This window comes from Myotis daubentonii, chromosome 5 (assembly GCF_963259705.1).
Source record: "Myotis daubentonii chromosome 5, mMyoDau2.1, whole genome shotgun sequence".
Classification (NCBI taxonomy): Eukaryota; Metazoa; Chordata; class Mammalia; order Chiroptera; family Vespertilionidae; genus Myotis; species Myotis daubentonii.
In genome coordinates this window covers 21,459,326-21,581,872 of record NC_081844.1, presented here as the reverse complement: position 1 = coordinate 21,581,872, position 122,547 = coordinate 21,459,326, and the positions used below count along the sequence as shown (strand labels likewise).

General features: G+C 49.0%; 2 protein-coding genes and 1 pseudogene across 11 annotated transcripts; 1 reads left to right on the top strand and 2 right to left on the bottom strand.

Annotated features, from left to right (window-relative positions):
* Positions 1 to 23,189: 23,189 nt before the first annotated feature.
* EPHX3 (epoxide hydrolase 3) lies at positions 23,190 to 27,286 on the bottom strand. The gene is made up of 8 exons (XM_059696471.1): positions 27,127 to 27,286; positions 26,021 to 26,643; positions 25,727 to 25,812; positions 25,301 to 25,458; positions 25,078 to 25,206; positions 24,042 to 24,145; positions 23,809 to 23,945; positions 23,190 to 23,718 (listed from the first exon to the last, which is right to left on the bottom strand). Exons 2-8 carry the CDS (start codon positions 26,261 to 26,263, stop codon positions 23,493 to 23,495), a joined length of 1,083 nt encoding a protein of 360 aa, XP_059552454.1. The 5' UTR covers positions 26,264 to 26,643; positions 27,127 to 27,286; the 3' UTR covers positions 23,190 to 23,492.
* A 2,428-nt stretch (positions 27,287 to 29,714) lies between these two features.
* Positions 29,715 to 120,131, bottom strand: BRD4 (bromodomain containing 4). 10 transcript variants are annotated; one of them, XM_059696462.1, is made up of 19 exons: positions 62,531 to 62,849; positions 58,817 to 58,954; positions 57,421 to 57,556; positions 55,837 to 56,117; positions 54,838 to 55,200; positions 53,679 to 53,807; positions 48,448 to 48,657; positions 47,735 to 47,934; positions 47,229 to 47,524; positions 46,030 to 46,140; positions 37,144 to 37,196; positions 36,642 to 37,008; positions 35,491 to 36,075; positions 32,630 to 32,742; positions 32,362 to 32,530; positions 32,118 to 32,248; positions 31,803 to 32,008; positions 31,485 to 31,725; positions 29,715 to 31,206 (listed from the first exon to the last, which is right to left on the bottom strand). In XM_059696462.1, exons 1-19 carry the CDS (start codon positions 62,813 to 62,815, stop codon positions 31,138 to 31,140), a joined length of 4,083 nt encoding a protein of 1,360 aa, XP_059552445.1. In that variant the 5' UTR covers positions 62,816 to 62,849; the 3' UTR covers positions 29,715 to 31,137. The 10 variants fall into 10 exon arrangements, with proteins under 10 accessions (XP_059552445.1, XP_059552444.1, XP_059552446.1 ...); XM_059696461.1 differs by having other exon boundaries at positions 32,362 to 32,742; positions 35,491 to 35,710; positions 35,807 to 36,075; XM_059696463.1 differs by having other exon boundaries at positions 32,362 to 32,742; positions 35,491 to 35,710; positions 35,843 to 36,075.
* LOC132234895 (glyceraldehyde-3-phosphate dehydrogenase-like) lies at positions 67,892 to 68,902 on the top strand (annotated as a pseudogene).
* Positions 120,132 to 122,547: the final 2,416 nt, after the last annotated feature.

Here is a 122,547-nt window from a genome sequence, read left to right as displayed (position 1 = left end):
CCTGTCTTCCAAGCCCTGTGTTCTCAGTTCTGTGTTCTAAGTTCTGTGTCTTTCTGTCTTCTGAATTCTGTCTGTTGTTGTCTTGTTGCATCTGTATTTATACCAGTTGATTCCAATCCTATCAATCTCTATTCCAAAGGTTAGGGCGTTTCTTATCTCCATTCCAGGGAGTAAAGATTATGTAGCTTAAGCATGATTGTTCATAGTTAAAGTGATTAATTACCCGCCTGGCACTTAGTTGAGGGGTTTTATTCCCTCCCTAACTTCAGGGGAAAATCCCTACCTGGGGATTCAACCTTTCTCGGAGAGGTGACCTTGGTTAAAACACAGCGCCAAGAAGGTGAGCAAACATATTAAGAACCGTATGCCATATATGCCAAGTCCCTTGAAACAGCAAGGATGGACCGGCTCCCGGCACCACAACGCTGACATTTCTGGAGAGTCGCTAGGCCTTCTGGTTGCCCTGGACGAGGTCAGGTTGTGTGTCTGGCAGCATGGCTGGTCCTCCCCAGTGCATCGGTGCAGCGGATCAGGAGGCACCTGACACGAGTTCCCAGCGTTGCTGATGTTAAACTTGGATCACCAGAGTGAAGTTGGCCAAATTTCCTTATTGTAAAAGTACCATTTTCTTCCTACCCCCCTCCCCCATAATAAATATATGTCAATATCGGATGGGGAGACACTTTGAGACTGTGTGAATATCCTGGTGCCCATCAAACTTTCATTCACTGCTTTTGGCAGTTGTTAATAATTTCCTCTGGTGATTTTTTTTTTTTAATTGAAGCAAAATTTGCATAACATAACGTTAAACACATCTTTTTATTAATTTTTTTCAAATATCTCTTTATTAATTTCAGAGAGAGAGAGAGAGAAACATTAATGATGAGAGAATCACTGATTGGCTGCCTCCTGCACACCCCCCACTGGGGATGATGCCCACAACCTGGGCATGTGCCCTGACTGGGAATTGAACCGTGATCTCCTGGTGAACCAGGCCAGTCAACACCAGTTTCCTTTTTAAAGTGTATAGTTCAGCCAAAACCGGTTTGGCTCGGTGGATAGAGCGTCGGGCTGCGGACTGAAGGGTCCCAGGTTCGATTCCGGTCAAGGGCATGTACCTGGGTTGCGGGCACATCCCCAGTAGGAGATGTGCTGGAGGCAGCTGATCGATGTTTCTCTCTCATCGATGTTTCTAACTCTCTATCTCTCTCCCTTCCTCTCTGTAAAAAATCAATAAAATATATTTAAAAAAAAATAAAATAAATAAAGTGTATAGTTCAGTGGCATTCAATGCAGCCATCACCTCTATCTTGTTCCAAAACATTTTCATCACCCCTAAAGGAGACCCCATGTCTATTGGCAGTTGCTCCCCATTCCTCCTCCCCCAGCCCCTGGCAACCACTCTTCTGCTCTCTGTCCCTATGACGGTGCCTGCTCTGGACATTTCATCTGATGGAATCATAAACCGTGTGGCCTCTGTGTCTGGCTCCTTCACTCAGCATCATGTTTGCAAGTTCATTCACATTGTAGTGTGTGTCAGTGCTTCGGTCCCTCTTATGGCTGAGTAATATTACACTAAATGGCTACACCACACATTGCTTACTCATTCATCCACGAATACTATGGATGGTTTTTAAACACAGGAAGAGGAAGATGTGAAGAAGGCAGAGAAGTACCATTAGACAGAAAGGAGAAGCATGAAAAGCCAAGGGTGAAAGTTGAATGACTAACCCGAGCCTGGCATCAGAGATGACCCACAACCCCATCATCTGAGAGGGGTGTATGCCCATCTTATGGTGACTTGCTGGAGGCTTCTAGAGGAAGCGCTGAGATTGGAACCCAGGTCTGAGTGACTCCAGGCCACACGGAAAGTGAGGGATTGGGAACTGGGAAGAGAAAAAGACTGAAGTTACACAAGAGGGGGCACAGTATGACTCACAAGGAGTGTGCTGAGTCAATAGGCCCGCGGGCCAGGCCCAGCTTGAGTCCTCCCCATGCCTATCACCCAGGAGAAAACCTAAGTCCCCCACCCTGTGGTTGGGGGCCTGGCCTTCTCTGGCCCGTCCTGCCCCTGCTTATCATTAGACTGAGCCAGACTTCACCCTCACCCAGCAGGACTTGTACTCTCCTGGCCTTTGCCCTCTGCCTGGGATCCCCGTCGGACAGGGACCCTTTTGCTTCCTTCCTAAGCAGGAACTCACAGGAAATGTGTTCTCTTTGAAAATGCATTTTCTTCTGGTTATATAAGGCCCACACATGCCACCCCTTGGCCTATTCTGGTCCCTCTTTCTAGCGTGAATCCCCTCCCCTCCCCTCCTTCACGTGCCTGGTGAACTCCCGTTCATTCTTCAAGGTTCCAGCTCTAGGACTCCTTCCTCCCCACCCCTCCGCCCCCTGCCCTCAGACCCAGCTCCTCCACCACCCTGGGCTTTACCTGTGCCCTCCTGCCCTCCAGGGGATGGCGGCATCTGTGTCCTGCTCTGTCCCCTCCCTAGACTGGGAGCTCCCCAGGGGCCAGGCATCATCCAGCATGGGGTGGACACAGAAGGGGTGACATGGGAGGTTTTGTTGACTTAGGAAGTAGCTGAAGGAGTTGAGATGCCCAGCCCAGAAGGGCCACCACAGGGGCCTAGACCACTCTCTTCAGTACCAATTGGGGGGCCTGGGGTCCAGAAAAGAACCTGGGGCAAAGGTAGGGGCTTTAAGCGGGGGGCTAACTCCTCCCCTGACCCATCTGAGAAAGGGCTTTCTGCTGGAATGAATACTCGATGAGATGCTGAGCTCCCCATCTCAAGGATCAAGCCATGGACTGGACACACATTTTGCTAGGCAGGAAGTCCAGAGTCTACTACTCTGCTGATACAGCAGCCGCTGGTCTGTGGCAGACAGAGAGGAGAGGGAGCAGTAATGATGAAACCATAGGCTAAGGATGGCATGAGGAGAGTGGGCAAAAGGAAGACACATTGACAGAGCTCCTACTATGTGCCAATCCCTTTCTGAAGCCCCCATGTCTTCAAAGGAGCCCACGCAGCAAGGAGAAAGTGGGGTCCTGGCTTCAGGGTCCTTCTGCTGTCCTCCAGCCACATGGCAGGACCAGCCCCAAGGTGTCCTGATCCCTGGGGGACAGGACAGTTGAAGAGGCCATTCCCACGGCCTCGCAGGGGGCAGCCACACAGTTCCCAAACGGTGGGGGTAGGGGATGTTTGACCCCTCCCCCTGGCCCTGCTGGCTGCCTTGGCTGGGGACTGCATTTCTCCTCCATGAGTCAGTCCCCAGGGATTGGGGACCTGGGGCCAGACCAATACACAGCTGCTGGGCTCAGGGCTGCTGACCAGGAACCTGAGAAGATGCCCTGGGCTGCTCTGCTGGGACCATGGTCCCGCCCTCTGCATGGAAGCTAAGCTGGGGCCAGGCCTTGCTGCCCAGGCAGTGAGCCGTGCCAGACCCAGCAGTAGTGAGGGTGGGTCCTTGGCAAGAGTGGGATGGCTGGACCCCGGGGGCTGGGGGCTGCAGACCCAGCCAGGTCTCCTGGCCACTGCCTTCCTCTCATGCTCAAACCCTCCAAGGCTCCCCACTGCCCAGAGCGACACCCTTCCCACCTTCCCAGCTTCACTTCCCTGTCTCCCAGCCTTTCTCATCTTTGCACAGGCTGTGCCCACTGCACATGCTCCCTTCTCATACCCAGAAGACTCCTTTCACCTGACAGCTCACTCTGACCCTCCAGCTCTTCTTCCTTCAGTTATTCAACAAACATTGACTGAGACCCTACTTGGTGCAGTGTCCTATTATACTAGTACTAGAGGCCCGGTGCACAAATTTGTGCATGGGTGGGGTCAGCCACCCCCCACCCATAGGGGCTCATGGGGCTGGGCTGGCCAGGGGGAGGGGATGTGGGAGGTTAGCCAGCAGGCGCTGCCCCCAATTGGGGTGGGGGGGCAATCAGGGGCGGGGCTGGATGGGGGAGGGGCTGCAGGTGGTTGGCCAGCAGGCCCCGCCCCCTGGTCAATCTCCAGTCAGGGGACAATTTGCATATTAGCCTTTTATTATATAGGATATAGGTAGAGAAGACCAACACGGAGCAAGCTTCTTCTACAAGAAACAAGCCTGCAAACAGCTGGGCCGGTGTTGCTCAGTGGTTGAGCGTTGACCTATGAACCAGGAGGTCAGGGTCAGGGCACATGCTCAGATTGGAGGGGATTGCAGGCTCTATCATCAGTGGGGGAAGTATGGGAGGCAGCCGATCAATGATTCTCTCTCATCATTCATATTTCTACGCCTCTCTCCCTCTCCCTTCCTCTCTCTGAAATCAATAAAAAACATTTTCTTTTTAAAAAGACTGCAAACATAAAAACCATGAGGGAGGAAGAGATTTCGGAGCTGGGGAGGAGAGGTCTGTCCTTGCTGATGAGTGAACATCAGAACTGAGACCTGAAGGAGAAAAAGCCAGTGAGGCAAACAGCTAAACTCCGAGTTTAGCTGCTAAAGGAAGGGTGTTCCAGGCAGAGAGAACCGCATTGCAAAGGCCAGAGGAGGAAGGGCCAGGGGGATGAGAGGAACATCGAGGAGGCCAGGGTGCTGGGTACAGAGAGAGCAGGGGTGGGAGGCCAAGGATGGCGGCCAAGTCCAAGGGGCTGAAAGGTCTAGGATCCTGTCCCAAGCACAGTGGATGCCACTGGAGGGTTTAGCCAGGCGAAGCTGATCTGGGGGTTGGAAAAGATCACCCTGGAAGCCCTGCCCTCTCTCCTCCCAGGGAGCCTTCCTGCAGCGACACAGCTCCACACCGTCTCCTCTGGCTCCCACCCTGCCATGGGATCCTGCCTGGCTCCCACATGAGGCTCTGAGCCCTGCTCATTGATGAGTTTCCAATATCTAGCATTGATCCAGGTACGCAACGGGTGAAACGACGTATCAGTTGGCAAAGGAATGTGCTCCGTACATCTTGGAGCGAAGCAGGACCCAGGGGCTGGAACCCGAGCACGCCCAGCGCCAGCTTGGACATGTCCCTGTCTGGACGCAGACACGTGCAGCCACCCCCGGCTGCCCGCCCCCCCGCCCCCGCTACCCCCCGCGCGCCGCGCCCCCCCCCCCCCCCCGTTAGATCAGGACCAAGTCAGAAGAAGGGCTGGAGGCCTGGGGGCTTCCCGGAGGAGGAGGGGATGTGAGAGCTGCACGTGGAAGAAAGGAGAGTTAGGAGAAAGGAAGTCACTCACTCCCGTTGGAGCACGGACTGGCTCTGTAGCTCTGGGCACGAAAAGAGGGCAGGGCACTCCCCACCCCTCCCGGGGGGCGTGGTCTCCTTGCCTTAGGAACCTCCATTGGGTGGGCCATCCAGTGGGTGCCTTGGCCTCATGGGCCCTGGGCTCAGGCCACTCCAACCTCCCATGGCCATGGCCTCACCCGGGACCTCCTCTCCTCCTGCTCCGCTCTGAGCCATGAGGATCCGATGTCCTCTTCCTGTCCTTGCCTCCCTGGCTCCTGAGACTCACCTCCTCTCCCGCAGGCGTGTCCCTTGTCCTCCCTTTCCTCCTGCTTCAGAGCAGGGGAGCCCCTCCCCATACCCCCTCCACCCTCAGGACTTGCCATTCCCTCCTCCCTTTGCCATAGGTTGAGGTTTCTCCTGTGAAAAAGCAAAATTCACAGCGAATACTCATCTCACATCCCTCACCCGGCCTCCAAGCTCCCGTCTCTGTCCCCACGGCCTTCATTCTTCCCCTTTACCCTCCACGCTATCAACACCTGACCTCTCCAACCAGCATCAACGGACAGCCTGGTCCTCTGGCTTCCAGGCTTGGCCAACAGGAGGCACGGGCAGAAGCAGCAGCCAGGAGAAAGAACGGGCTACTCATTCTCCTCCATCCCTCTGTGTAAAGTTGCCCCAGGTGCCTGTGTCCTTGGACCAAAGGCCCTGTCCACACATACCTCTCGCAGGGTCCTGTTAACCTCTTTGCTTCCTCTTGCCCGTCAGGGAGACCTGGAGGCGGTTTTGGCTCTCGCCCCATTGGTTTCCCCAAGCCCTGCCGGGCATACAATGGCCCCTGTAGCAAACCCGACTCAAATCACCCTATTTGAATGTCCCAGTCCTTTCCTCCAGGCTCCCCACGGGGTCCCCACCCTCTCTCCCTGTCCCTCCCTGCTTAACTGCACTCGAGCGTCCCTGCCCTCTGTCCTCAGCCCCCACGCCAGGGTTTCCTCCCTCAGATGGACATGGCTCCGTCCTCTCGGTCTCTCCGCGCCTTCTGACGCCAGGAGCCTGCCCTTCCTCCCTGACCCCGCTCCTCCCCTGCGGCCTCTCTCCTCTGCCTGCCCCTTAGAGGTCAGGGCACCCGGGCTCGGACTGCGGTCTTGTTCTCCCCTCGGTTCTGGGGAGACTCCCTCCTCTCTCCCAGGGTCAGTGCCTTCTGTCCCGCTGCGCTCTTTGTCTTTAGCCCATTAGATGCGTCTAGGTCCCTGCCCCAGGGGTCCAGCCCCCAGGGAATATTTCAGACACACAGCTCTGTCCGGGACCCTTTCCTGCTTGCCCCCATCGCGCTGGGGACCCATTGCGTGTCTTCCCACCCCAAACTTTCCTCGTGGCCTCACGGAAATGCTAAATCATCAGTGCACGGAGCACGCCCTTGCAGGGTCAGCTCCCAAGCCACCTCCTCCAGGCAGCCTTCCTCCTCCTCCTCCTCCTCCTCCTCCTCCCCCTCCTCCTCCTCCTCCTCCTCGGTAAGTGCCCCTCCCCAGTTCTTCAGCAGCCGGGGCCTGACCACACGGGGCTGAGAGCGTCGGTGCCTGGCTCCGTGCCCACCCCACCCCTGCTGCGGGGCCAGCGGCTTGGAGCTGGTGGTGGAAACAGATGAACGAGTGAAAGATGGAAGGTGGTCTGGAGGCCAGAGCTCGGAGCTGGGAGAGGGAGAGGCCGAGCTGCGGGGGGGAGGGTGGGGGGGCCAAGGCCCTACCGCCGCCTCCGAGCCGCTTCCAGCCCGGCTCCCACCGAGCCTCTCGGCCAGAAACGCGCCGGGACTGGCTGCAGCTGGGGAGGCGGGCTCCGGCCGAGCCGCGAGTCGCTACTGGCTGGTTGTCCGGGACTCGGCCCAATCCGCGCGGCCCTCGCCTCCCTCCGCCCTGCTTCTCTCCCGCAGCCGCGGAGGCGGGAGGCTGCGCCTTCTCGTTACCCTGGCAACCGTCAGCGGACACTGTTGCTCCGGCAACTGTCGGAGGCCTCCAGTCAGCCTTCGCGGGGCCCCTGCGGTCACCCAGACAACTGCTACCCGTTCTGCCCCGCCATCAGCCCTTCCCCCGTCACTCCGGCAACTGTCGCCAGACCCGCCGCCCCCCCCCCCCCCCCCCCCCCCCCCGGCACCGTCCTGCTCCTGCGGCAAAGCCTCCTGGCGCAGACCTCCGCCCCAGGTTCCTCCGTTCACCTCGGGCCCCTAGGGGGCACTGCTCCCGCCCCGGCCCGGGGTCCCAGTTCGGGTCTCTGCCTCGCGCAGAGGCTGCGAGCCCTGCGCGCACTCTTGCGTGGGACTGTCCAGCTTTTCAAAATGCAAGCCATGTCCCGCCCCTGCTGAAGCCCCCAACCTCACTCTCCGTGAGAATCAAGTCCAAACTCGTGGGCCTGGCTGCCTCCGCCCTCGCTCTGCCCCAGCAGGGATTCATCTCCGCCTTGTTACTCCAGTCGCCGGAGCTTATGCCAGCCTCCCATGGCGGGATTTACTGCTCCGCACTCCCCCAAGAAAAGCGCGCCCCACAGCGAGGGAAGCCTTTTCTGAACCCCATCTCACACTCAATAGCTCTGATGCTTCTCTGTGGACTCCAGAAGGCGGCGTGTTGTTGTTCACACTCTTCCCCCTGGAGAACAGTGCCTGACACATTATGAATGAAAGTGTGATAGGCAGCGAGACAGACATGAGCAGAGCAAGGACGATGGGCCAGGTACAGAGGGTCACTAGGGTCGGAGGCTCTGGGTGCCTCGCAAAGGACAGTTGTAGGGTGGGACCTCCTCCCAGGGTGACCTTTCTCCCCCTACCATGTTGCTGGTCTTGCGGTTTGGGGTGGGACTCTCTGACCTTTCCTCTCTGGAGGCCTCAGTTGTATTTCAGCTCCAGGCCCAGAAAAGCAGCCAAACCAGACAAGTAACAGCACAGCTGACACCAGGACCCGCTGCACTGAATAATGCCCCCTGCCCTGGCTCCCACCAATCAATCAGTGGAGACCTGGACCCTAGAAGAACACACCTGGAAAGCCGTTGAATATTCCAGTGAGATCTTCCCCCTGGGACCACTCTGAAAATCTCCACCCTTAAAACCCTTAGGACAGAGCACCCAGTGTGCTCTCCCTCCCAGGACCATGCCTGTATCTTTCCCTTTCCCTTCCCCCTCCTCCTCCCCTAGCAGGGTCACCATTATCATCCTCACTTCTAAGGTGCAAGGGCCCTTCTGTAACTGGAACCCAAGTTCAGTGCCTGCCACCACAAAACCCAGATTCATTAGGCAGATGCTGGTGAAAAAGGAAAGGGGTTTATTCAAGTGCCAGTCACCTGAGGAGATGGGGGACTCTTGTCACAAAGCCAATCTCAACATCTCAGTGCAGACAGAGGTTTTTATGAGGAGGGAGAGGCAAAGCAGAACAAAGAAATCAAAGGAAGGGAGTTGAAAAGATCTCTATGTGCAGGCCAGTACAGCCCATCCCAATAAGGGTCTCAAAAATGGTCAATGATGGTCAAGTGCAGCGTTTGCCAACTGGTGGTCTGCTGGTCTAGTGTGTCATCCTGGTTCTGTTTGAAGGTCAGCAAATCTTCTGGAACTGGGAAGACCAAAGGTTGGAGTCTGTATCTTCTGAAGTTCATTCCTAGGATTCTTATACAAACATGCTATCTACACTAATAAAAGAGAAACATGGTAATTGGCATACGACCGCTACCCTTTTCATTGGCTAATCAGCAAGATATGCAAATTAACTGTCAGCCAAGATGGCAGCCGGCAGCCAGGCAGCTTGAAACTAACATGAGGCTTGCTTGCCTCAGTGAAGGAGGATCCTTGGAGGAAACCAATGTTCCCCACCTGCGGCTGCAGGCCTCTGAGCGGGCAGTTTAAGAAACATTGTAACAAATACCACCGGACTTCAGCCAGCAGATTCGCAACATTGTAAGCAAAGGCCAGAAACCTACTTTCAGCGGAGGCCTAAGAGCTGGAGCCAAGCCTCAAGGTAAAGCTGGCCCAGAATAAAAAAAAAGAAAAGAAAAAAAGGAGTGGTTGGGAATTTCAGTCACTCCCAGCCTGAAAACAGCCCTCAGCCCCTCACCCAGACTGGCCAGGCACCCCAGTGGGGACCCCCACCCTGATCCAGGACACCCTTCAGGGCAAACCAGCTGGCCCCACCCATGCACCAGGCCTCTACCCTATATAGTAAAAGGGTAATATGCCTCCTGGCACCAGGATCAGCATGACAGGGGGCAGCACCCAAACCCCCTGATCGCCCTGTGGCTCTGTGTGTGACAGGGGGCGGGGCCCCAACCCCCTGAGCAGCCCTGCTCTGTGCCTGATAGGGGGTCGTTCCCCAACCCCCCCCCCCCCCCACGGGCCCTGCTCTGTGTGTGATGGGGTAGAGCCATAACCTCCCCATCGGCCCTGCCCTGAGTGTGAGAGTGGCGGTGCCCCAACCCCCTGATGGGCCCTGCTCTGTGTGTGACGGGGGCAGCGCACCAACCCCCTGATTGGCCCTGCTCTGTGCATGACAGGGGGTGGCACCGCAACCTCCCCATCGACCCTGCCTTGAGTGTGACAGGGGACGGTGCCCCAACCCCTCAATTGGCCCTACCCTGAGCGTGACTGAAGGTGGCATCACAACCTCCCAATCTGCCCTGCTCTGTGCATGAAGGGGCGGCGCCCCAACTCCCCAATGGCCCTGCTCTGAGCCCGACCAGGGGCTGCACCTAGGGATTGGGCCTGCCCTCTGCCACCTGGGAGCAGGCCTAAGCCAGCAGGTCATTATCTCCCAAGGGGTCCCAGACTGCGAGAGGGCACAGGCCGGTCTGAGGGACACCCCCTCCCCCCAGAGTGCACAAATTTTTGTGCACCGGGCCTCTAGTTTATTTATAAGCTACATATCAGAGTCAGCATTTACAGAAACAACGTCAAAAGACTAGTGGGTGGGCCCTGACTGGTTTGGCTCAGTGGATAGAGTGTCAGTCCACAGACTGAAGGGTCCCGGTTTCAATTCCAGTCAAGGGCATGTACCTTGGTTGCAGGCAGGCAACCAATGGATGTGTCTCTCTTACATTGATGTTTCTCTCTCTCTGTCTCTCCCACTCCCTTCCACTCTCTCTAAAAATCAATGGAAAAATATCCTCTGGTGAGGATGAACAAAAAAAGGGGGGGGGGGAGAATAGTGAGTGGGTTATAATTTTCCACTGTTACAATTCTCCACTGTCAATTTTTCTTCCATTTCCATGGAAGTAAGGGGGTTGTAGACAAAATTTTTCAAGTAGGGAGAAATATATAAATGCTTTAATATTACTTATCAAGGTACAATTTACCAAATTGTTCTAAGAAAACAAACAAGTTTTTTTTTAAATGAGCAATATTTTGAACAAAGTCATAAGAATAATTATCTTCCATTTATTTAGGCCCATAATTAATTTTTGTTCATCCTGATTTTTTTTTAAATATATTCCATTGATTTTTTACAGAGAGGAAGGGGAGGGACAGAGAACCAGAAACATCGATGAGAAAGAAACATCATGCAGCTGCCTCCTGCACACTCCTCACTGGGGCTGTGCCCACAACCAAGGCACATGCCCTTGACTGGAATCGAACCTGGGACCCTTTCAGTCCGCAGGCCCAAACTCCATCCACTGAGCCAAACCAACCAGGGCCATCCTGATTATTTGCCAGTATTTTTATGAACCCAGTTATTCCTTAGAGCTCTATAAATTTTTATCTATTTTAAAAGACATGATCTGAAAATTTATTCTCTGAAATTTATATTTTATTTATTTATTTAAATATGTTTTTATTGACTTTAGGAAGAGACAAAGGAAGAGTGAGGAGGAGAGAGAGAAACGATGTGAGACAGAAACATTGATTGGTTGCCTCCCATATGCATCCTGACTGGGAATTGAACCCAAAACCTAGATATGTGCCCTGACCGGGAATTGAACCAGCAACCCTTTGGTGCATGGGATGAGCCACACCAGCCAGGGCCCGAAGTTAATATTTTAGAATAAGTCAGAAGATGTAGCATTTTTGCAAATGCATCAGAGTAAAACAATGACTGTCGCTAAATGACAAAAAAATCCTATATAATAAAAGCCTAATATGCTAATGATATGCTAAGGCTGCTCAACTGCTTGCTATGATGGGCACTGACCACCAGGGGGCAGATGCTCTGGCCGGTAGGTTAGCTTGCTGCTGGGGTCTGGCTGATCAGGACTGAACTAGATGCCCTGGAGCCCTCATGGTCCCTCACTGGCTGGCCAACCTCCTGTATCTCTCCCTGGCCCTGATTGTGCACCAGTGGGGTCCCTTGGCCTGACCTGTGCCCTCTCACAATCCGGGACCCCTGGGGGGGAGGGGGGGAATGTTGGAGAGCTGGTTTTGGTGTATGGCAGAAGGATTGCTTGCTATGAGCTGCCCCCTGGTGGTCAGTGCACTCCCACAGGGGGAGTGGTGCTCAGTCAGAAGCTGGGTTCACAGCTGGCGAGCGCAGAGGTGGTGGTGGTGGTGGTGGTGGGAGCCTCTCCTGCCTCCCCGGTAGCACTAAGGATGTCCGACTGCTGGCTTAGGCCCACTCCCACAGGGAGCTCCCAGACTGTGAGAAGGTGCAGGCCAGGCTGAGGGACGAGAAAAATAAAAACATCAATGATGAGAGAGAATCATTGATTGGCTCCCTCCTGCATGCCTGCGGGGATTGAGCCCACAACCCGGGCATGTGCCCTGACTGGGAATCGAACGCTGACTTCCTGTTTCATAGGTCGATGCTCAACTACTGAGCCATGCCGGCCGGGCTGAATTGTCAATTTAGATATGAGTAGAATTCTTATGATGTAGCAATAGGAAAGCTTGCAAGTAAGAGATCTTATCCTATTTACCAGACCTTTGGCAAAACAACTCCAATTGCAAAATAGTAATAACAATTAGACAAACAGAAAGGAGCAAGCAACTATATAGTGATATGATTCCTATGCAAATTTCTCTAAGCAACAATATTCCAAATTAAAAACATCCGTTAAGCCCAGCTGGCATGGCTCAGTGTTTGAGCAACAGCCGATGAACCAGGAGATCACAGTTCAATTCCCGGCCAGAGCACATGCCCAGGTTGTGAGCTCAATCCACTGTAGCTGATGGGTGATTCTCTCTCACCATTGATGTTCTCTCTCTCTCTCTCTCTCTCTCTCTCTCTCTCTCTCTCTCTTTCTCTCTCTCTCCCTCCCTCTCTCCCTTCCTCTCTGAAATCAATAAAAAAATATTTTTTAAAAATTAAAAAAATCTGTTGAGACAATCTACAGGTATAGGCAATAAGAAAAGCAAAACAATACCCCCAAATACCAAAATCAAAAAAGCACTCCAACCAAATCCCACACCTGGGAACTGGGATTTCTCTTAGTCACTGAGCCCTGCCTACTGCCATGCAGCACCTATTGATTCCTATGGAATCCCACATTGTTCAAAAAACGCCAAATGGGGGGCAGGGGCTCCTGGCCATGTACACCAAACACTACCCAGTTTCGGAGTCCATCAACTCCCCACAGACCTGCTTCTTTCACGCGCGAGGCATAGCATGTGACCAGCACTGAGAAAGAGTGAAGGACAGTCTCCAAGTAAAATCACTTGGCAGCTGCTAGGGGTTCCCAAATTCTCTCACCAGGTCAGTCAGCCACAGGCCGCCTGGAGAACCCCCTCCAAAGTCCAGGGACTTACTGAGGGGGCTCCCACAACCTCCTGGCTGGCTCATCAACATTGTAGCTGGAACCCAAGTTCGGTTGCCTGCCACCACAAAACCCAAACTCATTAGACAGATGCTAGTGAAAAAGGAAAGGGGTTTATTCAAGTGCCATTCACCTGAGGAGATGGGGGACTCTTGTCACAAAGCCCATGTCAACATCTCAGTGCAGACAGAGGTTTTTATGAGGAGGGAGAGACAAAGGCAAAACACAACAAAGAAATCAAAGGAAGGGGGTTGAAAAGATCTCTACATGCAGGCCAGTGCAGCCCATCCCAATAAGGAACTCAAAAATGGTCAAGTGATGGTCTAGTGTGTGTCACCCTGGTCTTGGTCATCCTGGTTCTACGTTTGAAGGTCAGCACATCTCCTGGAACTGGGGTGACTGAAGGTTGGAGTCTGTATCTTCTGAAGTTAATTCCTAGGGTTCTTATACAAATATGCTGTTTAATTACAAGCTACATATTAGTCAGAGTCAGCATTTACAGAAACAATGTCAAAATAATAGTGGGGCCGGGTACAATTTTCTACGGTTACACTTCCTTTGCCTCTGTAACTTGTTTGCTAAGCCGATTTATTCTACAGATTACTTCTCCCACCACTGTTATTTTATAAATAAATGTCCTCTTATCATTTGAGTCTCCTCTCTGAATTCTTTCCTAGGCGGAACTCAAGTGCCAAGGTTGCGGAACCCCGGTTCCATCCGACGCCATGGGTGTGGCACCCGGTGTGGCTCCTGCCAGCCACGTTACGGTGTCATGACTGGCACTGTGCGGCAGGATTCCAGAGAAGCCCACCCAGGACCACTGTGCAGACCTGGACCAGTCCAGGTACCAGCAGGGACCCATTGTGCCCCACCAGGTCCTTACTTGGCATCAGGTGGACTTGGGTGAGTTCCTTGGAATTCGGGAACTCCTTTGTTTTAAGATAAGAGACTGGCTTTCTTTGAGCTGTTTTATTTTTGAAATACTCAGGTTTGAGCTCAGGGTTAAGCGTTGAGAGACCCTAGGACCGAGGCTATAGATAAGCATCAAGATAACTAAGGAAAGAAGAGAAAAAAAAATGGATGACTGCCTTTTAACTTTTCATTTGGAATTGCTTTCTGAGGGTCTGAACAAAACCTTTTGCTGGATAAAGGAGAGCCTAAACTCATTCAATAAGGGACACCCAGAGCTTCTAATCTTCCTAGAAAAGGTCAACAGGCCCAGCTAACATATACAGATCACCAGGAATCTTCTCTGATTCCTCGGGGGTTTCCTGGTTTTAAAAAGACAGCTCTGCATACTCCCTAGGGTCCCTGAAGCTGGGGAATGAGACCACCCTCACCTCCTCTACACTCTTCTAACCATCTTTATTTCCAACTTCTGTGAAAGCCTCAGGGATAACTTAAAAAGGACTCTCCCTTCCCTTTGAGGGGTGGCTGCTCTCTCTCCCAGGCCTCCTAAGGGACCAGGGCTTTGGGGATCATGAAAGGCAGGGCAACAGGCCACTGGTCCAACAACTGGAGACTAGAGTTGTAGGACGAGTTTTCCGTCTGAGGTCACGGAGATATTAGGCACTCCCTTTATGGACAGACACGATAGGGGAGACCTCTGGTAAGGCCGGCTAAGTCCAGAGGCAGACAAGCAGGGACCCCTCGCTTGGGACTAGCTTCGTGTAGAGTGAAGTCGAACTGTCTGAGCGGAGTGAGTCCATCCTTACAGTGCCCAGCCATCACTGTGACCGCTGTTGGGAAGTCTGCCCTCCGCGCATGGAGTGACTCAGAGCTGGTCACGGGTGGCACCCAGATGGCAGGAAATGCCTGTGGAATGGAATCCACCTGTCTGAGCAGAGTAAGTCCATCCTCCCCATGCTGGCCATCAGGGGGGTCACTGTTAAGTCTACCCTCAGGGTACAGGGTATGCACTCCACAGCCCAGGTATTTCCTGGGTGGTGGGAACCTACACCATTGTGGCTCTGACCACAGGACAGCCCAGAGACCAGTAGGGACGCCTCTAACTCTCAGCTGGGAATTTACCTGTCTCTTCATAGATGGGGAACCTGTCCACAGCGCCTCAACATAACCCTTTGGGATGCATATTCGCCAACTGGGAGAAATCTGACCCTAAGTCCCTCAAGCTTCTTTATAATTTAGCCTGGCCCCACTATAAAGTGAACAATGGAGAGGTTTAGCCAGTCAATGGCACCATTAAGTTTAATACTATCCTGCAGCTAGACCTGTTTTGCCATTCCCAAGGGAAGTGACTGGAGGATGAAGCCTCCTGAGGTCAGTGTGTCTTTTCCATACATGCAAGCCTTCACGGCTCTCAGAATGACTCTCAGCTGTGTACTACCTATAAGCGAGAGCTCTCTGTAATTGCTACAGAGCCTAAAAGAAAAATACGCCCAAATGGAAACAAACACTCCAAAGATGGATGAATGAAATTGTCAGCCCTTTACCAACATTTGCCAAACCTTGAGATATTTAAAAAAAAAAAAAAATGACTGTCCTTGTTTAATAAATGAAGTCTTTTCAGGGCCAGAGGTGTGTCTCCAGAAACAGTTCAAAGCCCACCAAATCTTATCTTAGCCATCTTTTAAAATGCACATTTCTGGAAGGTAATTGTTTAAAAAAAATTTTTTTTTTATTGATTTCAAAGAGGAAAGAATAGGGAGAGAGAGAGATAGAAACACCAATGAAAAGAGACAACCATAGATCGGCTGCCTCCTGCATACCCCCCAGTGGGGATCAAGCCCAAAACCTGGGCATGTGCGCTGACCGGGAATCAAACTGTGACCTCTTGGTTTATAGGTTGACGCTCAACCACTGAGCACACCAGCCCAGCTGGGAGGTAATCTTATTGAAAGGTAAAAACCTTAGCCACTTAAGCAGATCAATTAACTCATTTCAGCTGTAACATATTGATTGCTAGGCAAGTCTTAAGTTCACCTACTTTTGGCCTTTTATTATTTAAAAAAAGCTTAAAAATAAATTTGGAGCTTTTAATGTCATATTTTATTAGAAATATGTCTCTTAAAAGCATGAGTGTGTTTGCCAATAGAAAAGCCTGTTTCTATAAAAAAAATAAATAGATAAAAAGCCTGTTTCTAAAAGTTATAAAATGTACTTGCCAATTGAAAGGATACTAATTACTTACTTTTTATTTTTAAATATATATATATATTAAATATATTTTTATTGATTTCAGAGAGGAAGGGAGAGGGAGAGAGAGAAACATCAGTGATGAGAATCATTGATCAGCTGCCTCCTGCACGCCCCCTACTGGGGATTAAGCCCGCAACTTGGGCATGTGCCCTTGACCAGAATTGAACCCTTTAGTCTGCAGGCCGATAATCTATCCACTTGAGCCAAACCGGCTACAGCTAATTGCTTACTTTTTAGTAATTAAGGTTTCCCATGAATTAAGAATTCTAATTAATTGAAAAAAAAAATTATGGTTTTGGTGATAGAAGGTATAAAGCAGGGGTGGGGAACATCCAGCTCCCGGGCCGCATAAGGCCCAAGAAATCGTTTGGTCTGGCCCTGCCGAGGCCTTAGGGGTGAGGGGTGAGTTAATTAAATGTTTGACCAAATATAGCTCGCTAATTTTTTTTTAAATACATTTTATTGATTTTTTACAGAGAGGAAGAGAGAGGGATAGAGAGTTAGAAACATCGATGAGAGAGAAACATTGATCAGCTGCCGCCTGCACACCTACTGGGGATGTGCCCGCAACCAAGGTACATGCCCTTGACCGGAATCGAACCTGGGACCTCTCAGTTCGCAGGCCAATGCTCTACCCACTGAGCCAAACCAGTCAGGGCAAGCTCGCTCATTTTTAAGCTGATAATTCTGTATGGCCCATGAAGAATGTTATAAATATCCAAATGGCCCTTGGCAGAATAAAAGGTTTCCCACTCTTGATAAAAAGTATGGAGATATATTTTAAAAGAGAGAGAGAGAGAGAGAGAGGGTGAGAGAGAGCCTGGCTGGTGTGGCTCAGTGGTTGAGTGTCAACCTATGAACCAGAGGGTCACGGTTCAATTCCCGGTCAGGGCACATGCCCGAGTTGCAGACTCGATCCCCAATTTAGGGCATGTAGGAGGCAGCCGGTTAATGATTCTCTCTCATCGTTTTATCTCTCTCTCCCTCTCCCTTCCTCTCTGAAGTCAATTAAAAATAAAATTAAAAAGAAAAAAACTGAGTTGTTCTAAAGCCGGTTATTTCTGAATGGGTAAGGTTTATGGAAGTTGTAAAAAGGTTTGTGAAAGTTTTAGAAAGGTTTATAAAAAATCTTAAAAGGAAATTATATAAGTAAGCTAAATAATGAATTTAATTAAATAAATAAATTTAAAAATCAAAAGTAAACTAATACAGAGTTAGAATTTGGTTCTTTTTCACTCTGCTAAAAGGACAAGAATTTTCCTCTTGCTTTCCAAATACAGTGGGGCCTTGACTTACGAGTGTCCCGACTAAGGAGTTTTTTGAGATACCAGCTGTCTCTCGGCAGATTTTTTGCATTGAGTTGACAGAATAATTTGAGTTAACGAGCTCCCTAACGAGCTCGGTCTCGGAACGAATTAAACTCGTAAGTCAAGGCTCCACTGTACAAGGAGACTTATTTTTTTTTTAATATATTTTATTGATTTTTTTTACAGAGAGGGAGAGAGATAGAGAGTTAGAAACATCAATGAGAGAGAAACATCGATCAGCTGCCTCCTGCACATCTCCCACTGGGGATATGCCCGCAACCCAGGTACATGCCCTTGACCGGAATCGAACCTGGGACCTTTCAGTCCGCAGGCCGACGCTCTATCCACTGAGCCAAACCGGTTTCGGCGAGACTTATTTTTTTTTAAAAAATATATTTTATTGATTTTTTTACAGAGAGGAAGGGAGAAGGACAGAAAGTTAGAAACATCGATGAGAGAGAAACATCAATCAGCTGCCTCCTGCACACCCCCTACTGGGGATGTGCCCGCAACCCAGGTACATGCCCTTGACCGGAATCGAACCTGGGACCTTTGAGTCCGCAGGCCGACGCTCTATCCACTGAGCCAAACCAGTCAGGGCTCCAAAACCTTTTTTTAAAAAATAAGTCTCCTTGCCCTACCTAACCGGTTTGGCTCAGTGGATTAGAGCGTTGGCCTGCGAACTGAAGGGTCCCAGGTTTGATTCCAGTCAAGGGCATGTACCTTGGTTGTGGGCACATCCCCAGTGGGGGGTGTGCAGGAGGCAGCTGATCGAAGTTTCTAACTCTCTATCCCTCTCCCCCTCCTACTCCCTTCCTCTCTGTAAAAAATCAATGAAATATTTAAAAAAAAAAAGAAAGAAAGAAAGAAAAGGATTTGGTATGCCTGGCTGGTGTAGCTCAATGACTTTAAATATATTTAAAAAAAATAAAAGGATTTTGAAAATTGTATTTTTCTCTCTACCTAATCCCTCCAGATTCTGGAAACTGGAGTACTACTATTTTCATGGCAATATGTTTTTTTGCATGATTTCAATAAGCCCAGTTTCCAATGGTGGTTTTATTAACCAAGACTCTGACTGGAATGTCACGTCTGAGAGAGGCATGCCTGGACTCTGGATGTCCCCAGAAAGCCTTAAGGAATAAAGACTGACTTTGAAGCCAACAAGTCCCTTAGAGAAATGGTCAGGTACCTTGCTTGGTCACATGGCAGTCTTTCTAGGTAAGCAACAAAGGTTGCTTTCCTGAGAGATGGCAAGGAATTCACCCAAGTCTATACATTTCAGACAAACTTGATGGCAACTAGGTGGCTTGGCTTCTTTGCCCTGAGGGGATAATTAAAGGTCAATCATGGAATTCCAGCAAAAGATTTAAGAAAGCCTAGCCCGGCTGGTGTGGCTCCATGGTTGAGAATGCTATGAACTAGGAAGTTACAGTTGCATTCCCTGTCAGGGCACCTGCCTGGGTTGAAGGCTCGATCCCCAGTGTGGGGAGCACAGGAGGTAGCCAATCAATGATTCTCTCTCATCATTGATGTTTCTATCTCTCCCTCTTCCTTCCTCTCTAAATCAATAAAAAAAAATACATATTTTTAAAAGTAAGCCAATTTTTTTTTTCTGACTTTGTTTTTTGTTTGTTTTTAAAGTCTAGTTATTTATTTTTAAAATATGTCTTTATTGATTTTAGAGAGAGGAAGGGAGAGGGGTAGAGAGTTAGAAACATCGATGACAGAGAAACATCAATCAGCTGCCTCTTGCACACCCCCCACTGGGGAGGTGCCCGCAACCAAGGTACATGCCCTTGACCGGAATCGAACCTGGGACCTTTCAGTCCGCAGGCCGACGCTCTATCCCCTGAGCCAAACCGGTTAGGGCAAAAGTAAGCCTATTTAATCAGTTGCTATTCTTACTGTGTTTATGCAAACAATTGAAATTGGACTTAATACAATACATAAATTGGTCTTAATTTGGCTTTTTATTAAAAACTAGTGGCCCAGTGCACGAAATTTGTGCATGGCAGGGGGTTGTCACTCAGCCTGACCTGCACCCTCTCCAATCTGGGACCCCTCGGGAGATGTCCGACTGCTGAGTTAGGCCCTGTGGGATCGGGCCTAAACCGGCAGTCAGAAATCCCTCTCACAATCTGGGACCGCTGGCTCCTAACTGCTTGTCTGCCTGCCTGATTGCCACCTAACTGCTCCCCTGCCGGCCCGATGGCCCCCAGCTGCCCTCCCCTGCTGGCCCGATGGCCCCCAGCTGCCCTCCCCTGCTGGCCCGATGGCCCCCAGCTGCCCTCCCCTGCTGGCCCGATGGCCCCCAGCTGCCCTCCCCTGCTGGCCCGATGGCCCCCAGCTGCCCTCCCCTGCTGGCCCGATGGCCCCCAGCTGCCCTCCCCTGCCGAGACCCACCTCCTCGGCCAAGACCCACCTCCTCCACGCGAGGTGGCGGAGACGCTGGAACCAGCCTTCTCCATGCAGCAAGGAGCCACGGGACCCCCAGGCCTCACCACATGGAGGGGCTGACGGGCCCGCCTCCGCTGTGTGTGTGGCCATCTTTGTGGTGGCCATCTTGTGAGGTCACACGTGAGGGCCACCTAGGCTTTTATTAGTAGATGAGGGTAATTTTAGGTGGGAAATTATGTTTCAATAGACTCTATAATACACAATTGTAAATATTAGATTCCAGTTCAATTAAAAGCTTTATATTTTTCACCTATAAACTGGACTGGATCATGAATTTTTCTAATTTTCTTAAATATTTGGCTACAACCCTCAAAACGGTTTCACTTTTCTCCCATCCTTTGACTTGGAATTAATGAGAATGAAAACATTTTTTCCTTCCACTGGATCATTTGTTGTAATTCTTGCCATTCTAGCTTTTGCCCCAATAATACTAAAATTTTTTTTTAACTTTTAATATATTTTTATTGATTTCAGAGAGGAAGGAAGAGGGAGAGATAGAAACATCAGTGATGACAGAGAATCATTGATCGGCTGCCTCCTGCATGCCCCCCACTAATGGAGCCTGCAACCCAGGAATGTGCCCTTGACCAGAATCGAACCTGGGACCCTTCAGTCCGCAGGCAGATGCTCTATCCTCTGAGCCAAACTTGCTAGAGCAAATACTAAGATTTTTAACACAGTTTGTCTCCACCATGTTACAAACCTACTCGTACTCAGGAATACCACCTCTAGACACCATCGTCACCTCCTTCTGTCATCAGGTCTCATTACCCCTTTGACAATGAGCAAGGATCTCTTAGCTCTGAAGGAAAACTTCATTCCTCTTCAGCAGGAAGCAGCTACAGAAGAGACCCTGTGCTCGGGGGGGGGGGGGGGGGGGGGTGGCACACAGACAGACATGAGCAGATCAAGGACGATGGGCCAGGTACAGAAGGTCACTAGGGCAGCAGGCCCTGGGTGCCTCCCAAAGGACAGTTGTAGGGTGGGACCTCCTCCCAGGGTGACCTTTCTCCTCCTACCATGTTGCTGGTCTTGAGGTTTGGGGTGGGACTCCCTGACCTTTCCTCTCTAGAGGCCTCAGTTGTATTTCAGCTCCAGGCCCAGAAAAGCAGCCAAACCAGACAAGTAACAGCACAGCTGACACCAGGACCCGCTGCACTGAATAATGACCCCCTGGAAAGCTGCTGAATATTCTACTGAGATGTCCCCCTGGGACCTCCCCTAACATCTCCACCCTTAAGACCCTTAGGACAGAGCACCCAGGGTGCTCTCCCTCCAGGAGCAGGCAGGTGCCTTTCTCTTCCCCCTTCTCCTTCCTCCCAGGCGAGTCACCTTGACCTTCCTCACTTCTAAGCTCCAACGTCCCTTCCTTTGCCTCTATAACTTGTTTCCTAAGCCCATTTCTTCTACAAAATACTTTATTCACCTCTGTGATTTTATAAATTTTCTCTTACAGTTTTGAGTCTTTGCTCTGAATTCTTGCCTAGCCAGCAGAATTCAAGTACCGAGGTTGCTGAACCCAGGTCCGGTCTGACCCCATGGCTGTCACACCTGGTGCTTGTTCCTGCCACCCACAACAAAAGGATGTTATACTGGGCCTGGCCGGTGTGGCACAGTGGTTGAGCGTCAACCTATGAATGAGGTCAGGGTTTGATCCCTGGTCAGTGCACATGTCCAGGTTGCAGGCTTGATCCCAAGTAGGGGGTGTGCAGCAGGTGGCCCATCAATGATTCTCTTTCATTGATGTTTCTATCTATCTCTCTGAAATCAATAAAAGAAAAAAAATATTTTTTTTTAAAAAGGATGTTACATTGGAGACAAGGGAGGGCCGACTGGTGTGACCAACAGGCTGGCTCTGGCCAGGCAGGCCCATCCCAGAGATGAGAATGTATGTGTGAGGTCTGCTGGATCCCCAGAGAGATTTATCATGCTGTAGGTCATGGTACTGTCCCCAAAGGCCAGACAAAGGTTAGGGACATAGAGGCTGATGCTGTGACTAGTCTGAGGCAGGTAATCCACCCTTGACTTGTACCACCCTCATTGGGAGGTTGGAGCCTGGGGCCCCAAAAGTTATCAACAGAAACTGGTGAATTTGTTTTTGTTTTTTTAAAATATATTTTATTGATTTTTTACAGAGAGGAAGGGAGAGAGATAGATAGTTAGAAACATCGATGGGAGAGAAACATCAATCAGCTGCCTCCTGCACATCTCCCACTGGGGATGTGCCCGCAACCCAGGTACATGCCCTTGACCGGAATCGAACCTGGGACCCCTCAGTCCGCAGGCCAACGCTCTATCCACTGAGCCAAACCGGTTTCGGCTGAAACTGGTGAATTTGGAAAAGATGACTCCAAGAGCTGGAGAAGCAGGCCTCAGACCCTAGGTGGCCATGAGCCAGCTGGTCCCTTCCTGTGCCCAATCCAGAATCTCACATACCCTAGGGGAGCCAAGAGCTGTTTCCCATGGACCTGAGACAAGATCCCAGGCATCTTTCCTAGGCTGCTGTGAGAGAACTTGGCCTTTCAAGGCCTGGAGTTGGGACTGAATGATCATGGGGGGGTGCTGCCCACGGCCTAGCTGGAGAGGATTCTGGGCACCCACTCGCCTCCCCAGGGGTCATCCGTTGGAGAGGTGAATCAGGAGCCAAGCAGGAGGCCCCCGGCACTAGGAACATCCTCATCAGCACTGTCTTATAGAACTTTTATAAATATATATATATATTTTTTATTGATTCAGAGAGGAAGGAAGAGGAGATAGAAACATCAATGATGAGAGAAAATCATCAATCGGCTGCCTCCCATATGCCCCCCACTGGGGATCAAGCCCGCAACCCGGGCATGTGCCCTATCAGGGAATTGAACAGTGACCTCCTGGTTCATAGGTCGATACTCAACCACTGAATCACACTGGCCAGGCTGATAGAACTTTTTATGTTGATGCCCTTGAAAGATGGCTAGTGTGACTGAGGAACTGAATTTTTAATTGTATTTAATTTTAATTAATTTGCAATTAAATCAAAGTAGCCAGATGTGACTACCAGTACTGTATTGGACAAAGCAGCATTGAGCTGAAAACCCAGACTGGATGGAGATAGAAGCCAGGGACAGGAAAGTAAAAGTTTTTTGTTTTTTTTTTAAAATATATTTTATTGATTTTTTACAGAGAGGAAGGGAGAGAGACAGAGAGAGTTAGAAACATCGATGAGAGAGAAACACCGATCAGCTGCCTCCTGCACATCCCCCACTGGGGACGTGCCCACAACCCAGGCACATGCCCCCGACCGGAATCGAACCTGGGACCCCTCAGTCCGCAGGCCGACGCTCCATCCACTGAGCCAAACCGGCCTCGGCAGGAAAGTAAAAGTTTACTTTCAGGGTTTCAGGGTGCTGACTCTGGCAAGAAAACTGGGCTCCAGGGAAGGGAGAGAGAACATAGCATTTAGCTCCACCAGAGGCAGCCTGGTTTCCTGGAGTCAAAGTGCTTGCTCACAGGTCACACTCATGCCTGTGAGTGTACGGGCTGGTGTGCTCCAGGATACCCACAGATGCTCGTGTGTGCAATCTAGGAGTTCCACCCCTATGCATGATCCCAGAGAGCACCTGTGTGTGTCCACGGTGCGGTCCGCCAGGCGCACGCAGGCCAGTGAGCAAGGGCCACTAGTGCAGCAGGTCTTGTAAGAAGGCCCACATGTATTGGTGCATTTCCTCAGGGTGGCTCTGTGGGATCCAGTGCCCCGCGCCTGGCAGAATGTGGGCTTCCAGCCGGCCGGGCACGAAGCGCCTGCTGATGGCCCCTACCAGCCCATGCTCGAAGTAGGTGTCCTTCTCCCCCCACAGCAGCAGGGTGGGCGTGGCCAGCTCCTGGGGCTCCAGGGGGAAGTTCCTATGACCAAGACAAGACAGACAGAAGGATGGCTGCCCCCACCTCCTTCCCCACCAACTCCCCTGAGCTTCTGCCTGGGTCTGGACTTACCTGAAGATGTTTCGGTAGTAATTGAGGGGCCCAGTGAGGCCACCGGGCTGTGAGAAGTCATAAAGGAAGGCCTCAAGCTCATTGGGGCTCAAGCGTGGGATGCCCCTCTTATGGTGGGTGAGGGTGGTCTTCAGGATCTGAGAACAAAGCAAGACTCTGGCTTCAGTGCTCCTCCATCTACCCAACCAATTGCCCTCCACCCACAACCGCCCCAGGCCTTCACTCTGCTTCACCTGGAAGTCAGACATGGACAACAACTTCTCGGGCAGCCAGGGAAGCTGGAACAGGAACACATAGTTGGAACGAAAGAACTGGCCAATGTGGCGCATTGAGTAATCTGGGGGGAGGGGAATGCAGACATGAGGCCTGGGCCTGGGCTGGCTCCACAGCCCTGCACCCCTATACCCACCCTGGTCAGGCACACAGATGCACCAACACTCAGGCATGCAACCGCTGCCTGTCTGAGCCTGTGAAGACACCCGACGTCCCCCTTTACCCTGGCACCAGCTTCCCTTCCTGCTGAGTAGTCACTGTGCCTACGGAATGGGGCACCTCCCTCTGCAGCTCCTGGGAGCACCCACATCCACTGGTGTGCTCTCCTGGCCCAGGCCTGCTTCATTCAACAAACATTCACTGAGCACCTACTGTGTGCCAGGCCCTGTTCTAGACTCTGGAGACACAGTGATGAACAGGACAGACAAAACTCCCTTGCCCTCAGGGAGCTGACAGTCTAGAGATGGAAACAGGCAAGAAACAACAAGGGTGGCGGGAGAGAAAGAGAGAGAGAGAGAGAGTGAGAGAGAGAGAGAGAGAGAGAGAGAAAGAGAGAGAGAGAAGGAGGGGTGGAGAACAAATATTCAGCTGAGTACAATGCTGATAATTAAAATCAGGTGATGTGATGAGCACTGGGTAGCCAGAGATGGCATCCTATGTAATCGCAGTTGCTTAGTTACCTATGCTTTCACTGCTAGAAGAAAGCCATTTAACTTCTCTCAGTTCCCCCGACTGGACCATGGGGATTATAACACTTTCATGAGCCTAGGTGGCTGCTTGTCAGAGAAATTGTCACCTGTAAGTGCTCAAAATATGTGAGTTACTCCTAAGTGTACTGTCATTGATTGTAGATTGGGAGTGCCCCAGGGGAAGGGACCCAGGTTCACTGCTGACCCTCCAGCCCCAGGTGTGTTGACTGATGGACAGAGAAGTGTAGCCACAAACACATGCTCCTTCAAACAGACACACCCCAGCATCCTGGACTCCCCGACACACCTTGGTACACCGACATGGGGGCAGCACTGACCACCACCATCCGCTCAACCAGGGACGGGTAGTAGATGGAGAAATTCCAGGCTAGCAGTGCACCCCAGTCGTGGGCCACCAGGATGCACTTGGAGTAACCTGTGGGGTCAGAGGAAATGGAGTGAGTGAGATGCCAGGCAGAGGTGAGTCAGGGGCAGGGAAGGCCAAGGCTGGGATGGGGACACATCCCCACCCAGGCCCAGGATGACATCCTGGATGTCCGCCGTCAGCAGGTCGACAGTGTAGGAGTCCACATCCCTTGGTGCATCGGAGGAGCCGTAGCCACGCATGTCCACGGCCACCACGTGAAAGCGGCTCTGGAACTCCCGGAGCTGGTAGCGCCAGGAGAACCTGTCGGGCCGGCGGAAGAGGAAGGGAGGTTGAGTCAGGGTCCCCCCACCTAGCAGAGGCCTATCCCGGGCAGTGTTAACACAGACTCATTCCTCTTTGTCTCCTCCCTTGGGGCCTCCTAGACACCTGTCCCCCAGCGCCCCATCTGAGCCCTATATTGGTTCGCCCCCAGTCTACCCAGCCCCGGTCCTGCCTCCTGGGTACCCGGGTGGTCCGAGTTCCACTCCCCCCAGCCCTGTGCACCCAGTCCCCTGGGCCTCAGACATACCAGTTCTGGGGAAAGCCGTGCAGAAAAAGCATGAGGGGCCCGTTGCCGCGTCCGGCCGAGACATAGTGCAGGCGCAGGCCTGAGCTCTGGGGGAGGCACCGTCTAAGTAAGATCTGGGGAACCCCCCTTCCTTATGTCTGAAACCCTCCCTTCCAACACCCCCCGCCCCCCGCCCCGGCCTTAGTTTGGATTCAGTCATTGGCGCTCAGCTCACGCAGCCGCAGCCCCGCCTCCCCCCCCCCCCCCCCCCCCCGGCTCGAGCCCCGCCACCCCGACGGCACCCGGTGCGCTCACCTTGAGGGTCAGGAAGCAGTGCTCCCCGAGCTCAGGGTCGCTCAAGCAGACGGGTGCCGTGCGCCGGGGGAGCCCGCAGCAGCCGCGCCGGGGCCGGCACAGCACGTGCGTGAGCGCAATGCAGCCGTAGACCGCGGCGGCCACCAGCGCCGCCGAGAACACCAGGCTCCACATGAAGGCGCGCAGCAGCTTCAGGGTGAGGCGCGACGGCGCCAGCAGGGCCGTCACCACCAGCTCGGGCATGGCGCCGTGTCCTGGGACGACGGTGCTGCCGTCGGGATCCTCGGCCCCGGGCGCGCGCAGCAGCGGCGAGGCGGGGTCCGGGCTGCGGAGCCCACCGCCTTTAGCCTGGGGCCCCTCCGTGCCGTCGGGGTTTGCGGAACGCGCGGAGAGAACACGACTTACCTGAGTGCCAGGTGAACACCTGGGCGCGCTGGCCACAGGGAGCCAGACTAGGGTGCCAGGGTGGAGCCGGCGAGGACCAGGCTGCGGTGGGTGGGGAGGGACCTTGGGGCGAGGTGCGAGGAACTAGAGCGGTGGGCGGGGCTTAACATGTGGGCGTGGCCTAGGGGGACTCCTGCAGCAGGTGGGTGAGAGTTTAACTCCAGAGGAAGATTGAAGTCCTGCAAGGAAAGAGGGGGAGTCCTGAGTGGGACCGGGGGAACCGGGAGCGAAGGGGCGGGGAACTGACGGGCAGGTATGGCTTACGAGCCGGAAGGGCGGACCCAACCTAGTCCAGGAGCCTCGGAAGGGTTGTGGGCGTGGCTTAGGTGTGTGGGCGGAGAGAAGGCGGAGCCCAGGGAAGGCGGGGTCTAACTGGGTGGAGAAGGACGGAGCAAGAAAGCTGGGCCAATGAGCTGGGGGCCGGCCTGGACCCGGGCCAATGAGACAAGGGGGCGGTGCCAGAAGCCAATATGGCGGGCCAAGCGAACCCAGAAGTGGGAGGAGGGGGCAGCTTGCGACACCGCAGAGATTAGGAGGGCGGCTGGGGCTATTGCTGCGGCCTGAGGAGGCCTCAGGGGTCCCCGGCCGCCATCTCCCGGGAGCCCCCCACCCGGGAGCGCGCGACCCACCCTTCGGCCTGGCTCCAAGCGATCTAACAGCACCTTCACCCAGCTCTGGTTTCAACGGTGGGTCCTGCAGCCGCGACCCCGCGCTAGCCTCCAGTTGGCCCAGTGGGCCCTTCGGCCCGCCCCTGCACAGCGGTGATTGGACTCTGGCGGTCATTTTGACGTGCAGGCGACAGGTCCCGCCCGAGAGCCCAGCCGCAGGTGCCGGGGCTCCGCAGCAAGTGGTGGAGGGGATACTCTTGTCTCCTCGGAAGACCCGGCCCGTTGCGTCACTGGGACTGTGGCCGGAAGAGGAAGTGGGCCTGGGCCGGGCACGAGGCTTCTTCCTCCTCGTTTTGCAACCTTACCTGGGTAGATCCTGGGTATTTCACGGTCCCTTATTTAACCCTTATAACAGCCCTATTACGTGTAAGTGCTGTGATCACACCCCTGCATCACAGGCCACGAACCTGCAATTTGGCGATTAAGTCATTTGCCCAAAGTCGTACAACTGGCTAAGCCGCAATCCAGGATTTTGAGAAAAGCAGCAGCCTTGAGCTCCACCTCCTCGCCTTTGGCAGCCATTGGAACGCTTTTGGCTTTCTGTTGGTATCTTGGGCACCTCAGTGTGCTTATGTGCCTACTTCTTATAATAAATTTCAGAGGGGAAGGGAGAGGGAGAGAGAGAAACATCAATGATGAGAGAGAATCATTGATTGGCTGCCTCCTGCACGCCCCACTGGAATGTTCCCTGCCTGGGAATGGGACTGTGACCTCCTGGTTCCTAGGACGACAGTCACCCACTGAGCCACCTGGCTGGGCTGGGCCTCCTTCGTCATTATCAATTTGGGACATTATCCACTGACTCATGTCACCACCACTGGACGTGCTTTTTCCACCTGTAGTTTTTCTACTGGTTCCTCTAATCTGAAACACTCCACTCATCCCTTTTTGTCATCTCTCACCCTCCCTTCCACCTTCCACTGTTAACTTACCTTTGTGTTGTCACTGCTAAACATTATACTGTCCTGGGACCATAATTAAGTCCCTGGGTTGCTACTTAAAGGGAATAGTGGTTTATATGGTTTGGCCTCAGTAAACAATGCAGTCAGTCAAGTAGTTGTCTGTGATTATACTGCCTGTATTGTACAAATGTTTGTTTTCCCTGCACTTAACCTTTCTTTTCTTGCATGATTAGACCGTCATAGCTTTAGTTTCTTTTACATTTTCTATAAAATCAATTCTCTTGACCACTTGACAACCCTGATATCCCTCCTGAGCTCTCTAATCTTGCTGCGTGACTGGTGGGTTTTTGGGGACATTACTTCTTCCTCTGCTACTAGTACACAACACTGACTCTCACTCCACCACCCCTAGCCCTCAGCTCTACCCTCAAACAAAAAGACAGCAGTAGTCACAGGATAGTAATTTTATATTCAGTACAAATGTTTATTTTTGCAATGAGAACTGCACAAAAAAAAACCTTTAGTATATAAGTGAAAAGTCTACGAATTCCCTTCTACAAATGTCTAAAGTGTTTAATACAAGTCTCAGATTCACTGACATAATTATTGGCCAAGCGATCCGTGCATACAGTACAGTGGGGGCTTGTACACACCTCTCACTCTTGTATAGGACTAAGATTTCTAGTACTGTGGGAGGGACTGGGAAAATGGCCAGAGAAATTAAATAGATCCAAGTTCTAATTATAACCCAGTTAGAGAAACACGTATGAGGGAGGAGTGGAGAGGGCTATGGCAGAATTCACTCTTTAGAAGGAAGGGGGAGACAACCATTTCTCCAGCTAAATAGTCAGACTTGGCCTGGGGAAGTGTCAGAACAGAAATGAGGGAGGGTGTGGGATGAGATAGAAGCAACCCCAAAGAACCAAAATGTAAGTCATACTTGAACCAGCACAGTGTTTATGGGGAAGAGCCTGGAGGGTGGGCAGGGGCGCAGGAGGGATGGGGGTGGGGGGCGGCTCTGGCTGGATCTCCAGAACTGCACTTCTCTGGGAGGTTTGGGAGATCCCAAACACAATACACCATTAAAGGGGGGATGTGGATTAATAAACAGTGCTAGCAATGTTTCAATCAGTGTGTCTCTGCATACATATAAATGATATACTTTCATCTTTCATCCTAGGGGCTGCTCCTGGGTACCCAGCTTGCCTTGTGGCTACTGATGGGCACACAGACAAGGGTGGCCATCTGGTGGACTTTCTCTGGCTGGAATGTGTGGGTGTGCATCTGTGTGCATGTGAGAGAGGATCCTAGTTGGGAGGATGTACACTTATCTAAGAATATCTGGTTAACCCTGAGCTTAAATGAAAAGAGTTAAGTAGAGGGAGACAAAGTGGGAGAAGTGACCCAAGTCCCCTGGTGAGTAGGGGACAAGGATGTAGGAGAATACTGTCTGGAATCTGGCCAGGTTCCCTGGAGCACACCACCACCTGTCTAGGAGGGAAGAATGGGTACCTGGACTCCCTGTCACAGCTTCAGCTTGGGATGGCAGGGAAAGACCGTGGGAAATGGGCTAGATGGCCCCTGGGGGGAGTTATATAGACATGATTTGGGGTCTGGAGACTCCTGGGCCTAGCCTAGGTAACAGGTGGTTCACAAAGAAATGTCAGGGAGACACCAGCATTAAAAAAGAGAGATGTGTTTATTCCATGATCAGTACAGACCAAATGCATATTCACTGTATGAAAGTCAAACCAGTCACTGACTCCAGAGTATGGCCAACACTGAGGCACCAGTGTTGTGGTGTAGAGTGGGTTATCATGGCACGTGTAACCTCACCAAGGGCTCCAATTATAAAACTAAAAAAAAGTGAGGGAAGTGCCCGCAGGTGGGCACTGAGCGGGTGCCAGGCCAGGAGCCTCTGCCTCAGTCTGTGGCCCTGGCACCCGCTTGTCCCCTGGCCCGACCCTTCCTTTTCTGGTAAAAAACAACTCAAACAGATTTGACATTAAAAACAAAGAAGCCAATGAATGGGGTTGGGAAAAGAAAACACAGCTTTCTGGTTTTGTAATTAAAAATAGACTAATAAAGTTTGAAACTGAGTACAATGTTAGGCAGTTTTTTTTGTATTTTGTTTTGTGGGTTTTTGAGGTTTTTTACACCAGTTTGGTGGAGTCACCAACGAACTTCAAACAAGGATATGCCAACTATGTTTCACTATACAGCCACAGTCACACACTACCCACAGCGCAGTGGCAGCTGCTGCCCAATGAGGAGAGGATTACACCATTTCAGAGATAAGCAGTGCCATTGTGTTTGGAGGAGAAGAATTAAAAATAAAATAGAATCCAACAAAAAATATATATATAGAAAAAAAACCCAGAAACACAGGTGGGAAGGAACTGACTTTGGTTGGTGGCCTCACTCACCAGGCGAGGCTGGCCCACACGCGCGTGACAGTCACCTCGCTCTGGATTGCCATGGACACACACACCTCCACGGCACTATTCCCTTTTGCACAAGCAAACACTTACAGAGAGCGGCTCTTGATTAAAGGCTTGTGGGGGGAGGGCAGGGGTGGGGTCTGTTCAAGGCAAAGTCAGTGCCAGCAAGGGGGTGGACCGGTGCCCTCTTTTGCCTCCAGCTCACTTGGGCCTGTCCTGTCCTGGGGGCAGGCATCTGAGGCTGGGGTGTGGGGAAGGACTCCCGGCAGGCAGGACGTCATGAACGTCATGTTCTCGGGGACAGAAAACCAGTCACGGTGGCGGCAGCAACGATGTCCTCTGTATACTGTGTAGACATTTGGCGGAGAGTAGGGCCTCTGCCCGCACGCGGGGACGCGGACTTGGGTCTGGCCGACACTTGCTCATAGTGAGACGTGTTCTGAGCTCATGTCCTTTGAGGGTGACAGAACGTCCGGCTGGCTGTAAGGCAGACGGGCTCTACAGTCCTTAGCTGCCCGTCAGGCCTGCCCTGGCATAGCATGCACAAGGGCCAGGCCCAGAGACAGGTTGTGGATGCTGCTCCCGCCTCCGCTGCCACGCGTAACACTATGGAGAGTCATCTTTTTGCCAGAAAATCAAAGTCAGAAGTCACCTAGGTGCTCTCAGAAAAGATTTTCTTCAAATATTGACAATAGGTCACTCTGGAAATTCATGTCAATGGTAGCTGCCATCTGCAGGAAAGAGGAGGGAAGAGTCAGAGAGTGAGAGGACCCCCACCCCTCTAGCATCGGCAGTTTCCTTAGGGCCCATTCCCTGGAACCTCATGGCTCAGAGGCCAGCTGGTGTGGACAAGCAGGTTCCCTGCTCCAAGCACACATTCGAGGGTCTCCCTGCCTGCCCCCCTTCTCAGAGTGATGCTCCTGCCCCTCTCTGGGTTCAGGTCCCCTTTCCAAACTCCTCCAGGGTTGTACTCCTGCCCGGGGGTTCCCCAGCAGGGCCCCTGACTTACCGCTTCCCGGCGCCTTCGCTCCTGCTCCCGCTTCCGGGCCAGCTCCCGCTGCTGGTCCAGCACAGACTGGGGCTGGGAGCTCTGGGCCTGGGGGGCGGCGGCAGCTGCAGCCACTGCAGCCGCTTGTTGCTGCTGCTGCTGCTGCTGCTGCTCCTGCCTCTGCTGCTGCTGCTCCTGGCGCCGGCGTGCCTCCTCGTGGGCTCGCCGGGCCTGCTCCAGTGCGTCCTCGTCCTCACGGCTCCTGAGCAGAGCAGGGCTCCAGGTCAGCCTGGGGCCTGGGGCGCCCCAGGAGCCCCCGCCCGCGGAGCCCGCGCCCACCTCATGCGCTCCTGCCGTAGTCGCTCCTTCTCCTTCTCTGCATGTTCAGCCTGCGCCTTCAGGGCCTTTTCCCGTTCCTCTTTCTCACGGGCAGCGCGACGGAACTGCTCAAAGCTGTCACTCGATGACTTAGCTGTGGAGGATGGGGTGGTGGGGTGCTTCTGCACCAGGCTAGCCCAGGAGCCCATGTTCTTGATTTTAAGGTCCTGTGAGGCAGAGAGACCACCGGGTGGGTGAGGGGGCCCTGCTGCCGTATGGACACCTCCTTGGGTGAGGGTGGGGAGTGAGGTGCACTTGTGGGCCCACAGACCCTACCTTTTTAGGGGCAACTGGTGTTTTCGGCTCCTGTTTCTGTTTGTCCTTGTCGGGAGCCCCTGCTGGGGGTGCACTCTGTTCAGGGGGCCGGATCACAGGCCTTCCAACGTCCACGGGCTTCATCTCAGGCCCTGGAACACAGACAGCCTGTGGGCCTGGATCCCCCATGGGGCAGGCGTGGCGGACTGGCCGGCCAATAAGCAGCTCACATTTAGCACTGGCAGAGAGTGGATGGGACACTCACGCTGGGGCAGGTGGACAGGAGCCTTGATGTTCTCCGGGTGCTTGGGGGGCTCCGGCCGCAGCGAGGGGCTGAAGGGCTCGCTGCGGATGATGGGTGAGTGGATCTTCTCCTCCTTCACCACCACCAGGGGCTGGGGCTGGGACTGGACCACAGAGGCTGCACGCAGCTCCTGGGACGGCACAGGCATGGCGACCGGTGAGGCAGGCAGGCGGCCTTGGCCTTGGCCCGTGCCTGGCCCTGGGGGCCGAGGCCCAGCCCTGCTCTTTACCTGCTTCTTCGGCTGGACACTTTGCTGGGGTGGCGATTGGTGGGTCAGGCTCTGGAACTGTTGCATCTGGGGGGAATGTATCATAAGCGGGGAGGGGGCTTCACGGAGGTGACCTAGGAAAGGGGACAAGGAGCATGTCAGCCGATTGGTGTGGAGGCTGCTAGTCCTGGGCCCAGTCTGGTCCCCCAATCCAATCGGAGCCCCACCACATGGGGCCTGTGGGCCTGCTCAGTCAGGCCCCAAGCTCAGTGTGGAGCAGGGCTTTGTGGAGCTATGCACTCAGTCCTAGTATCTAAAACCTATATCAGAATCATCAGGAAGGTTTGAGAAGTGCATAACCTGATACATTTGGTCCCAGGTGTGGACTGGGCCTGAGTACTTTTTAAAAGCTCTCCAGCCCAGCCAGTGTGGCTCAGTGGTTGAATGTCAACCTATGAACCATGAGGTCACAGTTCGATTCCTGGTCAGGGCACATGCCCAGGTTGTAAGCTCAATCCCCAGTGTGGGGTGTGCCGGAGGCAGCCGATCAATGATTCTCTCATCATTGATGTCCTTCTCTCTTTCTCTTTCTCTCTCTCCCCCCCCCCCCTTCCTTCCTTTCTGAAATCAATAAAAATATATTTTAAAAAATAAAAAAGCTCTCCAGATAGTTCTGTGGCAATCCTTGGGTTAAACGCAAGGCACACCAATAACTGCACAGAATAGGCAGCCTGGGTCCTGGCTGTCCCGGGTGGCTTGGCCTGCCTGCCTGCAGCTGCTTCAGGCCTAGGATAGCCTGGAACTGGCCTGCACCACAGCAGAGTTAGGGAACAGGTCCTGAGCTTGTGGTTCCTGTAGGAAGTGGGCCAGTCCACCGATTTTTATTCCAACAATGGGAGGGGAGACCTAGGCAGCCACAGGGTACAAATACCCTATACAGGGCCGGAGCTCGAAAAGCCCCACTACTGGTCCCTGGGAAAGGTATAGCTAGGCACTGAAGTCTGACACCTTAGCTTCATTGCTGAGGTAACAGCCCTAGATCACAGTGGGCCAGCCCCTCAGGACTGGGCAGCTGGAGTAGACACCAAGTCCTGCCCTAAACTTTCCCATCCACCCTAGCAAGGGTACACCCTCCTATCTGAATCCTACATGTCTTGGCCAGCTCCACCAGTGTCCACAAAAGAAAGACACTGCTCTGCAGTGCCTGTGTTCCTGGTCCTTCCTCACATTGAACCACCTAACCCAGGCTCTGCGTACCGGCCCTGCCACTGACCTGCCTCTGTCTGCCAGCAGACACCCTTGGGCAGAGGTGCCCATTTTAGTGGGCCTAGAGTTGACCCACAACTGATTCCCCTGCACTCTCTCTAGAGCCAGAAAAGCTGTTTGGAGATGACATGATAGTAAGGACCAGCCTTGGGCCTATGCCTTGGCCCCCAGTACCAGGTGGCTGGTTCTGCCAGCCTAGGTGCTAGGTGACCTTTGTCCAGGTCTGCCAGCCAGCCAGCCACAGTCACACAATTGTGACAGCCTCCTGCCTGGGGAGGCTCCTTTGAGAACACCTACAGAGGTGACCGGGGCAGGCTCTTAGGCCTACGATTTGTAGGAATCGCCTGCCAGCTGGTGGCTTCCTCCACCAACACTTAGAGGGGAGGCCCAGTGGCGGTGCCTGAGAGCTGGCTCAGCACCCAAGGATGCCTGCTGAGTTCCTTAGGATTCCAATGCATTGGCCTTAGACACAAAGCCCTAGGTGGGTTCCAATCCACATCACTCCCTGGCCATGGGAGCTGAAGGTGAGATGGACCAGGTGACCAGAGGGGACCTGTCCCACCCCCACTGCTGGCTCTTCTAAAGGCATCTCATCACCTATCACCACCCACTACTGGAAGCCTGGCCTTGCTCACGGATGGGAAGAGGCACAGCTGCATGGCTGCCAGGACCAGCACCCGTCTTTCCCAGGGAGGCCAGCCAGCTGGGCCACCAGCTGGTCTTGGCCCAGGGCTGCAGCTATCTACTTGGTACCTGGCAGCTTTTGCTGGGTTTAGGAGCAGTCACAACATCGTTATGGCCTGTTCAATTTGTGAGTAGCAATGCTGCACCCCCAAGCCAGCATTGGTCTACACTGCCAAGTCCAGGGACCTCAACTCTGACCCTTGCATGTCAGTACACCATGAGGCATCGATGCCACACTGCCACACCAGGGTTGGCCAGAATGCTTTGTTTACAGACATTTAGATAACAAATGCCCAAGAAAGGCAAGAGGGATGGCCTAATCAATGCTGTGGAGGAAAATAGGGCAGCCTGGACCAAGCAGCAGGAGATAGGAATGGTTTCAGGGGAAGGTGGGAGGCACACTACCTTTGATCTTCAGCCCAATTCTCCCCGACTTGATCCTGGCTCCACCAGATGGGCCTCATGACACCAAGAGCAGAGCACCTATTCCTGCAGGTTCTCAAACAGCCCCCATTGCCCACACCTGCCCCTGGATCTGCCTGGAACTTAACCTCCCCCACCCCCATCTGTTAAACTAACTGCTGCTCATCCTCTGGCCACCTTCTGCTGGAAGCCTGCTCTAACCAGAGGTGGACTGGGTGTCTCCCTGGGTTCTAGGCTTCCCACCTAGCAGGAATCATGATATACTGTAACATTCTTGACTGAGTTCCAAGAGAAGGGCCAGTGGGGGCCTTATTCTCAGCCATCTCAGCTTGCAAGCAAGACATACCTGATAGAGACACTACAAGAAGTACCCACACCATGTCAGCCACCCCTCTCCAACCTCAGCCTGAAGCATGAGCTGACCTGCCTGGCTGCTCAAGGACAAAACCCTGGATCCAGTCCCAGCCTCCCTGGGTTAGGGTTAGGATTAGAAACCAAGGGCCACTTACTGGTTGAGTAGGGGTCCGACTTGTGGTGCCGGGGTGAAGGGTGATGCTGGATGACTTGCTGAGGCTTGGCGGGCTGCGGTGGGGGTGGCTGCTGGCCCTGGGGCGGGTGAGGGGGCTGTGGGCCTGGGGGTGGCGGAGGCTGCTGGATGTGGGTGGGGAACTGCATGGGCTGCATATGCACAGGTCGGGGGGGTGGCTGGTGCTGTGGCTGTGGCTGTGGCTGTGGGGGTGGAGGAGGAGGTGGTGGCTGCTGTAACTGCTGCTGCACGGAGGGATGAGGCGGGGGTGGGAGGGGTGGCGGGGGCTGGGACTGCACCTTCACGGAAGGGAGTAGAGGTGTGGGGGGCTGCACCTTCTGCAGCTGCTGCAGGTAGAGCTGCATCTGCATGGAAGTGAGGGGTGGGGTGGGTGGCTCCTCTTCCTCCTGCAGCAGCACTTGGGGTGGCTGGGCCATGGGGGGCTGTGGGAGCAGGGGCGGTTGGGCCAGAGCAGGTGACACAGCAGGGGGCCGGGCAGGCTTGGGGGGCAGGGCGGCAGCTCGGTTGCTGGGCCTCGATGGCTGCTGGGGCAGCGCGTTGTGCAAAGCTAGGACGACACAACAGTGTGGCAGTGAGGCTCCCGTGGTCCTCAGCCTGGCCTTTCTACTCCATCCTGACCTTCTACCCATCTCTGACAAGCACTCTCACCCCACCCTCCTCAGGTTCTCACCATCTCCAGAATAAAGCCCTCACCATAATGTCCTGTCAGGTGGCCTGTGCCTCCCACCTCCCTCCAGCTATTCCCTGTCTTCAAGTCTCAAAGCAGGTATGTCCTGAATGCCGCCATCTGAACCTCCTATCTGGGATGAGTGTGTGTCCCCCCATTTGTAACTGAGAGTTACAGAGGGGTCACATCTTTTTTCACCTGACAATGCCTGACCCAGCACAACTGACTCATTATCTTCTGTATCAAAGCACTAACTTTCTGCAAAGGCTATCCTGGGGTATCTTGTATAATTTCCACAATGGCCCTGAGAAGCTGCTGACATCCCCTTCGAGACAACTGAAGCCGAGATGGGTTCCGAAATTTGCCCCGAGTGCCCAGCGGCAGAATGGTGAGACCAGGGTGGGAAGGGGCCTCCCTGAACCTGGGTGGCTATGGCCACAGCTCACCTGGAGGAGAGACCACTGAGTGCTGGTTGAGATGAGGCGGAGTGCTGTGCTCGGGTGGCTGGGGGAGGTGAGGGGGCAGCTCGGGCTGCGGCAGGTGCAGGATGGGTTGGGTGAAGTGGCCGATGGGGTCGAAGACGCTGCCTGGGAGCTGGGGCTCCAAGACGGGCACCTGGGCGGCGATGAAGGGCGGGGGCGAGGACTTCATCGTGGGGGCAGTCTGCTGTGGCATGGAGGGTGGGGGTGGTGGGGGTGGCTGTTGCTGCTGCTGCGAAGGTGGGGGTGGCGGGGGCTGCTGGGGAGGTGGCGGGGGCTGCTGGGGCCCAGGGCCCGGGGCCTGCTGCAGCTGCTGGTGATGGTGGTGATGATGCTGCAGACAGACAGACAGACAGAGGCTGATGTCAGGCAGGCAGAAACCCCCGGGCCAGCCCCAGGGTCCTCCCGGGGCCCAGAGAGGCAGGTGACCACCACTTCCCTAAGGGAAGACACCTCTATGATCACGTACCTTCTTCTGCTCCCTCCCAGGGTGCCCCTTCTTTTTTGACTTCGGAGCCATCTCTGTGAAGGAAAAGAGAAGGTAGTGAGGTCTAGGGGAGAAGACCAGGCTGCCTTGGATGCAGAACCAGGAGAAAACAGGGTGAGTTCAGAAGGACCAGTGACGGTGAGACAGGGTGGCTGGACTGTCTGGTATGAGAGTCCATTACGGGAAAAAGACAATGTGGAGTGTCACCTACCCATTGGCCTGCCACTTTTCTTAGCTGGGACCATGCCCGAAAGGCCTCCCTGCCCAACTCCTGACCCCTAACTCCATTGAAGAATAACACCCGGGAACTGGGGGTTGAGCTATGTAGACCTCTTGCCCAACATCTCCCCCTACTTTCTGGTGACAGGTCACTAAGGCAATCTGAGTGTCTGCACCCTAACCCATTGTCTTGGAACAACTATGGTGTTTGAAATGATCATAACCATTTGACAGATGAGCAAAGTGAGGCTCAGAAGTCAAGGGACTTGCCCTGGAACACACAGCTGTAAAGGAGCCACACAGCTGCCTCCAACAACTGAGGTACACTCCTTCCCATCCCCCCAGGAGGAGGCAAATAGGCTGAGTTAGGGTGAGAGATGTGGTGCAGGCTTGCGCCAAAGTCTGGCCACAGCGCCATGGGACGGGTGAGGAGAGGGCGGACACGTGGGAAGGCCACAGTGTGAGTACTTCAGGGGAGGAAGGGAGGGAAGGGAGGGAAGGCAGGCCAGCCAGCGAACCTCCCAGGGGCCACCAGGAGCAAACAGGGAGATGCTCAACGCCATGGCCAGCTTCTCCTTCCTGTCGGGAGAGTGGCCTCAGAAAAGCTGTTGGTACGCAGTGGACGTGCTGCAGGGAGAAGGCAGGATGTGCCCTGGTTCCTCAGAGGCCAACAGCCTGTTGCCGCCATGGTATGGACACATCTGTGAGGAGTGCGCGAAGAGCCAGCATGCTCCCCCCATCCACTCTAAGGAACTAGTCAGCTGAATGCCCCTTGCCAAACTTCACTGGTATGCAAACCCCAGAGAGAGAGAGAGGGAGAGAGGCCAGGCCGGTGCTCATGGGCTGGGAAATGATGAAGTTGCTAACCGCCAGGTGGTAAGTGTGGAACCCACAGCGCCTTTTGGACTCATGTCTCCTCTGCCTTGCATCCCCTGGCTCCCTGCCAGGATGCTGGCTCTTGCTGCTAAGGTCAGAAGACATAGGCTTTGTCCAAAGCAGGGCTAACTCTCCTCATAGCTGGTTTCACGAAGGGCCATGCTAAGGTTCTGTGAGGTGCATAGCCTCAGGGTGTCATGTGCCACCCAAAGGGATAAGCCATCTGATGCCTTGCAAGAGTTCACCACTCCATGCGAGAGACAAGACAGTGACACAGACCTCAGCAGCTAGACACACATCCTCATACAAATGGCAGCAATTGGGACACCTGGGACATGAGAATTGTAGGCCCAGCCCCAAACTGGGACACTAGGAACTCCAGGAGACAGGGCTCAGGAATATGGGTCACAACAGGACACCCGGGGAAAGGATACTATTGTGGGTGAGACATACAAAGGGACAGTTTAGGCGATTGCAGGATCAAGGCCATAGGTCCTGGCAGCTACATGGTAGGGGATGGGGGAAGCATTGTACTGAAGATGCTAGGGCCCAGAACCAAAGGGACCCTGCACGTGCTGGGGGAAAGCTCAGTGCTGAGTGGCCACCAAAGTGGAAGAGGCTTGGGTGTTCCTCCCAGACAGGATCCTCTCCCAGCATCAATTCCATGAAACTGCATGTCGAGGGAGGCTGGGGACAGTTGTTCATACACTGGGCATGCTTCTGGAGAGCCTGGTGTGTGTGTGTGTAATTGGGGGAAGAGGGCAGTGGGTAAATCCTGACCAGAAGGCACTGTGTCATGGGAAGAGGGTTGGGTTGGCCTGTCATCTCGTGCACTTGGGGAAGCACTGTTTTTGCCACCGGACAAGAGGGATGGTAGCTCTGAGGGGGAGAGAGGTCCATATGAGAACTCGTGGGGGTTCCAGGGAACAAGTCTTGGCTGCCTTGAAAAGGTCACTGGGAGGACTCCAGGGCTCCGTGGCAGTGCCGGTAGGACAGCCTTAGAGTGGAAGAGAGGCTGGAGGCACAAAGCATACCCTCAGGACCAGAGGACTAACAGAACCGGCGGTGGGGACCAAGGGTGCGGGAGCCTGTTTGGGCGAGTGCATCTGGCTCATGTGGCCCGAGCCTCATGTTGGAGTGACTGGTAGGAAGACAAAACAGAGGTGCACGGCTTCACGACACACCAGCCCCAAGACACCCCCACACAAAACTCTCTAGAAAGGGTTACATGAAGATGGCCTCAAGTACTGTGTGATCTTTATTCCATGAAAATCTTGAACTGAACACAATGTCATCTTTACATAGGATGGTAATTGTACAAAGAATTAAAACGTTTTTGTAAAATCTGATTAAAACACTGATTCCTCCTCCCACCCGCCCCACCCCCACCAAATCAAGGGAAAGAGACAGGATGGAGGGTAAGGGCAGGGGAAAGGTAAGGAACCCTAAACTGAACTAAATAGAGCCTTGGCACCAGTGGACACCTGGGCTCCCACTCCTCAGCAAGTCCTCAGGACCCGAAGGCAGCTGGTGAGTTGAGGCCTGGCTGGCACCTCCCACTGCCTGAGCACAGGGTCTTCAGTAAGGAGTGGACTCTGCTCTGTGGCTGGGGCTGGGGCACTGGGCACAGGTGAGAGTTCGAGTTTAAAGATCATGTTCACTGCCAGATGAAAACCCATGGGTGAGGACAGGATTCCTGAACAGAGAGGGTGCAAGGACCCTGTAATCTGCGACTACAGCCCATGTACAAGTGTGTGGGAAGGGTGGGGTGGCACACAGGCTGACACTGTGGGAATCCAGGCTTCCATTTGTTCTAAGAATCTTCCCAGAAAGACAGTGCCAGCCACTTTCTAACTGTCCTTTGGGAATCTCTGGGCATAAAGACCCCTGGCCTCAGCTAGGCCGAGCTGCACTGGAAACACATCAGGCACAGGCCAAAGGGCAACTCAAAATAGTCTGTTTGGCAAATAGTGCTTGACTGGAAGTTGACTGGCCAGAGGACCAGAGAGCAGCCTGGAACTCCCAGCATCACAGCAAGACCCTAGAGGCTGGGGGTGGGGGTGGGGGTGGGAGGCTAGAGCAGAACCCAAGGCCAAGGCCAATCTGAGGCAGCTACAGCTGCTTGGGCCTGCGGATAGTGCACTGCACCCCTCACGCCTGCTCCAGTTCCAGACGGCTGGCTCCAAGATGCCAGCAGATGGCAAGGTCTTGAAGTATGCACGAACTATATTAAAAAAAAAAAAAATCAAAAATCTCCCTTAAGGCTGATGCTGTTCCTTAGGGAACTTTTCACATCAGGCAGTTTTCTGCTAAGATGCTGGATTCATGACCAAAAAAGGGCCAATATTTATTTTTAGAGCAAAGAAGCCCATTCAGTGCCTCTCAGAGGGCTTATATGATACGGCCACCTTGGCCTGCCAAACTCCCAGCAGATGCCATTATTTCAGGGGCCTAAAAAATAGGAGGGTGCTCGCACTGGCCATGTCCCTCAGAGATGTGTAGGGAGCTGGCTCTAAGGGCTTTGATGCCCTTACCACTGACCAGTGCCCTGGATTTTGAGAACCCTTTCTCAACTACTAGCCCAGACCCTGACACCACGGGGGCAGAGATGATGGGCTCCAGGGGCCAGGTCACAGCCGCCTCCCCAAATGCCCTCACCAGTGGCCAGCCCCACTGCAGCCTGCTCCTATTCACCTGGGAAGGACAAAAGGCTGCCTAGGAGGTCCTTTCCCTATGCAACTTTAGGAGAAGAGGCTAAAGAAATTGGAAAAATGCCCAATAGGTAACCACGGGAACAACAAAAATGGAAGGACTCCAGGGGCTGTAAGTCAGCTGTGGCTGGTGATAGCCTTCGGCTGATGGAGCTGCATGGGCCACTAAAAAGAAGGCGTGCTGAGGGACAGCCCCCATTCCTCACTTGGGAAAGCTCTAGATGTTAGTGTGTTCTTTCTTCCATAGGGTGAATGAGATCTCCTCTGGGCTACATGTCACTGCCAGGTCCAGGAGGGAAGTGGTTAGGATCCAGAGTCCCAGAAAGAGACAGAGGGATGAAGAGAGAGAAAACATACTTGTGATGGGGCCTTGCACATGGAGCAGCACCACACGCATGCGTGTGCAGCGAGATTGTCATCACTCTGGGAGATGCCACCCACCCAGAGAAGCCCAGACGACCAAGGAGGCTGGGCGGGACAGCCGGGCAGTCTGTACACAGGAGGCCCGGGCGGCCAGCCAGGCAAGGCAGCCTTCCCGGAGGCGGGACTAGGCGTGTGCTGCTCTGATGGACATGACTAATGCACCCTGGGGACAGGCCCAGGGCTCTGAGGAATTCCATAACTTGATGGAGTCCTGTCCCTTTCACAGAAGAAAATGGACTTAAGCTAGAGCTTGCTGGGAAGGAATCTGGAACTGAAGACCGTTTTATTAAGAGTCCGTGTCCAATGATTAGGCAGGACCTACATAGAGGGAGAGAGAAACCAGTGTGAGAGAAATGGTGTGGAATGTACCGTTCCAAGTCACAAGAACAGAAGAACTGCAGACCGAGCCAGCCTCCTGTGCCCTGCTCGCTGACAGGACACCAGAGAACGGCGCCGGAGACTAGAAGCCCTGCCCCAGCCTGGCCAGCTGAGAGCAGGGACAGACCCACTTTCCCATTACAAGGGTCATGGACGTCTCCAAAACCACCCACGCCCGTTTATGCTAAAACTGCTTCCAGGATTGGGTCCCATGTACACCTGAGTGAATGATAGCATCTACTTTACCAGTCTTTTAACGTGAGAGGCCTCTGCCTATCCCACTGGCCTGATCTACCAACCTGGTATTCGATGCCATCAGGCCCCACTAACTCTGAGCCTATTCCCTGAGCTGCTTTGCTGTCCATCTCAGGAAGGTGATCTGGCCCCACCTCACGACTTGGGTAGAGGGAAGAAAAGACACGGGCTCTCGGGTGTAACATCTACAACTAACATCTCATTTCTGCATTCCTACAAACCCCAAGAAACAAAAAATAAACTATAAAAAGAGAAATCAGTTACAGACACTGTTAAGGAGGGGCAGGGTGTAGAATAAAATAAAAACAGGCCAAGGAGGAAAACCGTCCTTTCTTTTTCTGGGGCATGGAATTTAGCTCCCTTGACCAGGCAGAAGCATAGGGTCATTCCCACCCACACAGCAGAGTAGATGTCTCTGCCAGAGTCCCGGATGCACGGACACTGACTGCATTCCCATGGCCTCCCAGTGCACGCATGGGAAAAACCCGCCCACTGGCTCAGCCTCTCACTCAGGGCACATTCCACAGGCTGGCCCCACCCCAGAATCCCGCCAGCTGCATGTGGGTGTGTGAGGGGTCACCTGGCAGTGTGGGCAGACTGGCTACAGCCCAGTCCTCCAGGTCTCTGCCTACTCCCCCACCCCCACCAGGGGCCTCTCCACTTCCCTGAGAGCAAGCAGCACACCCTTGGAGCGGGCAACAGCAGATCCCAAGAACGGACTGGGACCAAGTCCCTCAGAGACTCCGTGTGTCGGAAGCTGAGGCTGGTTGTCTGGGAAGAATGCCCCATGGCCTCTGCCTGCACTTTCCAGCTCAAATCTTTCCAAAACATAAAGCATTCCTTTCCCCCTGGAGCTATTAAAAAACACCCACATGCTTCAATCCTGGGAAAAGGAAACGAGGAGACTAAAATAGCTGGAGTGTGCTCCAGCTGCAACTAGAAGACCAGGCCAAGCCCAAAAGAAATACCCCACAACTCTGAACCCAGGTCCCAGTCCTGGTAGCTGATGCCAAGGGTTGCTCCTAAGAGGGACCCAAGTTGTGTGTCTACCCCCACCTAAAAAGAACCAGACATCAGCAATATGATGGAGGGAAACAGGATGAAGAATCCTAGAACATCCCTGGCCCCATGAGCGTGGTAGACAGGATCCTAGCACTGGTGACAGGGAAGCCACAGCTCTGCTATAGCCACCTGGGACAGCAGTGGAAAGGGGGAACCGGGGCACCCTTAGCCTGCCCAGATAAGGTCTACAGATGCCTTAGGGGCAGTGGGATGCTAGCACTTGTACTCACTCTGTCCTCCCAATACCAAACTCCCAAGCAGATCCAGACGTTAAGCTAGAATTGTTTTTAACGAAAGACCATAACCTAAGTAGAGCTGGGCTCATGTGGTGGAAGAGGCTAAAGGCACTGTGTGCTGCTGAGCGGAAGGACATGTGGCAGCATGGGACTGGGCTGGGAAAGCTATGCCTGCCCTCCTCCCCCTGTTCTGTGACACACCGCCTCCTTGAGCTGCAACATGACCCCGAGGACCAGTCCCATGCCCTGATCTGTCCTCAGCATCCTTGTCTGTGAACAGCAGCCAGAGGAGGGGTCCCCGAGTTAGTGCCTCTGCTCAGTTTCTTTTGGTGACTCATGTCTCGGGGCTGTATGAGCAGAACTGACTCTTATTAATACAAGTGACAAAATATAGGCCTTTTCAGGAATTTCAGCTCCAATATAAATGGAAACAAAAGGAGGGAAAAACAATGTAAGCTCCCAAAGGCCAAGTAAAATACCTCTAATATGCTTGCCCCAGCAGAACCACCTGTAACTGGTTGCAGAAACCGGGGCTGTCCAGCTCCATGGACCCATCATGAGCAACTGCTGGAAGAGCTGCCTGGGAAGTGAGTACAATTTCCTGTGAGGGATGGGTGGCAATGGTTGTATTCAGTGGTATAGGGTCACAGGCTCCCACCTTGGGACCTGGAGCATCTGAGCCACAGGAACACAAACCCACAGGATGGGTCCTTCCTGAGAGCAGAAGCCCCTACTGGCCCACAACAGAGCTCTCCAGTACAAACTTATGGGAAAGAAAGCCAGGACCATGAAGGCAAAATGAAGACTCACAAACCCAAGGTGGGGAGGGTGCATGGGAAGAGGGCTAAGCGGGAGTCAGGCTAGTTAACCAGAGCCCGGGTGCCTGCAGGCTGGCAGCTCGGAGACTGTAAATCTCATCCTCCTTCCCGCCAAGACAGCTGTTCCCAGGATCCTCAGATTACTTGTTGCACAATCTTTCCACTTTCTTTAAAGGAGAGGAAAATGTGGGGGGAAAAAAGAAAGAAAGAAAAACATGTTGGCAACAGGAGAGAGCTATTGGAAATGCCGTCATGGTTGCCCCACAAAGATGGCAGCAGGACACTCGGGAGCCTTGGAGCGGTCCTGCTAAGCTTGGGGGGCAGGGCCAAAGGCCAGTCATAGTCCCCTAAAGTGCCACATCAGCCAAAGCAGTTCACACTCAGCCAAGATGTGCTGGTTTAATGACCAGGCCCCAAGCCAATTTCAGCCTTTAGTGTTTTCTTTTGACAACTTGAATCCTTAGGAGAAAGGATGAGAAACCCCTAAAAGGAACAGCCTGCTAGGAACCCCATAGTGAAGGCAAACCCTAGGTGTGACTGGCACCCAAAGTGAGAAGTCAGCTGCTACCAGGAATGCTAATTGGGCCCAGGAATACAGCAATTCACCCTGCAGAGGGCAGCGGCCTGGCCAGGCAGCCCTTCCTGGGCAGGCATGGGCTCTGGGCGCCCCCTGCTGGGGTAAATGGATAAAAATGGAATGGGGGGGGGGTGATGGTTAGAAAAAAAATAAAGGATGGTGACAAAGGTGTCCAGCAAACTGTACACATTAGCCTCTGCATACAATAATACCTCAATAAATACAGAACATGGCCTAATGAATTCCATCTCATTTGGGCCCAATGAACATGAGGTAATTCAGCATTTGGAGCCTCAGGAAAGCCCTCAGCACCCTCTTAATTTCCCCGCGGGTGAGTCCGCACTCACTTGGGAAGTCTGGTGCCCTTACTGTAATAGGGAAGAAGGAATGAACTGATTAAGTGGAGCTTATGGTTTATTTCCAGTTAGAATAAAATACCAGACAGGACAGGTCCACCAAAGAAAATGCTTTGTTGTCCAAACACACGTTCCCCACTGTGGACATGCACACTGCGGCTTGCCTGGTGGGACATGCTGAGGCCCCCAGGACCAGCTCTCAGGTAGTCTGTAGATTGTCTGCTCAGCAGTAGCCACCCCATGGGAACAGCTGGCTCCATCTCACAGCACAGGGTGGTTGCCAGGCTTCTTCCTTAGCCTCTCTGGGTAAGTCTGAGCTTCTGCTCCCCTGAGTATCATCAGGAAAGCACACGGCTGGTAGAAGGCCTCTCTCCCCACCATTGTGCAGCTCCCAGCATCCCCACCGGCCCCACCTCCCACGCTGAAACTGCTGCTCAGGTTGGGCACATGTGCAGGCCCGTGGAGCATAAAGAGAAGGACTGTGAGAGGCACAGGACTCCCATGTCCAAGTGTGTGCAGTTAGGAGCCACCAACACGGCAGTGAGCACACTCTAAGGAGAATGGCGGTGCCCCGAGTCTGGGGACAGCAGGGCTGACAGTAGACTGCTCCACACCTGCTGAATGAAGCACATTACCTGGGATGGCCACACTGCATGTGACTGTGATGCAGGAAGACTGTGGAGCTGTGTAGGGTCACACTAGGATCAATGCCAACACCTGGGCCCCCAGCACCCAATATCCTCACCAGCTTTCCCCCACCCCAGTTCTGCAGTGTCAATACCTTCAGCCACTTGTGTCCTCCTAGCCCAGTCCATGAGGGAGAAAACAGGGTGCCAGGCTACTCACCACCCCAGTTAGAGTTAAAACAGTGACCAGGTAATTCTTATGACCATCACATATGACAAATGGTGCTGAACACAGGCAGGAGTGGGACAAGATGCTGAGTAGGACCCTAACCTGTTTCGGAGTCTTCACTGTCAGAGGAGCTGGACTCGCTGGTGCTCTCAGACTCAGAGGACGAGAAGCCCTTCATCTTGGAGGAGCCAGCAATCACATCCACTTTCTCGGCTGCAGTAAAACAATATGAACTGCGTCAGGCAAGGCCCAACCCTGGGGCTGCTCTTAACCCAAATGTACTCCACTGCTTGGAGGAAGGGCCAGGGGGCAGTCTGTGCCCCACAAGCCAGAAGGCTGCCCCTGACAGCATCCCAGCCCCCAAACAGCCCCCTGTTCCCCAGTGATAAGATGCTAGCCTCCTGCCTGCTGGCCAAAAACTCAGTTTATACCAGAATTTCAAGAAGCTTGCCCCGCCCCTGACCAATCTCTCAGAATCACCTTTGCAGCGTTCATCAGGATTAAGAAACAGGGAGGAGGAAATTCCCTATGAGGAGGACTGTCAGGCTAAGGCTCCTTCAGTAACTTTCTTGGCTGTGAGTGAAGAGGCCCAAGGATCCCTGGAGTCAGCCTGGGCTGGGATGAAGGCTGCATACAATGCCCTGCTAAGGATCCTAAGTCCTACTGATCTTAAGACAAAAGCTGAGCCTTGGGAGATAGGGGAGGCTAGGGGATTGGGGGGGGGGGGGGGGGGGGGAGGACACATATGTAATACCCTTTGTAATACTTTAAGCAATAAAAAATAAAATAAAAATAAAATAAAAAGCTGAGCCAAGACAAGACACTTGTAACAGGAAAGGGCTGCCTGGAAGACTCATAGAGAGGGGGCCATGCTGAGCTCGAGAAGAATGGCAGGCAGGCACAAAGCTGCCCTAAAGACTCTCCCAGCCTCAACCCTCAGAGGCACCAAAAGGGTGGGGTGAGGGGATGCTATGTGTGTGGCTTTGGGGGGAAAGACTTCAGAGGTTGAAGATGAAAACAGCTCCTGCTCAGAGCAAGGCTTAGAATACCAAGGTGCAGGTGGGCCCCAGGTGACCATCAACCAGAGAGGTCAAGAAAGGCACTGACAGCCCAGAATTGAATGTCATGTCCCAATTCTCCAGAGGTGTCTATGTCAAGGAAAAAGCCAAGTCTGGAAGAGAGTCACCTGAGGTGCCCACAGGGGCCTCTCTGATGGAAGGGCAGGAAAAAGCAGCTTGGCCAACCTTCTTCTGCCTGGGACCTCCCTCCAATCCCCAAACCCCAGGGGAACCCAAGGGCACCTTGAGGTTTCCGTTTCTTCCGCAAACAGGAGGTGACGTAGCGCTCCAGTTCCCGCAGGGTGGATGGCTTTAGGGTCTCGAAGTCGATCTCAATCTCGTCGGGGTTGGAGTTCTTGAGTGAGGGCTCCCTAGACTGGATGATGTGTACCACTCGGCCCAGCTTCTCACCAGGGAGCTTGTTGATGTCCAGGCTGAGCTGGCGCTTCTCCTCATATGACATGGGCTTGCACTTGTCCTCCTCCTCTGACTCGTATGCTGGAGGAGGCTTGTTCTTCATGGGCACCGGCTCCTTCTTGCTATGAAGGGACAATGCAGACACAATGGGTACCCCGGGAAGCTGGGGACCCGTTCCACTCCTTCATTGGAATGGGTCCTTTCTATTCCCCCACTCTACTGGTCTTCACTGTTAACAGGGGAGCTGCTGTGGTGTCCTTGCCGTCTGCACCATTCTACCTGTCACCCCCCCTTTCCCCCCCAAACCTGGAGAACGTTAGGGTGGTACAGACCTTGTGTTACTGTTGCTACTGTTGTTTTTCTTGGTCTTTTTGGGAGGAAGTTCCTTGGCTTTGCTTTTCTTATTCTCCTCCATTTCCTCTTTCTTTTTGTGCTTTTCTTTTTTCTTTTCCTTCTTGTCTTTCTCCTTTTTCTTTGGTTTGTTCTGCTGGGGCTGCGAGAGGGCTGCAAGCTGCTCATGCACGGCTTTGAGCTATGGAATATACAGGCAAGACACATGCCAATCACACTGGGGCTGGTACATAGCTGCCTGACCTGCCACTCCATCAGATTTCTAAAGTGTCCATGCCCACCCAGGCCCTGGACTCCAAAGGTGCCCAGAACCACCACCTAAAATGATAAGCTGTTCAAGCCCTTTGGCCATTCTGGGCCTAGGAGACTGGGCAGGAGTGCAGACACACTGGGCACTAAACGCCCAATGGCCAGCTTGCAGAACACTCATGCAGCCCCTGGCTTGGCCTCCTTCTAGACACTGGAAGGATCCAGAAGCCTCCCTTCTGCCCAAAGAGCAGCCATATCTCCCCATCTCCATGTGTGACATACATATGCATACGTTCAATATGCCCGTGATCTAGCACAATGGCACCACTGGGAATTCTGCTCTTGCCAGGACTCAGAGCCATGATCATCTCGTGGAGACCTCTGGGGAGAATGCTTGATCCATGGATTCCGGGGGGGACCAGGGATGGAAGTAGTCATGCCTCACCTGCTCCTGAAGCTCGGCCAGCCGCTGGGCTCGCTCCTCCTCAGAGTCATCAGTCGAGCTGTCGCTGTCCGAGGAACTATCGCTGCTGCTGTCACTGGATGAGGGTGGGGCCACAACCTTGGTGGGGGGTGGCACCACAGGGGACGACACAGCCACCATAGGCTCCTCAGGCTCGTCCGGCATCTTGGCAAAGCGCATCTCGAATACATCCTGAGGGGTAGGGAGGTGGGGATGGGGGAAAGCCATGCCCGTCAGGGCTGCTGGGTCCCCACCAGGCTGTGGCCCACTGTCACTATAGCTTCACTGGCTACTGGGGTCAACTCAACAGGAAGTGAGCGGGAAGGTCAGAGAGCTAGACCGATGGTAACCCTTTCCCTGCCACTACGGCAACATTCTGGCTAGGGCTCCCTGACACCAATTCCAACACTCCTCTCTCAAATCTCATGTTGAGGAGAAAGGTGCTCCTGACACAGCCTGGACACAGTCTAGGTAAGGACCAGGGACATAGGTTGCAGGAAGCAGCCAACCACTGAGGACCCTTGATAAATGGTGGGCTGAGACCAGGACCCACAGAAAGAGTGCTTTAAGGTTCTTGTCAGATTGGCGCTCAGTCAGCACATCCCAAGGGAGCCTTCTGAATACTGGAATTGGACACCAGAACACAACAGTGACCAGCGCAGGAGGCTCTGTCTACCTCCAGTTCACATTCCTGCAGGGAGGATGTGGGGCCCACAATTTTAGAGAGTGTACCAGGCAGAGAAAACAGCATGAGCAAAGGCCCAGTGGTGAAAGTGTACCCAGTAGAGCCCTCAGCCAGTGAAAAGGTCCAGTCCTGCTGCAGCAGGCAAATAGCTGGATGTGCCTCCCCCCTCATCAGATCACCTCTGGGGCACATAACTGAGCAGACCCATGCCACCGGCTAAGGTGTCTCCAGAGCATGCCAGGCTAGTTAAGAAAGTTACAAGATAGTGGATGTGGAGGTGCTGAGGATAAGCTCCAGGAGGGTGCCAGCTCTATGAGGTGTAAGCACCTGAGCAAAAGCCATGGGACTACTGAACTTGAGATCACACCCCAGGAGACTCTGAAACCTTCCAATTCTAAGATCCAGGAATCTGATGGGACTATGAGGTCATGGAGCTCAGGGGGTCAGCAGCCCTGCCTGAGCCCCTGGCGATCCAGCATCTGCTGCCTCACTAATTAACTGGCAGGTCCCATCCTACCTTGAGGACTTCATTATCACAAATCCAGTGATGACCCAGGACAGAGGGCAGAAGGGGAAGGAAAAAGCTGGCTTCCCAGCAGGAAATTGGGATCTGCTTTAAGCCTGGCGTAAGTCAGTCAACATGGTATCTCAAAGGATGGAAGGGGCCTTCCCTAAGTGTGAACTGATGCCCCAGAGAGCAGTGTGGCCCAGGAGGGCCATGGGATTGAGCTCCAAGGCTGTTGTTTCAAACTGGAGCACACTTGACAGAGCCAGCTCTAGAAGCCCTCATGTCTCTGAAAACACAGCTCGTTTCCCCTCCCCCTGGGCAGCAGGGCAGGCAGGCATCCCACACAACTGTGGTGCTGTCACCTCCCCTCCAGACCTCTCAGTGTGGCCTCCCCTGAGGCAGCTCCTTTTCCAGGAAGGCCTGGACTATCCTGAAGCAGGTCTAAGGAATATGGAAAAAACAGGAGTAAACAGAAACCACCACCCAGGCTGCCAGGGAAAGGCGGCTTCACGCCAGAGCAGAGACCCCGGTGGGATGAGAAAGATCCTCTCCGCCCAGGCCCCTGAGTGATTGACACAAGCATCTGGAAGATTTAGGCCTCCTTCCAAGAAGCAGGGGGGCAGGTGAGAGAAGTGTGTCCGACAAGGTGTCAGGGCATCAGGACTCCATGAAAGGGGGAGAGCAGCACGCAGGGCCCAGCACCCAGTGCTACTAGGAAGTAACATTTTACCAAATGGGAGATACTTCATGCCACCTGTCTGTTGGCCCAGACTCCCCTGCCAGCTGCCAGGCAGCATTACTCTTGCCATAAGGATGTCCCTGTTTCTTCTGCACAGGTTTTGGCTGCTGTGGAAATGGGGGGCGGGGAGAGAGACAGCACTTGTCCTGGTGTGTCTCAAGGTAGACCCAGCTTCCCCGCCCAGCATGCCATCATCTGTACTCTACCCCATGAATCTGGACTACAATGTGATTCTTTGCACCAGCAAACCACACTAGTTTCAGAACAAGTACCTCCTCTCGCTAGAATGTTGACCAGGATCACTTAACCGGGCTGCATCAGATTCACGGGGGAAGTATACTGCCCACTGCCCACCACCCCTGCCCCTTTTAATGAAACAGATGTTTAGATGCTGGGAAGTCGCAGTGCCCAAAGACCTCCAAGTGAATTGAATCAAAGCCAGGCAGCTGGAGACTCTCGGAGGGAAGTGTAGTCCAGCTCCATCTCAGCCAAGTCTGGATAGTGCTGTGGGGTTTGGCCACATCCAAGGCACAGAGGGCACAAAAAGAGAAATGGAATACAGGCAGCAGGAGACCTACTAGGGATGTAGCCATGAGTGAAAGATACTCAGACACACACTCACCCCTCAAAAGCTTCCTGTCTCTGGGATCTAATACAGAATACCAACACGTTTCAGTTTCAGTTCAATTTTTTTCTGTACTATACGCACAATTGCATTCTACTTTAATTTGCACTTTTTCTTGAAATAAACATATAGCCCACATGGGTACTAAACATCCTAAATCACTTATTTCACAACAGAGAAGAGAGGGTAGTACTACCAATAGCTCTGGTCCTAAGTCACCCTCGGGCTCCTGAGGAAACCTCAAGCCCAGAGATTTGTGACAATAGCTGCCAAGCCCAGAATTTAGAGGCTGGAAGAGGAAAACAAAGAAGATCCTTTTCCATATACTCTTCCCAGGTAAATCCCAGTCCTTGGGCACAGCCTTACTAAGAGACAACAGGTCTCAAGACCTCTTACAAAGGCAAACAAGGGTTTGGGGCTTTGTTCCTCTCTCCTCTCCCTTCCTGCTGGGAAATCCAATGATCTAAACCATGTTGATCCAGGAGAGCTTTGAGAAAAAGAAGTAAAACAAAGCCCGCAATGCCATACAGACAGCAACTGCCTTTCAGAGAGAGAGGTCAGAGAGCTTGACACTTTAACTCTGCCATTCAGAGACCCCCACCCTCCTCCTGGTATGTTACTTTCAATAATAAGGTGACCCATACCTTGCAGCAGGCAAAGCAGGCTGGGGGTGGAGGTGGTCCTGTGCTGGGCTACCCACCTATGTACTGCCCAGCCCAGCCCAGCCTGGTACTTAGAATCAATGTTTAGAAAAAGGCTGTTGTGTGACAAGCCTATCAGTGGCCTTGCTATGGGTAAAGCCTGCTCTGAGCCCTAGCTGGTTTGGCTCAGTGGATAGAGCGTCAGCCTGCGGACTAAAGGGTCCCAGGTTCAATTCCAGTCAAGGGCACATGCTCGGGTTGTGGGCTCGATCCCCACACAGTGTGGGGCATGCAGGAGGCAGCCGATCGATGAGTCTCTCTCATCATTGATGTTTCTATCTATCTCTCCCTCTCCCTTCCTCTCTGAAATCAATAAAAATATATATTAGAAAGAAAAAAAAGAAGAAAAAAAACCACAAACCAGGCCTTGAAAGCATGCTTATACCACTCCCAGAAGAAATAAAAGCAAAATAAACAAGAAAACACCAACCTTAAAACAGGCACACAAGTTAGGAAGACAATCTTTGGTGCTGGCAGGAAACCTGTTTGGGTTTATCTGGTTGCATGACGGCAGATATAGTGTGTGGGAATCAACCTGGGGAAAAGCTGCCCAGGGTCTCCGAGGAGAGTTAGGTGTTTGTCAAGGTGCAATACTGCGAGCTCCACTGCCACCTGGTGGCCACATGTGAGAATTGCAGGAAAATGATAAAGCCTGAACTACCTTCAAGGATGGGAAACGGTAAAGAGAGTGAACCAGCAGGAATGCGAAGAAAGCCAACAGGACCAAATAAAGAGAGCCCCCTGCCTCCCCAAAACTAAGACAAAATAAAACCAGACAGGTCCATACTAATAACAAGGTTTTTTCCTACCCCAAGTGTTCTGGACACATTCTTTGAACCCAAGGCAGCCCCTGACCAGGACAGGGGCCAAGTGGAAGAACTGAGGAGACTGTGCCTTGGCTCCAGTAAAACATGTGGAGCTAACATATCTGGGAGGCAGGTGGGCAGTAGGGCTCAGGTGATCTTTAACTGGAATAGACCCACAAGATGCAAAAGTAGTTCCAAGTCCTGACTTCTGCCCTGAAAGTATTTCATAAGTGCTTGGAAAAGCCAAGTGTGAGGAAGTCCCATCCAGCCACCAGATGAGGGTTGGACGTGGGATGTGAGATGGACTTGAGCTCCAGCCAGAGCACTTACACCTTGTGTTGGCATGTGGCCTAGCCCATGACCTGCTGTATCTGTCCCTAAAAGCAGAAGCAACTTGGAGCCTTACATGTGTAATTTTAAAGATTAAAAAATAAATAAATAAGACAGATAACAGTACTAAATATTGACTTTATTCTTCACAATTTAACCTCTGATCTAACCAAAGATTGTTGATACTTGTGTATGTTTCCCTTTAAAAAACACCACACACAAAGAACGCACGCGGTGCACACATTTATGCTATAATCTGCTCCTCCATTCCCCGCACAGCTAGTGTGCACAGCCAGGATCCACTTGAGGGACCATGAATCCCATTAGGGCATTGTGAACACATGGAACATCTGAAAGCAGAGGCTCTGCAGTTGGAAGGCAAGCCATGGCTTCAGGACTATAGTAAAGAAATGCCCAAGGTCACGTAGTTACTTTAGCTCACAACTGTGACAAAGTGTCTACCTGGCAAGAGTGTCGTCGCCGTCGCCCCTGCCCCCTCCCGCTGACCTGAGACAGGTATGTTTTGGAGAAAAGATTGGGCCATGAACAGCACACAGTCTTACAAACAAGGACAACCAAATGCAAGGGAGATGGGGGCTTTCAGTGGGATACCCCAAATAAAACCCAAAATGCCCAAGGCCCAAACCCCATCCAACACCCCTGCTTTAATTATAATGAAATGATCTCAACATGAAATAGGTGTTATCCGGAGTCCACTATTCCAAAGCAATGTGGCATATGCCAAAAGTGAGTGACAGAGATAAAGTCTGTCAAGGCCCACAGAGGCCTGGACTGCCCAGGAGCTTCCCAGAGCCTCACCTGGAGCTTTCGGGCCATGGCTACAACTTCGTGGTCAGGAGGGTTGTACTTGTAGCAATTGGAGAACATCAACCGGACATCTGCACCAAATTCCTGAGCATCACGGTACTCACGGGCCTCCAGTTTAGACTGGAAAGACAAGACAGATTGTGTCTGCCCCTGCTGGTGGAAGGTGGCAACAGGGAGGGCTGCTAGCAGGAGCAAGTGGGGATTTAAACCAGATCATGGAAAGAGGTCATCACCCTAGTTCTCAGTGCCAGGTGGAAAAGGAGACACTCAACAGCAATTCTCAGGGCTGGAAATCCACCCATGTGGTCACTTTGCCTGGCTAAGGGAGAAGTGGACATAGAATCCACAGAGGCAGAGCTTAAGCCAGAATTGAAAAGGTAGGGCTGGGCCCTGTTATGACCAGGTGTATAAAACTTGTTTTGGTGACACAGGACAAAACATGGGTCAAAAGGAACATAGTTGTCCCCACAGTGCCCACCCCATGTTTGGAAAGGCTTACTCCACTCTCGGAAGAAGAAAAATGCAAAAAAGCTTACAATAAAACCAGAAGGCTTCAGAATATGACAGTGATGAAATGCCAGTGCTTGTCATGTGCCTCCTACCGAGAGAAGACAGCAAGGCCCTCCCTATGACACAGCCTGACAAAGTCACCAGCCCCCACACTCTCTGGAGCATCTACTGTATGCAAGGTGCCAGTGGGCACTGGGCCCCAAGACCCAAGAGGGCTCTTTCCTAAGACTAGGAAGCAGCACTGCTGTCTGACCAAAACTGCCTCATTGTCTAGGACAGTGATGGCGAACCTATGACACGCGTGTCAGAGGTGAAACGCAAACTCGTTTTTTTTGTTGATTCTTCTTTGTTAAATGGCATTTAAATATATAAAATAAATATCAAAAATAGAAGTCTTTGTTTTACTATGGTTGCAAATATCAAAAAATTTCTATATGTGACACGGAACCAGAGTTAAGTTAGGGTTTTTCAAAATGCTGACACGCCGAGCTCAAAAGGTTCGCCATCACTGGTCTAGGAGCATGTCCCTACAGTTCCCAGAAGGGGGAGCTTCACTCCTTTGGGCTGGTGAGGCGGCTAGAGAGCTGCTAGGGCACAGTTCTGGGGTCTTCCCTGGCCTCATGGACACCTGCTGGCCCACCTTGATTGTGCTCATATCCATGGGATGCTTGATGATGTCACAGTAGTCATGAAGGCCCAGCGCCTCCACGTCCACGGGCTTGTAGAAAGGCCAAGCATAGGCGGCATGCTTCTTGGCGAACATCTCCTTGAGGATGCCGCTACAGCACTTGAGCTGCTCCGAGATCTTGCTGCTCTTGTCCAGTGCTGAGTGCTGCTGTGAATCGGGCACATCCTTCTTTGGGGGTTTCACAGGCCGGCTGCTCTCCCGCCGGGGGCCCAGCTTGGTGGTCTTGGGCTCTGGGGGCAGCAAAGGTGGCTCATGAATGGAATCGATGGTAGTGGGGGTGGTGGTGTCTGCTTTCCTCTTAACACCCTTCTTTGTCTGCAGAAAGCACAGAAGAGATAAGCACAGTCAAGGGTGTGGTTGGCATTTCGAGCCCTCAGTGTCACTCCTGAGACCAGGTCCTTCCTATGGTCCCAACCCTCCCAAGGAATAGGAGAGCGTGTTCCACCACTCTGCTCTGCAGCTGGAACAGGCCCTGCTAAGGGCAGAATGCATGCCATTGAGCACTATATTTGCTCATCAAAGGCCAACAAAACAATCCTGACGCAGCTTCCTACTCATTATTGGGGGATTCCCAGATCCGAGCCTGCCACTAAGCCACCTTGGAAGGCACGTTTCAGAAACTATTTAGCTAGCCTCTGTCAACATGCATGGTCTAAATCAGAAATGGGAGGGGTCAACAACCTCAGGAGACAGTGCCTCCATTATGGGATCTTTGGGTCAGTAGCTTCTGGACTATGCTGAGTTAATCCTCTCCCCAAACCCCCAACACTCACAAGTGCCCTTGGGAGCCAGGACACGCTCTTCATGAAGCACTGGCAAGGATGGGTAGCTATCTCCTGCAAGGCTCACTGCTACAAATCAAGGAGTAGGGGTGGGAGGGCGCTAGCTGAGGTGGTAGGAGCCCACCAGTGGTCGGGCTGGGCCACACACAAGCACCTAAGGGACACTCACCTTCACAGGCTGTGGGGTAGCCGCAATGATGGGTGGATGGCTCTGCACAGGTTGGGGAGTTGGTAGGGGTGGGGGTTGAGGGGGCACAGGCGGGGGAGTCTGCAGTGGCTGGGGAGGCACCACTGTGACAGGGGTCTGGACAATGAGGTCTGGGGTGATGGTGGAGAAGGAGTGAGGTGTGGCCTGCACAGGTGGAGGGTTTTGCTGAGAGGTCTGTGTCTGCGGAGGAGTCGATGCTTGCGTTGTGTTTGGTACCGTAGAGACGCCAGGTTTTGCCGGCCCTACCAACCATAAAAGGGATAGGTGGTTAGATGCTGTACCCGACACATGCAAGCGGACCTCCTGGGGACATTGCCACATATGGTGAGCACAGATCTTCATAGACGTGGCACACAGTGTCACCACAGCTATTTGCCTAAGAGAAAACATCTCAAACACCCCAGACCTCAGCTAAGTCTGTCCACCTGCTGGGGCGGGGTGGGGAGAAAGGGTTTCAGTAGTGGTGGGTGCATTGCATTCACACTTCCTGGGGGTCTTGGGATGCAAGTATCCTCTTGGGCACAAAGACCCTTCATAAGCAGGGAGGGCTGGACTGAAGGAGGAAACACACATTGAGAGTCAGCACCAGGACTGCGGATGAAGAGCAGAAAAATGTTTCTTGGCAATTTTGGGCAGTGCTGTCCTCATTCCCAGAAGCACTGCCTCTGAGCAAGTGTTCTTGGTAAGGGGCGGGCATCAGAAGCCATGGCCAAGGCTTCTGGAAACTGGCAAGCTCCCACTTCCCTGAGCCACAGGGAGACTGGCCAGCTGCTGCCTCCCTGCAGCCATGCGGGTGAGTCCAGACATACAAAGCCCTATGTCTGCCCCCACATGCAGGCAGGTTCTGTGGTTAAGCAGTGACTCGAGACCAGCTCTCCTTGGCTACCCCTCAGCATTCCAGGGCAACTAACTCCCATTGCTCCCATGAAGTCACCACTTCTCCTGAGTGCAGTGGGAAGCCAGGTGAAAGCTGGCTCCTGTGAGAAGCAAATAGCTCACAGCATGGCCACCTTGCAAGCATCACCGTTTTGCAGCAAGGAACCATGAACGGCAAGATGCAGAAGGCAAAAATAGGCACTGAGATAGGCAAGGCAGACTAAAAGTTTGGGCTCCAAAAAACAGACAGGGCTCCAACACAAGCACATTAAGATAATTCAGATAGCAAACCCCCAAGACTCTAAGATTGGGTTTTAGTTAAAAATGCCTTTGGTCAGATTAATTTCTTTTCTCTAAAATGAAAAAGCAGAGACTATCTATGGTGCTGGCAGGATAAAGAATTCACATAATTTAAAAATATTTTAGAGAAGTTACACTTTCTTCTTAAACTGAAGTCCATCAAAAAAGGCAGGGCTCAGTTATTTCTACTTTGGGGGAGGGTTACACAATCGTGGAACCCGCTGGGCAGGTCCACCACCGAACCTCGTCCAACTGTATCCAACCAGCAGCCATCTTCCTACCACTGCTAGTCTTCTACTGGAGTAGAGAGGGGCAAACAATGGGGGAGAAATGAAGCCATTTCCTCGTATTTCAGTGTGGGGGCCCTACCTGCTTCTTTCCTCCCACGTCCTCTTCCTTTTGCTGGAACTATCATGATCTCTGTTTCTTCTGTGGGCAGTTCGTTGATTTTTTGCAAGAAGAGCTTCTCCAGAGCTTCTGCCATTAAGACTATGTCATCTCCAGGCTGGAAGGGACATGCAGGGTGAGGGTCAGAATCCCCCCCCCCCCCCCCAACTTCTAAGCAGAGCAAGAATTCTCCACATCGTGCCACCACCTCTGCCCAAAATGTGAAGCATCATATTCAGGTTCCCCAAGATGAACCCCAAAGGCCCACAACACAGCTAATACCACTAGGCATCACAGTCTCATGTACCTGCACGTCTGCTGGGCCAGCACCTCCCTCTTTAGCCTTTTAAGCACTGGCCCATCTGAGAAACCATCCTTATGCCTTAAACATCTAACAATCTATCAATCAGACACAGGGGCTCTTCTTTTAATACAATTCAACTTCACTAGATATACTTGATTTACACATGATTTCCTGCTACAGATACGTTAGCAGGGCTCCAATCATGTTCCCCAGTGTATTCCAAGGCAGCTCACTGGGGCTCTGGGCAATGACCATCTCATATTGCCTTACGGATCCCCAATCTCCCCTAGTCTGTAATATGCTGTTCCCCCTCAGCTCTAAACTGAGAACCTCATCTGGGCACATTTTGCTTAAATCTAATAGTGAGAGCTGAGACTTTTAAAAAATGTGGTAAACTTCAAGAAACTCACCTACCCATCTCTTCTGGGCAATTTTACCCACTACACCAGCAGAGGTCAAAAGGTGATTTCTGTATAGTGTCTCCCTCCAGGGTCGTTCTATTTGAAAGGGTTGGTTTTAATCACATGTGTGGTCTGAACTGTAAATAATAAATGATCTGGCTTCATGGCATAGCCAAGTCTAAAGGTTTGGCTACTGGGTTAAGAAGTGATCTTCAGGTCTACACATAAGACTGGGGGATACTTGCTTCTATTGCTACAAGTTGACAATAGTCATGTTCACAGTTCTAGATGAGGCAGGCCCCACTGCCCCTTCTCTCACATCAAGGTTTCTGTTTGAGCATACATTTTGTAGACTTCTTGACAATTTACATCATCCAAATGGACTTTTTAACAAGTCCTCACTGTTCTTCTCACACCTTCTCTACTACATACTCAAGAACCCAAATCCCAAGGGCATAAGCAGCACATGCTTCAAGCTAACAAGGACAGCTCAGAAAACAGAGAGCACCCCTCTCCCCACACAGTCACAGGCAAGACCATGGGTTCCATTACCCCTGCTTCTAAGTGTCCTCTGTCAGACTCCAATCTACTTCAACACCCCTGCCTATGGGCTTCAGACATATCCGCCTCTTCCTCCCCGCAGGGCAGCTGGACACCAGCCCCAACATCTCACCTTGTTGTAGATGTAACAATTTGTAAACATAGTGTTGAAGTCCTGGATACATTCCTGAGCATTCCAGTAATAGTTGTTTTCCAAGCGCTTCTTTATTGTTCCCATATCCATAGGTGTTTTAATGATCTTATAGTAATCCTGGAGAGCAGAGAGAGCAAAAGGCCAGTGTCACCTCCGCAGTCACACAGCACTCATAGCTGGGCCTGCAGATCTCACAGGTCACTCCACAGATGCACAGCCCGAAGCTCTTCCATGGCGTCAGTGAACAATTTCAAGGAGACCCCAAGATAAAGTAAACCAGGGAAGGATTCCCAAATGCTAGGTGTAATTTGGAGGAAAAGCGTTCAAGTTTGCCACTGCCCTGTCTGGGAACAGGATGTCTTTACTGAGATCTATTTTTTTTTGTATGTTAAAGTGACCTTCCATTCTAAATAAAGAATGGGGAGAACATACAGCCTTTAAAAAAGCAGTTCTTATCTAGTAAAACCAACTTGTGGCAGGTCTACTTTCTCTCCACAATGTGAAATTTTATGCGTCCATAAAATGCAAACTCCAATGGAACCAGCAGTAGAGCTCACCCCTAACAATTGGATCCCTTACTTCTTGTCACACTGAACAATCATGGAGCAGACCTCCACCTTCAGTCAAATTCATTGGCCTTTCACTTCTTTTACTTGTACACAGTCTACCACTAAGGACCCATTAGTATCTGGTACAAGTAAGCACTAAACAGGTTACCTGCCAAATGAGGAATCTGCAACAGCCTTCACAGACCCTCCTCAAACCCTTGGATCTTATTCTACAAGTGCCAAACAGAAGGAGCCAGATGGCAGGCATAGATGTCCACAAGCCCTTTGGATCAAACACTACTATCGCCACAGCTTTCTTCTAAGTTTAGAATACTAAAACCAAATGTTTATTTTTAAAAACAACCATAGGGGAATTTGGGGACAGAACAGGCAGCACCTAGGTTTCCAGGTGGACGGAACAGAGAGCCAGGCAGGGGACCTGCATGCAACCACCTAGCCCCACCAAGAACCCCATTAGGCTTGAATGGGGTATCAAAACCAAGTCCAAGTGGAAGCCTATGGCAGGGGAAGGCCTATCTGTTAGCATGTGCCAACGTCCTACCTGGGAACAGTGGTGGGCAGTACTGAAAAGGCAAGCTGGGGATGTGAGGTTTTGAGTTGCTTTGACACCCAGAAAAGGAACAAAAATCACTAGCTCACACAGATCCCAGCTCTAGGCATCTTGGCCAAGAGGCCTCAAAGGGGAGACTGAACCAGACTTTCTACATTATACTGTGCTCTGATCACCTCTCCCAAGAGAATCAAGTCCAGATATATCTGTCCCAATGGAAATCCAGATTTTATTTATGGTCAGAGGTCTCTTAGAGGGTGTCAGGTGCTTGAAGTGACCAGTGTGTCAAGTGACTCAAGGGCAAACAGGGCAGTGGTTGAGGATAGAGGACAAGGGAGGAGATGGGATGAAGACAAAAGGGGGGTGGTAGGGAGAAGGAACTGACAAGAACGCAGTGGGTTTACTGGCATGACAATCCAACCATACATGTGTACTGAATTTCAAAGAGGCAGGCATTCTAATGAAACGTCCAACAAGAACCAGAGACCAAAATGGAGGTAAAGATCTGGAAGGCATCAGAAAACAGGAAAAAAGGGAAAGGAAACCTTTTTTGGGTGAGCCTATTAACATCTCCTAAAGTGGGAGGTGGAGGGGTGGGGGGTTGAGTCCCCTAAAAAACTGGGCTTTAGCATGACATTGCTCCCAGCCTACCAGCACCCACCACCAACACCACCACCCTCCCCACCTGGGTCTACTTCTCACTATTCCTACCTCTCTAAAGATACTAGATCAGTGCTGCTGTCCATCCGCCTCTCTTTCCTTTATCAGAACTGCTGAGGGTGATCCTTGACCTAATAGACAACCCGCCCCTGTGGCTGTCCCATTGGGCGGGATGCTGCTGCCTAAAAATCCAGGGTCCCCCAGTGCCCTTTCTCCTGTCTGCCTCACCCTCTCGGCCCTCTGCATCACCCTATACAAACCAACCCCTTCTTTGTTCTGACCCTGCCGCGTTTCCCTTCAAAGCCAAATTTCTTTGAATGATGGCTTCGTGTCCTCACCTTCTCATTCACACCGTCGAGAATCTGGTTTCTACTTCTGCGTCACATCTTCCTAAGGTCACCAATGCCTTCCTAAAGGCCAACAGGAGGGTCAGGTCGGAATCCTCATTTCTGGCCCCCCTGTAGCCTCCAATGTGGAGACATGGGGGACTGCTCTGTTGGTAGGTCTCCTGGCTCCCCTCTGCAAGCTCCCACCTCCTCCCTGGTTTCCATCCCAGGGCTTCTTCTCACCCATTTTTTTGTATTTACTCTAGGAAGATCACCCTCATCTGTGGACCCTGCACAACCAGCTCAACCAGAGACCAGAGTAGCAAGCTCTCCCAAGAGCTTCCCTCTAATGACAGGTCAGCTGCCTCTACCCCTTGTTATAGTCAATGACAAGTGTGGCCTCTGAAGTCCAAATTTGGAGAGGACCCTCTTTTGCCTCCACCCTCTTTCCTGAGCCGGTTCATGACTCAGGCCTGCAGTGCCCTCTCCTGACTCTCTCTTCTCAAGTGCACATGACATGTATTCAGCGAACAGATAGCACTGGACAGTTGTCACAGATATAGTGGCCTTTAAGCCAGGAGAATCATGCCAGTGTGTTCAACCTACTTGAAACTGGATGCCTGGCTAAGGCGGAGGGTCCTACAGCTATATAGCTAGCTCTAGCACTCATAAACCACTGCCTGGGTTATCTAATTCCAATTCCTGGTCCAGGGGTTGGAGGTGTAGGGATGGGACTTGGCAAACAGCAGAGAGCAACTTAAAGACATTCAGTCCTTGATGCTTTGAAGAAAAAAACAATTAAAAGCATTTGAAGAAAATATTAAAGCATTTATTCCATTTGTTCCTTGAGGTTCAGTTAGGGTTACAAGTCAAGTTTCCAGAATCATTTGCTAGGAATGTGGACAAACAGAAACCTCTCTAAAGAGAGAAGAGGCAGAGAGTACAAAAAAACAAAACAAAACAAAAACACTAAGAGCTAGTGCAGTATAGCCACGAAGGGGCAGGTAGGCATGAGGGCATGCAGAAAGGCAGCTGGGACAAAGATGCACCCATATCCGGCCTTTAGCCAGGCCACTTCCATGAACTGGCTCTCTGGGAAATAATCAACTACCTTTCCTGCCCTATGCTCTGAGTGATAGTGATGGCGCCAGTACCAGAAGAGGATTGCTCCTGCAGCAAGCCAGCCTTCTCTTGCATGGTTTGACCAACCGCATCTACTTCTGGGAAGGTTAGGAGCACCTGAGAAGAGAGGGGACAGAAGTGCTCCCACTTCAGCTACCCATGGAATCAAAGGAAAACTGCAAGTATTCCTTTACCTTTGTTTCAATTGCTCTCTACACAATACATCCTGGGATCCTAATCTGCTTAAGCCAATAAGCACGTTCTCTATTCTTCCTCATTGCCACTCATCAGGATTGCTGAAACCACTCACTCTAGGGCCGGAGGGTGCTGGAGTTCAGAGCTGGGTCTCATGCTTTCACTACAACTCAAGCATATCTCTACCCTGCCCTAAAGTCTATCCTCCCCAGGAGCAGCGTAAAAAGAGCCCTGGAAGATGCTACTCTGGGTTCCTGCCCAAGCTACTCACAGGGAGGTTTAGCTTGACGGCGTCCACAGGCTGCTGGAAAGGCCACGCAAATTGGTGTTTCCATAGTGTCTTGAGCACCACTTTGAGCAGATATTGCAGTTGGTTGGTCTGCCTCTTGGGCTTGTTGGGGTTGGAGGTCTCCGGGGGCGGGGGGTTGGTGCTGGCTGCGTTGGCTTGCTGGGGTTGGGCTTGGGCCTGCGTTGTAGACATTTGGGTAGTTTCTAGTCCATCCCCCATTACGGGCAGATTTCTTAATCTCGTCCCAGGGCCGCTCTCCGAAGACATGCTACTGATCCCATCACATTCTTCACCGGGCACTCTAAAAGGGAAAAGAAAAGCCACCATCAGTGGAGAGGCACCACCATGATGACATTGTCTCCACACCACCACGACGACCAAGGAGTAAGCTCCTCTCCCAGAGACTGGTTGGATGAGATAGGTCAAGGAGCCACTCCATGCACTGACTAAAAGGGCTCCAGGGCCTGCTCTTCTCAAAGACTTGTCACCCAAAAGGCAAGAGAATAGTTAACAATGGAGAGAAACAGGGCATGGAGGTAAGCCAAACAGGAGGTGGCAGGGGCTGTGGCTCTATGGAGCTCATGCAGGAGGGACAATGAGCAACAAATCAGGTTTTTAGGAAAAACAAACAAAAACAAAAAAAACCCAGACAAACCAGGTTTTATAACATCTGAGAGCTTTTAGGGGACACTGCCCATGTATGAGAAAGGGTGATTTGCAAGCCCCAAATATGTCATTTACATTAAAATTCTTGTTTGTATTTATGGCTCATGAATCATGGGACCAAGTCAGTAATTCCATTTGATGAGCAGAGGCCAGGCAGGGAAGAGTAGAAAGGCTGGTCTGCCCTTCTTGGATGGCCACTGTCCACTACTGAGTGCTCCAGGCAAAGCCTCATGCTTAACTACTAAGAACATCTTCTGGCAACTTAAATAATATGTGGTTGCTAATTAAAGAAATCCCACAAGGAACTGCTGATAACACAATAATGAATCCATACTTGACCTACCATTTTATTAACTTGCTTTTTAAAGCTTATTTATCCCCACCCGACCCAGCGCCTGTCTGAGCCCCTTGTCTTGTGGATTCCTTTAACTTGAACGACCCCTGCTTCGGGCCACACCAAATTCTGCCAAAACCATCCTTAAAAGGGTGATTTGTGTACCTGTTGAAGTTATTCTAAAGGGACAACTGCAGGTCAGGGGTACATGTTTTTGTTTTAAAAACTGATTTCACAGAGGAAGGGAAAGGGAGAGAGACAGAAATATCAATGATGAGAGAGAACCACTGATAGGCTGCTTCCTGCATACTCCCCACTGGGGATTGAGCCTGCAACCCGGGCATGTGCCCTTGATGGGAATCAAACCCGGGACCCTTCAGTCCACAGGCTGATGCTCTATGCCAGTGATGGCGAACCTATGAACTCATTTTTTTGGTTGATTTTTCTTTGTTAAATGGCATTTAAATATATAAAATAAATATAAAAAAATATAAGTCTTTGTTTTACTATGGTTGCAAATATCAAAAAATTTCTAGATGTCACACGGCACCAGAGTTAAGTTAGGGTTTTTCAAAATGTTGACACGCTGAGGTTCGCCGCCGCTGCTCTATGCACTGAGCCAAACGGCTAGGGGAGGGATACACTCTTTAAAAAAAAAAAGTTTTTTATTGACTTCAGAAAGGAAGGGAGAGGGGGAGAGAAGGGGTGAGAGAGAGACAGACAGACAGACAGACATCAATGATGAGAAAGAATCATTGATCGGCTGCCTTCTGCACGCCGCCTACTGGGGATCGAGCCCTCAACCCAGGCATGTGCCCTTGTCCGGAATAGAATCCAGAACTCTTTAATCCACAGGCCAACATTCTATCCACTGAGCCAAACCAGCTAGGGCTAGCATTACACGTTTTTATTGCCAAACCGCTCTCCAGACACACAAACCCACCCTTATTCACAGTGCTGAGAGTTTCCAGATTCTATTAATGAGAAGAAACATTGCTCAAACATGTGCTGACCATGTGCATTCTTTTTGTACAATGTTTTTTGACACTTTCCTACTAGCAAGACAAAGGAATGATCAGCTTTAAACCCAGTGAGCAGAGCAGGACAGTCTTCATTGGCTAGCCGCTGCCTGCATCACAGGAGCATCTCCATTAATAAACCCAAGAGTCAGTAGGGATAAAAGAACTCTGGCTGAGGAAGTCAGGCAAGGGCTTATGAAAGAGGACCTATTTTAGGACCACAGGACTCTGGTAGGCAGGAGACAAAACGAGACAGGGAAAACTGGCTGGCTCTGTCACAGCTTTCTTTCTGGAACACACTTAGCACATGCCAGGCACTCTGTTGATGAATTACTTTATGATTCACGTGTAATTTTAACCAAAGTTCGCACAAAGGTTTTTACAAATGCAGTTCTGATAAATGACCAAATTTTAAAAGCACCAGGGGAGAGCTTGCTATGTAAAAGCAAATTGGTGGGGCTATGGAGAGCTGGACTTCCTGAGGCAGGCAGGCGGATCCTAGCCACATACCCCCAACACTGGGGTCCTGGTTTCAGGATGAGTCTGAGGACTAGCAAAACTGACATGGCCAGAGGCAGCTTTTCTTTTATTTTCTTTCTTTTTTTAAAAATATATTTTATTGATTTTTTACAGAGAGGAAGGGAGAGGGATAGAGAGTTAGAAACATCGATGAGAGAGAAACATTGATCAGCTGCCTCCTGCACACCTCCTACTGGGGATGTGCCCGCCCGCAATCAAGGTACATGCCCTTGACCGGAATCGAACCCGGGACCTTTCGGTCCGCAGGCCAACGCTCTATCCACTAAGCCAAACCGGTTAGGGCGAGACAACTTTTCTTCTGTAGTGCTCTCATCAACCATGCTGCTTGCTCCAAGGAGTCTAGTGGTGGTCTTGCACCCTATGCTAAACTTATTTAATGAGATATAACCACGTCTAAGACATCAGGCAAAAATTTACAGTATGTGCCCTCCCAGAGTACTCCTAAGCCTCAAGAAGGGAGGGATGGCTCCTAAGGTAATCTCTAAGAAGGGTGGGCTCTATTGGAGAACAGAGCCCAGAGCTCAGGAAGAACACTTAGAGGACAAGGGATTAGGGAGGCCTTTGTGGGTGCTAAGCTGTTTTTTGGTACCTCTTTGCACACATGGTGCTCGAGATAGGGAAGGGGCACCCAGTGCTGGCATGAGAATGTGATGGAGACTGGAGATGAAGATCAGCTGGGCAGCAGCTTGCGGGGAGCAACCCCCAAATTAAGAAAGCAGCGTGCCAGAAGTGCAGGATCATGAAGGGAATTCCCCTTAAATTACTTCATCTGACAGTGGGCCACAGGAACACTATTTGGACTACAAGTTTCCAAAGGAAGATGTAACTGGGTAGCCCTGATTCAGGCTCTGGGAATACAAGGTAAGTACCTACTGGGGTGCTTGTGGTACAAGTGTGACTAGAACTAATGGCCATGTGGGGTCCAGAAAAAATAGTGCCGATAGCATAAATCAATGCTGGGCAATGGGGACAGAGGTGACACTGATTGGAAGGAGACACATGAAGGCACCTGACTGGGAGCTTGGCAAGGAGAGATACGCCCCAGAGCCAAGACCTGAATAAAATGCACCCCAATGAAAGCAGCAAGGAGGCCAGTGGGGTTAAGAATATCCACAGGTAGATCCAGGGAGAAGCACCCAAAGGCTGGGAGTAAGGGATGGAACTGTCAGAAAAAGCTTGCTCAGAGAATAGACAACAAATACTGGTGACCCAAGCAAGATGCAGCAGGGTGTGGTGAGTAACCTCAGAAAGGGACAGAGCGAGAGGCAGCACCCTGGAAGCTACATTCGGAAGGGCATGGAACCTTGCAGACAAAAGGTGTGCCTTCATCTTGAGGGGAGCGGCAAGGAAAAGACGATTTCTCCCAAGTTCTCAGGTTTAGTTGATCAAGAGTAGGACCTCAACCTCAAAGAAGCAGGGTATACAGCCATCTGCAGAGCAACACGCCAGGGTTTGGGTGAGGCCGGGGGAGGGTTTACAGGCTATTATCTGGACAGAACTTAACAATGTTGCTTTGTTCTCATGGTATTTAATTTTACTGCTATCCATCTGTGGCTTCTGATTTGGTTTTCTTTCAGAAAAAGGTGCTATAAATAAAACAATAAACTAATTACACACACACACACAGAGTTAAGGATACTAGTATTAACACAAAATGGGTGAGGCAGGAGTGGTGAGGGCAACCTGGCCTCCAGGAGAGCTGTGGGGGAAGTGGAGGGCTGGCCATGTGTGCAGAAGGCCTCTGGCTTGTGGTCTCAGTTTGTGACACTCTCCAGAGAGGAGCCAGCCAAGACCGACTGCATGACTGCAAGCTGCAAGTGGAGAAGCCAATGGGCCAGGAGAGTTTGCAAGAAACTTTTGGGAGAGGGATGACAGAAAAGCAATCACAGAACATCAGACTTCCACGATTAGGTAAGTGGATGGGGTAATCATTTACTGGATAACATCAGGGCCAGTGAGACAGGAGGAGGAGAGGGGGTGAATGACTAGGCAACTTGCCAGCTGGCCAGGAGCCTTTGGTCCACTGCTTGCAAATGAGGCAGAGGTACAGGGCATGCCTACAGAAAGTCTTATATTGACAGAGGGGCAGCACCATGGAGAGGGAAGTATGTCAGTGGGGTTAAAAATGTCTATAGTTGGCCACATAGCAGACCAATGTGCCTAAAGGGACAAAGGGGACAAGTGGCCCCATCATGAAGGGAGGCCTGGGTGTGCTAGAGAAGTGAACATGGGAGGGAGAGGGCATTAAATAAACATGAAGAATGATGTGCACTTTGGTTTCCGCTATTAATTACCCCTAGAAAGAAGCTTAGGAATTACAAACACGTACCAGGTAAATCCCTGCAGGCAAGGGGCAGTGGGCAGCACCATCCTGGAGGAGTCATTCTGGCCTCAAGGCAGTGGAGCCCTGTCAGCCACAAGGACACCAGATCCCTACCAAGCAAGTCCCATCAGGAGGAAGCAGCCCCATACATTTTCCACTAAGTGACCATATTCTAGAAATCTCTAAGCAACGCCCTAAGGCAGTGGTCGGCAAACTGCGGCTCGCGAGCCACATGCGGCTCTTTGGCCCCTTGAGTGTGGCTCTTCCTAAGCCTTAGGAGTACCCTAATTAAGTTAATAACAATGTACCTACCTATATAGTTTGTTTAAAAAATTTGGCTCTCAGAAGAAATTTCAATCGTACTGTTGGTATTTGGCTCTGTTGACTGAGTTTGCCGACCACTGGTCTAGGCTCTCTGCTCCTCCTGTTCGTCAGACAGCCTCTCCTCCTGCGAAGTGCCAGCAGCCACAACCCTGAGACACAATGGTGAGGGTCGAAGTGAACAGATTTGGCCGTATTGGGTTCCTGGTCACCAGGGCTGCTTTTAACTCTGGCAAAGTGGATATTGTCGCCATCAATGACCCCTTCATTGATCTCAACTACATGGTCTACATGTACCAGTATGATTCTACTAATGGCAAGTTCAAAGGCACAGTCAAGGCTGAGAATAGGAAGCTTGTAATCAATGGAAAGTCCACCTCCATCTTCCAGGAGCGAGATCCCACCAACATCAAATGGGGTGATGCTGGTGCTGAGTATGTTGTAGAGTCCCTCGGTGTCTTCACTACCATGGAGAAGGCTGGGGCTCACTTGAAGGGCGGAGCCAAGAGAGTCAACATCTCTGCCCCTTCTGCGGATGCTCCCATGTTCATGATGGGTGTGAACCATGATAAATATGACAACTCCCTCAAGATTGTCAACAATGGCTCCTGCACCACCAACTGCTTGGCCCTCCCTGGCCAAAGTCATCCATGACAACTTTGGCATCATGGAGGGACTCATGACCACAGTCCATACCATCACTGCCACCCAGAAGACTGTGGATGGTCCCTCTGGGAAGCTGTGGTGTCATGGCCGAGGGATGCCCAGAACATCATCCCTGTTTCTACTGGCGCTGCCAAGGCTGTGGGCAAGGAGAGCTGAATGGGAAGCTCACTGGCATGGCCTTCTGTGTCCCCACCCCCAATGTGTTGGTTGTAAATCTGACCTGCTGCCTGGAGAAAGCTGCCAAATACGATGACATCAAGAAGGTACTGAAGCAGGCATCAGAGGGCCCCCTCAAGGGCATCCTGGGCTATACTGAGGACCAGGTTGTCTCCTGCGACTTTAATGGTGACACCCACTCCTTCACCTTCGATGCTGGGGCTGGCATTGCCGTCAATGACCACTTTGTCCAGCTCATTTCCTAGTATGACAATGAATTTGGCTACAGGGTGGTGGACCTTATTGTCCACATGGCCTCTAAGGAGTAAGAGCCCCCCTGGACCACCAGCCCCAGCAAGAGGAAGAGGCCCTCAGCTGCTGGGGAGTCCTTGCCCCAGATCAATTCCCTGACACACTGAGAATCTCCTGACCACCGTTTCCATCCCAGACCCCCTGAAGAAGGGGAGGGGTGTAGGGAGCCCTACTTTGTCGTGTACCATCAATAAAGTCCACTGTATTCAGCCACACACACACACACACAAAAAAGAATCAGTCTATTGTAGGCCAGGGAACAGAGGCACCAGGTAGTCTCTGTGTGAGGGCTAGGATGACTTTACTAAGGCACAGACCCAACAAGGCTGCAGCCTTGGGTAAATTCTTCCCACAGTTGTCGCCCTCACTCCATACTGCCCCAGCCAGCCCCTACCATCAACGCGCCAGCCCAACAACACAAAGGGCCGCAATAGACTCCTTCCTTCACCTTCAGACCTTCCATTTGCTATACCTGGTACTACCTTGAACTCTCTGTGGCTCTGAAGCTCAGACTCTCCCATACACACATCTGGGAGCCCCAAAGCAGGGACATCTTTATTTGATTCCTGTCCTCCCAGTACAAAGTAGGTGATCAGTGAATGACTCTGGGATAAAAGGCATCCCACAGTGACCACACAAGATTGTCATCCTGGGGCTTCCAGCTCAATCTCAAAGTTCTGGAAAAGGAAAGCAGCTCTCATTTGCATAAGGAAATTGTGGTGACTGGCCAGACCATCCTTCACTCAACCAATGCTTTCCATATGAGCTCCATACCAGGACTGGAAACTGCAGTTGAAATGATATTCTTTAAATGACTAAGCAATACCTGGATGAGTACTGCAAAGAAGGGCAAGGCTGCTCTGGCCACAAACAAGGAGAGTGTGCACTCCCGTGGAGGATGAGGCAAAGAGGAGCAGAGAGGGACAAGACAGGAGAAGGCAAGACCAATGTAGTAACACAGACACAGGTCTGGAGGCAGGACAGATACCAGTGCATGCAGGCAGCTGAAAGGAGGGAAGGTGGGATGTCACAGTGAAGGGGCCAAGTGACCATACTGGCTTTTTGTCCTTCACAAGGCCCCAACTGCAGGGTTGGGAATATAGTGTGCGGTGAGGGGCAGGCGTGGAAGGTGCACTGGACCCAGATTCCAGGGACATTCTGAACATAGACAATAGGAGAATCCCATTCCTGCCTCAATTATATAGTTGAGAATCCCATACTCAACTGTACCTACACACATTCAGCATGCTGTTCAGATGCAAAAGATGGGGAACCGAAGAAGGGATGCATAGAGACAGGGTACATCAGTGAGAGTGAGTGCTAGCTAGGGCTGCTCTCTGTGTGTCTGAGTCCTGCAGGAAATAAATGGCTCTCAGCACCTGAAACCAATGGGGAGAGAAGCTGGAAATGCAAAAACTCATAAACCTACCTGCAGATATATGGAGGAATTTATTGTCTAGATTCTCGTGACAGAGTAGACAGCATCTTCAACCAATTCAACCAAAGTTTTACACCTAAAAGACCCAAAAATGCTGTCTCCTCTGTTTTTACAATGACCTGTGGCCAAGAGGCAGGAGCCACCATGTGCTGAGTTAGTTGAAGAGCAAGGGACAGAAAGAGAATTTCACTTATTATTTCCAACCCAAAGTTTGCATGATTCAACTGGGTGTCCCATTTGTGGATATACTCCCAGAAGATTTCATGTTCCCAGTTTAGAAAAATTAAGGCAATTAATCATTTCAACATCAGATGGCACGATATATCTTTTGACAATGTCATATCTTACAAAGCTTGGTGTTCAGCAGTTACTGCAAGAAAAAAGCAGATACCATGTAAAAATTTACGTGGTACAAGAAATGCAGGTAGCAGACGGCCAATCTGGTTCTAGCGTGTGAGGAGCCGCGCAACAGGCACACACATTCCATTAGGAAGTAACTATGGTTATCCAAGGGTATTGTCTTCCTTCCAATTTATGTGCTTTATTTTTTTCAAACTGCTGGGACATTAGTACTTATTTAGTTGTTTGCTTTGGCCTAGGAGCAACACAAAACATTGAGATGCTAAGAATGTTGTGAACCACAAAAGTTTGGGAACTTCTGGGTTAATGAAAATAAAGTAAATTATTTTCCTAAATTTACAGACCCCCCCCCCCCCCCATGAAGCACTTCTGTTTCAAGGACATTGATTGCTATCATCCCAACTCATCTAAGTGATCTGAAAACATTTTAAGGACAGACATTATTTAGCAGACAACACACTATAAATGTTTTTTTCAAATTTCAACAGAAACTATTTAGTTTCCTGAAGAGTAGGAGATTGGGGGGGGGGGGGAGGCATAAGGTAAGGCTTGGTTCTGGGACTCGGAAGGCAAGCAAGAGAGGGGAAGAGAAAGGCTATATGCACCTGCCCAGGAATAAGCTGATTTCTAGAGATTCAGTCCCAGTTCTACCCATCATAAGAGGCTGAGTAAACCTAGCAGGTTGTGACTGTTTACACTTTGTACTTGTGGTTCCACCCGAAGTTTTGGTCTCCCAGAGGGCCCACAAAGCCATGATCCTGCCTCATGAGCTCTATCCCGTCCATTACTCACCCCTGTGCTAAAGTGACATGCACATAGTTAGCAAGATGCCAGGGAAGGCAGGAGCAGAGCAGGTTGACTGGAAGCTTCACTGATTCTTCCGTGAAAGATGATGACCATACTAATCACACACACACCTGTGCCAGGGCCTAAGCAAGCTTGACTGTAGGTACGTGGTGCTTCCTGGGCTGGTGCTCTGCACTAAGCACTAGATCTGTATCTACTTGGTTAATTCTCACAGCAACTCTCTATAAGGCATGTGGTGGCCTCATCATCCTCATCCCCATGGCAACATGGAAGCAGGGTAGCAGTGGCCTGGTTGGTCAGAGGTCACCTGGGGCTGTATTTATCTAGAGTGCTCTGTTCCATAGCAGCCTCTGCTCACCAACCAAACTCAGGGATGGAGACAGTTGACCAGCACTGCTGGGCCTCGTGGGTCTGCAGTTTGGCCAATGACAACCCATTTTCATGTCCCAGCACTTATTATTTACTTATTTATTTTTAAAATGTTTTTATTGATCTCAGAAAGAGGGAGAGAAACATCGATGAGAGAGAATCATCGATCAGCTGCTCCCTGCACGCTGCCCTTACCAGGGATCAAGCCTGCAATCCAAGCATGTGCTCTCCTGGTTCATGGGCTGACAACCACTGAGCAACACCGGCCGGGCTTTTTAAAAAAACAAAACAAAACACAACATCCCGGCATTTATTAATTAATGAGCCTACCCTCTTTGCAGAATACCACGTGGTCCTTGAGCTGAGTCAGTTAGATTTCAGGAGTGGTATTTCCAAAGAATTTCACCCTCATAAACAAATCAGAGCCAAGATAACTCATAGTACCTGGCATCTGTTTGCAATGTGACTCGGCCCATGTCATAGGTGAAAATCTGAAGTACACTTCCCTGCTGATGCCATAGCAAGCAAGGTGGAAGGGAGCAGAAACCAAGTTGTTATTTATGCATCCCAAGCAGTAAGGGGCCCACAGGGCTGTGGCCTGAACTTGTTTCATGCCAAGCAAAATGCTGGGGATACCAGGTGACCCCAGCCCCTAAAGAAGTTCTAAGTTCACAGTTGCACACACTCTTCAGAAAAAGGAAATCACCTCCCCACCGCTACAAGGCTCTACTATAAAAAAATCATTTGGGGGAAGGGCAAGATTACACCCGGGAACAAAGAGAAGGGAGTGGGGAACTTTAACTTGGGGTAAAAATTTACCAATTTTCTAAATGCTAGTTAATTTGCAGCAACTCTTCTCTTACCCTGTCCTAAGAACACCTTTCTTGGAACTGTTGGTTACACTGGTTACAAAACATGAGTATCAGAAGGCCTGCTCCCTCATGGTCCCAGAGCAGAAGTTACTTCCCATTCATGACCACAGCCTGCTTCACTGTGTGATCTGTGTCAGTGGGGAAGCACAAACACAGGATTCTTGTCCATCTAACCACCAGCTCAAGCAGCTGGTGAGAACAGCACTCATGTCATCAGCCAGACTGCACTACCTGGAGCCTAGCCAGTGGCTGTGAGCCGAAGCTGCTCTTAGAAGTCTTAATCCTCCTTCCCCAAGCTTGTACACACTCTGACCTACACCCCTAAGACCTGCCAACTGGGCCTGTTACACCTTGGACTCCACCCAGCAGCTGCCTTAACTCAAGCGATTCAAGGTGCAGATGAGCCAGTCTTCCTGATAGGGGAGTACAGAAGTACTCAAGCTCTCGGTCTCTCACCGAGGGGACCAGGTCTACAAGGACCCTGCAGTCAGGAGGACAGGAGCCAGGCCCCAGGCAGACCACAACCTTGCCAATCAGAATTCCAGTCCCTTTGCTTTGGAAACCAACCTAAATGACCCGTTGGATCATTAAATTAGGGGCACTGAGCCCTGGCTGGGTGGGCTCAGTTGGTTGAAGTGTCATCCCAAAAGGTTTACTTCCTGGTCAGAACACATATCATTGTGGGTTCAATCCTCAGTCGGGGCATGTATGAGGCAACCAATTGACGTTTCTCTGTCACATCGATGTCTCTCTCCCCCTAAAATCAATAAAAACATATCCTCAGGTGAGGATTAAACAAACAAACAAAAAATAGGGGCACTGAAAATTTTACACCATCTTTCCCTGAAAAAGTTACCAGAAGATGGAGGACTGAGTGGCTCAGGTACAACAAAAGGTCTCACTGGTGCTGACAAGTAAATCTGATTGTATGGATTTGTAAATTTAAAATGTTCCTGTGATGGACATACAGTAAAAACAAACAAAACTCTGACGTGGACAAGATAAAATGTGCTAGCCCTAACCAGTCTGGCTCAATGGATAGAGCGTCGGCCTGCAGACTGAAGGGTCCCAGGTTCGATTCCGGTCAAGGGCATGTACCTTGGTTGCGGGCACATCCCCAGTAGGGAGTGTGCAGGAGGCAGCTGATGGATATTTCTCTCTCATTGATGTTTCTAATTCTCTATCCCCCTCCCTTCCTGTCTGTAAGAAAATCAATAAAATATATTTTTTTAAAAAGAAGATAAAATGTGCTAGGCTAAAGTATATTCGAGTAGGAGCAGGCTAATTTTTCCTATAAAGGGCCAGAGAGTAAACACAAGACAGCTGTGTGAGACATAGTTTGTTGCAATACTGCATTCTGCTGTTGCTATATCAGGAAAGCAGCCCCCTAAAAATCCTTAGACAAATGATGTGACTGTGTGCCAATAAAGCTGATATTGGCCTGTGGTTTGCAACCCGTTTCTAGACTTTATGACAAGGTGAGGTAAAGCAGAATGAAAAATTACAGATAAAATTAGGTAAAAATGTGCAAGTAGGCAGGTACACAGAACAATAAAATGAAGTGGGATATGGTAGTGGATCTGTGGAAGACTTATACCTATTTACACTGAAATATCAATCATCAACATATATGTAGAAACAGCTCGGCTTCTGTATTCTGGCCCCTTTCACATGCCCCATATCTGTTGGTGGGGTTGGTCAGCCTGCCTGCCTCTCTACCTGGTGAGCTGGGTTCCAGGCACTCCAAAGCAGCCTTGAGTCTGGCCAAGTTTCCAAATTAGAGACTGTAAGATTATGACGGAAATATGATGCCATTAACTTAAACTCTGCATTCCCACTGACCTGGGTCTTGGGTTGTGCCTTTCATAAGTCATTGTCTTCTGATTGCCTTTTTTAAAGCTCTTTATTCCAGTCCTTTACTTATCTTCACTTTTTATCTTTAGTCATTAATTTTTTCAAAAGAACTGACAATCTAAACTATAATAAGAACTGCAATGTAACAGGGCTGTTAATTCATGAAGAAAAATTCTACTTTGATAGGCGGACTCCAAGATGGCTACAGAGCCATGCAGATCACAAAGCTGAGTGAGGTGGGCAGGAAGGCCAGGCACTTCATCCACTTAGATGAGAGTTTCCCAGTAGGAAGGAAACTACTGAAATGAGGAGAAAGACTAAGAGTGAGAAATTAGGATTAGGCTGACCGAAGTCTTGGGTTGCCCTGGTGTACATCAGAAAGCTTCTAAAGATGATAGCACACTGGTTCTCTGAGACCCTCCCCATTTCCAACAAAAGGGTGATAATCAAGTTCATGATCCTTAGGAACAAAATGTAAAACTGTAAAAATGAAAACTATGATGTTTCCAGTACACCAAATACTGAGGGAAACATGTTAGTGTCAACTTCCAAGCACGTGATCAAAGTCAAGCTGTTGGGGATTTGGAAGGACAAGTAGAGGGAGGTGAGCAGTGCAGACAATCAACAACTTGCACAGCCGATAGCTAGTAGTAGACAGAGAGAAGCAGTCCACTGCATGTAGCTGAAATGTTCCAAAATGCATCAGCTGGGTACACAGGTCTGGTATATGTAAGTGAAAACAACACTCAACAAGCAAGCAGCGCTAATGCGGTCGGAATCTCCACAAAAGCATGTGGTGCCTCTAAACAGCAGAGTGGTGGCTGAGAGTGATACTGAAGGTTTCCCTGGGACCCACTTATGCTCACTGGGGACAAAAGGGGCTCAGGGAATGGGGCTAGCTGAGAGCTCCGAGAGACACCACAACTCATCAGAGCAACACTTCAATTATCACCACCAAAAGCCCTCAATGAGAGGAAAGTTAAAACCAGCCCTTCAATGGCTAAGAGAAGAGAGACATGGAGATACTCCAAGGAGCCAGGAACAGATACATCCATGATGGATAAGGACACACTCTGACTCAGGGTTTAGAGATGCAGGAGCCTGGTTACCTCTATGAAGAGTTGATGCCAATGAAGTGACCTTTTTTTTTTTTCTTTAAATATATTTTATTGATTTTTTTTTACAGAGAGGAAGGGAGAGGGATAGAGAGTTAGAAACATCAATGAGACAGAAACATCTATCAGCTGCCTCCTGCACACCCCCTACTGGGGATGTGCCCTTGACCGGAATCGAACCTGGGACCCTTGAGTCCGAAGGCCGAAGCTCTATCCACTGAACCAAACCGGTTAGGGTGTGACCTTTTCTTTAATGATATTACCTAGCCTCTGAACTTCACGGAGAAGCTAAATTTTAAAGATTTTGGAGGGTGGAGGTGAAGGTTACTTTTGTCAGTATCAGGCCCTCTCAAGAAGTGGCTCCAGGAAAGATGACTGACTTTTCCTCTCAACTTGCCTCACCTTTCTCTCTCTTCTTTTTAAAAAGATTGTTTTACTGATTTTTAGAGAGAGAAACATCAATCAGCTGCCTCCTGCAGGCCCCCAACCTGGGCATGGCCCCTGATTGAAAATTGAACCAACTTTTTGGTGCACAGGATGATGCTTAACCAACTGAGCCACACTGGCCAGGGCCTGCCTCACCTTTCATTGGGTTCAGAACCCAAGTAATGGGTGGGGGAAGGGAGAGCATTGCCTTTCCCAAGAAAAGAGAACACAGAAAGTGACAAAGTTAACGTCAGAACTTGAAAAACCCGAGTCTGAGTCCCCCATTTCCAAAGTAGGAAATGAAAGACTGACACAAGGCCCAAAGACAACCAGCCAGTGAGAGATGACAGCATTTAAACTAGAGACACACTCCAAGGGTGCAGCAAAAATCGGCCCTTTTATAGTCAAGCAGCCCTAGAGAAACAGCTAAGGCACCTCTCGTGTCATATTAGGGTTAAGGCCTTCAGATAGCTACCTCCATGCACTGCAGGGAGGCCTCAGCCCTCAGCAAATATTCAGTGTCTACTTCTGCCCTCCTAATCTGTGCATAATCTAACTGTGAGGTGGATGCTTAGATTTAAATAATCGTTCTCTCAAGAACAGCTAAGGAAGCAAAGAACTGCCCAGGAGCTGCTGCTTTGTGAGAATGAATATTCCTGTTTGCCATTAATTACACCTAGCTTACACTGAAGTAAATGACTCACAGAAGTGTCCCAACTCTTACTTTGACAGGAGGCGGCTGCAGATACTAGAGAGAAAGTGTGATCTACCTCCTAGCAGGGCTCCCCTAGGCAGCCCAGGGCTTGCCTTTAGACGGCAACCACTGGCAAAGCCAACCCTGAGTTCTATGCCCCAAGGAAGCAGCAGATTTTAGATACTGATTCTGTCCCACTGTCCAAGTTTATTACCTGGCTGATTATGTAAGCTTGTCCTTAGCACCCACTCCAGTGAGGAGCTCTCAGGCAACCAGAAACCAAAAGAGCTGCCCCCGTGCACAGACAATATTCCCAATGAACCTGGAGCATTCCCCGGAATTCCTCAATGCCTTTGTATTAAAGTTGCCAAAAATATTCAACATTCACCTCATGAAGCTTCAAACCAGGGTCTAGTATATAGAGGACTAAATAAAAACATGCGTACACATATCCTGGAGTGAAAAGGGCAAAGTGGGTTTTTAATAACTAGTTTGCAAGCCACGCTGAGGAAAGCTGGAGACGCACACCCACTGTGCAGTTTGAGCCCATGACCCTTCTGCAGCTCTCCACATCACTCTTTGGGATTCTGAGTTCTCCCAGACTCCACATCTGGGAGGGTGCTGAGCTGATGCCCCTATTATCTTCTTTGGGGTCTTAACGCCCTCACACCAATGATTCCCACACCTCTGTACTGTCTGAGGGCCTGGAGCAAGGAGCTAGACAGAAGAAAGTGAGAGAGCCTGGCCAGTGTGACTCAGTGGTTGAGCACTGACCCAAGCACCAAGAGGTCGCTGGTTTGATTCCCAGTCAGGACACATGAGGGTTGTGGGCTCCATCCTGGGTAGGGGCCGTGCAGGAGGCAGCTGATCAATGATTCTCATTCATAATTGATGTTTCTATCTCTCTCCCTCTCCATCTCTCTCTAAAAATCAATAAAAACATTAAAAAAAAAAAAGGAGAGGTCTTCTCCTATGTATTTAGTAATACAGACCAGTCAGCATGTTCCTCCCATCCCAACCAAACTCCTTCCCTCCAAAGGCCTGACATTTAGTGGAGAAGCAGAGGCGTGCCCAGGATTCAAGTGCTCATAGGCATAAGGCTTCATTAGGTGTAGGAAATGGGCCTCTGTGATCCATCACCAGCATGGTCGGCTTTTGATGGAAACAGTTGCTGAATTTCCCCAGGATAAACAGAATGTAGGGAGGAGGGAAGGGGATGTAAGAGCAAGGAACTATGGACCTGGTCCAGCTTCATGGTGGGAACCCCTGAGGCAGCGCCTCAGCGAGCCTGGGGGAGGTAGAGGCACTAGTAAAGGCCTCAGCCTACTATTTTTAAATGGCACAATGGGAGACAATAAGACCCCTAGCCAATGTGTGAGGAAACAAGTGACCCCCATAGTACTCAGCCAATGAGGAACCTGAGGAAGGACTGAATAAATAGGCTGAGTTTGCTACCCCAGGTGTGCCTGTACAACTGGACGGACACCTGCTCTCAAGAACGTATTAAAAGTCTCGTTTTTCGCCATACTTATGTCTCAGAGTCCATTATTGGAATTTGAACAGGTAAGCATTTCTCACATTAGGAGAGGGCAGAATATGAGAAAAAGACTCCAGCTGAGAATTTGCAAAAAAACAACAAGGCCCAAAGTTCTTCAGTAGCCCAGAAAGAGACATAAAGAGAGGACTTAGGACCTGGTGGTGGAGGGTGCAATGGGGGCTGCTGCACAGAGAAAGTGATACTTCATACTTGCACCATATCTACACACAACTGACAGAAACATTATGTGGCCACTCAAGCACTATAAAATTTTCTAGTAGTAATGTGAAAAGGTCAAGTTGAGTATATTTCATTGAATATGTAATAGTATATGCCATTCAACCCAATATACCCAAAATATCATTTCAACATGTAGTCATAATAAATTTTACCTTTTCATACTAAATATGTCTGAAATCCAAGTATACCCCATACTTACAGCACATCTCAATTTAGTAGCTAAATTTTCACCCAAAATAATTTATCTGTATTTAGAGTCTATAAAATTTAGAGTTGAAAAAGTAGATTCACATATCCAAAGTATTCCAAACATACTTAAAAGTTCTCCAATAACTAAATTAAGCATCAGTTTTTTTTTAATGTATTTTATTTATTTTTTACAGAGAGGAAGGGAGAGAGAGAGAGAGTTAGAAACATCGATGAGAGAGAAACATCAATCAGCTGCCTCCTGCACATCTCCTACTGGGGATATGCCCGCAACCCAGGTACATGCCCTTGACCGGAATCGAACCTGGGACCTTTCAGTCCGCAGGCCGACGCTCTATCCACTGAGCCAAACCGGTTTTGGCGAGTTTTAACACTTAATTAGAATTCAATAAAACTTAAAAATTCAGTTCCTCAGCTGCACTAGCCACATTCTGATACTCAAGAGCCCCGTGTGGGCCTTATCATAAACATCTAGAACAGCGGTTCTCAACCTGTGGGTCGCGACCCCTTTGGGGGTCGAACGGCCCTTTTACAGGGGTCGCTTAAGACCATCGGAAAACACATATATAATTACATATTGCTTTTGTGATTAATCACTATGCTTTCATTATGTTCAATTTGTAACAATAAAATTGGGGGTCACCACAACATGAGGAACTGTATTAAAGGGTCGTGGCATTAGGAAGGTTGAGAACCACTGCTCTAGAAGGTTTCTCTCCTCTAGAAGCTAGGCCAGGGCACATCCTTTAGGACCTCTGCTCCAGAACTACAGCAACCCAGACCACACTACATATTTAGGGTTGGTTTGACCCCAACTCAGTCCCACACCAACCACCTTCATCACCCAGTGATCCACTTGTGTTACAAATCAACTTGCACTTTATAAACCTAAATATAATTATTTAAAAGAAAACACTAATATCACATGAGATGTGTGAACTTGTTTGAATGGGAGAGAGAGACCTTTTGGGAGACAACATGGAAAATTTAATATGGGATGCAATTACTGTTGTTTTTTTGTATGTAACAAAATGTTTTTTGTGGGTTTTTAAGGATGATGCCCTTTTTGTTATAAATGAATAAACACTTCACTGATTTTTTATCTTTTTATTGTGGTAAAATATACATAACATAAAATTTAACATTTTAATCATTTAAAAATGATCAGTTTAGTGGCATTAAGTATATTCACATTGTTGTGCAGCCAGCAGTATCATCCATCTCCACAACATTTTTAATTTTGTAAAATTGAAACTGTCCCCATTAAACACTAACTACCCAATTCCCTCCCCCCAGCCTCTGGCACCCATCTTACTTTTCTGTCTCTATGAATCGGACTACTCTAATTACCTCATATAAGTGAAATTATTTGTCCTTGTTATGACTGGCTTCTTTCACTTAGCTTGATATCCTCAGGGTTTACACATGTGTCAGAATTTCCTTCCTTTTTATAATATTCCACTATATGGATATACACTTTTGCTGCTTCTACCTTGTGGCCACTATGATCAATGCTGCTATGAACATGGGTGCACAAATGCCAGTTGGAGTCCCTGCTTTCAAGAGAATGCCTTTACTTTTATTTTATTATTGCTTTTAAATCTTCACCCAAGGATATATTTTTATTGATTTTAGAGAGAAGGAGGAAGAGAGAAACATTGATGCGAGAGAAAAACATCAATCAGTTGCCTTCCGTATGCACCCGACCTGGGATCAAACCCTCAATCTTTTGGTGTACTGGACGAGGCTCCAGCTAACTGAGCCACCTCTGTCAGAGCAAGAAAATGCTCTTATTTTTAGAGATGCTTGCTGAAGCACTTCAGGTAAAATATCACATCTGCAACTTACTTTCAAAGGGTTTGGATAAAAATCCCGTGCACTAATAAAACAAAGGTGGCAAAATGTTAATTGGCAAGTCTACTTTTGATAGATGTAAAATTTTTCAATATTAAAAGAAAAAAATATCAGTAACTTCAAAACTAGCACCAGCTGCTATGAAGAGAAAGCCAGTGCAAAAATAAGTACAATGAAAATAATGTCGCTGGCATGGCGGCTTGCTCAAGATTTGGAGCTGTACTTAATTTGCACTAAGGGAGATTAGCATCTAATGGGATCTCAAAGTGAGAAGGATTTGGGGAAACAAAGGGTAAGGGTGTGCTCGCCCCTGGGGATTGCTGGTCCCAGGACTAGTTGAAGTCTCCTTAGTTAGGGATTAGGCATCCAACAATTTGGGAACATTGTTGAGGGAATAGAGAGCAAGATCACCATGAAAGCTATTGCAGGATCACAAGAAGACCCCAAAAATGGGTGGAGGATGGAGTCAGACTCAAATATAGTTTAAGAGGCTGAATCCTGATAGTTGACCCTGAGGGGGAGCCCAGGATTAAAATCAACTGCTAAACCATCTGGTAAAATGTTGGTTATCTGGGGATAAGGGCAGGACAGAACAGAACTGAGTAACAGGGCTGAGTGGGGACCATTAAGGAAGTTGTATACCCAGAGGGGAGAGCACCCAGAAGAATGTCAAGCAAAGTCCCTGCCGGGGAGGTAGGCAGAAAAAGAGACCCGGGAACCAGTAGCCTCCTGGTTGGTGACACCGCAGGCCAGGTTACAGGCAGGCCAGGCTATAGGCGGCAGGTGTGGGCCACATGGCTTTAGGGTATCATGACTACTCCCTGGATTTTGTCAGTCTGTTGGCAATTTAGAGGACTGGGGAAAACATAAATTGTATTCCAAGAATTGAATAGTTGGTGTCAAAGGGAAGGAAGTAGAAACTATCCTAGAAAACATTAACCATGATGTGAGGTACATAAACATTAGATATTGAAGGGAGAATTTTGGACCAAGGTGGACACACCAAAGGGAGTGGTGAGATGAGAACTTCTGAACAAGGTTCTAGAGCAGGGGTGAGCAAACTTTTTGACTCGAGGGCCACAATGGGTTCTTAAACTGGACCGGAGGGCCGGAACAAAAGCATGGATGGAGTGTTTGTGTGAACTAATAAATTCAAAGTAAACATCATTACATAAAAGGGTACGGTCTTTTATTTCAATAGTTTTATTCATTTCAAGCGGGCCGAATTCGGCCCGCGGGCCGCGGCTGTTCTAGAGCCTGAGCTGAATCCCCGGGTTCCTCACAAGAAGGTGGGGATTGGAACACAGGATCTAGTTACAAATGTAGCTCCTTCCCAGACGATGTTTTTGTGAGACACATGCAAAATTCAGCAGGACTAGAGATGCTGCCCTGAGCCCCCTTCCCCAAACTGGGATGCCCCCCTCCCCAATGTTGTAAAGAGCTTGGAGAGGCTTTGTACTTCCCTTGTTCTGGCCTCAGAGCAGCTGGTGCTGCTCAGGGCAGTGCAAGGTGCTGGACCTATATGAAGAAGTCAATGCATGAGGGTGGCCTCTGAGAAGGATGGTGGGTGCCATCCCCGGCAGATGGAGGAGGGCAGAGCTCTGAGTCCACCCTCAGTGAATGGCATGAATAAGCTCTTTCATTAGCAAAGAAGAACACGCAACAGTACCATCTGCTGAGGCGAGAGGAAGGTCAGAGGAACAGGCAGCAGTCCTCAGCCCTGTCCCCACCGTACATGGTGGCTGGAACAGGCAAGGCACGAGCACAAGAATGTAAACCATATGAGCTATCTCACTGTCCATAACAACTGGGGGAAGCCAAAATACAGAACCACACTAGAACTGCTTCATGTCTGTCTCCCACCTCAGGCTGCCCGTATACAGGTCTCCCATATCCCATGGGTTAAGGCAGGGGTGGGCAAACTTTTTGACTCGAGGGCCACAATGGGTTCTTAAACTGGACCGGAGGGCCGGAACAAAAGCATGGATGGAATGTTTGTGTGAACTAATATAAATTCAAAGTAAACATCATTACATAAAAGGGTACGGTCTTTTTTTTTTTTAGTTTTATTCATTTCAAACGGGCCGGATGCAGCCCGCGGGCCGTAGTTTGTCCACGGCTGGGTTAAGGTGACTCACTCAAAATGTCTCCAAATTACTCCAGTTGAAAACGATGCTTCTTACCGAATTAAAATTGGTGCAAGGATAGCTCAATCTGATGAAGCCAAGAGAATGGAAGCTGGGAAAGATGTGAATCATGGGGGATGGGAGCAAAGTGTACTTGCGGGGACACCAGACACCCCCCTCACCCCCGCCCAAATCACCCACAGCTAGGACCGTGCCCTCAGACAGGAGGGAAGGCACAGGGTGCTAAATCCCAGGGTGCCAGTGGTGCCTCAGCAAGGGACTCAGATCAAGGAAGCCTTCCTGAGAAGTAACCTTTTGCAGATCCACAAAGAAGGAATTCACATTTTCTCTTATTTGGTCTCATGGAGGAGGTCTGATTTAAAGGAAGAATGGGTAAGTAAAAACCTCCAGGATGGGGTAAGGGTAAGGGTGTCACACACTTAAACACAAGAATCCCCAATGGTAGAGGTGTGTGAGCAAACCCATTTGGGATTAAGCGCCCCCCTCACTGATGACATTCAAAACAGAGACTAAATTGAGTGACAGGCAGATTATTAGAAGTGTACACAAATGGAGTCAATGTCAAAAATTTAGTACTGGACTATTTCAATTCTCAAAATGCTGCAATGGTATTAATGATATTTCAATGTGCCTTCACTAATTCTGTTACCATGTTAGAACACAAACATATATAATCTGTTCCCTTCGAGTTCACTGGTTGCCATAGAAATGGCATCAAAATGCATTCTACTTTCAGGTGAAGCAGCACACCATGGGAGTTAAAGAAAAATCTTCATCTAATTCAATCCAGTTCAAACCCTGTAAAAATACAGTGGAACCTCCGTTCTAGAATCTAATTCGCTCTGGAAGGCTTTTTGAGAAGTGATTTGTTCGAAAACCAAATCATTTTCCCCCATTAGAAACCACGTAAATTGAATTAATCTGTTCCAGACCCCCAAATAATTTCGTTTTAAACTTTCTTATATATAGCACGTGTCTAAGATACTGTTTAACATATGAATAAAAATTTCTTAAATTTATCGAACTACCCCCTACTAGCCTTAAAGGAATCACTTTCAGCACTCGTTCCAGGGGTGTCTTTCAGGTCAGCATGCAGCATGTTCGTGTGTTCATATATCACTGCCTCAGAAATGCTGTCACTGGCTAACAGCTTTTCCTTTATCTAAATCAACACCAGTTTTTCAATCTCTTCAATTGCCAGTGATAGCTGCTTCTTTCACACCCTTACCAATATTAGCACTCTCAATGGCCTCTTTTTGCCTGAGAAAAGCCAAAGGGTTGACTGTAATTAAGTGCAAGTATACCTAGAACATCACCTATACAGATATGTCCTAGGCCTAGGGAAGAAAGCAATTTCACTCAACAAAATCATACAGAACACTAGCCCTACGAAAGATCCTCTAGGCCACTGATTCTCAACCTTCCTAATGCCGCGACCCTTTAATACAGTTCCTCATGTTGTGGTGACCCCCAACCATAAAAGTATTTTCGTTGCTACTTCATAACTGTAATTTTGCTACTGTTATGAATCCTAATGTAAATATCTGATATGCAGGATGTATTTTCATTGTCACAAATTGAACATAATTAAAGCATAGTGATTAATCACAAAAACAATATGTAATTATATATGTGTTTTCCAATGGTCTTAGGTGACCCCTGTGAAAGGGTCGTTCGACCCCCAAAGGGGTCGCGACCCACAGGTTGAGAACCGCTGCTCTAGGCAAACACAACTGAGGTGGTGGGGCCGCCGTCCTCAAGACTGGGACCCAACATATTCTGCCCTCAACCAAGGCACATCCAGAGGCAAAAAAGCTCACAACACACACAACCTCCTTCTCTCTCTGAGCACACAGTTTTTATGTTTCTGATTTGTTCCATTTACATACTGATCCACATATTTATGAAAATGTAAGCTCCTGTCCTAGCCAGTTTGGCACAGTGGATAGAGCGTAGCATAGGCCCACGAACTGAAGGATGCCAGGTTCAATTCTGGTCAAGAGCAGGTTGCAGGCTCCCTTTCCCAGCCCTGGTCGGGACATGTACAGGAGGCAACCAATTGATGTCTCTCTCTCACACTGATGTTTCTCTGTCTCTCCCCCTCACTTCCACTCTCTCTTAAAACAAAAAAACCAAACAAACAAAATAACAAAACCAAACAAAACAACAAAACATGTAAGCACCACCCCCAATAGACACAAGATCCCTTGTGGGTGAGGTTCACTATCTCTCATGAGTAAAGATAGAGAATAAAGGCTATTAAGATAGATTTCAATCCGAAGTATGACTTGAGAGGTTTTTAAAAAAGTATTAAGAAGAAAAAAGTATTATGAATAAGAAAAAAGTCTACAGAGGTGATGGTCCCCAGCAGGACCTAGATTGAAAGAGGTGGGCATAATGGCATTTTTGACCCTGCAAGACCCCATCCAAGGAGTTCTGATAAGGGTCCAGATTTCTCCTACTTTTGTTAACTGTGTCCCTGTGATCCAATTACAGCTTTCTTCCTCTCGCTATCCAGCAACTATCTGGCTTGTCCTTTTGCTTCCTCCTTCACTGGTATGTGCTAATATGTATCTGTCTGGCATTTGTCTGTAAGATGGTGTGGAAATGGAGAGGCTGAAAACCAACTGGTCCAGGCTGGCCAAGCAGCAGGAATGTGGGGGTACCTAGGTATATCCCTGTTATTTCAGATGTTCCTGGTTTAGGTGAAAACTCTGGATTTCTGATTCAACCATTCAACAAACTTACTGTATATCTTGTAGCACTGCAGGCTCTTGGGATTTAGCACAAAGGCACCTGCCCTTATGGGTTCAACAATCAAGAATGAAAACAACTATGTGATGTACTATGAAAAAAAGGGTGGATGTACCTGGGATTGGGACATTTTTCGTCCCCACTTCTTGGAATTTTTCACAAGTGAGGCTCTATGGTTCTTAATCTCCTCTCATTTCCTCCACTTTATGTATTAAATGGGGTAACAGTCACACAACAAACTTTCTTCACTGAAACATCTCATTCATGTGTAAATTACTCAAAAGACCATTCGCCTGGCACATATCTCTATTATGAACATGGTGGCTTGTGATTTACTTAAATAGCAGCTTCCATTCAGTGATAGCATCTTTACATTGTCATCTTAAAAGATAATGAAAAAGGACAGATTATTTTTTACCTTTAAGGATTTACAGCTCATTAAGCCAGTTCCATACTACAACTTCACTTTTTACCTAAATCTTGATTATTACAAGCATATGTACATTATTCTCCAGAGAGTCAAGGATCAGGCCAGTTATCCTGGACTCCACCCATCAGGTAGTTTGCAATGACAGCAAACCCTAGGTTTACATTATTACAGCTAGAAGAATGCTAATTCCTCCTGGTAGTCACAGAATGATTCCCTAAATAAAAGCCACAATTGTAGGCAATGCTGAATAACAGCTACTCTGCTGACCAATTTTTCATTTCACAAACATATTCCACCTTTAATTAGGAAAGCAGGCCAAGAAGAGTCCCCTAGTTATGGCAACAAGCCACTGTCTTTATTGACCATTCCCTGGTTTTCTATCTCAGAATTCTCAGAAACCCCACAGATCCTATGTGCCAAATGTAAAAGACCTTCAAGTCACAACAGTCTTGGCAAGGTACCTGTATGGCCTTTACTCATGACTGCAGACTCGGGTGACTTAAATCTATACCACCAAGGTCTCTCTTTGCTGCTGGAAACAGGGACCCAGAAGCTCTCGGCATTATTGGGACTACACCACAATGGACCAATATAGAAAGCTGCTTGCCTAATAAAGCACTGTGAGCATATGAGGAAATATCTGGAGAGGCTTTTATGCCCAAATATCCCAAACTGAAAATGTCCTAGGTCTTAGATATCATCATTTTGGACACTAAAGGACTCCAGGAAAGGAAGGAGAGCATGCCGAAACCGGTTTGGCTCAGTGGATAGAGCGTCGGCCTGCAGACTGAAGGGTCCCCGGTTCGATTCCGGTCAAGGGCATGTACCTGGGTTGTGGGCACATCCCCCAGTGGGAAGTGTGCAGGAGGCAGAGCTGATCGATGTTTCTCTCTCATCGATGTTTCTAACTCTCTATCTCTCTCCCTTCCTCTCTGTAAAAAATAAATAAAATACATTTAAAAAAAAAAAAGGAAGGAGAGCAGCTCTCTGCTCATCACTGGGCAGGCAGAACACCTTCTCTTGGAGGTTCAGTGCCCTTGGAAGGGCTGGCTCACGCCAGACCACCAAGGACCCAGTGTACATCTGGGATCCTCACAACAGTCACCTACCACTGAAGCCGATAACTCAAGGAGGCAATGAAGTACCACTCAAAACAGTGACATCCAAATGGAAAAAACAATCCTCCTATATAATAAAGAGCTAATATGCTAATTAGACCAAACAGCAGAACGACTGTCTGGACGACCTTCTGGACGAAGCCAGGGCTGCGAGGGCCAAGCCCCTTGCATGAATTTCGTGCATCAGGCCTTTAGGTGAATAATAAAGTCAACTTTAATTCAAAATAAGACAAGTTGAACCCCCAGATGCCAAATGTAAAAACTGAAGCTAAAAAACAAACCTGAAACTCAAGTTTAGCTACAATAGAGTGGTAGCATCTGATAAGGTCATCACAAAGCCCCCACACCACAAAGAAGGCAGACTTATCTCTGTTCCCAGGACACCAGGATAGAAGCAGCTTACTGAAAGGGGAGAGGAGCAGTTGAAGGCACAGCGAACAGGACAGCAATTCAATAGCAGGCAAGTAGACAACCATGTAATTTTACCAAAAGAAAACCAGCCAACAATTTAACTGCCGTAACAGAAGGAAAACAGCTTTAGATAAACTATTCGGGTACCACTCATTAATCTGTGAGTGAATAAAATCAGTATTCAGCAAGGCGGCAAGGTACACCCACTAAATATTTTTTTATTATGGTAAAATATACAAAACATAAAGTTTATTCGAGGATATGTTTTTATTGATTTCAGAGGGAGAGAAAGAGATACACTGATCGGTTGCCTCATGCATGCACCCTACTGGGGATTGAACCTGCAACCTTTTGGTGTATGGGATGATGCTCCAACCAACTGAGCAACCTGGCCAGGGCTACTACTTTAACCATTTTTAAGTACATAGCTCAGTGGCATTATATACGTTCACATTGTTGTGCAACCATTAACCCCACCCATCTCCAAAACTTTTCCATCATCCAAAATTGAAACCATACCCACTAAACAGTGACTCTCACTCTCCTCCATCCAGCTCCTGGTAACCACTCTTTTATTTTTTTATCCCTATGAATTTGACTATTTTAGGTATCCTAATATATAAAAACCCAGGGTCCGTAACGTCCAAAACAACCGAAGACTCGACCGACCAGAAGTCAGTCCTGCAGTCAGTGCTGGGTAGCTGCAGGCATAGTGACCCAGCACTGACTGCCAAGGGGGCTGTGGATCAGGCCAGGAGAGAGAAGCAGGGTCTGATCCGTAGCCTCCGTGGCAGCTGTTGATCAGCCCTTCTCTCTTTCTCTCTGGGCCTGGCCAGCAGCCGCGCCTCTCTGATCAGGCCCAGAGATGCTGATTGGCATAGAAACTGACTAATCTGAACCAAATCTGGGTGAACTGTGAGAAGCCAATGGCTGCCTAGGAGGCAGAGCTTTTGACGCTGACTGGCATAGAAACTGACTAATCTGAACCAAATCTGGGTGAACTGTGAGGAGCCAATGGCTGCCTAGTAAGTGGAGCTTTTGATGCTGACTGGCATAGAAACCGACCAATCAGAAACAAATCTGGGTGAACTGCAAAGGCAGAACCTAAGGTGGGGGCTGAGGAGGGGTTTTAAGGGCAACAGCTGTTTGGTGTAAGGTGTAAGAAAGCGGTTCAATTTTTTAATGACTGGTTTGGCAGTATAGTGCATATGGCTGGATATCAGTCCAGATATAGGGATTATGTATTTTTGTCTGCCAGGAGTATCTCCTCCTGCTGAAAAAGGATTCCCCCCGCCCCATTTAAGCAATCCTATCCTATATAATCTATCTATACTAATAAAAGGGTAATGTGCTAATTAGACTGGGTCAACTGGCCATCTTCTGGACATCCAACTTCCTTCCGGATAAAGCCATGGTGGTAGAGGCCGAAGCAGAGGCATTTGGGGGCAATCAGGCCAGCAGGGAAGGGCAGTTGGGGGCGAGATCAGGCCAGCAGGGGAGGGCAGTTGGGGGCAAAATCAGGCTGGCAGGGGAGGGCCATTGGGGGCGAGATCAGGCTGGAAGGGAAGGGCAGTTGGGGGCAATCAGGCAGGCAGAGGCAGTTAGGGGCGAGAAGGCAGGCGGGTGAGCAGTTAGGAGCCAGCAGTCCCAGATTGCAAAAGGGATGTCCAACTGCCAGTTTAGGCCTGATCCGTGTGGGATCGGGCCAAAATCAGCAGTCGGACATCCCCCAAGGGGTCGCCGATTGGAGAGGGTCAGGCTGAGCTGAGGGACCCCCGCCCATGCACGAATATCGTGCACCGGGCCACTAGTCTTACATAAGTAGAATGATACAATATATGTCCTTTGGTATCTGGCTTCTTTCACTTAGCACAATGTTTTCAAGGATCATCCATGTTGTAGAATGTATCTGAATTTTCTTCCCTTTTAGGCTCAGTAATGTTCTAGTATATGGATATGCCAGTTTTTATCCATTTATCTGTTAGTGGACATTTGGGTTGTTTCTACCTTTTGGCCACCGTGAGTACTGCTGCTATGAACATTGGTGAATCCACAACCCTTTTACCTCATGGCAAAGACTACGGTAATTCATTTCAGAAAGTCTTCCATTTCAAATGAATAAATAGCTTCAGCACTTAAAATGGTCAGAACTCCACTTCCCAGATTTTAGCAGAGCCCAAATGTAGCCAAAATAGTCAACTGGGCCTTGATAATAAACCAGACCACCATTTCCTCTGTCCTCAGACTAAGAAGGTGGTAACCTACAATGAAGAGAGCAGATGAAAAATCCATGGGTGGATATAAACAAAAGCATTTTAGCTAAGCATGACCAGAAGTGTCTGCAATTTGCCCGGCAAGTTTCTCCTCGGGAGACAGTGCAGTTTCCCAAATTTTCAACACTCAGCACCTGACCCAGAGTGAAATTTCGATACAAACAGTGCTTTACAGAACTGTACAGCTGGTAGCACCTTGGAAACCTTAAAAATATTGATGCCTAGGTCTCTTTCCACAGAGATTGCAATGAACAGGGTTCTGGGTGGGGACTAAGTATTAGGAGTTTCAAAAGCTTCCCACATGCTCTAACATTCAAGCCAAGACTGGTCCACTGTACAATCAAGTGTGCTGTGCCAGGAGTGTATGAGTTTATACAAACATAATTCACAGTAACTTTCTCATAATATGAAACTACACATTTCTGTAAATGTGTAGTAAAACAAAGATGAAAACACCAAGGCAGAATGTTCTCCTTCCCTTGCATCTGTGCAGCTATAAATGATAAAGGTCTGGATATGCAGTTCAGAGTGGAGGAGACAGGCTGGTCTCTGAATACATATCTGGCACACAGGCACCGGGAACTCCACTGTGATCTCCACCAGCTCAGTGAAAAACACCCTCACGCCCAGATTTCCTGGGACCACTTGTTTCTTTCCCAGTCCAGGAGCCAAGGGGATGAGAAGAGAAATGGTGGAATGTGATTCTGCGGCTAGCACTGAACACAATCAAAACTTGGCTATAATTCCAAGGCTAATTTCTAGGTTAGGAAATTGTCCCCTTCCCACTATTTTTGCACAAGTCTTTTCAACATATTACAGCAACTAGTAACCTAAGACAGATTCGTGTTCCAAAGATTCATCAAGCCAGTTCTTGGGACTTTTTTGCCAGGTTCCCAGGGAAGAATGTTGTAAATGATGGCTGGATGCCAGGACTCATCCAAAATGAACAGAAGAATCACTGATCCATTTGGAGCTTGGGGCTCTAGGACCTGGCTGACTCCCAAGATTTCCAGTATGCAGACAGCCAATGTGGGGTGAGGCTTTGGGGCCCTGCATAGTGAAATGGCATGGTAGTAAAAAACCATGAATGGTGGGCAAGCTGAACTTCAAGAAGGGAATAGATAAAACTATTCTTCAGCTATAATTGTATCCCCAATTGCCTCAACACTCAACCCCATGATACTACTTTGTGCTGTCTAGAATTTTCAAGTCAGCTACGAAGTGGCCCAGATATAAACCATGCAAGTTGAAGCTTAAACTTGGTGGAGCCTGCCCATCCAAGAAAACCAGCTTGCTGAAGGAAGCTACACCAAATCAGAATTAGCACAGACTGGAGGTACCACGGTCTGCTGTCTATGCAGACTGTGTGTCTCTGGCACATCAGGGCACTGGGCATATGACAAAAATCCAAGGATTCTAGCCAAATTTCCTCTCTCTCTCCAAGATGATCACACATGCACCATTATGACACTCTTGATTTCTTTGTTTAAAATATATTTTCATTTATTTCAGAGAGGAAGAGGGAGGGAGAGAGAAACATCAATGAGAGAGAATCACTGATTGGCTGCCTCCTGCACTTCCCCTACTGGGGATCAACCCCGAAACCCCGGCATGTGCCCTTGCCTGGAATTGAACCCGGGACCCTTCAGCCTGCAGGCCGATGCTCTGCCACTGAGCCAAATCGGCTAGGGCTTGATTCCTTTGTTTCAATAAACTAGGTCTTTCCTGCCTGGAATATCCTGTCCTATACAACACCACATCCTTGCAAACCCCTCTCCTTCAAGAAGCCTTCCCTGAGTTCCTGTTCCCTGCTCACCCCAAGTCTGCTGTAGGTGGCCTTCTCAAAGGTTCCTATGGCCAAATTTTGTCTTATCACAATCACAAGATGTATCTAATGCTGAGAAACTAGCTTCTTTCCTAAGATCTAGACCAAGGCAAAGAAGCCCTTTCTCACTACTTCTTTTCAACATCTTGCTGGAAGTCTTAACTAATGTATTAAGACAAGCAAAGGACTGTCCTGGCCAGCGTAGCTCAATTGGTTGAGCGCGATCCCATGCACCAAGAGGTCAATGGTTCAATTCCCGTCAGGGCACATGCCAGGGCCAGCAGAGGGCATGAGGAGGCAGCCAATCAATGATTCTCTCTCATCATTGATCTCTTTCTCTCTCTCTCCCCCTTCCTCTCTGAAATTGTGTGTGTGTGTGTGTGTGTGTGTGTGTGTGTATGAATATTTAAAGACAAGAAAAGGAAATGGAAGGGATACAGATTGGAAAAGGGAAAAAAAACTGTCTTTATTTTCAGATGACATCATTGTTTATGTAGAGAATCCCAAACAATTGACAAAACACATTACTGGGAACTAAGAAGTAATTATAGCAAGTCTGTAGAATACAGGGTTAATACACAAGTCAACTGTTTCCTATATATCAGCAATTAACAACTGGAATTTGAAATTACAAATAACCAAAGCATCCACCAAACTGTGATCTTGTTAGTTTCCCTTCTTCCAAGTTCATATTGCTATGGACAGTATCCAGTCAGTGCTTGGCAGGTTGAAATGTCCCAATAAATGTTTGAACACAGGCAGAAACTAACCTTAATGCCTCCAGACAAACAGGGTTATCTTTAACAGCAGTAATGCAGAGAGTATGTCATGGCTGCTAAAGTGAACAGGAAGCCCTCGAGAGGATAGCATGGGGATAGGGGATGAGGTGGTATCCCAATGCTCAGTCTACTGACCTCCCAACCACACCAAGCACTGCCTGCTGAAGCAGCACTCCACCCAATGGCTGAGCTTAAATCTGAGTTTTGAAAGCCCAGGAGCCTAAAGTGAGTCAAACCAACTACCCCCAATCCTCTGAATATCAACTAACAAAGGTTGTTGACAGATTTCTCTAATATGGCAAATAACTGGTTTCCCTCTGGTTATCTAAGCACATAACCCCCTTTTGCCTTCCTTCGGTGGGGAGTGGCTCTGATAGTGGTGATGGCCTCCAACATCCAGGTGAAACTATTTCAGAACCAGCAAGACCATGGTTCAGATTCTGCCCATATGACCCTCAATAGGCACCTAGCTATTGAGATTTTGTAATAGCTAACTTGTGTTTCCAAAGCGCTAAAAAAAAAAAAGAAGAAAAATGCCCCAACCGGTTTGGCTCAGTGGATAGAGCGTCGGCCTGCGGACTGAAGGGTCCCGGGTTCAGTTCCGGTCAAGGGCATGTACCTTGGTTGCGGGCACATCCCCAGCAGGGGGTGTGCAGGAGGCAGCTGATCGATGTTTCTCTCTCATCGATGTTTCTAACTCTCTATCCCTCTCCCTTCCACTCTGTAAAAAAATCAATAAAATATATTTTTTTAAAAAAGATTTTTTTTTAAAAAAAGAAAAACCCCCAGATAACCAAAAAACCAGTCAGCAGAGTTTCTAGCAAATGGTAACATATATAAATAAATGCAGTATGTGTGTGTATGTGCGCGCGCATGTATGTATGCATATATGTTTCTTCCTCTCCCCACACACAAACAGGTAAGTACAAGATATGAAACACTAGCAGCCCTCAGTTACATCACACAAACCTGACAGAAAAGATAGCATAGCACCCAGGTCCTGCATCATCACTGTCATGGCACCTTCAAATGTCAGAAAGGCCAGAGAGACCTGCTGCCCTCCTGCTGACCACACTGCTAGGACCTCCTTTTACAGTTCTTAGTTTACTGAGAGCTTTTCTGCCATTAAGAAAAACATCAGTTGAATATATTACTACCTTGCCTTCACAGACAAGCAAGGTACAAGCATTTATAGCCCCTCCACTCTGTCTTCACAAAGTTTGTACATCACCTTGGGGTTTAAGTTGCTTTACAAGCCTTTGACTCATTAAAGCCAGATACATTCCTGCCCCTTCCTTTGTTCTGTCTACTAGACAAGTATAAGAACTTTCCATTTGCACTCCTTTAGAGCATGATGATATTTCATCTTTTGGATTTGCCTCTGCGTTGGGCTGAGGTCTAGTGGGAGATGCCCCGCCTGCTGACAAAGGAAATATAGATGTGAACTCTAACAAGCAATACTCATGTCATCTATCTGAAACAAGCCCTCATCACAGGGATGATGTAAGAGGCAGAAAGCAGCGGGTTCACTTGGAAGTCAAGGATGGAATTGTAACAGCAGCATAGAAAAACCCAAGAGCAGGGAGGAAGGGGAACACCCTGCCAATCCCCATCCCCAATCTCTGGCATTTCTACCATCTCATTTTCAAGCTGAAGGCCCAGCAGTGTACCCTACAAGCCACAGCATGACAGGTGGCCAACACAACTGAGTTACACAGCTGCGAACAGTTGTGATAAAGGCTCCCCAGGCAGGCCAATCTGGACTACATTATTAAACAATGGTTTACTGGCGGGCTCTACAAAACACACAAATGGGTACGAGTCCACAAACAGAAGTATTTATTGCAAGCACTGCCAGAATATTTGGTTTGTTTTTAACTAAACCTTGGCTAAGTCTGTACAAGACTGTGGTTAACTTGAAGGGCTGTCAATAAACACTGCAAAATGCTTTCCTTGCATTCTTACTGTAAAACAGTGGTTCTCAACCTTCCTAATGCCGCGACCCTTTAATACAGTTCCTCATGTTGTGGTGACCCCCAATTTCATTGTTACAAATTGAACATAATTAAAGCATAGTGATTAATCACAAAAACAAAATGTAATTATGTATGTGTTTTCCGAAGGTCTTAGGCAACCCCTGTGAAAGAGTCGTTCGACCCCCAAAGGGGTCGCGACCCACAGGTTGAGAACCGCTGCTGTAAAAGCTTGTGGTCACATAACTCCTCTCCCCACCATCCCCCCCCCCCACACACACACACAAAAAAGAATGAAAGACTCACTTCTATACAACTTCTTTATTTTTTTTTAAATATATTTTTATTGATTTCGGAGAGGGAGAGAGAGAAACATCAATGATGAGAGAGAACCATTGATTGGCTGCCTCCTGCATGCCCCCATGCTGGGGATCGAGCCTGCAACCTGGGCATGTGCCCTTGACCAGAATCGAACCCAAGACCCTTCAGTCTGCAGGCCGACGCTCTATCCACTGATCCAAACCAGCTAGGGCTATTCAGCTTCTTTAACACTTGTGAACTAAAATTTGTAATAATCTACTTCCTACCACCAACAAACTGGCTTGACAGAAAGAACGCCAAATCATTCAACCCCTAAATACACAATCAGTACAAATCCACCTGAGGCTCAAGGAAAGAAAAGTCCCATGCTAAGAGATCCCTAAGCAGTCCAGGTTAATTTCCTGGGATTCCAGCACTTGGGTCATGATGTCACCTTTATAGATCATGCTCTGGGCACTGTATCAACAGCTCTCTTCTGTTGGCACAGAGCACAGGGCACCACAAACACTTGCAGATGTGGACACTTCGGGAGCAAATGTGCCCGCAAAAATGCCTGAGGCTCTGGCCTGGCACTACTTACTTGACACCATCGTGTCTGTTTAACAACAGAAGGGCCAAGCATTTTATTAGGTGATCATTATGTATAAACTAGTGACCTGGTGCACGGATTTGTGCACATTGAAAGGAAATTAATTAGAAGGTGGCTGGTGGGGTGAGACTGGGCGGATACGCCCTGGAGCCAACCTGCCATGGTCCTGCCATGGCCAGCCACACCTGGGGTGGCTTGAAGGGCATCTGCGGAGTGAGCGGAGTTCCTCCGGAAGGTGGGGTCCCTCAGCCTGGCCTACAGGTTATCTCTCTGACATCGCCCAACGGTCCTGGACTGAGAGAGAACACTCTGCAAAGTTGCTGTCATACAGGGTGTGGAATGCAAACACAAGTGTGCAATAAACTAGATTCGGGGCCGACCGTGCCCCAGCAACAACATAACCCACGGCCGAAGGTGGAATCGCATGGCCCTTCGAGGAATCAGGCTCCCTCCTCTCTGGTTTCAGGGTGCATCACCCGAGAACCACCACTGCCAAATCACTACAGCTCGGTAGCTCCTGTGGTATCTGCCTGCCTCCTGGTAGTCGGTGCACATCATAGCTGCCGGTTGGACAGACACTTTGCATATTAGCCTTTTATACATATAGATTATATAGAGAGATGGGCATAGTGCTCCCTCCCTTTGTAAAAAAAAAGAATCCCCACCTTTAGAATTCTGCAGCTTTCACAAAAAGTCACACAATTTTTTTTGCAGTAACAATGCGATCAACTCAGAGTGCGGGATGGGATGCAGGGACAAGGGGGCAGGGCCTGGAGCAACTGAGGTATGGCCAGTTCTTGCTAAAAAGGAGTTTCTTCTGTGATGCCCTAGCAATAAATGCCCTAGCCTCAAGCAGAAAGCCCAATACGCACAGATATAGAGACACACACAGAACAGGGACACACTTCCATGTAGGAATGTACTCCATGACATGACATTCATGCTTCCTCCTTCCTCCCCCAGAGCAAGGCTGCAGCAACATGCTGCCACTAGGTAGCCATTACTGCTCCAAAATTCCAATGCTATCTGTCCTTACAGCAGGCGGCTACCCTCTCCTACAGCTCACCCACCAAGATTCTCAAGCTAAAAATAAGACGCAACTGCTACTCTGGAGAGAGCTCTAAAGTGGTGGCTCTCATCTACAGCTAAACGGAAAACTGTTTAGGGAGCTTGTTTAGAAACCCATGTGTGGCCCAGCCAGCATTGTTAGAAATAAGGTGAGCACCAAAACCAGGGGTCCTGGAAGAACACAAAGGATACTTGAGAGCCAGACAGCAAGGCAAATATCTACTTCTGCAGAAGGGTGCATACCAACACAGGGTCTGGCAGAATGAGCACTGAGTGGCCAGCACGCTAAGGGTTTTACTGCTGACACACACTGTCTGACCCTCACTCTTGATTGGTTAAAGCTTAGGCTCACATTTTTGCACGACTGGTTAATTTAAAGGAAAAAGGGCTGACCTTTGCCATTTCAAAATGGCAGTTGCCTAAACTCCCTTCTTTGACAGAAACGATTACTTGTTTATTCTCACAGCATGGCTCAGTGGTTGAGAGTTGACATATGAACCAGGAGGTCACAGTTTGATTCCTGGTGTGAGAAAATGCTCACTTGTCTGAATTCAAATAATGGACTCAGAGACTGTCCCATTGTACAGGCACACCTGGGATAGGAACATAGCCTATTTATTTAGTCCCTCCTCTGGTTCCTCGCTGGCTGAGTACTATGGGGTGACCTGTTTCCTCATGTCACCCAGGTCTTGCAATCTCCCATTAGGCCATTAAAAAAAAATTGGCCTGAGGCCTTTCTAGCTGCCTCCACCTCCCCCTGTCTAGCTGTCGCAAATGCCTCCAGGGTTTTCACCATGACGCTAGCCCATGTGCAGTTCTTTGTTCCCTTCTCCTCCTCCCTACATTGTTTGCCATGAGGGGAAATCAGCAAATTCCATCAAAAGCCAATCATGCTGGAGATGGATCGCAGAGATCCATCTCCTACACTGGACATGGCATATACCTGGGTTGTGGGCATGATACCCAGTGGGGGGCATGCAGGAAGTGGCCGATCAATGATTCTCTCTCATCATTTATGTTTCTCTCTCTCTCTCTCTCTCTCTCTCTGAAATCAATAAAAATATATTAAAAACAAACAAAAGCACGTATGGCCCTGGCTGCTTTGGTTGAGTGGATAGAGCGTTGACCCACGGACTGAAGGTTCCTGGGTTCAATTCCAGTCAAGGGCACATGATCAGGTTGGGGCTCGATCCCCAGTAGGGAGCATGCAGGAGGCAGACAATCAATGATTCTCTCTCATCATTTATGTTTCTATCTCTCTCTCCCCTCTCCCTTCCTCCCTGAAATCAATAAAAATATATTTAAAAAACAAAGAAACACCCCATTGTTTAAAACAAACAAACATTTGATGGCTTGCTCAGCGATTCCGTGTGAAGGTTTATGGCAAAGCTCCTGACCATAATACCAGCAACAACACTCAGAGAACGAAACTGGAAAAGGCTCTCAAACCCTTAACCTGGCCAGAGCTCATAAAGAAATGTCCACCCAACCTTCATAGTCATTACTCTAATCATGGACATCTTTAACTGTACCACATCACACAATCCTAGCCCATTCAATTCCTCCACAAGTTGTTCACAGAAGGCATGCTGTGACAAAAATACCAAAGACCACCAGATCTCTAGCCATCTGTTTGCTAACATGAACGCACACTGTGTGTCTGCACATTTGGTCACTGGCAGTCACTCACTAAAAAAGCTCTTCTTAAGGCTCAAAGCTCCTGGTTCGAAGTTGTCAGGACTCAGCCTTAAGACTGCACCATGGATGAAGCAGTCACTTCTAGACTGCATCTGATATCACAGCAATCAGCTCTAGGACTGACTGAGCACCTGTCTGAACCAGGCAAGCTTTGCACCCGCTGAACATCCTCTAAGCCACCAGTGCTCTACTGGGAGATTCACTCAGCAGCCAAACCCAGCCTGGCCCTGATGCCTGTAGTAGTTGGCAGGCATCATAGTAGAAATAACTTTCCCAGCTAAGTGCCAATTTTTTTCTGGGTGTTCACACACTTAGGGAATGCAGCTAAACTCAGATCAAGGAGCAATTACTAAATGCCTACTGAGCTCAGGGCTCCCTGTGTTGGGATACTAGATTCTGACCTCACCAGAACCTTGCACACAGTAGGAATTAGGATTTAGTGTTGCAGTTGAGGATGCTAATGTCAGAAGAAATCGGTCATTTATCTGAGGTCACAAACCTGCAGGGATTAGAAGGCTGCATGACTCCTCACCCTACAACCCAAAATCATTTCCTGATGATTCAGGGCATACACTTGAAAGGCAAAACTGTACTTTTAGAAGATAATACAGAACATGTGACTTCAGGTAGTGTTCTCACCAACCATAAAATAAAGATCCATAAATTCACCTATATTAAAATTAAGATCTTCTGTTCCTCAAAAGATGCTATACATGCAGGGGGAGACATATCCAACTAGGGGAAAATATTTGCAAAATGAATTACCCACAAAGAGCTGGTACTGGACTCTCCAAAGAACTCCTGCAAATTAGTTTTAAAAGATAATCAAGCTTAAAAAAATAAGAAGCAAAAGTCAAGGGGCAGGTGTTTTAAAGGAGGATACAAGAAGATGCTCACCTCATTAATTTAGATTTCCTTGATAACTGAAGCCACAATGACATTTTATATTCACCAAGGCTGGGAAATTATAAAAACCCTGTTAATGCCAACACTAGTGAAAATGCAGTCCAATATTTTTGGATGTGGGAAGGTAAACATATGCAAGAGGTTCTAAAATAATTTGGCATTACGACAACTCCAATGGCCCAGTAATTCCACTCGTGGGCACTTACTAAGACACGTGCACACATCTCATGCATGCACACACAGAAGAATGCTCACAAAAACATGCTTATTAATTAATGGCACTTCTTCTGTCCTCCCTTCCTCCTCCAATAAAAACAATTCTAATGAGCTATGGTTACCACATGGATGAACCTTAAATGAGAAAGTGGCAGAAGTCTGCAAATGGTATACTAAGTGAAATAAGTTAGTCACATAAAAGACAAATAATGCATGATTCCATTTATATTAGACTAGTGGCCCTTTGCACGAGTTCATGCACATTGAAAGGAAATTGATTAGAAGAAATATTTTAATATCGCTATTTGCCCTTTCTCTATTAATAGAAGTGTCAAGCAAATTCGCAATCGACAATGACAGGTCGAAACACACGCATGTGATTGACGCCAGTGAGAGCTTTGTGTATATCACGCATGTGTGAATCAACTTAGCCTTTTATATATAGAGAATAAAGTTGCTTAATTAGACCTGCTTTCTGATGTAGCCAAACTTTTTCCAACCCAGTGAAGCACCCCTACTTCTCTTTCAGGTAACTGTCAGCCACACAGCAGTAAACATCAACACGAAGCAGATTATTATTATAGATCACACAGAGAGAACAAAGGGTAAAATATTTAAGTGCAGCAGTGTTTGACTATATTGTGTGCAGTGAGAAAACCTAAAGTCATTTTCAAGGTCCACCATTTCTTACTTCTTTTCAGTCGAGTCAAGTTTCTAAGCTTTCTAAATCTCCATTTTTCCGGCTAATGAAAAGAAAATAGGATTCCACCGAGTCTCCTATCTACCTACTCCAGGACTTCTATGAGGATCAAATGAGATGAGGCACAGGAAAAACTCTTCACAGACATTTGGTTAAAGTGTAAAATGTTTCCACCTGTGTTCCTGGGCTGAAGAAACTCCAAGGAGGCTAGTCACCAGGGAGAGGAAGCCGGGCATTGCTACATGACATCATTACCTGGAGCCCTCAGCAACCATTTCCGGGCTGGGCTTGGCTGTGGGCTGCATTTTGCGCCACGGGGTCCTGAAAGCGCTGGCTGCAATTTGGTGGGGTGTCACTCCGGACTGGTGGCAGGACCTGTGTCCCACTTGGGGGAAGCCGAGTGTTGGCTTGTTGGCGCCAGGTCCATGATGCTGGCCAGTGTGTGTCACAGCAGCTCCTCATTGAGTGTTTGCCCCCTGGTGGTCAGTACATGTCATAGCAACCAGTCAGATGGTTGGACACCTAGCATATTAGCCTTTTATATATATAGACATAGATATCTAAAATAGTCAAAACTCTTAGAAACAGAAAGCAGAATGCAGACGCCAGGACTGGGGTAGGAGGAAAAGGAGAGTTGTTCAATGGATATAGTTTCAGTTTTGCAAGATGAAAAAGTTCTGAAGATCTGCTGCACAACAACAATGTGCATATAGTTAACACTACTGTACACCTAAAAATGTTATGACAGTAAAATTATATGTGTGTTTTTTACCAGAAAAAAAAAGTAGGCAGATGGCTTCAACACAATTTCCTCAACTCTGAAACACATATAATACCCTCACAGGGCTTATTTAGGGTGCAAATGAAATGCAACAGAAAGTAAGAACTCAACAACACTATTAATCATGTCATTAAAAGTGAATGTCATGACTTAGTATTAACTTTCAAAATAGTTTCATTTCATGAGCCTATGCTGCAATCCATCTAGTGCAGTGGTTCTCAACCTGTGGGTCGCAACCCCTTTGGTAGTTGAATGACCCTTTCACAGGGGTTGCCTAAGACCATCCTACATATCAGATATTTACATTACAATTCATAACAGTAGCAACATTACAGTTATGAAGTAGCAACAAAAATAATTTTAGGGTTGGGTCACATGAGGAACTGTATTTAAAGGGCCAGAAGGTTGAGAACCACTGATCTAGTGTATTTTGATCATGGAGTAAAACTGAATGGACTAGGTCTACTAGCACCTCACTCAGTTGATTCACTCCTGGCAGACCCACAAATGGTAGTACCTTCTAGAACCACAGTTCAGTCTGCAGTCACTGCTTGAACCTTCATTTACCTTCTCTACACACAAAGATAATGGGCCTAATGGGCCAGTACTGCCCCTAAAGCTCTACTCACAAAATGGGGGGAGAGGGAATGTATGGAATAAATGCAATGAAAGATGTCAGATAAAGCAAATTCCAGAGGGGTGGGGAACTTTCTAGGGCAGAGACTAGAGAACATGATACTTATCTAGATAATAGGAATTCATTCCAGGATGGTTGGTTTTAGAAGGAAAAGCCCTTCCCCAATGAACACCAATTCTCCACCTGACTTATTCCATAGAAGCCTGGCTTTCTCAATCTGAGATCCTACAGGGACTCCATTTCCAACTTTCTATGGGATGGGCCAGAGAAGGTATTTTTCCCAGCTACATAAATCAGGATTCAGTCCCTGACTATCTTTTGACCCTAAATGCTGGCCCAGGCCCCTCCTCTCCCACCCTCCTGGCAAAGCCCAAGGCCCCCAAAGTCTGGCTAGACCAGCCCCTGCATCACAGAACTGCACAACCACCTGCTTACAAGGGCAATGTTGACTAGGATGCCTCAGGAGCCCTGTGAGATCAGGAACCTCTTCTCTAAAACCTGTCAAAGCAGGCATGACATCAGTTTTCTAGCCACCTTTACGAGCTCACTCGCCCCGTGGAGGCAGTGGCCAACATGTGGGATAACCCCAAAACATAATGTTTCCATCACTAAGGGAATTCCACTGGACAGCACTGCTTTAGAAATTGGATGGGTCACTGTAAAACAAGTAAAATCCAAAATGGACCCTGAGAGATGGGGGGTTCTAGGGGAAGCAAAGTGCAAAGACATGGAATGGAATAGTGGACTATCACAGAAGCCAGGGGCCCAGAGTACCCAGAATGGGAGTTTGGGTTTTATCCTACATAAAGTGTGTTTTAGAGCAGCTGGAGAATTATGCTGCAATCCATCTAGTGTATTTTCACCATGTACTCTCAAATCTGATTACTAGTCCAGTTTTATATGGAGCTTGTCTAACATTTCTACCACTTTCTTGAGTGAAATTACCCCACAGCCAACCAGAGCCAAACTCGCATTCAATGAGATCAATTGTCATTTCACAAAGTCAAAGAAAAGTTTTAAAAGTAAAATAAAGCTCTGGCTAGTGTGGCTCAGTTGGTTGTCATCAAAAGGTTGCAGGTCTGATTCCCAGGCAGGGCACATACCCAGGTTTTGCGTTTGATCACAACCAATGGATGTTTTCTCTCTCTAAAATCAAATATATATATATATTTTAATTTAAAAACAGCAAAATAAAAATCTGTTTCTTGGATGCACACTTGTTAAATGAATTATATCACCTTTCTAGCATTGGGTCTCTGCCCATCACTAGAGATGAAGATCCCTGGAACACCTGTCTCACTCTCCCCCAGTCATATTTTGTTTTTTTTAAAAAATATATTTTTATTGAGTTCAGAGAGAAAGAGGGAGAGATAGAAATATCAATGACGAGAGAAAATCCTTGCTCGGCTGCCTCCTGCACACCCCCTAGGGCAGTGGTTGGCAAACTTCGGCTCACGAGCTACATGCGGCTCTTTGGCCCCTTGAGTGTGGCTCTTCCACAAAATACCACGTACAGTGCGAGTGAAACTTAGTGGCCCATGCGCAGAAGTCGGTTTTCGGCCTGGGCGAGTCTATTTTGAAGAAGTGGCATTAGAAGAAGTGGGGGGTGGACATATAGAGAGGATGAACGAAAGGAGATAGACGAAACTATACAAGACCAGTGTGGATGGGAGAGTTGGGAGGGGTCGACCTCAGCGAACGTACCTCAATCAGACTGAGGATGTTTTTGGCAAAGGCCAGCTTAGGAGTACCCTAATTAAGTTAATAACAATGTACCTACCTATATAATTTAAGTTTAAAAAATTTGGCTCTCAAAAGAAATTTCAATCATTGTACTGTTGATATTTGGCTGTTGACTAATGAGTTTGCTGATCACTGCCCGAGGGATTGAGCCCACAACTCAGGCATGTGCCCTTGACTGGAATCAAACCTGGGACCCTTAAGTCCGTGGGACCCTCTATCTACTGAGCCAAATTGGCTAGGGTCAAAAGAGACTTTAATATGCACCATTCTTAGAAGTAATAGTTCTTTTCCATCCTCTGACAACTCTGCCCCAATTACAAAAGTATGAATTATTCAAGTTTATGGTATTGTATTTCCTATTCATTCACCAGACAGGGATTTGGAGAGAGAGAGTATAGTGACATCATGCACACCACCTGGTGTAGGTGTTTATAGTCCTAAGCGTGTATTATTCTAAAGAACGGTTTATCTCCCTCAGTCTGCAGGTTCAAGGGCATGCAGGAACAAATGTTCCACAGCAGAGAGCAGGCGTTAAGTCACACAAGGAACCAACAGCCATAATCTTTATATGTCTACCCATACCCAACACCACCAAATAATCAGGCTGGCTAGCGACCCATTGGGTTACCTTCTATAGCAAAGACACTAGGCCAGCCGTGGGCAAACTACGGCCCGTTTGAAATGAATAAAACTATTGAAAAAAAAAGACTGTACCCTTTTATGTAATGACTAGAGGCCCGGTGCACAAAAATTTGTGCACTCGGGGGAAGGGGGGGGTCCCTCAGCCCGGCCTGTGCCCTCTTGCAGTCTGGGACCCCTCGGGAGATAACAACCTGCTGGCTTAGGCCTGCTCCTGGGTGCCAGAGGGCAGGCCCAATCCCTAGGTGCAGCCCCTGGTCGGGCTCAGAGCAGGGCCAATTGGGGAGTTGGGGCGCCTCCCCCTGTCATGCACAGAGCAGGGCGGATCGGGAGGTTGCAATGCCACCCTCAGTCACGCTCAGGGTAGGGCCGATTGGGGGGTTGGGGCACTGCCCCCTGTCACACTCAAGGCAGGGTCGATGGGGAGTGTGTGGCGCCACCCCCTGTCACGCACAGAGCAGGGCCCATCAGGGGGGTTGGGGCTCCATACCGTCACACACAGAGCAGGGCCCATCAGGGGGTTGAGGAGCTCCCCCCTGTCACTCAGAGTAGGGCTGATAGGGGAGTTGGGGCACCGTCCCCTGTCACACACAGAGCAGGGCGGATCAGCGGGTTGGGGCGCCACCACTGTCACACTCAGGGAAGGGCTGATGGGGAGGTTATGGCTATACCCCGTCACACACAGAGCAGGGCCCGTGGAGGGGCGGGGGGTTGGGGTGCCGCACCCTGTCACACACAGAGCCGCAAGGCAATCAGGGGGTTTGGGTGCTGCCCCCTGTCACGCTGCCCCCGGTGCCGGGAGGCATATTACCCTTTTACTATATAGGGTAGAGGCCTGGTGCACGGGTGGGGGCCGGCTGGTTTGCCCTGAAGGGTGTCCTGGATCAGGGTGGGGGTCCCCACTGGGGTGCCTGGCCAGCCTGGGTGAGGGGATGATGGCTGTTTGCAGCTGGTCACACACCCTTCAGGGTGGGGGTCCCCACTGGGGTGCCTGGCCAGTCTGGGTGAGGGGCTGAGGGCTGTTTTCAGGCTGGGGGTGACTGAAGCTCCCAACCGCTCCTTTTTTCCTTTTTTTTTTTCATTCTGGGCCAGCTTTAGCTTTGAGGCTTGGCTCCAGCTCTTAGGCCTCCGCTGCTGAAAGTATGTTTCTGGCCTTTGCATACAATGTTCCGAATCTGCTGGCTGAAGTCCGGAGGTATTTGTTACAATGTTTCTTAAACTGCCAGCTCAGAGGCCTGCAGCCGCATGCGGGCAACGTTCCAACGATCCTCAGTCACTGAGGCAAGCAAGCCTCATGTTAGTTTCAAGCTGCCTGGCTGCCAGCTGCCATCTTGGCTGACAGTTAATTTGCATATCTCACTGATTAGCCAATGAAAAGGGTAGCGGTCGTACGCCAATTACCATGTTTCTCTGCCGGGGTCCAACCCCAGCAGGTCCAGGGGTCCCCAAAGGTGTGGACGGAGTCGGTGAAGAAGGAATGACACGGAGACAGCGTTCAGTTGATCAGCAGCCTAGCCAGGATCTCCAGCCAAGTTCTGGTCTCGATCTCCAGAGAGGTTCTGCTTCGGATCTCCAGCCAGGTTCTGTGGCCATGTTCCCTCGCTAGGTTCTCCAGGCAGGTCCAGTCACCAGGTTCTAGTCAGGCTCTCCTGCCAATCTCCGTAGTCAGGTTCAGTCCAGGATCCCCTGCCATGCTCTCTCGCCAGGCTCCGCCTCCAGGCTCCGAGGCCAGTCCCTGTCCAGGATCCTCCGGCATGCTCTCGCCAGCGAAGTTCTTCTGTCTCTAGAGAATGCTCTGTGTAGGTTCTGTGCCTAGGCTCTGTCTCTCTTGGTCCTGTCTTCCAAGCCCTGTGTTCTAAGTTCTGTGTTCTGAGTTCTGTTCTGTGTCTGAAGTTCTGTCTCTTGCTGTCTTGTTACATCTGTATTTATACCAGTTGATTCAATCCTATCAATCTCTATTACAAAGGTTAGGGCGTTTCTTATCTCCATTCCAGGGAGTAAAGATTATGTAGCTTAAGCATGATTGTTTGTAGTGATTAAGTACCCGCCTGGCACTTAAGTTAAGGAGTTTCATCCCCTCCCTGACTTCAGGGAAAAATTCCTACCTGGGGAAACAACCTTTCTAGGAGAGGCATCCCCTCCCTGACTTCAGGGAAAAATTCCTACGTGGGGAAACAACCAACCTTTCTCGGAGAGGTGACCTTGGTTAAAACACAGCGCCAAGAAGGTGAGCAAACATATTAAGAACCATATGCCATATATGCCAGGTCCCTTGAAACAGCAAGGATGGACCAGCTCCCGGCATTTCTCTTTTATTAGTGCAGATGTTTACTTTGAATTTATATTAGTTCACACAAACACTCCATCCATCCTTTTGTTCCGGCCCTCCGGTCCAGTTTAAGAACCCATTGTGGCCCTCAAGTCAAAAAGTTTGCCCACCCCTGCAGTAGGCTGACAACAAATCCTGGAGACAGTTTTAGGAACAGTGGCAGCTTCAGTGAAGAGTCCCAGAACACAAATCTTTCATCTGCAGCCACCACAGGCCTTTTCTGGCATATTCTGACATTCCTTATACCCAGGAAAGAGAACAAGCTGAGAAAGGGGTACACAGGAGCCCTGGGCAGGTTTGTACCACTATGGGCAGACGGGTTACTTGAGTTGAGGACTCAGTAAAAACCTCTGGAGGATTTTTATAAGAAAAACCAAAATGGGTGCTCCATGTTGTTTCTGCTTCATAAATTTGCAAACATCTGACAAATCAGGCTGCATGCAAAAAGGAAAGTCTTCAAAATCATCAAGAACCTTTTATTTTTATTACTTTTTAAAATCCTCACCCAAGGATATGTTTTTATCGGTTTTTAGAGAGAGAGGAAGGGAAAGAGGGAGAGGGGGAGAGAGAAACATCGATGTACTGCCTCCTGTATGTGCCCCAACCGGGGATAGAACCCGCAACCTAGGTATGTGCCCCTACTGGGAATCAACTCTGCAACTATTTGGTTTACTAGACGATGCTCCAACCAACTGAACCACTCGACCAAAACTATCAAGAGCCTTTTAATTAACATAAGACACTTCTCATTCTCAAAACAAAACAAAAACAACAACAAACCCTAGTTAATTCGTTGTAGTACATACTCGTTGGGTGGGCTTTAGGATTCTAACCCCCCCACCCCCAAATATTATTTAATATTCACACATACACATTTTTCTGGAGAAAGAATCCACAGCATCCATCACATCCTCAAAGAGACCTCAGACTCCCCTCAAATTAAGAACTGATGCTCTAGTGAGAAACAGGGCTAGTTTTGTCCTTGGCCACAGGACTCTCGATTATTTGAGCCCCTTAAAGGACTAAATAAAGCCAACAAGAACTGTAGAAAAATTATTGCTCTAGCAATGCTTAACACTTGTTTTTGATTAAGGAAATCTGAGTAGTTTTCAGTAATACTAGAGCAGTGGTTCTCAACCTTGGCTGCACATTAGAATCACCTGGGAATCTTTAAAAAATCCTGATATCTGGGCCTCATCCTCTGGAAATTCTGTTTCTTTGTTACTAATGTTGTGGCCACACCCCATAACAAACTAGAGGAATGCCAAGCAGCAGACTACAAGAACTCAAGTACAGAAACAGCTTAGTAAACGACAACAGTTTTTGCAGACATGGACAAAGATGAATCCAGCCTACTGAAACGTTCTTCGTTACAATTTCATTCATGTAAATGTCTACTGAAATTTATCTACCTGGTCTCTTATCATAGTCTTGCCCTATGCTTCCCTGATGGTCTAAGCCAGGGGTGAGGAACCTTTTTTCTGCCAAGGGCCATTTGGATATTTATATCATTCAAGGGCCAAATAAAATTATCAACTTAAAAATTAGCCTGCTATATTTGTTCAAACATTTAATTAACTCAACCCTAATGCCTTGGCAGGGCCAAACCAAATGATTTTGTGGGCCTTTTACGGCCTGAAGTTCCCCGCCCATCTTTTTTTTGTTTCCCGAGGGCAGTTTTTCTGGCCAAACCGGGTCCTTTCACTGGTGGCCCAAGCCCTCTCACCCACCCAAGAGACTCTTCAGACTTGTTGTGACTCCTCCCAGAGCCCCCACAGCAGGTCCCTCTGTACGTGGGACCTGGTAAGATAAACTGTCTTTCATTTATTTCTCTACCATAGGATTCTATACATACATCCTTAACCATATATATTCACTTCCCCCTTTTCTTTTTTCTTTAAAGTGTATCTTTTTACTCTCTGTAGTGTGTGGTTTTTTAAAAATTGATTTTAGAGAGAGGAAGGGAGAGGGAGAGAGAGAAACATTGATGAGAAACATCGATCAGCTGGGCTGCCTCCTGCACACCCTCTCTACCAGAGATCAACCCCACCACCAGGGAATCGAACCAGTGACCTCTTGGTGCATGTGAAGACACTCAACCAACTCAGCCACACCGGCCAGGCTACCCTTTTCTTTTTCAACTAATTCTGGTTTATCACCTCAGTATGAAAAAAATAACTTGCCTTTCATCCATCCAAAATTTCTTGCTTTAAGGAGTACACTCTACTTCTGGCATAAAAGACAGATGGTTTAACAAAAAAAATCCCACCTAGCATGTCTCATAATAATAACCAATATACTGCTGGAGCTACTACCTGAGGTGAACAAGTGGGGGGCAGAGATAGGCTACAAGTGCCATGTTTAAGGCAAGGTGGTTCGGCATTCCATCCTGCATATGGTCAGGGATGGGCAATGATCTGAGCCAGAGTCTCCTGCCATCAGAAAGCACCTCTGGGGAAGACTCACTCTTGGCCCTGAGGTCAGGATACCAGAGCGAGAAGAAGCTCTGATGTCCCTGTTACAGCCCCTGGATTCAGCTGTGCCTGGGCCCCACTCCAAACTTCTTGACAAATCAGCCAACAAATTTCCTCTTGTTGTAACTAGTTTTGTTATATTTATACCAGAGAGACCTATCCAATACAACCATTTCCTAAAAGAATTAACATCTTAATTTAAAAGTTGGTAGGACAGTGTATCTACAGGACAAGTAGCTTGCCTTACACACACGCACAAGCACATATACTTGTTTTGCCTGTTGCAAACTACTGACCATCTTCACCACTACATGACTCCTAAACTTCACACCACTCCCCCTCCCTACAGAGCTTCTAGCAAGCAGTGGGTACAAGGAAGAAAACAAAGATCAATGCAGTTCACCTGCTACTAGAAAGCATATCCAGGAGGGTCACCCTTGGGCAAGTGTCATAGTAATAGTGATGACAGGAAATAAGTAGAGAGTGTTATAATGTTATAGCAATAGAAAATAAAGAGTGTTATAGGAAATGTAGAAAAATTATTTTTGTGAAATATTAAAGAGCACAGGGAATGACCACTCTGGCCAAGCCCTAGCTGCACCATATAGATAAGACCATAGCTGAATGCTACCCTTAGGAATGACATATGTAAACCTGATAGACACCTTCTGAGTGACACTGTGATTGATAACCAGCTTGTACTCTGATTAACACTTGTGTGATGACGTATGTTACTGATAGCCACCTGGACTGCCATGGGTCAGAACAGGCTTAAAAACGGGTCCCCAACTTCAGCCATCGATCACCTTCTTGGTCCACGCTCCACGCTGGGGGGCAGAAGAATGGCCGAACCTTTGATCGCCAGACTTTGGTCGCTCTCCTCCCTCTGACTTGACCCAACCAAACCGCCAGCCACCCAAAGAGGGATCCGCCGCTGCCCTTAGAAGACGCCACTCTTCCCGGGGACCCCGTTAAGTCTGAGTCCAGGGCACCAGGAACCTTGTGAGTAATGAGGTGTGATTTGCAACTGCATATTCTTGTGTGACGTAATTCCTCCAGCAGTCTTAACTATATTAATACAGTGGGGCCTAAACTTACGAGTGTCCCGACTAATGAGTTTTTTGAGATACCAGCTGTCTCTCAGCCAGATTTTTTGCATTGAGTTGACAGAGTAATTTGAGTTAACGAGCTCCTTAACAAGCTCAGTCTTGGAACGAATTAAACTCGTAAGACAAGGCCCCACTGTATAAGGTCAGATGATAATGCCTACCCTCGGTCCGGCTTGCTTAGAGCAGTCTCTTCGCTAGCAACTACTTAATGTCCGAACACCTGCACGGTTAAGTTTATCTCAAGGGAGGCCTTGGATAACGCCCCATATACTCTACTCGGACAGCAAGTGAACAGATTGCAAAATGGCCAAAAAGGGGGGAGAAATCAAGGTAACCAGTTACCAATGAGTAGTATCTAACACCATGTTATTTCACACTGTTCTGACATGACCCACAGTAAGAAACACATTTTATCATGTACACAATAAATGAAATAAGTTTTTATAAAATACCCTTGAGTGGCTGACACCCTTTTCTTTTTTTTTCCTTACACAATACTTAATTCATTCTGCAATGAATTATCAGTGTACATGTATATATTAAAAATGAATGTTATATTTACTTAATTCATTCCATTACCCACAGTTTGAAAAATATATAATAAAACAAGAATTACTTTCTCTTAAAATCTAGATGCTGGTCAAAGTTCCTAGAGCCAAAATCTATTATTCCATTTCACATATGGAAAACTGAGGCTTGGGAGGGTATACAACTGGTCCAAGACAGGCATGGTGTACTCTTTCCTACAGCCCAGCACCGCCCCCGCCCCCCCCAACCTGTGCTGGCAGGTTCCATACTCCATGCAGTTCTCCCATTTCAACACTCACAATAACAATCTGCTCCCAGGAAATATGGGTTTCCTCAAACACAGTGGAAAGTGTTCCAAGTGTAAAATCACAAATTTATCTCACTCTTCCTTTTCTTTTACACAAAACAAAATCTCAAATGCCAATTCACCCACAGGCATGTATGTGTCATTGCCTGGGGTAAGACAACTGGGGACATTAGCCACCCACAAGGACGCAGGAATTACTAATTCCTGTTTCTGGAAATTGCACAATCGCAAGCCCAAGTCTCCCCTGGCACTGCTTCACAATGTGCCAATGTCTGTGGACATAACTGCAACTAGAAACAAACAAGAAGTTTCAGCTGTAAGTGGACAAGACCAAGATGACCACAGGCAAAATGGGGCCTGGATAGCTTTTCTCAAGGCTATTCAGGCAGAGCAAAGCAAGCACTCCCTATCCCCCACCAGAATATAATAGAGGCTCCTCCTTATTCTCCCAATCTGAACACAATAAAAATATGAGACACCACCCCCTACCCCCACCAGAACCCATTTTACAAATAATGAGGCATGTTTAGGAATTATGTAATTTGCCTGAGGTCAAGGCCAGAAGGGAGTCCGGCTGGGACTGGAACCTGACAGTAGACTCCATAGTTCTCCCTCTCTGGTACACAGTTCCACCCAATCCCAACCAACCCTGCTAACACAGCCCAAAGTCCTGGAATTTTCTACGTTGGGAGAAGAGGCCAACACTGTCAAGGAAAAGATCACAGAATAGCCTATAGCAGGGATAGGCAACCTTTTTGTGAGTGCATGCCCAAACCAGCAAAATCTCTGACTCAAAATTCTTCTGCGTACCAACCCTAATTTTTTGAGAACATGTTACGCCTACTTGATATCTCTTAAGGTGTACGTATGTGAAGAACCTTGAAGAAATAATAAAACTCATTCGAGCGACAAAACAGTATGATGATGAAAAATACATTTATTTTTTAATATATACATGTACACTGATAATCCGACAGAAAACTTTATGACTCTGTTTGATATTATCAGTGGGACTTTTGCTGCTGCATCACTGATTACAGAGACTTTACATCAGGTTTTTATTTCGTGACCTTCAGAGATATGCATGAGCTACTACTTTCATCCGTCAGGCTACTCCTATTATGAGACTTAACAAAATTCATCACTGAGAACAAAGATTCACAAGCGTATGTGGATGAAACCAAACACTGGTCGGATCTAGGAAGGCAGGGAGAGTTAAGGCAGAGGCATAGAAATTGCTCTTCCCCTCTCTCATCAATCCATGTCTATGGTCTTTAAGATAACTTGTTATGTAAAATTATTTATTTATCTAAGATGCACCTACACTGAATTTATCTGAAAAATAAAAAAGTCGACATTAAGAAAAAAATTGGGGGGGGGGGGGGAAGAGGTCAACCGAAGGACTTGTATGCATGCATATAAGCATAACCAATGGACACAAGACACGGGGGGGTATGGGAGGCTAGGGGAAGGTCAAGGGGGGGGGGGGAAGGAGACATATATAATACTCTTTGTAATACTTTAAGCAATGAAACAATTTAAAAAATTGTAAATGGAAGATTATAAGAGAGGGTTTCGCGTGCCAGCAAAAGTTACTGGCATGATATGTTTGGCAGGCGTGCCAGGGGTTGCCCACCCCTGGCCTATACCTAGCATGAACAACAACAACAAAAGAAATGGCATATGCATTTGAGTACTCTTAATTGGCAGTTAAATACTCAGAGTTGACACATCTCTTAAAGAAATATGTTCTCCAATTGGGTTTAACACAAAAGGCATTCCACATGGAACTGGATCCTAACAGCACCTAGAAATGGTGAATGGCATGAACTGGTTCTTCTGGTCAATAGGCCCAAAGTCCATTAGCTGGATCTCAGCCTTCCAGCCAGGAACTCTATTTCCCTGGCATATCCAGCTATCTTGTCCCCCTTCTAGGGAGGTCCTGACTTGTGACAAATCTTCCAGGAAACCAGAATCTTTTCACCAAAGCCAGATGTCAACACAATTCAAATCAGGGCCAAAGAAGGCAGGGAAGGTATGAAGAGATGCTGGAAAAAACCTCAGTTTATCAGCAATTTCTGGCAACCTGGCCATTGCCTTTGTCCAGATAACCAGGCTTTAATGAAAAAGACAAGTTTACAGTTTAGGCCTGAGGATACACTGAACCACCTTCCCTTGCTGGATCATTTCTCCAAACTCTTCAGCCAGGATCCCCTGGGTGGAAGCCCCCAGAGTTGCCACTTTTTCACCAATCCCATTATCACCACTTTTAATCTATCAGATAAAAACAAATTCTCACTTAAAAACAACCTTAACCCCCTCCTCCATTGAGAAAGGCACCTGGCCGATCCTGGTGTCACCTAGTGCACTTTCCTAGCCCTCATCAGTTTGGCTCTCTTACCCGGTACCTAATCTCATTTCAATTTTGGCTATGGTCAATGACAGCAAGCAAGGAGCTAATCTTGACAGGGCACTGACTCATTTTACCCTCAGCTAAAAGATTCGTAAATGGAGTTTGGGGAAGGTTAAGGGACAGTGTAAAGGTCACAGAGCGGACAGCAGGGCCAGGATTCAAAATGGGGTCTAACTGTGCCACACTGGTTAGAGCAGGTCAGAAGAAAATGAGATAGGATGGGACACCAAGAGGCCATTCAAGCCCTCCCAGTCACTCTCTCCAGAGCATTCAGATAACACTGGACTGCTAGTTTAGGGTCAGGAATTCAGGAAACAAAGTCCAGCTCTGGGCAGAAGAGAGTAGAAAGGTCACAGAGCAAGATCTGAGACACTTCTGCTTCTCAGAACGAACTCAAGACAACATTTTGTTTTCACACAATTGCTATTTGTGGGGGGATAATGTTAAAAACCTCACCCTTATAAACAAGACACTGTGCTAAGCTGTGAAAGAAAAAAAAGGAAATTCATGGAACTTTTCTAGAAAACTAATTTGTATCGTTTTCAAAAATGCACACCCTTTTGGTCTAGCAATTCCCCCTAGACATGAAAAAAGAGAAAACTTAAAAATAGCATAATTAAACTACAGTATTTCATGTTAGATTAGACAACCATTTATCTTTGTTTTCTTTTTGTTAATCCTTATCCAAGGATCCCCCCCCCCCCCAATTAATTTTTACAGGGAGTAGAAGGGAGGGAGGAAGGGTCAGAGAGAAACATGGATGTGAGAGAGACACATCGATTGGTTGCCTCCCACACTCACTGGAAATCAAACCTGCACTCCTCTTGTCCAGGAACTGAACCTGAGACCCTTTGGTGTGAGGGCCAATACTCTAACCACTAAACCATTCCAGCCAGGGCTTAGGCAAACAACTGAAACATAGCATTTTGGAAATGTTCAAAATGTAATTTTTTTTTTGAAAAGTTAAAGAGTACAATCCAATTTTGTTACTCATGTAGAAAGACTAGAAAAATAGATTTAAGAGATATTTTTTTCACATTTAGCACCATCCTAATATTCTGTTTTCCAAATTCTTTAAAATGATCACGCTACTTTTGTTTTTAAAGAAAAAACCCTTACAGACCAGCCAGTGTGGCTCAGTGGTTGAGCACTGACCCATGAACCAGGAGGTCACAGTTTGATTCCCCCTGTCAGGGCACATGCCTGGGTTGTGGGCTCAATTCCCAGTAGGGCATGTGCAGGAGGCAGCCAATCAATGATTCTCTCTCATCATTGATGTTTCTATCTCTCTCTTCCTCTCCCCTCTTTGCAATCAATAAAAGACAAGCAAACATATTAACAGAAGAAAAAACAAAACCTTACAATCTGATTTTCAAATGTGGACCAACCAAGTCTATCCCTTCAGGGTTGAATGAGACAGATGGTTGCTTTGCTCTAACTATATTTCTCTTTTTTTTTTTTAAATATATTTTATTGATTTTTTACAGAGAGGAAGGGAGAGGGATAGAGAGTTAGAAACACTGATGAGAGAGAAACATCGATCAGCTGCCTCCTGCACAACTTCTACTTGGGATGTGCCTGCAACCAAGGTACATGCCCTTGACCGGAATCAAACCTGGGACCTTTCAGTCCGCAGGCCAACGCTCTATCCACTGAGCCAAACCGGTTAGCAATTTCTTTAGAAAAGAATACATCCATGATTTATGCTGGGTTATATAGATGCAGGTTTTTAAAATCAAATTTAATAACTTAAGGCCTGTTTAGACTGGAGGAAAAAATTAAATATTTCTAAAATCTCCCTTTATAACAACAGTAGTACACATTTGGGGTACATCTTTCAAACTGTTTTCTGTGCCTTATTAGGATTTCAAACTGTTCTCCAACAATGTATAATTTAAAAAACAAAGTATAATTTAATCAAACTACCCAGACTGTACTACATGTCAACATGCTGACATCCTTGCACTTTCATTTCCTCATTCTTTTAAGTGGCCATACCATATCCCATTAAGCTTTTCTTTTAAACCCTCTGTAAAAGCACTAGAAAATCAATGCCGTTAAAAAGTTACTGTGTAGGCTCAAAAAGTTGGTTACTATAACCCAGCAATTCCACGCCTAGGCATCTACCCAAGATAAATTACTACATATGTCCACACAAAAACTTGCACATGAACACTGATAGCATTATTCATAATAGCCAAAACCCAAATATCTATCAACTGATGAAGGGATAAAATGTAGCATATCCATATAATGGAAGAGCATTCAGTTATAAAAGGAACAAAGTACTGATTCATACTACAGTACAAACCCTGAAAACATTATACCATGTACTATAAAAGCAGCTAGACACAAAAAGTTACATAATTCCTGAAATATACAGAATAGGCAAACACTGGATTGTACACTTTAAATGTTTTTATTATTGCTGATTTTCAGAGAGGAAGAGAGAGAGAGGGAGGGAGGGAGAGAGGGAGGGTCATCAATCAGAGAGACACATTGATTGGTTCTCTCCTGCTTGTGACCTTAGGGTACAAGGAACGATGCCCCACTGGCCAGGGCTGAATTGTACATTTTAAATTGGTGAACTGTATCATGTGTAAATTATGTCCAAGTAAAGCTGTCATAATACATAGTTTATATTCAATAAATACTTTGGGGATGAATACATTAATAAAGAATATATGTACCAAACAAGTCATGAGCAAATATCTTTTTGTCTTCCCTTGTGCATAGTAAGAGCTCAGGAACTAATTGTTGATATGGATTAGCCAATCACATACACATGAAATGAGAATTTCACAAAGGAAGTACTCAATCTTTTTTTTAATCAAGTTTTTATTGACAATATGAGATTCACATTAAGAAATGCTACCCATACCTGTTTATTATTAGGCACGATTTAACACTCTCTTAAGACACTTTTCTCAGGTCAGAGTTGAACCACAGCCTAAAAACACTCACCACATTTCAAACTGCTAAGTAGGAAATATACAGTAGACAGTGCACAGAAATACTGCATGCCACATTGCCTGGACTACTAATAAGTTTACTGCAATTTTTAGAGATCTTAATGTTATCTTAGTTAAAATTCACATTCCTTGTAAGTCCTACTGACCAATTATGTCCCCTGTTAACAATATTTTATTAACATAAAAGGAATTATTTGCAGTTGGTATTGTGGACATCCCAAATTCTTGCTCAATTATCTCTTCAGTTTATTCACTCAAAGAATATTTTAGGTGCTCTTATAGGAATTAAGGCTACAATACAGAATAAAAAGAGACAAAGCGAAGCAAACAAAACCCTGTCTTCATGGAACTTAACAGTCCAGTAAAAAGAAAATAATTTAGGACAAATTTTATTTTTAGACTCATGCCTTTTTTTAAATCCACACCCAAGGATATGCCTTTTTATTGATTCTAGAGCCAAAGAATGGGAGAGGGAGACAGAGAGAAACATTGATGTAAAAGACAAAATCCACTGGTTGTCTCACACTCGTGTCCTGACCAGGAATTGACATGGGACAACACTCTAACCACAGAGAACACCAGCCAGAGCATAAACGCATGCCTTATGAGTTAAATGTCATCAGCAAGGAATCCCCACAATCCTCACTGTGCAAATGAGAATGTCCACTAACGTTAGCAATTTTCAATAACAAGCCTTTCTTTTTATACTTTTACCACATAAAGGCAACACACAGAAAATCTACTTCACAAAGTTATTTAGTATCAAAAACTGAAACATTTTACATGCACATAATTGTGACAGACAGTGACAGTGGACTGTTCGAAGATTTAACAGCCCAGTTCTTCAAGTTACTTAGGCACCAAACGGTTTTTACTTTAAATTAAGAAAAAGCGACAAAACCTAGACACAGAACCTAGAAACAGAATATGGCAAAAGATCCTGGACAGAACCTGGCTACAGAACATGGCTAGAACATGGCAAGAGAACCTGACTAGAACCTGGTGACTGAACCTGGCTGGAAAACCTAGCGAGGGAACATGGCTACAGAACCTGGCTGGAGAACCTGGAGAACCTGGCTGAAGAACCCGGCTACAGAACCTGGCGATGGAACCTGGCTGGAGAACCTAGCAAGAGAACATGGACACAGAACCTGGCTGGAGATCCTAACCAGAACTTGGCTGGAGATTGTGGCTAGAGATCCTGGCAAGGCTGCTGATCAACTGAACGCTGTCTCCGTGTCATTCCTTCTTCGCAGACTCGGTCCATACCTTTGGGGACCCCTAGACCTGCTGGGGTTGGACCCCAGCAAAGAACTAAATGAAATGGAGGCAAGTAATCTACCAGGTAAAGCATTCAAAACAATGGTTATATGGATACTCCAGGAACTTTAGAGAAGAATGCTTGAACTCAGTGATAATTTAAACAAAGAAATAATAAGTATAAAAAATAACCAAGATCCCTAGCTGGTTTGGCTCAGTGGATGGAGCACTGGCCAATGGACAAGTTTCCTGGGTTTGATTGAGGTCAAGGGAGCATACAGTAGGCAAACAACCGATGTATCTCTCTCACATCAAAGTTTCTCTCTCTGTCTCTCCCCCTCCCTTCCACTCTCTCTAAAATTCAATGGAAAAATATCCTCAGGTGGGAATTAACAAAAAATATATAGATAACAAAGAAACCATTAAATAATAGATACAGAGGCAGAGCTGCCTCAAACAGATTGTCAAACTGCAGCGGGAAGGCCGGGGAGGGTTGGGGGGCAGGAGGTAGGGGGGTAAGAGATCAACTAAAGGACTTGTATGCATGCATATAAGCATAACCAATGGACATAAGACACTGGGTGATAGGGGAGGCTAGGGGACTGTCTAGGGCGGGGGGATAAAATGGATACATATGTAATACCCTTTGTAATACTTTAAGCAATTAAAAAAAAAAAAGAAACCATTAAAAAGCACCAATGAGAAATAAAGATTATCTAAAACGTTGAATATACAAAAAAAAAGAAAAAAGAAAAAGCGAGGCCAGTGTGGCTGTTGGTTGAAGCCAGAGCATAAACTCATGCTTTATGAGTTAACTGTCATCATCAGCAAGGAATCCCCACATACTGTCCACCCAAAGGTGGCAGGTTCGATTCCCAGCGAAGGGCACATACCCAGGTTTCCGGTTCGATTCCTAGTCTTCCTAGTCGGGTGCATTAGGGAGGCAACTGATGGATGTTTCTTTCTCCTTCTCTCTAAAGTTAATTTAATTTTTTAAAAAATACGAAAAATAGAAAAAAAGAGAAGGCATTCATTCAATAATCCGATTTGTGTAACACGAAAATATCCACCAACACCAAAAGCAGAAGTGCAAATTAGTACAAAGATCACAACTGGCTCAAAAAGATAACTTTTGGAGACATAGTCCTTAGATACTGTTTCCTACCAAGATAGGGGATATGGTGGGTAATAAGGGGATGCATTTTGTTTCTGACCAGACTTTTCCTTCTCGACTTGGTAAGCTGAAACCATCTGAGAGTTTTACCTGCCCCAGGTTGAAGCTTTTGGGGAGGAGTTGGTTATCTACAATGCCTTGCTGGAAGATAATCTCCATCCAAATTAAAACGAAACGAATGTTTTATTAAATTACTGGCAAGGTCGTAAAACTGTGCCATCTAAAACCTTGAAATTGAAAGCACATTCATAAATCCTGTTAAGTATCGCTTGTTTTACAAATTCTAAGGACTACATATTCCAAGGGCTCACAATTTAAGGAACTTGACAGCCTCATTCATGAAAATCTCCAACTGTATTATAGCACCAAAGAGCCACTGGCTTAGAAGTACACTGAGACTTGGTTTTTGTCAACTCGGACACCTACAGCCCTCTCAAAGGTAAGCAAAGACACTTCAAGTCTCATTAGGCACGGACTGCAAGAGGTCCCCTCTTGCATCCAACACACAGGTAAAAATGAACCCAAGGACCAAGAATATAAACCCCAGCAGGTTGCATGAAACATCAAATGAGTAAACAACTACATAAAAACACTTCAAAAAACAGTGCGTGGTCTTGCGTAAAAGGGAAGTCAGCCAGCCACTCAGCAAAAGCACATGACTCATCCACCGGCCCGAACACTATCCACTACACCAAAGTGGGGTTTCCCATCTCCGTCCAAGGCCAGGCTTTGGGGGCGTCTCAGCTGGGTAAAGCTGTGCTATTTCCGGGGGGGGGGGGCGGTCATTTTTATTTCGCTGAATCCCAACTCCATCCCATCCCAACTCCAACCCATCACCCCGCATAACACCGCAGATAGACGGGGCAGTGGCAAGGACGCCAAGCGAGCACCGACCCAGCAAAACAAAGCGCCCAGCAAGGGGCTGCCAGGCTGGGAGTAGTCGGGGGGAGAGAGCCGGCTCGCCCCCAGGCGGAGTGCAGCGGCAGCCTCCTCCCGGGAGGGAACGGCCGCGTTCTCCGCAGAGCTCCGAGGACACTCGGGAAGGTGAGGAAATGGGGGCGGGGGCGCGTTGCCCCAGCCCAGGCGGAAGGACCAAGGCGCCGAGGTGGGCCAAGAGCGCGCCGGGCCCGACCCACGTGAGCGGTCGGGCTGAGGCCAAGGCCGCTCCGGGGACGGCGGCGGCGCCGCGGCCACCTCGCCGGGCCCGGACTTACCCGGGCCGGGCGCGCCGCTGGCCCCGCAGCGGCCGCTTCCTCCTCCTCCTCCTCCTCACTTGACAAAATGGCGGCGACAGGAAGTGCTGAGCGCCTCGGCCCGCCCCCCCTCCCCCGGCCGCCCGCCCCGCCGCGGCGCACGCGCCCCCCACAGGCGCCCCCGCCCCGCTGACCGGCCCGACCCCGGGGGCGTCGGCGCCCAGGACGGGGCGGGCGAGCAAGCGGCCGACGCCCCGACGCCAACGGCGCAGGCGACCCCGGCGCGAGCGGGCGGCGCGGGGACGCGGGAGGCCCGCAGGCCCGAGCCCGCGTCGCCCCGGCCTCCCTACCCTCGCGCCGATGGCGTCGGAACTGGCGCACCGGCCCCATTACGCAATGCAGGTGACGCGGGCGGCGCTGAGAGCCCTCGCTGGCCGCCCTGAGTCTTCCGTCGCCCCGAAGGGCACTGGTCCTCACCTGAAACGCTAGGCCGCACGCCGCCCCCACCGGCCGCCGCAGCCTCCTCCTGGAGCTGCTATGCGGCGCCGGGGCCCGCCCGTCGCTCCACCGCGCTCACAGGCCCCGCTCGCCGGCGAGCACCGCCGGCAGCCGCCACCGTCGCAGCCACTGCTTCGGCACCTCGGCTGCGGGAGAGCAGAACAAACAGCCCTGGAGCCGCCACTGCCGCCGCCGCCGCCGCCGCCGCCGCCGCCAGCGCACTGACGTCACCGTGCACGCTGTGCGCGCGGCCCGGCGTCGCCGCCGCCCGGCGTGCGCGCCCCTGAGATCGCGCCGGAGCGTGCGAGCTCGGGAGAGCCCGCGGCCGCGAGGTAAGTGCGCGAGGCGGGCGGGCGTGCGGGGCAGGGGAACCCCGCAGGCCGCGCGAGGGGACTCTTCACGTGGAGGCCGGGGCTCCACAGGCTGAGGGAGGGGCCCCGAAGACCGAGGGAGGAGGCGGAGGAGACCTTGCAGACCGAGGGGAGAAGTTCCTCACACCCCGTGCAGACCGAGGGAAGGGACCGTGGGGAGGCCGGAGGCCGCGTTCTGGGGGAAGATCTGAAGGCAGAGGTAGGCGTCCGAAATGGAGGAGGGTTCTGATGATCGACCCTCAAAGAGGAAGGCCGGTGATGGGAAATCTGAAAGGCTGATGGCAGAGGCCGAGGAGCGACCAATGTTGACAAGCCTCCCCCCCCGACGCGGAATCTGAAGGGTGTAGGAGAAGTGTGGGGGTGCTGCGCCCTAGGGCGAGCGAGCTGCTGCGACAGGGGCGCCTGCACTGGGGTGAGGGAGAGCTGAGGCCGTCAACAGGCTGCAGCGATGCTGAACCGCGGGCCTGGGGCACTCCCTCCAGTGGTCCCCGCTGGCCTCCGCCTTGTCCTGAAGACTCCGCTCCAGGAAGTGGCCAGAGGTTTGCCCAGCGGTGTTCTCAGTGGTTGAGCGTCACCGATGGGTCCCTGGTCAGGGCACACGCCAGTGTTTCAGGCTCCATCCCCAGAAGGGGCGTGCCGGAGGCAGCCGATCAGTGATTCTCGGCATTGACGTTTCTCTCCTCCTCCCTTCTTCTCCGAAATCAATAAAAATATATTTAAAAAGAAAATGACATTAGGTTTACTTAGGTCGCTTGCAGCTTAAAATGATTCTATGAAAATTTTCAAAGGGGAAACATAACCTCCTTTCCCCCTTCGCTCTCACCTTTACTTTTGGCATTTTTTAGTCCCAAACTTTTAAAAATAGCAGACCCGCCCTAGCTGGTTTGGCTCAATGGGTAGAGCACCGGCCTGTGAACGGTCGGGTCCCAGGTTCGATTCCCATCAAGAGCACGTGCCTGGGTTGGAGGCTCGATCCCCAGTAGGGGGCATGCAGGAGGCAACCAGTCAATGATTCTCTCTCATCATTGATGTTTCTCTCTTTCTCCCTTCCTCTCTGAAATCAATAAAAACATACTTTAAAATAATAATAATAAAAATAGCAGACTCAAATTATTCTAAAAAAATATAGGTAATTAAAATTTTTTTGATTCCCCCTTTTTTCAAAATATATTGATATATGAGAATAGTAGTCAATAGTTGTTTTTTTAAATATATTTTATTGATTTTACAGAGAGGAAGGGAGAGGAATAGAGAGTTAGAAACATTGATCAGCCGCCTCCTGCACACCCCCCACTGGGGATGTGCCTGCAACCAAGGTACATGCCCTTGGCGGGAATCGAACCTGGGACCCTTCAGTCCGCAGGCCGACGCTCTATCCACTGAGCCAAACCGGCCAGGGCTGTAGTCAGTAGTTTTGTCCCTATCATGGTGTTTGCTCACTCTTCACCAAGGGCAGTCGTAAATCACTGATGAGTCCTGAACAAAGTAAAGACTTAATTTTACCCTTGATTTTAACAAAGTATGAGATAACAGATTATTAAAAGTAAAAAAATAATGGCAGTAATAGTAACTGGTTCATTAGTAAGCTTCCTTCTAATTCTTTTTTTTTTTTAATATATTTTTATTGATTTTTTACAGAGAGGAAGGGAGAGAGATAGAGAGCTAGAAACATCGATCAGCTGCCTCCTGCACATCTCCTACTGGGGATGTGCCCGCAACCCAGGTACATGCCCTTGACCGGAATCAAACCTGGGACCTTTCAGTCCACAGGCTGATGCTCTATCCACTGAGCCAAACTGGTTTCGGCCCTTCTAATTCTTTTTTACAGCATATTGAAACTGGTGAATATCTTTTGGCTCCTAACTTTGCATGCTGGGCAATTTGCAGAAAATAGTTGGAGATGGAAAAAAGAATAGGAAGGAACACAGTGAATATGGAAAAACAACTTTTTATTTTTTAAAGGAAAGCAGAATGTATCCATTTTTTTAAAATACATTTTTATTGATATCAGAGAGAAGGGAGGAGAGCAGAGAGATAGAAACATCAGTGATGAGAGAATCATTGATGGGCTGCCTCCTGCACGCCCCCTACTGGGGATCTAGCGTGCAATCCAGGCATGTGCCCTTGCCCAGAATCAAACCCAGAACTCTTGAGTCCACAGGCCAATGCTATATATACCCTGAGCCAAACAGGCTAGGGCCAGAATGTATCCGTTTTAAGCTGCCCTCTCCCACAGTTGCCTTGTTGCATTAT

What these genes read in the sequence shown, in the direction of transcription:
- EPHX3 (XM_059696471.1), bottom strand. Translation starts at nt 26,263, where the DNA reads ATGCCCGAGCTGGTGGTGACGGCCCTGCTGGCGCCGTCGCGCCTCACC. An exon ending in TGTCCATGTCTGACTTCCAG is followed by an intron (nt 23,946 to 24,041) that starts GTGAAGCAGAGT and finishes CTTTGTTCTCAG; the next exon opens with ATCCTGAAGACCACCCTCAC. An exon ending in TACTACCGAAACATCTTCAG is followed by an intron (nt 23,719 to 23,808) that starts GTAAGTCCAGAC and finishes TCTTGGTCATAG; the next exon opens with GAACTTCCCCCTGGAGCCCC.
- BRD4 (XM_059696460.1), bottom strand. Translation starts at nt 62,815, where the DNA reads ATGTCTTCGGAGAGCGGCCCTGGGACGAGATTAAGAAATCTGCCCGTA. An exon ending in GTCGGACCCCTACTCAACCA is followed by an intron (nt 32,743 to 35,490) that starts GTAAGTGGCCCT and finishes CCCCTTTCCTAG; the next exon opens with GTCACCTCCGTGAAGCCCCC. An exon ending in CTACGGCAGGAGCGCATGAG is followed by an intron (nt 31,726 to 31,802) that starts GTGGGCGCGGGC and finishes TGCTCTGCTCAG; the next exon opens with GAGCCGTGAGGACGAGGACG.